The following is a 144,179-nucleotide window of genomic DNA, read 5'->3' as shown; positions in this document are numbered from 1 at the left end:
TGATTTCTTGTACAGGCCAGTGTATATAAGTATTTATATATATTCAGAGGCCACACACATATAAACAAATATATCTATATCTATGTATAGCTATATGGATAAGTGTGTGTGTGTGTGTGTGTGTGTACATACATACATAGATACATAGGCTACACACTGTATTTGGAATATGTTCTGAGTTATTGTGCAGGCCAGTGTATATAGGTATTTATATATGGGGAATTGTACTCATCCTGCATGTTTGTGATTACATGCAACATTATTTTTGTTTGTTTGTTTTTGTTTTTTACACCTGGTCGTGGTGTGCATCTGGGTATCAATATGCTGCCTACTGATTTCTTGTCCTTTATGTGATTCCTATTTGTCAATGCCAATAAGGCACTTTTGAATTTTAGAGAGAGGGGGAGGGAAAGAGAGACCCACTCACACCTCTTATGTAAGACCAATGTGAGCAAAGACTACAGTCGCTCCTGAGACACTGAACTACATTTCCCACACTGCCATGTGCTAGCTTCAATTTCCCATAACCCCCTTGCGTCGTTCCCCTTCTCACAGAAACAGGAAGGTCGCGCGTAGCGGTGCATTACTGAAGAAAGCGAAGAGACAACTTGACAACCATGCTGGGACAGGCCGTGAGACGATTCACAACGTCTGCTGTTCGTTCTTCACACTATGCTGAAGGACCAGGGAAGGTAATTTACCCAGCAAACACTAAGTGTTACCACGTTTCGTAAAGCCGCGGTGGTGCGATGCGGCCCTGTCTGTACGCACAGCCTGGCGCTACTTGGAGGTCACGTCCGCGACTGAGAAGACCGCCGTGTAAATATTAGAAAAAATACAAATGCTTGTTCAATTGCTTGCCACGTTAAAAGTGTATTGTTGGTAAAAATTTGGGTAAAGACTTAGTTGAGCGGGTAAATGTTATCTCGGGTTGTACACGGGCAACCGGAGAAGGTGGCCTGTTGGTTAGCATTGCCGCTAGCAGGCAACAGTATACACAAGCTAACTGACAGACCTCACGGCGGCTAGCACGTTAGCAAACTGTGGACAGTCTCATCTAAGATTGCTAACGACGGCGTCAGTTCGCCTGTTGACTCGTTGGTAATGCCATTTACTGGATGTCTTGGTTGAACTGGTGCACATCTCCAGCTTTTAAACACGGCAAATTAAGCCAGGACCGAGCTCCTTCCTCCTCATTGCTGTAAGGTCATAGCGCAAGGCTAACGCGGATTAGCGCAGTGGACAGCTAGCTGGTTAGCTAGGTGAGACACTGTTGACATTGTAAGTTTGGGACGACAGCAGGTGTCTAAGAGTGTTACGTTTCCCTGAAGTCAGTCAGGTTTTTCCTTTTCCTGCCTAGTGCCATATTTTTTTATTCTACTTCATTGTATTTTTTAAGATACAATAACTTTGCACACTTGCATAATGTATATGGCACGTTATCCAATTTATATAGATGAGTTTTTTTAATCCCATTTATTATGTTTAGGTTTTTGTTTTTCATTATTGTACTGAGCTGTTTATTTTGTTTTGTTTCTTGCATCTATTTCTGTCTCTCTTTCTCTCTCCCTCCCTCCCTCTCTCTATCTTGTGTGTCTGTGTCTATATGTGTGTGTGTCTATGTATAGATATATATGAGAGAGAGGTCTATATTATGAGGGACGAAAAATGACAAAACAATAAATAAATGAAAAAATAAATAAATACGCATATAAATATATAAATGCATAAATAATTAAGTTAATAAATATTTCTACATTTATTTATTTATTTATTTCTGTTTTTATTCATGCATTTATTTATTTATTTGTGTATTTATACATTTATGCATGTATTTATTTATTTAATTTTACATTTATTTATTTATTTATTTATTTATTTCTACATTTATTTATTCATTTATTTATTTATATATTTATTTTTACATTTATTTATTTATACTTTTATTTATTTCTACATTTATTCATTTATTTATTCCTTCTTTTATTTCTACATTTATTTATTTATTTCTACATTTATTTATTTATTTCTACATTTATTTATTTATTCCTACATTTATTTCTGTATTTCTACATTTCCACATTTATTTATTTCTGTATTTCTGTGTCGTATGATAATAAGGTGGGCGGTTCTTACATTAGTCTTAAGCACGATTGGTTTGTGGGTGTGATCCTATCCACTGCTACTGCCTGGACTGGCAGTAGCAGTGGATAGCAGTGGACTAGCTAGCTACCAGGGCATTAACAACGCCAGACTTTTCCCCGTCGTCGACGTTACGTCGACCCGTCAACACCGGGAGATTTTGGGGGGGCTAGCGGGGCTCCAACCGGAGGGAGGGAGGGGTTGTAGTGGAGCGCCGACTGGGCGACCGGGGGGGTGAGGAGGCTGTAGTGGAGCGCCGACCGTGTGTGTAGTCGGACTACTGGAAGTAGTCGGTGGGTGCATGATTTACCACATAATTCGCCAGTGACCTTAAATCACTGACGATGGCTCTCAAAACACCTTCCATTGCGTTTTACACAGTAGCTAGTAGGGCATTAATGTAAACATCGACCCGTCGAAAGTCGAAGAAACACACACACACCCTCACACACACAGTCGGCGCTCCACTACAGCTTCCTCACCCCCCCCCGGTCGGCGCTCCACTACAACCCCTCCCTCCCTCCGGTTGGAGCCCCGCTAGCCCCCCAAAAATCTCCCGGTGTTGACGGGTCGACGTAACGTCGAAGACGGGGAAAAGTCTGGCGTTGTTAATGCCCTAGTAGCTAGCTAGTCCACTGCTATCCACTGCTACTGCCAGTCCAGGCAGTAGCAGTGGATAGGATCACACCCACAAACCAATCGTGCTTAAGACTAATGTAAGAACCGCCCACCTTATTAACATACGACACAGAAATACAGAAATAAATAAATGTGGAAATGTAGAAATACAGAAATAAATGTAGGAATAAATAAATAAATGTAGAAATAAATAAATAAATGTAGAAATAAATAAATAAATAAATGTAGAAATAAAAGAAGGAATAAATAAATGAATACATGTAGAAATAAATAAAAGTATAAATAAATAAATGTAAAAATAAATATATAAATAAATAAATGAATAAATAAATGTAGAAATAAATAAATAAATAAATAAATAAATGTAAAAATAAATAAATAAATACATGCATAAATGTATAAATACGCAAATAAATAAATAAATGCATGAATAAAAACAGAAATAAATAAATGTAGAAATATTTATTAATTTAATTATTTATGCATTTATATATTTATATGCGTATTTATTTATTTATTAATTTATTTATTGTTTTGTCATTTTTCGTCCCTCATACTATATAGACACAAACACACATTTGTATTCTCCTCTGCCTAAACTGCTCTAACAAAGGAATTTCCCGGTTTGGGATCAATTAAGTATCTATTTATCTGTATCTATCTATATATTTATATAAAAATTACTGTAATGAAGTTTTAACATTATAGGGCAGCTATCATTATTTACCTTGGTAGGATTTAATTTTGTATTTAGTGTGAATCAAATCATCAAGCATGGCTTACATGGGTTAGATGTTAGGAATCAGAAGATTATTGTCCGCTTTCAACATGGACTAATGAGCAGTGTATTGGCATTTTTTTTTTAGCAGAATAATGGTTCATACTTTATAATATTTTTTTTAGTATTAAACGGTGTTCACTGTCAGTGGACCAAACTAGTAGTGTCACAGTCAACTTAATAGTTTAATCTTTTCACAGGCTTTCTGTCCATGTTTTTAATTATGAGTCATGGTTTTGTATTTGTTGCTAGAAATAAAATAACCTGCACAGCTGTTGGTTCACCACAAACAGTGTATGTTTCTTCTCTTTTTAGAATAGAATAGTGTGTGTTGGGAGTAAATACTCAGCAATGTGATTTAATCCTAACGCTGTGTTTCAAAGTGCTCCATTAATCATAATGCAGTGTATCAGTATGAGTTTTCCCCCAGTTCTCTGTGTGACACAAATAATTGATGAGATGGCATGTTTGTAGATTCAAAGTGAACATTACTGCAAGCCTGTAACAACACTTTCACTATTTGGACTCGTTAGGAAGCAGATGATTCTATTGCAGGGAATGTCAAGTGTGTTTTGACACTGCAGTCTTTTGAAGAAGAAGAAGACATTTGTTAATAATTAAAAGGATTTCATTGACATTGACAATAATTTAACCATGTAGGCCACACAGTCAGATTTTTTTTTTTTTTTTTGTCCCGTTTTCTCTGCCTCACATTGTGCTTCACTCGTGTGTTTTCACAGAACCTGCCATTTTCCGTGGACAATAAGTGGCGTCTGCTGGGCATGATGGTGGTTTTCTTTGGCAGTGGCTTTGCATTCCCCTTCATTGTTGTCAGACACCAGATCCTGAAGAAGTAATGCAGCTCTGCCTCATTCTGTCTTCAAGGTAATTATGATTGCCATGCTCATGAAGCCTGTCTACTTTCATTTAAATGTCAATATGATGTGGCATTTATTTGGGGCTTCATTTGAATAGTGACCTCACACAGTGACAGCACTTCTCCGTACTTCTTTAGCCTTTCTCTCAGCTGTGCGTCTTAAATAAATTAGCAATATGTCTGTGAGAGACAGTAACAAATGTCATGTGGGTTTATATTGTGGTTATGCTGTTCAGATAAGCTTTCACATTAGCAAGTTAATGTGACAGTTTATTGCAGACATTGATGTATATCAGGTGGGAGCAAGCCAGAGTTGCTGCTGTCACATTTATCTTGACTGGTGTTTACTCAGAAATTGCTTTTCTGTCATCAGATGTATGCAAGCCATCTTATCACTTTTTCATTTCCCTCTAGGTCTCCAGCTGGAAACGGACTTATCCATCAGACTTTGTCTTCGTTTAGAAGAATGGGAATCCCTTAATTGTCTTTGTAAATAAAGTTGTCTCAAATTAAATTGAAATGTTGTATTCTCGTGTTTCCTGTCGCATCAGAGCAGATTAGGCAGAAGTTGGTTTTACATGGGATGGGAATATCCAGCATCTGATTCAGTGTTGACATCTTTGTTTTTACTTTTGATTGTCTGTGTAGCCAAAAAAGTGGCTTGCATATTTGGCACAGGGGGGAAACTGTTGGAAAAACAAGCCACTGGTGGTAAACAAACTGCACTGAAATAAACTCTTGCTTTCAAAAGTAAAACTTCACACTGAAAACTAAATGAATGCAACAGTTTTTGAAAGTGTACCCCACATTTTTATTTATGTATTCCTCTCTGAATTTTTTTTCTTTGAATTTTTTAATGACATTTTTCTTTAGGTTAGCCAGCAATATTTTTCAAAATATGTATATTTCATGCAAATCTCACTTCTGTGCTGCTCCCCCCAAAACACCTCCTCTGCCAAAAGAGTGACACTAGAAAACTCATCTAAGGGGAAGCAAAATGATTATTTGGTCATTAACTGGGCAGCACTTTGGCTTAGTTTTCAGTGCCAGTTTTTAACACTAAATTAATTTGAAAACGGTTCTGCTATTCAACAGTTGTTTTTCCAGTGTCAATATTATATTTTACTGTGCCAATATATGATTGTGACAGTGACAATGCCAGTGTTTCATTTATAACTGCCAATGTTTTCTTCTCTCCAATCTTATTATTTTTTTTTCCTCACTGCAAAACGCTTAAGTTGTGGTCACATGCATATTGTGCGGTCGCTGTCACAAAAGAGGGCCGGGAGGGGGATTTGTTACCACCCGCTCTGCGCAGGCATACAAACGAATCATTTTGCTTATATCTAGTAAGTGTGAAACTGCAGTATTTTTTGCCTTTGGCATAGATTTGAACGGAAGTCAGATTTCACCATTTTAAATGGTAATGTGACTGACCGGGCCAGCCACTTTTGAGGCTCCGTAATTTCAAACACTGAACCTCACCGGTGGTGTTTACTTTTCAGTGCTTTTCTATAATCAGGACTGGCTCAAGTCTCATTTAAATGTCACTCAGGCTCACCTGGGTTATTCCAACATAGCAAAGCTGTGTATTTATATGCTAATATGTATAGACACTGGAATATAAACCGTGATACTATAATTACTACATTTGATTAGCTAAATAAGCTCCTGGCCAGCGAATAATGTAGGCAGGCAGCCAGTGAGGTGTATGTCCATAGGAGGGGGTATCAGCATTTAATATAGTCGCCTTCAAGATTTACGCATTTGTGTGCAGAGTCAACAATAGCTGGTAGTGTTCTGTGAATATGTATGATGGTCTTGAAGCATTTAAATGGATGTTTTATATGCTTAACAATAAGTAGCGATTATACCATCGTCTGCTACTCCTGGATGATGAAAAATCTGTTAACACTGCAGATATTAACTATCACCTTAACCTAATTCACACATTCGATCCAAATATTTTTTTCTAAATTCACACAGTCATGACCCTTTTTTTAACAACATATAAAAATTAGAGCAAGTATATGAACCTGCCACCCAAAACGGAAGAAATGCATGAAGTAGCTGAATGAAGTATGAGTGCAAGAGGGCTTGTGCTAAAGGATCCAGTCCTCCCTGCTCTGATGGGTATTGTTCCCCCACTCCATGGCTCAGCTCTTCAGCTGAACTCTTCTGAATAACCTGTTTCGGTTCAATTAACCCTCTGATTGTGGATATAATTATCCAAGGACAAAATATGAAAAGAGGGGTGCTGAGGCTCAGTTGGAGAGGAGTGGTAATATTAAAAAAAAAAAGTTAAGGGGTTTTCCATGTGCTTCTATTCAGGTCCACCTCTTGCCTGAAGTCATTTTTTGAAAATGGGAGGTTAGTTTTTTCATTTGCCATTTGCCTATACAGTATAGCGATGAGGCGCCTGGGCTGGTTTGAGGAAGAGAGGCACTGGGAGACAGGCTGTACAGCATGAGAAATGACTTGGCATATACCCTTTGTAAATCTCCCCCCTCCACCTATTGGGAACTTGTAAACCTGTCAGGTGGTTTTGTGTTCTCTTGCATTTGTAATGACTGTTTTAGTGTCTGTGCCGCTGGGCTTGCTGGATGGAAGAGCATTCAGGTCGGGCAGCACTTGCTGGCTGGTGATAAAGTTATCAGACATTTAATGGGGTCAACAAGCAGGGGCAGATATTTCATAGGTGAGTTGCATTGTCCCCACTTAGAATGGGGTGGCCTTTGTTCGTAGCTCAAGGGTACGGAGAGGAGTTTTCCTGGTACAATGCCTCTTTAAACCCTGACCCAGCACATATAGAAATACCATAACACACCGCTCAACACAACACACCAGTGTGTATTCCGCACCGTTCTTATTCTCGGCATGTTCCACAGTAAACAGTTAACAGCTGCACACACACCTATAATTGGCTGAGGTTGTCGTCTCATCACCATCCGTCAGGCTCTCTCTCCATATATGCACCTTGAGGTGATAATGCAGCTCGGTATGGGGGCGGGGGTGTCTCAGCTCCAGGTGGTGCCGTTCACAATGAAAGCCTGGGAACGAGGTATTATCAGCACTGCATAATGCGTACAATAATCTGAACTCACCCCCTCCATCAGAGATCCACCTAATTACGTTGTTTCCACACAACAAAGGGTGCTAATGTATTTATTGGTACACCGTGATGTAGTAACGTCAGTGTGTTGTCAGTTTTTTCCCCATCTATCAGGGATAAAGCCCTGCCTGTCACACCTCACAACAATAAGCCTTGCTCAGAATATCATTGTGTAATGAGCCATGATGATGAAGCATGTAAGAAACCCATTTAGATGAGGTCCTTTAGGTCTGCAGCATGCACCACACTTTCTGGTTGAGGCCTTTTTTTTTTTTCTTTTCGATGAATCTGAAATCCATTCTGCTGTGCTTAAATTGTAGGAGCTCTCAAGTACCATTAGAGACAAATTAAAACATTGAGGGATTTGATTTCCAAACAGGTTCAGACGACATAAAAGGGAAAATGAAAAATATGCTAAATTATTGTCAGTCACACAAATGAATCCTCTGGGTAGCATGCAAATTAAATGTCTGCAGCAAGTTGTGGGGTGAGTTTCTTTAATCCTCGAGAAGCAGCTGGCTTGGTTGCAAGCTAGTTAGTTGGTTTGATACCTGTTGCAAACATTTGAAAGCTCTCTGCTCTGAACTCAGAGAGGGGGTGATACTGAATGAACAAAAACGCCGGCAGCTCCTTTGAATTTTACAAATGGCTCTCTTTGGTGCTACTGTACCCTCTAGCACTATCAGGGTGCTAATTTAGGAAGCTCCCCAACATTTCGATCCTTTTTGCAAGAAAGAGTATAAAGAGAAACACATTTGCTCCCTCTGAGAGTACAAATTTAGACTACCATTGACACTTTAAGTTTAAGATCATAGAGATCCGACCCGGGAGGACTGTCACATCGCCTGGGCATCTGAGAGAGAGGGAATGGGGGGACACCAAGCGGAGGGTACATTTTTTCATAAATGTTTGATCTATTCTCTGCCATTATGCTTCTAACTGGGGCTTTTAAGAGTCCTAGTTGATGCCAGAATCCTGCAGTGAGCACCAATTAGACACAATGGTGTTATCTGGACAAGGACCAAGCTGCAGTGCAGCACTGGCGACTTATGAAAAGTACATAAGGGTGTGCTGGCACAGACCATTTCACAGGAGGGGCCCTATGGTGGGCCACAATAGCCTACATCATGCTCTTTAGATGGGCTTGACATATCTCTGCTGTGTGGCACTTTGAGAGGCTGCAGGAAGGAAGTAGGGGGGAGAGAGAGGAAGAATACATTACAGGAGGATTACGCACCCAGCATGCCAAGTCTCTTGCAGGAGTTTGTCATGCTGCATTTGGTATGTAAGTGTGGAGGAAATGAAAGAGTGAGGGAGAGAGAGAGAGCAAGAGAGAAAGAAAAGAGAGAGAGTTCTATTGTGTGTGTCTGTGGTGTTTGGGTGGTTTGCCAGGGTTTATGCCATCATTATAGTCAATATCTGGCAAATGTATTGTTGTAATTGGCTTCCCAAGTGCTTTACATTCTGTAGCAAACAGGCGCTAATTAAAACAAAGTGTAGTCATTAAAGATCAATTCCATACCAGCGTATCACCATTCAGCGATTGTGTACTATCATGCGTGGTAATGAAATTAATAGGTTATCTCTTTCCACAAAACAGCTACAAAGGTGAAAGCCATTATATATTGTAATCCCTCAGCTACAGTATTACAGCTATTTATTTTCCCCTTTATGCAACAAAAATATATTTTATATATATTTTTTCTTATGGAAATATGTAAATCATCTGCTTTGCAGTATTTGCAGCCATTCATTGCAGTCTCTATAGACTGCTCAATAATAGACTTTTCTGGATCTCACATGTGAAATCTAATTATAGACTCATTTGCACTTCAGAGGGGGAGATAGTGTGCTTAGCTTGGTGTCAGGCATGCACAACCATCTAATAAAACGACTCAACATCCAGTTAGAGGCATATTTCACATCCAGGTCTTATAGTCAAACATTTGTAACTGTATAAGTCGCCCTGAGTGGACTCGATAGTGATTGATGATTATATAAGCATTTACTTACTCCGAATGAGTGTGGGTGCATGACAAATACTCTACACATTTAATTACCCATCTGGGTGAGCTGGATGAACTTTAATCAGCGCTTTGATGTAAACATCTTGCACACAGCAGCATTTCATTGTACCAAGCAATCAATGTATCGTGTCCAGGACCAGAAAAGCTCTAGATGTGACACACCCATCATATCAGCATGATGACAATATGAGCTGATAGCAGCTGTCTCCAGTCCCTGAACAGCACCCTGACACTGCACTGTCAGTCTGTAAAGTTTCAAGGGCATCCTGCACTCCCAACTTTTCTGCTAAGCCCATCCCCTCCTTCTTCTCCTACCTTCTCTGTTTACCACACTCTACCTCAAAGATGCTGACTTGTGGAGAAGTGCGGAACTGTCAGTGCAGGAAGATGAAGTGTACATGCACCTCCCACTTCGTCAGAGTAGGGCTCTACTGCCTCAGCCAGGAACTCTACACAATTAGTCCACAACCTCCAGGGGATTGCTGTTCATAGGAGATGAATGCTTACTGGATACCGCGTTGACTTGTATGTGTATGTGTGTGTGTGTATGTGTGGTTTCCCTGTGTATGAAAGAGACAAAGATAGGCTTAAAGTTTTGATGGCTTTTGATGAACCATCTCCCTTAAACACAGCAAAGGAAAGAAAAAAATAACTTTGATTTTAACAACTAGTTTCCATCCCTTTGGCATGCACACAGATACAAATGCAAACACTGCATGCAGCATAAAGCAAGCAACCATCACATATGACATACATGACATCTATGATGATATATATATATATATATATATATATATATATATACCCTCTCTGCACAGCTCATATTGCACTCTGCAGCTCTCGGTCATCATAAATATTGCAGCATCATCCCTTAGAGAAAAATGCATGTACTCCACCTTGAGGTGCATGGAGACCCTCCCTTTGAACACTGAGAGATTGTAGAAATGTGTTAGGGAAAAGGAGAAAAAGACGTTATCTGCCACTTCAATTTCTTGCACATTCAGTTTGATATAAAAATAATGGGCGCAGAGACCTAAAAAGGGACTATGGTCGAGATTTGAGACTTGCATAATCTCTACATCCACTTCAGCCCAATTTAGCTCCCAGAACAGTCTCTAGTTCAATAATGTAATACTTTACACTGCCAGAGTTAATAGTAGCAAGTTTCAGGGTGAGGAAGTTCTCATTTTAAATAATCATGCCCACTTCAGTGTGTGCTCTCTCACATAAAGCCTTTTGCTAATACCTCTGAAGAGACGGCTGTGGATGGATGTGCATTTTTCTCTCTTGCTTCATACAATATACATTTTGGGTTTAAGTCAGAGGTTCTCTGTTCTTTCTCAATAAAAAGCAGAGATTTTTCCCTTCCATTTACCAAGCCACAGTATCTGTTATTAAATAGGTCTTGGCATATAAAAGCTAAGTGAAGACGTTTTGTGATCTTTTGTCTGGGACTGGGGTGGACTGCCTATTTTTTGGCCTCTGTGAAAGAACACCAAGTGACTGGAATTTCATTTTAATAAAACTCACACTCGATTTTCCATTATTATAAAAGTTACTGTAGCCAGACTAATTTAGAGTGAATAGAACTGGAATAAGTTCTAACTTACGGATTTCTGTTGATGAAGGACTATGTAAATAAATGAACTTGACTAATTTTACTTTCCCAAATAAAATGTTTAAAGATTTATTTATTTTTTTTTTTTTTCACAAGGCCTCCACATGAGCACAGTCTTTCTTAACCATTTGTTAATATTGCAATTTATGACTATAAACCTGGACAGTCATCAGTGTCTTTGAGTTTCCCAAGAAAAACATGACATCTATGCAGATCATGCTTATGTCAGTCTGGCTCCTCACTCTAACAAAAACCCCTATCAGTTGAACTGGGGCTGAGTTGGTTGGGTTCCATATAGTCTACATTTGAGGAAAAACTAACAGTGAAAGATGTGTTTTCTCTAATGAAGTGTCTCTAGAGAAGGAGGGGGAGCACCGAGAGGGATGGGAGAAAAAAAAGAAGAGGAGGTGCAGTTGATCATTTGTTGTTGTTTTCACTGCACAATGTCTCTTTCCTCCCACAGATATAGAGAATATATTTGAACCTTTCTACACCAGCAACTGTGTCTGTTGCTCTATGGTTGTCTCTCGCTCTCCCTCGTTATTCTCGCTAGAGAGATTCAACCCACGGCAGTTCACACAGTGAGAGACATTTACCACAAACTTGCATATACACATGTGCATTTCCACACACAGTGTGCCAGAAACAGACATGCAAACATGCACACCAGTCAAATACACACTACTGAGACACATACGCTATACATTTACACATAGGCATGCACACACATACAAACACATCAATCCAAATAAACTGCAAAACTCTAACACCCACAGTGCTTCTGGTCAAGCAGCAGCCAAACTGAACAGAAAGTTTTTAGGTTTTCAAGAATACAACTGTTTACGTGTATTTGTTGAAAATAAGGGAGCCAGCTATGTGGTCTAAACATTGCTGCTGTTGTAGAATCAGCACTTCTCCCTGAAATAGCACAAAAAACTGGCAAGCTGGAAATGTCTGCACAGACTTACATCTTCATTTTTAAAGAATACTTATCGAACCCTGAATTTATTTCACATCTTACTCACTGTACAGACAGCTGGATAGAAGAGAGAGATAACAGAGGAGTAGAGATGGATATGACTGACTGAGGGGCTGCACAGGTACTGAACCTTATTCCTACAATTGCTCCCTGTCGGGATCTCGCCCTGTCCCAGAGTCTGAGAGTCAGCATTCTTACAATTTTTGCAACTCTGTTTACCATATTTGCAAGATTTTTGTTTGTAGCGCTGCAGTTGTCTCCCAGGATGGAGATGCAGGGACACAGCAGCAGTAGAGAGGTTATACAGTGTTGCTGTAGCGCTGCTATGTAGCCTGTTAGCTCCCCCATCTGGACAAAGACAAACCATCAGGGTGGTGTGCGTAGTGAATGTCAGGAAATGACTTGAGATACTTGTAAAAGCCAAGGTTACAGCAGCCAGACAAAGAGAAGACTTCTTATGGGAGCCAACCGTCTTTATATTTTAAACAGCTGTAAGACAGTTAGTTTGTTATCATACTCATGCCCTTTGATGGATGCAAATTTATATTTAATGATGATTAACTCGGGTCAGGTCAAACTTTGCTCCAAGCGGCACAGTGAGAGTCAACACAAACACAATTTGATCGCACACGCTTTGTGTCAGAGTGTTGGTACAGAGGGCGGGATGCAGCAGTGATTGTTTCCTTTGAACAAGGGAACAGTGCACCAACAGAGATCCAATACAAGGCACAAAAACAGAGCTGACTGTGCGAGGGTGCTATGAATGAAAGGCTTGTGTCTACCAAAGATAGGGAGGGGGGATTCGGGGCAGGGAAGGGCAGGGGGGGATTCAGAATGGTTTGTTTCTCTGCAGACCGGTCTCTTCCAGGATGTTCTTTGGACACCACAGATGTTTGGATGAAATGAGCGGGCGGAATTTGGGTTGGCTTGAGTTCAGTTGGGTTTGTGAATGGTGCCTTTCAAAGCCCCACTGAACCACATGGCGCCCCGGACCTCAGCCACAATGTCTCACTAGACTAACTCAATATTGCCAACATAAAAAGATCAAATATCGACTTTTTTTATTTTATTATTTGATTGTGAAAGGATCATAGACATTTATTTTACAAATTAGATAATGTTTTAAATGTGCCACTGCATGACTTTTAAAGCCTAGGGTGCATTCAGGCTGAAGTAACCCTGCAGATACAAATTGTGCTGAACATCCTCAACAACTGTTCTCAACTGATGAGGCTTTTAAAGTGCTCAGTTTCATGGAGAGCAAAACTTTATTTTTACCATAATTACCCCAAATTATACAGATTTAATTAACTACCACTTCTCCACAGACGAGGGATCACTTCAGAGTTTCTGAAGTTCTGCTTCCTCTCATTTTTAGATGTTTCCAGTTTTCCCATGGAGGCTAATCAAGTGAGAACTACTCTGTTCTTCTCACTCTCTTTGAAATTACTAAGATATAAGATGGAAAAATGAAAAGGCCTTCCACTGATGTAATCACAAACTTTTCGTGCTCATCATAACCTGCTGTTTTTAGAATGTGGTGATCTATGCAAATAAAATAATCCCATTTCTCCTTACCTTTTTCACTCTGATAGGTAAGGCCAAAATATCCAATTAATGCGGGAGGTTAAAGTTTACTTTCCACTGGCTCATCCAATCACAGTAGGTGCCCTGGTTAATTTGGTGAACAAAGCTATGTCAGGGGTGGGTGGCCACCGAGGGAGAAGTGAAGCAGAGGAGAGGGAATGGATGAGAGGAAGCGTGATAAGGACTGAAGGAAAGACCCCAGCCCCCTGACAACTCGGCTTGCATGGCAAATGAGGACGCAGAGTGAACAAAAACTTTAGCTGAATCTGTAATGGGAGCGATCAGACCTCTTCGATGTCAGAAGAAAGTGGCATGCAACAACAAAGACCAAAACAAACTTTGGCAACAACAGGAGCAGGATAGATCCACTGCAGATTTCCCCGCCTCAATGGAATGAGTCTTTGTGCATAAAGTCTGCAAGTAAATGTCATTGTGCATCCCCAGCTTTGTCAAATATCATTTTGTGAAGGCATAATAACAAACTTCAGTGGTGTTACACAACAAAATGTCATCACAGCAGCGCTATCCATCTGCATCTCTGCCCAGACCAGAGCAGTAGCACATAAAGGGAATGGCTTTCTGATGTGACATGTGGCTCTCCCTGTTTCAGAGCACCCACATGGATACAGAATCAAAAGCATCACTCACTTGACTCTACCCAGGAAGCCACTGACTATCTATTCTGCAAAGGGAATTCTGTCGGCTTGCAAAAAAAGATTGATAGATGTTGCAGAAATATACTATATACACCTTGTTGGGACTGAAAATCAGCCTCGGCTCTGACAAGCAGCCATGGACGATGCTCAAGCACATCCAGTGTTCCTAAATTCACATACACACAGTGACGGCAGTTTTGCCTCAGCAAGTTGAGGAATATTCCCGTCTGGCATCTTTTTTTTGTGTGTGTGTGTGTGTGTGTGTGTGTGTGTGTGTGTGTGTGTGTGTGTGTGTCTCTGCATCTCTCTCTCTCTCTCTCTCTCTCTCTCTCTCTCTCCCTCTCTCTCTCTCTCTCTCTCTCTCTTTCACCCTGCATCCCGATATCTCCTTCACATCTTTCACACTTTGGTTTATGAATCCAAACTGACGGCAGCCAGAGTTCTTTTCAAACTTTCAGAAAAGTGACTCTGAATAGAACATGTAGCCCTTCGGCTCCTGGGGACTCCGAGACTCTGGAGCTTTCTTGAGTGGTACATTTTAAAAGTGGGGAGAAAAAAAAATAATAAATCAAAAGCCGTTGGAGAAGACGAATCTTTCCAAGAGTTCAAATAATAACCTTAGAAAGCACAGGTAATGATGTGATTTATGAAAACTGACGGAGAATTTATTTGTTTAATGAAATACATCCCGCACAAAACTTAGTAACACATTGCTGGAGTTTCACTGGAGTTTCATCATTTCTAGGGGAAATCTATCCTATCTTTATAAGTTATTAAAGGAAGCATTCTCATCAAGTATTATCTTGATGCAATGTCATCATATCATAGAGTGCCCTTATTCTGAACAAATGTTTTCATCCATCTATGAAAGACTTCCCCTATGGCTATATCATAATATTTTATTACTTTGGCATAATTTTCACAGGACTAAATTGAATAAAAGTATGGACTTAATTTGATGCAGCTATGGTCTTTTATACTTTGAAATTGAATTTCACCTACCTTCAAAGTCTAGTAATTTTCAGACACAATAAAGCTTAGTTCTTTTACTTTTAATGCGATTTTTTTTTTGAGTGCCTTTGTTCTCAGTGTCTATTCTTAGAGGTTAATTGCTTTTTCAGAGGGTGTCGTTTGGCAATATGAAATGGCCATTAATGACACCTACCTTATATCTCCTCACACAGGCCGCTCTGTTGTCACATACCATGCCAATGACAGCTCCACCGCGAGTAAAATAAAATACTTTTGTATTTTTAGCTAGATGAAAACTGTACTCTAGAGGCTAAAGCAGATGTCTATATTGTAGTGAGGGAAAGGCAGCAAATTTTGAGTTTTGATATTCTTTTTTGTCATTTAATTGGGTTTGTGTTCCCACCGAATTTCCCACACGAGCTCCTGTGGGAGCTCCTTTTATAGTGGTTGCACATGTCAATAGTTTATTAATTCAGTTTCCTTTACTAAGGCCCCCAAACGGTCCATTAAAGATGGGTGAATGGCTTGCCTTACAGAGCAAGAAAAGATGGCCTAATTAATGCAGCAGCTCACTATGCCTTCCACCACCGTATTTAACCTCTGACTGCTTTTAATGAGTTACTCACATGGAACAGGTTTGATTTATATTCCATTTATTCATGTACACGTACAAAGGTGAAAATATGTTTTCTTAGTCGGCCCTTCAGTCTTAACCTGAGGGTTATCGTATATCATGTGTGCACAAGTGGCACATGTGAGAGTAAAGATATTCACATTTCACACTGTATGCCATAGTTTCACAAGGACTATTACAGTCACCTTTTTCAGTCAGCTTCATTGCTGGTGATTCTGACCCTACTTTCAAATAGGCAGTGGGCTACAGCAAGTACTTTGTGAGTGAATGACTCGCATAGACCCAGCTGGAGCACAAGAGAGACAGGAGGGTTTGTAAATATATATTACAGCTGAGTATCCAGCCAATCAGCCCATGCAAGCCCAGCATCCCCAGAGCCTCCTCTGCAGCCATCTGTGGATGAAGCAGAGAGAATAAGCAACAGGGAGCTGAGGGCCTCTGGAAATGCTGAATCAAATCTGCCCTACCAGCTGCATGAACGGAAAAGCAAGATGGTGTGGCAAGCAAGAGAAAGAAAGAAAAATTAAAGAATTCATAGAAAAGAGGAAACTTGTTACTGGATGAGAGGAAAGCATGCACAGAAAAATGCTTTCAGCGTGCTACCAAGATGGCAAAAATTAGCATACAGCAACAACCCTGGCCTTTTACTAAATCAAATGACTCCAAGCAAACAGCATATTTGGTGTTATCTCAGATTTTATTATGATATCTCTGACACCGAGTGCCTTTGTAGAATCCATGGTGCATAGTGGCTCTCCCAGTCTACTGTGGGAGAGTTTTGAGCTCCAGCACCTTACAAACTCTTTGGACTTTGGACCTCCTCTGTCTAGGATAAACCACACAGGACAGAATGGAGGGCAAAATGTTAAGAAGCAAACAAAGAATGACTGAGGGAAATATTGATTGGTTGAGAGAGTGAATGAGTGAGTGAGTGAGGGACTTAGGGCGGGAGTGAAGGAGTGAGTGAGGGAGTTAGGGACAGAGGAAGGGAGGGAGGGAGGAAAGAGACCGCTCTATCATCTGCACTCAGACACCGCAGGGATTTGGAGTGGGAGACGGGAGAGAGGGGCAGACAGCGAGAGGCAAACAGCCTCTCTTGACCTTTGAGACAATAGCTACATAAAAATCCACTGAGGGGGAGTTGAGCTGGCCCTAATATTGGGGTTTTCACTTCCACTACAGAGAAGTGCTCTTCACCCCCACTGCAGAGGAAGATAAGACCAGAGGGATACCAGCCTGAGCGCCCCGGCAGAGTTCACTACTTGTGCTATACTGTTCTTTTTTTCAGCTGTTTTCAGGGAGAATTCACAATTCTCTTCACAATTAAAAACTAACCCAAATGCCACAGGGTACTGGGAATGCTAAAAACAGTATATGTGCTCCCGTTGTACTCCAGCTGCTGTGGAACATCTCCCTCCATCTCTCTCCCAGTGTTTTAAGCCACATTCTTCCTCTATCCAGTTGTTCACCAAGGCATCAGACACTGAGATTTCCATTTTATGTGCCTTTGTTCCACGCTAACTAGCACTGTAATGCTCCTCTCTTTCATTCAAAAAGCGGTTGTCTCTGCAGTTTCTGTCGTGTGTGGCAGATAGCCTGCAGTGATGTTTAAGCAGTAGCCTGCTGCAACAGTCTGTCCCCCCTCACTGCACTGTAAACTTTTTCATGTACTCCACTGAGGAGGTTAACATGATGGACTAGTTACTGGTGCTACCTGTCACTGTAGCGTGCAGTGCACTCTGATCTACATCATTCTAGGCTTGAAGTACTACCTCATGCCCTGAGCAATTATGGGCTGTTCCACTATAGCCTGCCAAAGAGGGAGCTGAAGATGTATTGGTGGGAACAGTACCATTTCTGCAAGTGAATTATTCATCTGTTACATTACTGTAGAAATGATTTAGATCTGTCTCTGGATTCCTTGACTCACGTTCACCTGTAGTTTATAACACAAAAATCTGCCAATTGTGTTTTTAATGGAACTTTCTGTTTTACTGTAGATTCCCCAATTCAGAGCACCATAATACTAAATCATTTAGTATTTCTTTAGTATTACTGTGCTCTAAATTGGTTATTGGTTGCAGTATTTCTCATGTAACCACTGGTGTGATCAGATGGCATTTTCCTATATCTTCCCTGATATTTCATTCAGCACAGAACCTCACACTGCAAAAAAAAAAAAAAAAAAAAAAAAAAAGATCCTTCTTAACAAGTTATTTAAAATCTTGTTTTTCACAGCGTACACGAAACGAGATAATCTCTCTTGTTTCCAAAGCTAATCAACTTGTTTCAAGAATTTTCTTGTCATTTTCTTGATAATATTGGGTTGATCTTTTTTTTATTCTGCCTTGTTTCCATATGTATTTTCTTCTTCTAAGAAAAATTGAAGCAAGTGACACTCCATTGGACAGACACTGGCAGATTTTTCACTTAATTTTAACACTATCTATGAGACTAAATGACTTGTTAAGATGGAGATTTTTTTTTGCAGTGCCCTTAATTACCCATTATGAAATTTTAACAGTGGCACCCCTTTTGAAATGTATTTTTCTTTTTTTTTTCACCCTCTTGCACAAGTGTTGGATGTTGATGAATGGATGCAGTCTGTTTAAATGAGTTCAACCACTTCTAGCAGACACAGCAGCACCTCACCTGTTTGCTACTAATGTATCATTCCTAATCATCACCCCTGGCATGTACACCAATTCAGTGTCGGGGAAATCCCTATCAGTTACAGACTGAATTTCGGTCTAATGGTCCACAGTTGACTGGGCAGAACACTGTGTGCATGTACACTGGGATTACTGCATGTTCCATTGAATCCGAGGGGAGTCGGCTCACTTGATTTGGTGGCGCATCATCACACACAGACACATTAATAACTGCCACCAAGACTCAGATATGACTTATGAGGTTGTAAAAAAGCATCATCCCCCCCACAAACGGTGTGCTGTACAACATAATCAATTTCAGGAGAGCACAAATACATGCCACTTTATTATACAAATAATAAATGAACATTAGGCGGCTGGTAATGCAACCAATTTGTCTTTCTGAGGGTCGCTAATGGCACAAAACACTCTGTGTGAACTCGACAGAGAGAACTTCGGATATTCCGGCACTTTCCATTAAAAATTGAAATGCAATCAGTGTTGTAATCTTCGGGTGCGACTCTTGCTGGAGTCAATGGTGCTGAAACAACAGCCAGTTCAATCTAATATCAATCAATCATAAGGGGTTGTGCTCACTGGATGAAACTGCTGAGACAGAGAGATGGAGGCAGTGGATATGTTTGCTAGTGGTGTGTAGAGGTGCCTGCTATTCTAAGTTGAGACAAATGTGAATTGATTTCTCAGTTCCTCCAGGCACTGAAGTGATGACAAAATGCCTGCCCCCTCACACACACACCCAACGTTTGCATTATTATTGACACAACAAAAAATATAAGTATACCGCTGTGAACTCTACTTGACCTCCTCTGAGCCCATACGTTTGTTAGCTCTTTGCATCAGAGACGTCCTTGTCAGTGTGCTCCATTTGCTGGCCGAGACTCGTTAAATGTCTCCCCATCAGGTTGCAGGGTCATGGACAGTGGGCTGAAGCAGAGGCGGGTCTGACTTGTCTGTGGTGCTGAATACCAGAGAGGCTTGGCCTGAGTGTCAGTCAGCCAGCCTCACTTCCTCCCTCCCAACACTCAGCTCTAATGAAATAGATGAATTATTGCTCTAAGTCCCCAGTGTTTCACAGGCACTGACCTTAGCTCTGCACCAGCCACAATAAAGCTATGCCTCATATCCGCACAGAGACAAGACTTTAACCCTTGTGTTGCGCAAGCACTGGCTTGAAAAAGCAAAAGTGAGTGGCAGTGTGTCCGTGTGTGTGTGTGTGTGTGTGTTTGTGCACTGCCACCGCCAAAACCCTTCCTCCCTCACAATTCAGTGGTTCAGTAAAGCCCAGACGTCGTAAACAGGATTTATGTCATTTAATTAAGCTTTTGTACAATTACCTTTATTTACAGCTGCATGAATCAGGCGATGGGGATCTCATGGCAGTATGAGCCAAACAGAGGGGCAATAATTTCTGTCCTTTACTTCTCTTTGTTCCCAAGATATGAGAATAAGATGCTTGAACATGCTGTGCTCGGTGGAGCAATATACATACAGTACATACATTTACATTCAAAGGAGTTTAATACCCCACCAAGATTGTCTTGTGTTGAATTAGAAACTTTAGTTGGCTGATAGGTCAGTGTCAGCTCACCATAGCTTTGTCTTTTAAAATCCCGCTTTGGTGGATATGTGTCATAAATGTAGAATTTGAAATGTGTCTACCTCTTAAAAGTGTCCTGAGAGTATGCCTTTTCCTTGTTTTGTTCTGTCCTTTATGCACAGCTTTCTTTCCCAGCAATCTGTTCACTAATTTGAAGGGAAACGTGACAGTGGCATGCTCCGTAATGGTGATGTATTTCCCTGTGTTTTCCATATGGCACTAAGAGGACAATGGCCTCAGCTTTGATGTTACAGTGCCCTCTACTGGTCAGTGATCTAGATTTGTGCAGGGAAGTGAAATGCTGCTGGAGTGCAGTTTTGCTGCGTCCGCCTGAACTGGCTGCTGGTACACCTAATAAAAGAAAAATGTCATTCTCTGTGCCTCATGCGTGTGCTTGCTTTGACAACAGTGGCTCTTTCTGACACCTATTCCCATCTCTGTGTCACACCATCATAACACATGACAGCGCCTGTGTGTGTGCTGGCTGGCTGCCATGTGGCACATTGTGACTGTTGCCATTGTTGGTACTCCAGGAGGACATGTTTCTCATCAACATGGCCATTGTGAAACACAGTCACGTAAAATCATCACTATAGACTGTCTCTTAGAAAAGCATCCCATTACATCAGTTATCATCAGCACTGACTACAACAAGGTCGGGGTAATCATCTATTCTAGCAACTTTACATTCTCTTGGTCATAGCTGAGATGTTTTGAGTATCTGCAGTCAGATTCTGCAAATGAATGTGACATTTTGTGATTTTTTTTTTCTTCGCTATGTTTCATGACAAAACACCTCCTGTTCTAGCTACTGTGGTGGAGCTACTAAATCTGTCCAGAAGAGGGGGCTTTACTCATACTTTTCCTCTGACTGGGGTTACACACAGCATTGAGACAGGCAAATTAGAGTGTCTTTGTGCCAGTTTACTTGAAATCAATGCCTCAGGTGAATTTAAAATGCAATGAAGTAAACCGTATAATTGAAAACAGAAAAGGGAGAGAAAAAAGAAAAGAACAGAAAATACTTAACTGCAGCCTTTGTTCTAAACAATACTACTTGTTTTTGGAAATCACTTTTGGAAAAGCATTTGTTCAGGCCCTCTAAAAGGTATAAATCTACTTAGACCTTAACTAACACCAACAGTGTCAGCGCAGCATACAATCTGCCTCTCTCCTCACAACAGGCCATGCCCGGGCCTCCTAAGAATAGCCTGCTGTTTGCTTTTTTTGTTTGTGCATCATGCCCTTTCGTCAACCCCTCTGAATGGGACGGGATGTGAAACTAAGCTCAGAAATGCAACAGGCCCCGAGGCACCATGACTGAATGCAGAACTTTACTTCTCATTATCATCCTCATAAAGAGACTCTTGGATGCCACTGGCCTGGGGAGGTCTGTGGAGAGAAGCTGAGGGGGGAAATAAATAAATAAATAAAACTAAAGGGGCAGATGGAAGGAAGAACAGAACAAGACTATATTTCAGAGCAGAGAGTCTGGATTAGCCAGTCACAAGACAGACACAGCAGAGTGGAAAAAAGAACTGAACTTCACACACCAAATTTGAAAACCACTAACAAAAGGAAAAGGAAATGGCACCTATCTATCTATCTATCTATCTATCTATCTATCTATCTATCTATCTATCATGCACAAAACCCACACACACAAGTACACACATACACATACAAATCTAACACAGGCTGCATGTGCAGAGCAGAAGGCCTGGGCAGCCATCTCCTCTCAGGGCTCCTCTATGTAGACTTTCATCACAGATGGGCATCTGTCACTTATATTCAGTCTCATCAACTGTATGCACAAGCGTACACACACACATACACACAAACACACACACCAACAAATGCACACACAACAAATGCCCAAACACAAGGGAGACCCTAAATCTATCTGTTTGTGATCCTCCATTTGCAGTGCGACACAGCCAGGTGCTGTTGCAATTTATACTCTATACAGTAAGTCATGGATGCATCGTATTGAAACATTTCTGGGTTATAAATTCAAGGGCTGCACGGCTTTGTGGTGAAAAGCGAGAATAAGATGGGCACAAGAACTGCTGTGCCCACTCTGCTGCAGAACAGGCTGTATCTTTTGGCATTTTACTGTGTTTTGGAAGACAGTGAAGGAAAGGATGGATAAAAATAGTTCCTGTCTACCCAGTAATGACAAAACCATACCTGCTGATCCGGAAGCTAACCTTTGTCTCCTTTGAATCCTTTGAAGACAAAAAGCCACGAGTAGCATCAAGGACTCCCAGCCTATTCAAACACACACAAAACACACCACTGAAACCTCCAGGAAGGGCTTCTCTTTTTTTAACCCTTGTTTTTCATTCTTAAATTCCAGGGAGAGCTAGGGCACATATTATATTTTCAAGACATTAAAACTGTAATATTACAAGACTTTAATCATGGGTGCAAGGAGCAATTCTAGATTCTGATTAAATTTGCTGAAGAGTCAGAGCTTGTGTGTGTATGTGTGTGTGTGTGTGTGTGTGTATGCATGTGTGTATGTGTGTGTGTGTGTGTGTGTGTGTGTGTGTGGAGAGAGTGAACGCTTGATAGTAAAAGCAAGAAATGCGCTCCCTAATTAATTGCAGAGTGAGTTTCACCCCGAGCAAAAACTACGCCCAACCCTGTTTTCAAAAGAGGCAGCAAAGACTGCCGCTGGTGAAGATACTATGCGCCGCAGTGTGGGTTCCTCCTCAGGCCAAACTGAGATCTGTCTAAACATCATCATGTCAGGTCGGGATCATTACAGTAAACACCAGAGAGGCCAAAAGTTCATCTGCCTTCCTCAGTCAGAGAAAAGTGTCAATCAACACCAACAGACTGAGTTATCAGACTCACATTTAACACTGAGTCTTTTTTGTTCAGGGAAATTATCAAGAGGTTATTAGGTGGGTGAATGCAAAGAATTAGGCAAAAAGTTTTGTCTTTTATTATTTGGGTCAGTCAGGAGGAAATTAGCAATTCATTGAAATGACTGAGATGGTGGTAGAAGCCACGGTGCTATTATTTCTAGTCTGTATCTTCTGGGTAAGAAAGACTTTGTTCTGGATGAATATCCTGCCTCATCTAATGGCTTGTCCTATATTTCCCCACCTGCAGTGCCCTTATTTTTCACCGTGGTGTCTAATCCGCAATCGTTCATCCACTTAACACAGAACAAAACCTCCTACGGTGTTACTTGAGGCAGCCCATGGGGAGCTATTCTGTTGAGACACAACTTCATCACATTGTAAGTAACACACATTTTATCACATCCACTCCAGAGAGAAGATTATCCCAAACAGATACCAGACACTCACCTCCAAGCACTCAGGGATGATTTATAATGCAATCTGTGCTGTAATCTAAATTTGTTTTGCATTATTCATGCTTGAATGTACTTTTTCAGAAGGATAAATTGCTTGTTATCAGGCTGCTGAATGGTGTGATCTCACAAAGAATACACAACACAGAGCTATTTTCTCTCATAGGCTACCGCAGCTGAACTGATCAAAAAAAAAAAAAAAAAAAAACTGTTGCTGCCACATTTGAGATTCAGTGTCAGAGTTTAGTAACAGCTACTGTCACTGTGTCACAGCTCGCTGTGTAAACTGCATCTCTTGGTGTGCCGATGTCCCTTGATCATTCAGTGCCCTCCAGAATTATTTGCTGCTGTTGCTGCTGTCTTGGTAAACATGAAGCAAAAATAATATGAGACAGTAACACAAGAAAAGGATGATATTTCAGAAAACAAGTTTGACTTCTCTTTCTCACCCAGGCACCAGTTTATTGGAAAATCTTGATGCTGGCATGTGATAATCTTCATGCTGTTTGTCTCTTAATCAAAATATCCTGTTGGAGAAATGCCTTTTTTGAGATAGTATAACTCATACTATTCATTTCACTCATTACTTGTGCTGTTTATTTCCTTTGCCTAACCCTCACCATGTTTGCCAATAATTATTTAGGAAATACTGTGTCATTATGAAGACCTCTGTTGCCCTCCAAAAAGCTGGGTGGAGTGCAGATATGAAATATTGCACATTACCAGCTGGAAAAAAACTGTTATGTATTGTCTGTCTTTTTTTTTTTTTTAATCAAACAATTATAATTCAATCAAACAATCATAAAGTCATATTAATTGATCATGAATATGTGGGAATCTCAGATAATTCCTCTATCAGTTAAAGGTGCACTAGGTAAAATTGCTGAAAAGAAAGGACCCTTTAGATTCAACTGACAAGAAAAAAAACAGCAACAACAACACAGTATAAGTTTATAATTTGATTGTTCAATCAACATGATTCTTATAACTGCATCAATGAAGAATGAAATGAAGAATGAAATGAAATTCAATGAATGAGTCCTCATTGTTCCTTATGGTCTGCAACATTTTATTTGAAAACGTACAAAATGGCACGTTAACCTCACTAAGGAACAATTAAAAATCCCAGTAAGCTTACTGGTGGATGTGTAAGAGGTCACATACACACATACACACACACAAACACACAGATTCATTTCACAATGTACATGCCCTGTGGACTGGATCAGTGCAGCCACAGGGAGCCAGATCAAGCAGAATTAAACAACATATTCTTCAGTGTTGAACAGCAGGGGGTTGAACAGGTGATTGTAAAACACAGTCAGTCTAAGTGGCAGATTTGCTAAACATAGCAGAGATCAATAGGCGCATGGTGTGTTGCCAGGTTGTTACCTCATAAGAGATTTCCCATGTCGATCTGATCTCTCCCTCTCTCTCTCTCTCTGCCCCCCCCCCCCCACCCCCACCCACCCACCCACACACACACACACACACACACACACACACATATACATACACAAACACATAAGGAATCATATACAAGGGCACACACACACACAGTACTGTGACACTGAATTTTGATGTGCGCTCATTTCAGCTCTATGGAGAGGCATTAAGCCAGCTGCCATTACATTCATTACCTCCGATAGTGTCATTACTCAGGTCTACAGAGAGTGTGAGGGAGAGCAGAGGTAAAAATAACAGCCTCGCAGGATGCATATGGTGTGACCAAACTCCACTCTCAGCCTGCACACACAGGCGGCTTCTCCCTCCCTGCAGAATATTAAGGCTTTATTTCCATTCCACGGCTGACTTATCTTCTATCTTCACAGCGCAGGATTGAGCCCACTTTACATTACTGGCTTGTTTGTCCAATTTATAGTGAATCGTAAACATGCCTGATGCCATGCAAATTGATAAGGGAGGCATCCTGCGCAGTGAGTGATGATGTTGCACGGAAAAGTAGGCAAATTACAAGGACGCTATCTTTGGCTCAAAGAGCTTTACCATCCACCTCACTCTGCCCTGATCCATTCTTTATTGTTTTGCATAGAACGAATATCCCCTGGGTATATTAGAGTAAGACAAAGGGATCTGCGCCGGCTGTGTTTGAGGAATTACTTAACAATGTTTTACATGCAGATCATCTTAAGGACTAGTGTCTAAAGACTGCCCTGTGAGGGTGGGGGGGTGGGGCGCCTTGCCTCCCTACCACTGGCCTGATTTCTCATTTTGTCTCACAACAATATTGATCTGTGCATCCTATTATGGGGTTTAAGGAAGACTCCCACATGAGATCATCAATGGGATCTTGCCTCAAACCACCTCTGCTGCTGATTATGCCAATAAAAGGCACAGAGGTGATCAATGGTAAAGATTCCAGTGATGGGAGGATGTCGCATTTATTTGATAAATGAACCTTGGCTTGTTTAGAGTGATATAGCCTCAGTGGTCATGTAATGAAATAACATAAGTACAGAGTGGATATACAGAAAGTAAAAGTGAGTATAACTAAAAGCTGCACAGTGCAAAATTGCAGAGGGTCGAGTTAAGTGAGGACATTTAGACTCAACTGGCAAAAAAAATGTGGAATAAGCTCAAATTTGATGGCTGAGTTTACAAGGTCCAAGGAGTCCAAAGGGTTGCATTTCAATCGACCCTTGGCAGTTTTGCATAGTGCACCTCTAAAATAACATGAAAAGTGTTATTACCCCCATTTTATCATGTGCACCACGCAGAAAATGACAATGGTTCGCTGTTCTTTTTTTTTATTAGTACCAAGGCAAAGTACAAAATGTAGCAAAATGTGGCACATGAACATGGTATGGCATCTTGTAGCTATGCTTTTTCTGCACCATATGCAATAGAATAGGGTTAAGAGCACGACATGTGTGTTGGAGAGGCAAAGAAACAGAGATTCTTGTCCTGTCTACTCCGCAGGAGCCCATGGTGTGCTGCTGTGGCAGTCAGCATTGAACACGTCTTTGGGGATGCTCCATTATTTACACTGTGCCTTCCTGTGGCCCTGATGAGACATGACAGGAGCCACAGGAAGCTCATGAATAAAACAGTGGGGACTAAAAGCACGAGGGGAGGGTACAGGGTGATGGGTAGGCCTGAGGACACAAGGGAGCACTGGGGGCTGGAGATTGCAATGCACATGCTGCCATGACCTGAGTAGCTTGACGGATGTGAGGCAGGGAGGAAGGGAGGTGTACAGGGACAGACACAGAGAGATGAGAGAGCAGTCAAAGAGAGAATCTGTAGGAGAAGAGGGAGACAGAGGAAGCAACAGAGTGACATGAGCAAAAAATGACAAGTGTTGGCAGGAATAGCAAAATGCTGGTGTAATGATGCAGAGACAAAAAGAGAGAAGAGAAATGGGGGGGGCAGCACGAGTGTGAAGTTATACGTGTTCAGAGAGACGTTAATCTCACGCTGATGCATGTAAACACAGGAGAGAGGATGACATCATGTTTTCAGTGGACTGTTGGGGGAGGTGTGATGTCTCAGCTGTTGCTCCAATTGGTCAGACAGTGATGTAGCTTAGATTCTGCTGTCAGCCCCTCCGGAAAGATGGGATAACCTCATTTAGGCTGTGGCCTCACTGACTCACCACCTGATGCAGCAGACTAATACACAGCAGCTATGCATGATAAAGGGCTCAGGCAATATCCTTCCTGTTTTAGCGGACGGATGAAAAGTGAATAACAACCACTGATGTCAGACAGGAAGGTTGATGCACTGCGAAAAACAAATGAAAAAATCTGCCAGTGGGATGAGATAACGCCACTTGTTTCCGATGCAGTTTCACTTGTTTCAGGAATTTTTCTGGCAGTATGAATATGTTGAAACATGGCAGAGGAAGGCAGATCAGCTGACTAGTATCAAGAAAATTACACTTTAATTCAAGAATATCCTGCAAACAAGTTGATTAGCGCTGGAAGCATGTGGAATTATCATCCTGCTGGTAGATTTTATTCACTTGTAACCTGCTCAACTCTACCAGCTGTGTGATTTGCCAGGTTTGTCATTAGAAACACATGCTGCTTTTTTCAAACCCATAGAACTTTAAATTTAAATTTTTGCACTGATCTCAAGGTTTCTGAAGATACCTAATATGTCCTGCTTAAACACATGGAAATATGTCTAAAATGTTGCACAAGACACTTTCTATATGATGTAATGTTGCATCCATAAAACAATAGCCACTTGTTTTCGAATATTTCACTCAATATAAGCACTGCAGCCAGCAGTTACAGAATATCTATATGCCATTGACATACAATATGGAAAAAAAAATCAACAACTTTTAAGGTATTTAAATCGAATTTGAAGGTAAAATCAGAGTTCCAGACTTTAAGAAAAACTAGATTTTAAACTGAATATGAGATTATAAGACTTGAATATGTATGTTTTTTTCTGTGTGGATGGTGAATACTCCACGTGTTTTTGCATTGTGCTGTTGCATGTTGTGTGTTCATATTTCAATTAAATGATATCAGTTCTCTCAGGATTGATGTGTGAGCCAAACAGAGTGACCTCGTGTGTGATATACCTAAAATGCAGAGTTTATTAAGATACCCTTCTCAAGCTGTAGTTTCGGGTTTGCACCATGCCCCTATCTCTCTCTCTCTCTCTCTCTCACACACACACACACACACACACACACACACACACACACACACACACTCCCTCACACACGCATACACTTAAATGTGTTTTATGAGGCTGATATTCGTAAGTAACTTTTTACAGGAAGTGCCTCTAATGACAGCCCCTCTCATTGGCCCCTGGAGAGCTGCTGTCCATCTCTCATGGCAAACCCAGACGGGAAAAGGAGCCGCTCAGACTGGTGGTGCCAGGGTGATATCATCTGATCATCAACATCAAACATGGGCGCTGAGCCACACAGTGCATTTTCATATAGTGGAAGGTCTTCATCCCTCACTTTCCCCTTTTATATTTAGGGGCCTTTTTGCTACTTATATCGATCCTGCAGAACAAGTGAAATTGGCTTGTCATATAAAATGGGAAGTTGTAAGCATTATATATCTCTGAATGGCTGCCAAGTAAATTAAGCTTATTAACTTGAATCAGTAAAATCAGTGTTTTTTCTGTATGTTTGTTTGTTTGTTTGTTTTTTTAACCTCAAGCCGAATGTACCTTCCTCTCTTATTGATGCAGTCCATTAGATGTAATAGTAGTCTGTCTGTGGAGTATCAGTTGTCATTCTATTTGTGCTTGAGTGCACTTAATTCCCTCCAGAGCCCATCTGGACAAGCATCTTTTTAAACAAGATGACAAAGCAATGCAAAATGTACATGCATACATCATGCCAGCTGTGCACATACATGACCATTTCAATCACCTTTTACAGGACATTTACACCTGTAATCATACTGAGAAACATTCACAGCACTGACATACCAGAGTGTGCATATAAACAACTCAAATGATGCATGGTATAACTGTTAGTTCTTTGAAAAAACATTAAATGAGTAATGCCTACTCATGACCTCCATATTCTGCCAAGATGGGTCTCGATATTTCCCAATAACATTTTTTCTTTCTCTTTCCAACTCTCATAAACATCATGAAAATAAATATATGCACGAGGCTGGCAGTGGCTACAAATTGGATTATATTGTTTTCCCTTCCAGCTCTCTAAAAAGGATTCACATGGCATATTGGAAGACAAATATAGGGGGAAAAATGGTTTCTCTGAATCTCTGTTAATGTCTCTGTGTGTGTGTGTGTGTGTGTGTGTGTGTGTGTGTGTGTGTGTGTGTGTGTGTGTGAAAAAAGAAAGAGACAGGGTGAAACAGGCAAAAGTTTTACTCAATGCACTGGTCTTGAGTAGAGGGTGTTACTACTACTACTACTACTACACACTACACACACAATATATTACTTATAGAACTCAGTATTATCTTCACAAGCAGATGTGGACACCGAATCATTAATTTCCAAATAACGCTGGTAAAAATCGGAGTCATGGCTCTGCTCTCTGATGGTGTTAAACAGCTATTTCTGTTGCTTCTGTACTGTCACCAGGAATGAGACAACTGATGTGAATACTGCAATAGTACCAAGGCTGTTTATGTTCACAAGTGCTGACCAAATAGCCCGGTCTTGTGTAATAAAGTCATAAATGTCAGCTAAGGATGGATTTACTTTTGAAAAGCTATTCAAAACACGCAAACTTGTTGCTGTCTCTTTTGTGGAAGTTGACCTCATGTAACACATCGAGTAGCCGTATGTGTGGAGAGCTGCCCATTTTCTTCCGTCATCTCTGTCTAAAGTGTGACTGAGGGGGCCATGTGCTCTTTCTCCACCACCCCCATCACACCACCACTCTGCCCATATGTGCCTTCGAGTGGCAGCTGCAAACTCCCCCGCTTGCCCTCTGAAAAAAAAAAAAAAAAAAAAAAAAGGAGAGTGAAAAGCAGCCTTCCACACCATGGTGAAAGTGGTCTTACTTCATTGGGAGAGCGTATCTGGTCAGAGCATGTCTGATTGTCATTGTCAGTGTCAGGAAGAAACCAAGTGGAAAGCTTTTGGTGCCCAGCATTGTTGTATGAAGCAGTCAATCATTTGCCAAGCCTCTATCCTCTGCAGGCTTCACCAGTAAAGAAGGAAGCACAATCACATCCGCATTTGCTTTAAATTCCTGTCTGTGTGGTAGTTATGAAGCGGAATTAATTGTATTCAAATGCACACAGACACACAAACACACACAACCTGCAGTGATCCACTAATAAAGCACCACAGTAGTGTCTCCATCTGCTTAGCACAACTCCCTCAGGGGCCTGAGGAAGGTGTAGAGCAGCAGTCTGTGCCGCACACTCCTCGACACATTAGTAACTTATTGATGCATGGAGAGAAGGCACATATTGAGTCAACGCCAGGAGAGGGCTCATCCACCCTAGTTACAATAGTACAAGACAAGTGGACATGCAGACAGGGAAGAAAATTCAAGTATATGTCAAACAGAAATTCACAAAATGCCTCATATTTCTCTCAGTTTCACGTTCTCTTCCTCCCACCCCCGCTGTTCTCTTCTCTTTCACACATAACCCCAAAACACTATGTACTGTCACCTCTCACACACACACACACACACATACACACACACATACACACCAGATCAGTTCAGTGGAGTATGAGTGACAGAAGGACCTGCTGCTTCTGCTCGAGCATGAAACAAATCATATGTGTGGGAGGACGTGTATCCGTGTGGGTTGGTAGTATACTGACTAGACTGAATGGGCTTTTTGAGCTCAATTGTTATCGGAAATCTTTATTTTGTCCTGTAAACAGCATAAAATACCATACCACCAAATAGCCAACAATACCATGATAAAGCTTGAATGCTATATGGATAAATAATAATGCACAAAATAGATTCACTAGTGGTCAAATGAGCTGGTATGAACAGCAGACACTCCTATTCCATCCTTGCATGATCACATACTATATTCCCAGAAACTTGCTCATTTGAGTTTGTTTTTTTTTTTTTTTTTTTTGGCGTCTTAAAATTTCATAGCCCCTCTTGAATTTCAAATTGAAAGTTCACATATAGCATTAATCTTTAAGCATATGGTTAACATTGGACATGGCATGGGAAGGCATTATAAATCCCATGAAAACCAAGCCTTCCATTACTCCCAGGGACCTTTACTCACGCTCTCCATCCATGTGTCACTCACCTCTGTTTTTAAACTTTTATGTTAATCCAGTGAATTATTCACTGCAAGGCCTGATGTGACTACAAGTATCCCCTGATTGATTTGAAGGAGGGAAGGCAACTGGGCATGTGCAGCGGTCCAGGGACTTGGTACATATGTGTAAATGTGTGTACTTCACCTCAGATGTTCACCACTTTAGCACTTAAATCAGACATCAGTCATCATGGGGTTAATGGGTTCAGACACATTACAGACTTTCTGGTTTGTATGTGTGTGTGTGTGTGTGCATGCGTGCGTGCGTGCGTGCGTGCGTGCGTGCGTGCGTGCGTGTGTTTGTATCCTCTATTTGCCTTCCTGCCTATGTGGAGAGGCTGACAAGGTGAGAGTTAGAGAAACAAAAAGTCTATGCACTGTTAAATCTGTCACCCACACTGTCATAGTAATTGACATGTTATGGTAACTGTGCCCAAGCCACACAGGATAAAAGGAGATTATCACACTTTTAAGCACTGTGTGTAGCAGAGACTGAATGTTTTTTTAAGCAAATCAGCTGACTTGGTTGTGTCACTGAATAAACACGAAATATTTGTCATGGCCCAAACTGACACAATCCACCGACCAATGACCACATTTGGTAGATAATTTATTAACATTTAACATAGAAGAATTGCTGTTTCCTCTCAAATATATTGTTAACAGGAGCTTATATTTCATAGCTTACAGTGAACAAGGTGGACCCAGTCCTTTCATATCACAAACAATTAAAACGTACATCACTGTGTGCAAAAAAAATGTCATTGTCTCCCAAGGCTCAGCAGGGTGAACATCTTCCCATGCGCTGTCTTTGAGAGCAGTGAGGGGTTAATGAATATGGATGAGAGCCCTTGTTCAACACCCAGTCAGGCTCCTGTGGTACTCAAATCAGTGCCCATCCTCGTCTGTGACAACCCAGTTATGGTGAAACAGAGCAGAACAGCAAGGCTGCCCTCCCGTTCTCCTTCACACACTCTTCCTCCCCTTGGCATGCTGTCAGAGCAAGCCCCCTCCCCCCGACTCACACGCACAGATACAGACACAGACAAGTGCATACACATACAGATGCACAAAATCACAGAAAAACACACAAAGGCAAATGCACAGACGATTTGAAAGCTTGATGTTTGGTTTCTGAAGTGGATTGCATTTCCTCTCAGCAGGTTGGAAATCTGTTGGTCCTCTTTCTTGTACGCCTTTTGCATTGACCTAAAATCCCTCTGCCATCCGGGAGTTGAATTCACTGCATCTGTCTTCAGACCCACACACACACACACACACACACACACACACACACACACACAGCAGGGTGGACGGTTGAGGTTTGACCTGGGAGTGGATGGTTACTCTACCTCCCAGCAGGTATGACTGCTGGTCCCTGTTCTCACTTTGTCTTCCAGGGAAAGGCGATTAGCAACATCCTGTCTGCAATCACATTACCCTCAGCCTGGGAGGATCCACACAACACAGCCACACAGTCACAGAGACAGGGGATGATCCCACTCCTCTAGATTACACCACAAAATAAGGCCAAGCGACATGAAAGTGGCGGGGGGCTATCAGGCCTTGCGGGGATGGAGTCTTAGGCCACATCTCAGCCACATAAATGCACAGAGAATGACAACTTAATGACAAAAAGGAGAAGAGTCCAGGCTGTGTCACGTTTTCAAGAATCCATTTACACTGGAGTGCTATGCGTGCTTAATGAGCATGCTGGAGTGTATTACTGTGGCGATCTGTGCATGTTTTTTATGTGTTTACAACCTGAGTGCATGTTTGCGTGGTTCGAATAGAGTGGCTCTTAAATGCATGTATGTCAAGTCAGTGTCATCCTTCAGATTTCACAGTTCACCGGCCTTCTGTGTCACAGGACTTCAGGGAAGCTAGTGCTCTGCCCGGGAACACAGGGATCAGTTCTTTGAGTGACCCACAGGACTGTGAGGGGCAGTGATGGTATAGTTTTTCACACCAAGGCCCATCCAGCTCTGTCATTGCCCATGTCAGGCGCCATTCACTGCGAAAGCAGTGCTCACAAGAGACAGAGGGAAAAGAAGAAAAAAGAGAAGTATGCAGACAGGTTAGGAGTCACATTAGACCTGAGAGAACAAGTGCCTCTGTATAGAGGTTTGGATACATAAATCAGAAATGACAGCAGATGTCAACCAGTTCAGGTTTAAAATTCTCTTATTGTTTCTCTTTATCTGTCTGTCTGTCTGTCTGTCTGTCTGTCTATCTATCTATCTATCTATCTATCTATCTATCTATCTATCTATCTATCTAATCCTGCACTGATATAAAGCCTTTTCCTGAGGATAAATCTAAATTGAAAGCTAAACATTGCCAGTATCCTTATATATATATAAACCAGATCTGACAATTAAATTAGAGTGAAAAAGGAGACTGAAAAGGTAAGGTGAGAGAAGACAGAGGGGCAAGGTTTTGTAAAATCCAAAAATAATTTGGATAAAGAAAACAAGTAAATTTCTAGCAAGAAGTGGGAGCTGGGAAATGACATCCAGACAACCTTTTTACAGCCTGAGTGCCAGTTGCTCAAAGACGGATCAGTGTGGTGGGGGAATGGTAATGGCAGCTGCCTAGAGGGCATGACAGGAGATGGTGGGTGGAGAACCATGGTGGCCCACTGCTGTAGTCATTCAATCCAGTATAAGCTCTTTACAAGGTCAAGGTTAGCCCTGACTTACTGTAGCTTACAAATCAACTTCCCAGCCTCTAGCCTACATCATCATGTTAAGTGGGGTAATTGTAAGACTGACCCAGATAAGAAATTAATTGAACAAGTTTACCATTCCGCATTTACAGAGCCATGTCATTAGCTTGATTGAGGCTAGTCCTCCTTTTACTGAAATATCAAAACATGCATGTATGTACAAATTAATATTTAGGTGGTCTTACTCAGTTGTGCAGTAGAGGAAATCTATTATTGTACATTGAGCTATGAACAAACACAGTACTCAAAATGAAAGCTGAAGATGTTGTGAAGTTTCAGTTCTCAGGTGCCATCTGATGTGGTAGTGTAGGCACAGGACATTAAATAAAAAAAAATATCTAACAGAACCAAGTGTGTATTTTCCAATCCTTTTTTTCAATCCTTTTTTTTTAACTTGCGTAAATGGTAAAGGAAATATACTTCAAGTTGCTCTGAGAGATTGTTTGTGCTGAAATGATAGGAAATAATATTGCAGAATGCACACTTAATGAATTCTAAATGCCGCTTCATGGTTTTTGTTTGTGATGTGGCTTACCATGAAAATAAGCACAGTTTATGGTTTCATAATACATGCTTGGCTGTCTTGGACCTACACCCAGTTAGTGTCTTTCTCCTATCCACACAGGCTTAAGTGACGTGCAAGACCTAAACCACATGGTCGTCAGACATATAGCTAACGTATATTGACATGGTCATTAGTGAAATGACCTGAGGGTGAATTTGCAGTGTTATCTGATCAAAAGCATGTATGGAGAGAAATGATGCACACAGGCAACATTGCTGTTCCCATAGTTACATTGAATTTATAGATATTAGTGCAGGGAAAACATCTACCACATGCTGCTCTTTTGCAGTTATAGGGAATTGAGAAATGATGGTTGCAAAAAAAAAAAAAAAAAAAAAAAAAGGGAAAAAAGAAAAACAAACAAAGAAAGAAACATTATGGAGGGACTTGTGAGTAGACATTTTTTTGGTAAACAGGGTGTGGTGGCCATGTGAATTACAGTTGATCATATACTTTTGTCCCCCAAAACTAAGGTGGAAAAATGCATAGCCCATAGTCATCATTCACAGAGTTCCTGACTTACTGCTGAAGGGACAGTTCCATATCCTTAACTTGCCTCTGCACTGTGTCGAAGTACTAATTAAAAACTCTCCGAGGACTATGCACATAAAACATGTCAAACCCTTCCCTTATGGAATGACATCATGCACTCATCAGACCCAGACGCAAATTATAAGTGACAAACTTTATCTACATTGTCCAGTGGGGAGAAAACTTGGAAAAAAAAGAAGACTAAGGGGAACAATCAATCAAATTAAATTATTCAAACAACTGATTTATGACACTTGTGGGGGGAGAAAAAAAATCAATTTCTCCTCAAATGTCTTCTTAAATGTCTTCACTTTCTTCTGCACTCATAATCCAGACACTATTTGTTTTTCTCATTAATAGACGATAAAAATTACTTTGAATTTGTTTAGTAATATGACTTATTGATTCCGAAGAACTGACTGGAGGTGCAACACATGAGTATATCAACATTTTAATGCAATACACAAGATATTTAAGTGCAATGCAGAGTGTTTAAAGTGCAATACCCAATCTTTTTTATTGTATTTATTTTAGTTTCATATTTATTAGACATGGACACGTTGTATGTCTTCAATTGTCTTATTAATTGCACTGATCAGGTCTTCATTTTTTTGCACTTAAATGATGACAATAAAGCCTTTCCACAATTTTGACAACCTGTTCATCAGTTTGAAAGGCAAAATGACCTAGTATCAGAGGACTGATTTTTAAGCCATATTTTGACAAGCATCTGCCAAAAGTGTATTTGTGCAAGCTACTGAATTCCTACCGGCACCAGGTGTGCTGTTGTGCAGCTGGCCCTGTGGTTTGACATTTTCAGCCAGCCAATAAAGCATTGAGCTCTTAACTAGTGTGCATGCTCAGTTAGGCACAGATTCGTGCTAAAATTTTAAGGGTGTTTTTTTTCCCCTTTTTGATCGCAGTGCACTTTTAATTCACCTAGGGATAATTAGGATTCCTACTGTCCCGAAAAGGGATTGCAGATGTCATGGATTGAAGCAGCGGCACTTGGTTTGCTCGGTGTTCACTTGGCTCGGTCTGCTTGGAGACTGGAGAGGAGTGGGAGAGGGAGGAGAGACCGAGCAGCACAGCAGCGGGCAAGCCACAAGCCCCGAAACCCAGAAATAAAGGCGAACTTAGCTTGTATACGCAAGAAAAAATTACTTTGGTTTTTCACATGGTGGTTCGTACACACCAGCGGACCGTTCCGGGGCTTAAGCGATAACGCTGGACCGTTTGCGAAGACCACCCGAGGCGGCTGGAAACTGAAAAGGAAACAAAACAACAACAGTGGAAAAAAGACGGGGATTACACCAACAGTGACAATAAAACAACACTCCCCGACAAGTGGACTGCCTGGTGCTGGGGGAAAGAGACCGAACTTGGAAAACGGAAAATTAACGGTGATTTATTTCTCCACTTGGGGTATTTTAAATATTAATTTCCAAATATCATTTCTAGGTGAACTTTAAACTCAGGAAGCAATGAAGACATAGCGAACAAGTACTCATCAAGTGTCTCGAAGCTGCTAGCCATCCCGCTAGCTTGACTACTCTGCAGCTAGCGAGTGTGAGGTAAAGCTAACGCCTATCAGTGCAGCCACATAAGCTAAGTTAGCTCGTCAGCTAACGTTAGCTGGTTAGCTCAACGCGTTTTTGAGAAACTTTTGGTGTTGTTTTTCCGTAAGCCAAACAGTGAAGGAATACTGCAAGAAAAGAGGGGAAGGGCAGGTTCCCTTCTGGGCTTTTTCCCCTCTACGTGTTTTCCTAATATGATGGCTGCGGAGGTCAGCGGTGAGGAGACAGGCTCGGTCACGACAGGGGTGGCAGGCGGAGGAGGCCCGGAGACGGCCCATTTCCCCTACTATCCCAAGCCGAGAGTGCGAGTGAGTGATTTGGGGCAAGGAACAGCACCAAACCTCCACCAACATTCAAACACCTCCCCGGACTCGCCCCCTGACATGAGCATGATCTATCCCATGTCTGGGGCAGAAATGACCGGATCAGTGTTGTCCGCAGCAGGGAGTGGCGGCGGCGGAGGAGGAGGTGGTGGACAGTCAGTTTTCCTAGGAGCAAGCTCAGGGACCGTGGGCGGCGTGTGCTGTTCTCCCACCTCGGAGGGCCCAGGTATTCGGATTTCACCCACTTCAACAGGCCAGGATGGACACCCCGTCTTCCCCCCACTGCCTCCTCCTCCTCCTCCCCCTCCAGGCTATGGTGTACTCGGCACCGTGGATGAAAGCGACATGCAAGATGGACCGGAATACGAGGAAGAGGAGGTGGTGTTCCCCCTGTCTGCACCGCCCACGAACCAGTAAGTATTACCACTGAAAATACCCCATTGTGGTTTGTTTACTCACATCTAGAAATCAACAAGAGTGTTTTAGAAGTGTGTCGTGGGCTCATTTCCTCCCAACTGTCATTCACATGTGCCTGAATTTGTGCTCAATTTGTTGTCTGCAGCGGGCAGAGGTCCTGCAGTAAGTATGCACCACACCAACCATCATTAGTTATGGCCTAAGTTTAACAGACAGACAGCTCACATGTGTTAACCCAAGTAATATGGATTATCATAACTGATAACCAGACAACTGAGGTCATTAGAGTGGAGCTTACTCAGTAAAAGAGTAAAACACCATGCGACCGATTTCTTTCCTCTGAACAGTTTTAAATGTCATTTTCCTAGCCTGTGAGTCAGTGCTGGTGTCAGGTTTATACAGCCAAAATCAGCATCATGAGTCTTATAATGAGGCATGATGCATCTAGAGAGAAAGTAAACACTGGTTATTTTGGCTGACTTCTTGTGGCAGGAACAGTGTCACAGTAAGGCCCTATTAAAACACCTGTCAGTAGGTCAGTGCAGTTAGCCATGTTTGCTGTTTATTTCCAGTGAGGCATTGTGCAACTTGATGTTGCACAATCAGAAAATGGAAATGGAATAAATGGAAAATCAAATGTTTCTTTTCTGCAATCCTGTTTGCCTTTAGTTAAACTACAGACTTATAACTTAGGTATATTATGTTTTTGCATTAAGATAGAACAAGTCTAAACAACAGGGTAGTTCTTGATCTTTTGTATACTGGGTATCCTATTCGTTGTATTTTAAATTTACTTGCATCTTTACTTCTCTGTTTGGGACACACACACATAGACACACACACACACACACACACACACACACACACACACACACACACACACACACTCTTTCTCTCTCTCTATATATAAGGTCCATACCTGTGTGTAGCTGTGAGTCTGTGTATTCCTGATACAAAAGGCTATATAAGGCCCTCCCATTTGTTACAGTCTCATTAGAGTAGTGCTGAGCTTTGTCATTTCTGGCCCTCATACTGTGAGATATGGAAGTGACTAGGCCTGGAGTGTGGATTCAGCTCTTATTTTAGGAGCCACCCTATATCTCCCTGTCAGATTATAGAGGAAGGGGAAGGCCGGCATTTTACCATACTTGCCTCCGCTGGTAATGAACAACCCTAATGGAATTAGCCACACTGGAGACCAAGAGCCTGAATAAACCACCTCTTTAGAAATAGTTGTTTTGCTAAAGGAGTTGTGACTTCTTCACGGGCTGCTGTTGCATTTCTGTTTTTCTACTTGCAGTGTTGCCAGTGAGGCAGTGGCACAGTTGTCACTTGTGCATGAATGGCATTGATTTTCTTTGGTCTTGCTTGTTTCACAATGAGAGACTTGTAGTCAGATGTTTATCTGCCACATGCACCATCGCACATAACTTTACACACTAGTGAGTCAAATGAATCTACTCACTTTTTGGCTTAGTGTTAGATAGTCAATGTCACTAAACTGAACAGGCTATTCCTCTGTATTGGGTTTGTCGTTTTGGCAAGTTGGTCCTGGTGGTGTTGCACTGAAAAGCTGGACCATATTATTCTGTTTATTATTAACCTACATTGTCTCGTTAGGTATTGTGGTGTGTATGAGAGTGACTGTCAAAATGGGACAATCCAGCAAGAGGATTTCTGATTTTGTGCCATTTTCTACATGTTTTAGAGTGTTTCTGGTAATGGAAGACTACCATGTTCTGTTAAATCAAATGAAAAAGGATTTCAAGTTACCTTTGTCAGAGATTTGTACCAAGCGAACTAGGGCTGGTTGATTGAATATCACAATATCTTTGATTAAATACCTCAAAATCAATATTGTGACAATTTTGTGGGGACGACTACTGATGCTTTCATAACGTATTTGCACACAAAAGATTTTTGATAAACAATTAGTAATGCGGACATGATGATCAAGCAGGTAGAGGTAAATAAATGAAGAGATGGAACAGTTTAATAAGTTCAGGCAGGCAAGAATGTCACTTATGTCATATCATGATATTACAATATCCAAAGTCCCAGTTGATGTAGTCTCATGTCATGAAATTTATATATTAATATTGGACTATCAGTCAGTCCTGCAACAAAGCTCAGGTTCTTAGTCTCAGTGAGCACGCACCAAATGCTCAGTATGTATTTGTATGTTTGTCTGCCATTAACAAAAGCAGCATGGCGAGGCATACACTCTCAGCTTGACACACTGCCTTCATTCGTACCCTTGTTTGGAAGTGTGGTGGATGCCTCTGGAGGACATGTGTTTCACAAAAATGCCACCCTGGCCTTTCTAATGGTGACCCAGTTAAATGAGGGTCTCCCTTTCCTTCAGGATGTCCCACTGACCGACTCTAACAGAAATGACTGTTTACTGGGCATTCAGCAAGGTAACTGTCTCAACCATTAGCGCTATGCCACAGATGATACATAATCTGATATACAGGCAGTGAGCTAAACACACCACAGTCAGTGCATCACTCAACACACTTGAGTTTTGCCAAGAGGCAGTGCAGCCAATCTCACACCCACATTTTTGTGACATTAAGTCAATTCTGTCATCCTTTGTAAACCTGTGTGTAATGCAAGCCGAGTATACACAACTGTTTTATGTGATGGGCTTGAACATATTTCTTCTCTGTTTCTGTAATGACATATTATTATAACTATGTGATATTATTCTTTTTAATTTATTTTTGTAAAGTGTGTTGGGACTTCTGATAAAGCACTTTACATAAAATAAACATGAACTTTTGATATCAACCACTGACAGCAGTGAAAAGATTGGCATAAAATTATTTATAGTTATTCATATTTATTTTGTACTTTGCAGTATGGTCAAGTCATCGAAAGACCAAAAGACCAGCTCTGGCATTTTGTTTTTACATTTATTTATCTTTGTATGTATTTATTCATACAAAATAATATGAATAAAATGGTATGTTTTACTTATCAGTATTCACCTGATATTGATTTATCAGTAATTATTGATTAGTGGTCCTAGCCCTAGACAGCAGTGAGTGTTACATTCACAGTTGACTACCCATAGTAATTCTGAATTTCCTCCTGTCCCTTCTGTGTTGCTAGCGGTGTTTGCCTTGTCTAATCTGGCTCCAAGACTGAGCCTGTATTCCTTTGTGTCATGTTAGCAGGGTGTTAGCAGCCTGCAAAGTGCAGTTTGGGAGAGTGATGGTGAAAAACTTCCACAGCTGTTGGAGGTGGTCCCACTCTCTGTTCCACCGTGTGACTGTCCAGGCTAAACTTGGCACTTTTGTAGAATGTGATACAGTGAATGTGTGAGTGAGAGTGACAAACAGCAGTCGCATTGATTCACACCTCTGTACAATGCTGGCTCATTCATAAACAATTGCTGCAGTGCTGAGATTGGTATTTCACACTAGCAGTAGCTTAACGAAGAGGGAGCGAAGACGTCAGGTGGCCCTAGCAGCGTTTGTCCCCAGCGCCCTTAGAAAACGCCAGCCCAGTGCCTGAGCTTAAACAAACAGCACGCTGGGAAACCAGTCGTCGATTTTGAGTTTCCACGAAGATTAAAGAGGATTTTGAGTTGTAAATGGTTTCCCCAAGGAGGTGGCAGCAGGGGGAGGGAGAGAAAAGGAAAAGAAAAGTTGGATTTGGAAGATCAGCGGCTGTGTGAATGAGTTTGCCAGATTTAGCGGAGGGTTGTGGAAACATCTCTGAAGTGTTAATTGAGCATCCCCACTACCCAAGTTTTTTTTGTGAGAGGTGGAAGAGACAGTCAGGTTCTGAAATAGCACAAGGATCATGTCACAAAGCCAAACCGAGTTATTCTGTGGTGGAGACTGCTCCGTCTACTCAAATGTTACAGTGCTTTTAACAATAATAGCCCATAACAATGCTGGGTTTTATTAATGGGATTGGCTCAGTCATTATACAGATTTGATGACTGGTGAGCCCAGCAATTAGAATTAGGCCTGTAATTTCCTGGCCTAAGCCTTTGAAATTGCTGCAATACTCTGCTGAAAAGCCATATAGACTACTGCTGCTATTATGAAACTCAGTTTGCAACTTGTTTACTCCTACCCATCACAACAAAGGATGGACACACTTTCTCATAAATTTGATTTTGTAGGCTCCATATACTATAGTATGTGATGTTGTGGTTACTTTATTACCCCCTTTAATTGAAATACCGGTCACACTTTTTATTAGTGTAAGCTCTGTGCTGTGCATTGATAAGGCATAGCCTACGGTTTCCATGCATTTTCAATGTGTTACGCAATGTCCTGTCATGCCCCTCCAATACCCACACTGCCCTGCCTTTCTCTCCTGCATCCTGTTTTCAAGACTTCTGAGCCACTCATTGTGGCCTTTACAGGATCCTCAGAAGCATTTTGCTTGAGTTTGACAATGCCCAAGGTTTGGGATTTGACCGATTTTTCACACTGCTTTGGTGTGCTGAATAATGAATTGGCTATTATGTATAGTCTGAAATGGTTAGACTTGACTACTATAGTACTACAAGCATAATTTCCTGGCCAGCTAGAGTCTATTTAGACTGCAGCGTTGAGGTGTACAGTGTTGTCTTTGCCTTGTTACCTTGCTAAAAGAGTAGCCTTATAAGCTGAGTTTGGCACATTCTCCTTTTATTGAGATACATTTGCTGTCTAGTACAAGTTTACAGAACAGGGCAGCCCTGAGGGCCTTTCACTCTCATTAGTCCACTTTCAGTTAGATCAGACAAGAAATGATTGCTTTAATTCTGCTGGAAGAGAATGTTCTTAACTGGACCTCTCTACTTGTCGAAATCAAAGGCTCTCGGGTAATATCGTATCATGATAGCGAAGTCTATTATCAGTGATGTAATGATGTTATTTCAGTGAGAATGATTCACAGCTGGGAAGTTGAGATGTCGGCTTCGGTCCCCGTGTGTCTGGCCGGGCAATAAAATGGTGATGGTAGGGTAGCGTTCAGGCTGAGCAAATCTGACGATGCATGGACGGCCTTTTCCCATCTCTCCATCTGTACGTGCCAATCTTGTCCCTGGGTGCTGTCACTCTCCTGGCCTGACTGAGGTAACAAGCTGTGGCAGTCCATCATGTGTAAAGCAAAACAGAACCGTTTCACAGCTGCTGCCAGCCCTCCACAGCTCTCCACCTTTTTTTCTCTTTCCACTGTGGAAACTTGAGCACACAAATATAGCTAAATGGTTAAGGGATCACAATTTGCATAATAGTTGGTTGGTGCATAAACCCAAACGGTGTTTACATTAGAAGCTCTGGCGTTTGTTCATTTACCAAAAGAATGCTGGGACAGGAGGGAGGGGGGCTGGAACCAGTATGGAATTTTCAGGGTGAGCAGGCTTCACAACAGAGTTAGTGTGTTTTGATCATGGCTGGAGCCAGGTGTGTGTAAACTACTCCATGAGGCCAACACAGGTCACAAGATTGTGTTTTTATTTCTGCCCATGATATGTGTTTGCATGTGTGTGCACAAATATATATGTACATGTACATGAATGTGTGCATGCAGAAATGCCACTCCCTACCCTTTTTGTCCCACTGCTTCAAAAACCAATAGGCAGCATGCTCATGATGCGTGGTTTTATGAGAGAGGGAGAGAAAGAGAAAGAGAGAGTCAGAGTAAGTCAGAGAGAGAGTGGGAGGAGAGGCTACAAGGCTATAGTCTGACTCAGCCTCCCCATCCCGAAAGACCAACCTGTCTCTTTCCCCAGAGCAGCAGCAAGAGGATAACACAGTCAGACAGCTGATCGTCCTATTTTCATCCTATAATCATTTAGCAAAACTAAGTCTATGTGAGGTTTCAACCTGCACCAACCTGTCCCTCCCGTCCAGTCTCTGTGTATGGATGTCGCTCACTGACCTTAGTGAAGGGAGATGAGTTTATTAGGGCAGCAGCCGGGTCACAGCATCATGCCTCGTAAGGATTTAGTCTTGTCTTCGCTCTGCTTTCCACATCGGAGCTGTCAGTGTTTGCCCGGCCAGCAGCCGTATCAGCGGAGTGGGCGCACCTTGTAGGACCACAGGACACACAGGCAGGAGATGCAGCACAGGGCGAACTCAGTGTAAGTGGAGCATCATCTCCCCTCCCTCAGCCCAAAACAACAGGCTGGCTGAAGATGCTGAGAGTTCCTACTTAGCTCTGTCTGTTATCAGTTTGTTTTTTTGTTTTTGTTTTTTTTTTGTTTTTGTTTTTGTTTTTTTTAATCTTAGCTTTACATTTTTAATGGAGATGTTAAAATCTTTAGGTGGTGGGGTCTTCTCTCGGAGCTAAATTATTTGACTTCTTTGGATATCGTGCTGGATACAGTTCTTTTTTTGAGATCAACATCCTCAGACTAACTCTCGTCTGATTTATTAATTTATGCACTTGATAAGTGTCATGTCTTACTTGTAACAACAGCACACTGGGTGATTTCCAGACTCTTCATTTTATAATTTGATAGTATACCATCGTAATTTTGTGCAGTTATCAGACAATTCACAGACATAACATGGCAAAGTTGCTGAAAGTCATATCATACAGGTCTAACTACACCCAGTGGTAAAATACAATGATACAATAACCCATAATAACTTGACATGGCCTTATATTTTACTTGGAAATGTCAGGCTTTGCTGGATGATAGGAATTTCCATTCATGTGGAGAAAGCATGTTTTTCTCAGTCCCCCCTGCTGACAGCCGGCAGCTTCACTGAGGCGTAGGGCTAATGTAAAGTAATGTACTTTTCATTACTTTTTGATACTGATATGGGCTGACAGTACATCTGTGGAGATTTTTTACTACAGCTGCATCCATCTAGACAGAAGAAAGTGAAGAAGGGAAACAAAAGCAGAGAGAGAGAGACCTTGAGAGACTCAGTCCTTCTCAGTCAAGTAACAGTATGCGTTGTCTGACCTCTCAAGCCATAGAGACTTAGCCCAGGCAAATCGAAACGTCCCTTTGTCCCTCTTTTCATCATCCCCCATTACTTCCCCTTCCTGCGCTTCCTTGTCGTCCCGTCTGTCCAAAGCTTGCCACAGAGTTTGTGCCCTGACACCTGAATACTTGAGCAATGCACATATTTCTGCGTGCTCAAGAGGAGATGGCAACATTGAAGTGGTACATAGTTGGCCTAGTAGGGATGGGCACAAGTAGCACAATAATTGCTTACCTGAAATAGGTGTATAAATGGGCTTTTGACATCTCGATATTATTTTTAAGAACGTTAATGCACAAAAGCTTCTTTGATTATTTGTTAATTTCAGCAAAAATTGAAATACTGTCTCAAACAGACAATCCCCTTTAAAAAAAGAAAGATAATTATGGCTAATGATTTTTATCAGTGGAATACGTGGGTACAAATTGATTTGTATGTCTGGGACATTGTACTGGAAAACCTGATGAGTACTCTGATAGCTGGCATGAACAATACCTACCTCAAAAGCCTCTCAATAATTAAGGTTAACAGTCTTTATTTTTTGGTTTGACTGCTGCACAATGATTGCAGAGTAAAACCAAAAATAGGCTCAGGTGAATGCAGACATCCGCTAAGAACGCAGATCCCTTTCACCTAATAGTTCAGTACATCTCTGTTCCATCAGCTAGTCGCAGCTGATGCGCACACATTAAAATCAGTTGAGCTGGTTACACTGAGTGTGTTATGTACGCAGCACCTAGACAGATCTGAGACGGATGCTGTGCTCAGTAGAGAAGCCATTTGCCTCCATTTTATTTTATATTGTAAAAAACACATTAGAAGTCTAATAAGATGAAGTGCGGCCTGCATATTTCATTTCAGTCAATACTACTGAAACAGTATTTTTATAGCCAGCTTTTAACATTGGAATCTATGGTACTCCTGCATCTATTCCCCACACATGACGTCAGTTAACCAAACATGGTGATGACGAGAATGAGGCAAATTGCAACACAGTCATCGTTGTGTTTCTGTTTATCTTTGTTGTATCTTTTGGCTGATTGGCTTGAAATTTGAACCAGTTTTTCCTTGGCTCAGGACCAGCCTTTCTTCAAAGTTTCATGTAAATCAGTTCCGAACTTTTTGAGATATTTTGCTCAGACAAACAGACATCGCAGTTACATAATCTCCGCTACCTCCTTGGTAGAGGTAACAAGGCAAAATTTAATGTAAACTCAATTTATCCTACCCAACTAAAATACACTTCTAAGGCGACAAAGGAAATGTTTTTCCAGAGACTTCATGTCCTGGCTGACACCTGCTACAAGTGCTACAAGTGGCAGGTACAGCAGTACCTGCCACTTGTAGCGACTACTTTTCCATTGCAGCGCAACATGGCTTGCCCTAGAACATGGAAATATAGGTTTATTTCCACAAATATAGAAAACAAAGGTTTAAATGTATTAGATTCTCTTTAGCTAATTAACCAACTATGCTTAATTCTGACAGGCCTGTTATGAGGACTGTACAGCATACTTAGGCTGATATTGACCCAACAAAGTGGGATGCACATGGTATCCAGTGTGAGTTTATTTATATATTTGTATATGAACACGTCTGTATGCAATATCTGTTGCCTAATTAATGAAAACAGTTACATGGCTGATATGTACTTAGTGATCTTCATTTTGCAGTTGCAAAACAAAGTATGCCTCTCCCACTTGATTTTTAAAATGAAATAACACCAAACAAGTCTCCTCTCATTACACAGTCAGGTTTGTTTTTTTTATTATTTCCAATCAAAAGCACTTACATGCACAACAATTCATTTTTGTCACTTCTGGTGTTGGAAGTAAGGGCTCATGAGGAACTGTCAAAAGTACCATCAGCTCAGAGAAATCAGTTTGACAAAGTAAAAAAAAATATATATTTCAACTATTTGATTCAGCTCTAAAATTTATTTCACAGTTTTGTAAGGGGAAATGAAAATGGCCATTCCTATAGTACTGTAGCATTCTGTTTGTCAACATTGCTCTTTTCATGTTGAATTTAATAATCTCTTTGACAAATATTGGTTCTCTGTGCACAGTTTCGTACAGGCAGATGTAGATATATTCTATAGCTTAGCTGTCTCCAGGGCCAGATGGAAAGGGATATGTCACAGGCTATTTTGTTTTTCCAGAGAAATGTATTTCTCAGTCTGTATGCCCCCTGTGGCATCACAGTACTACAGGCTGTCATTCCAGATGAAAAGCACTGAATTCTGAGAAAATTGCTGTTACGAGGGTCGACATCTTGGGAATAGCGTGCATATGTCTCTTCTGTCCTCTATGGCTGCTTGTGATGCAATATATTCTACGGAATTCACCCTTCAGATATTGCCACGAGGATTGTGTACAGAATAAATCAGACTGCAAGGCTAGGTGGAGCCTAAGCCCTGTATCTTGTCATCTTGCCCAAGCTTACAACTTGGGCCTGGGCTTGGGCTTGTTTGATTTCAGCAAGGTGCAGTGATATTGTACTTGACAGCAGTCCAATGCAGCACAATTGCCACAGCAAGGCCGCTCTGTGCATATAACCTAACCCACTGGGCTTCCTTCCCCTCTCCTTGTGTAGAACATGAGACGCACATTTGCCACTTTGATTAAAATCAGTCTGTGGCTGTGCAATCTTGACATATGTCAAAAGCAGCCCACTTGAAATAGATCACACTGCCGTTAATGTTAAGAAGAAAAGTTGAAAGAATCACCTCTGCCTTTTCCCACATGATGAGGTGACTACCTGGGTTTCCGGTGTGAAAGTGAGGTTCAGGCTGTGAGGTGGGGGTACATCACAGTGTGGGTGAAAGCGCTTTGCAGTACTCACCTCAGTACTTTTGAAACACACTTTTGACACTTTTGTGTGGTATCATTAACCTAGTTGTGAATTAAGTTAGGGTAGAAAGCACTAGTCATTTGCACTGCATGTGACAAGCCAAAATACCATACATTTGTGTGGTATCATTAACCTAGTTGTGAATTAAGTTAGGGTAGAAAGCACTAGTCATTTGCACTGCATGTGACAAGCCAAAATACCATACATTAAGACCAGCACACAGTTAATCTATTCAAATTCAATTTCTGTTAGTTAGCTCATGCCTTAACTTCGGTTGGAGTGCCAGTAGAGGGGCGAGGCATGACGTCACTGTGCAGCTCGCTGTTCATGTACGGACAGGACAGAGCATTCCTCATGCTGATAAAAGCAGCGTGTCCTATCACTGTCATGGCTTATGTTCATAGTTCATGTATCTCAACAGCCCGCCTTCCTGCTCTACCCACTCCCACCACATAGCTGTGAGATGGCATCGTACATGAATAGAATATTGTAGGTGACAGTTAGTATGAAGTCATTGGTATAATTATATAGCAGTAATCAAGTCTATTGAATGACTTTATGTCAGAGACCTTTGGTTAGTATTCAAGATGTAATTGGTGAGGATGTATGCGTATTTATTTTTACAGTTTATTTTCTAAACTGAGTCCTTAGGCTATGTGTCATTTTTGTTTATTTACCCACATTTGACCTTAGCTTGATGATTTCTTGTTTTAAAAATAACCATTTGATAAGTAACCCTGGGCTTCAGGCTTGCTAAGTAACCAAATAATGGTTACTGATGTTCTGCTGGGGCTTGTAGAATATTTATGAAAGTCTGCTGCAAGTGGTGGCAGTGGAAAAAGACTTCTGTATTTTTCTCTATAATTCATTAACATTTCTCATTTATTTCTATAGACATGTCGTCTTAGTTTGTGTGGTGAGGCTCATGACTTGTAGTAATGGCAATCAGAGGCCAAAAAAGAAAACACAAAACACTGTCAAAGTGACAGGATCAACACAAAAACAGCCCAAGAAATTTCACACCCATGACCTATACCTTGCCATCAGTTCACTTCCTCACAGTCTTGCACATTCAACCTTCATGAACCACTCTGACGAGAGTTGACACACAGATGCTAGACTTCCAGTCTGCTATTTAATAAGCAGCAACAGGGATAGCTCTCTGTTTGTTTTCTACCAAAAGAAGCATATTACTATTCTTGCACTTTCCCCTGCAACTCTAAACAGCCCAGAATAGGCCAGCTGGTGCAGTTCCTGGACATCTGTACCGTGTTCAGCCCAACCCGCAGCAGCAGCAGGCTGTCTCACAGCACAGCCCAGGAAGACACACTGCCTCAGGGAGTTTCTCTGCTCGAATCAGCCTTGTGCTGCATTAGCATTTCTTCCTCTGTAAACCCACACAACTTCAAGTTTGATCAGAGAAGTTTTCAGTTTATTACAGTAGACTCGGCTCATGTCTTCCTGGAATGAGGCCATGACTTTAAACCCTGTTTGTTTGATTTGGTTGCCTGGTGCCAATCAGAGTTGGAGAGTAGTAGTTTTACTTTTCAGATTTTGAAGTTATTTTATATCTCCCTAATGTATAGAGGTACCAAAAATCAGATTTATTATTAGATTTATTATTCTGCATTTGGTGGATAATTTTGTGCTGTATCACACGAAGGCATAATCACATCCCCTGCGTCATTATCCGTGTGATAGCATTTATAGTTTTTCTGACACAGCTGACACAGCCAGTGAAAAGCCAGTGAAAGCGCAAACTTTTGGTCGTTTGTGTATTTGGGTGACGGTACTTGCTGGATCTTGTAAAGCAGAGTGCCAAACTGATAAATTGATAACCGGTTTGACATATCAACACTGACATTCTCTCAGTAACAGAGCACATTTAAGCCAAATGAAATGCAGACAACTGAAATTTTCAAATGAATTGCTCTTCATGGTAGTGTAGTTCAAAGGCAGTTTTAGGGAAAGCTGATAGCTCTGTTGTTTTGCACGTTGCTCTCAGAAGTGTGACAGCAAGAAGTAACCGATATGTACACCACCCTACATATACAGATCTCTAATTTAGGCTTGACAGTTGTGAGGCATATATTGGCTCTAGGCGGCTTTATCAGCCTCACACAGTTTTAAGCCTGCATATTTTCCGATGCGTGTAAACTGTTGTTGAAAACAGCCTACCTGAAAGTTTGAATTGACAAATAAATGCTTATCAGAAACAACTGAAGACACAGTTGGTAGTGTTCAGAAACTGTTGCAAAGGCACTGAGTCAGCAGACATATATGGCAGGAGAATAAGTTGATTCCTCTTCAGGCTTTGAAGGGTCCTTTCTCTGCTAGGTTGTACGTATGCAATCAGAGTGAATCTGAGTTCTTGAAAGTCATGGGACATACTGCTGTTAATTTACTAGAGGTGGAGGGAATCACTCACTATGCCACTAGCATTAACAATAAGACTGGGTATACAGCCGTGAATGGATAGATACTGAGCTTAGTGGGCTAACAATTTTAATTAAGGAAACTGGGGATGCCCCAGTGGCTCACCAGATAAGAGCACATAACTCTTGTTAAGGCTAAGTCCTGATTGCAGCGTTTGAATCTGACCTCAGGCCATTTGCTGCACGTTATTCTCCTCTCTCTCCATTGCCTTTCCTGTCTCTCTCTCAACTATGACTGTCAAATAAAAGAGATGCCCAAAAAATAATCTTTAAATAAATAAAATTAACAAAACTGTCATGATGTGTGCATGAATTTATGCGTGAATATTAAATGGTGATCCCAGGAGTTATATGAGCTGGTCAAACATGGCTGACACCCCTGTTAAGGACCTGGAGTTGGTACATGAGGTTTTGGGTTGAGGAGCAGACTGTAAACAGAGCAGACAGAGATGAGCAGGAGGAGAGGTCCTTGTTACACCAAAGCAACTCCCTGTCAATCACAGTCCGTGCTGTTTTCACCTTACAATCTCTCCCAGGTGTTTGCCATAGGCCTGATAGAAGCTGCTCTCTTGTTTACCTGTTTATTGTAGCTTAAACAGAAACAGAAGCTTTAGTTCTGAACACTGGTTCACTCCTGTAGCCTAACCTAGTTAAATCATATGCATCTGTAATATTTAAAACCTAGCTAGTTTGGTTTTATGAGTGTGAGCTTTTTTAAGATTCTGTGGGCATTTCTGTTGTATTATACAGGCATAGTGGAGATAGACAGGGAAGACAGAGAGAGAGGGGATGATGTGCAGCAAAGGGCATGGGCTGGATTCGAACCCAAGCCGTGGCAGCTAAGTTAGGACTTACTCACACAGGATCAGGCACTGTGGCAAAAATTCAACAAGTTTCATTCATTTTAAATGGGGGTAGTGGGTTTTGACTGCGGCAGTGTTTGGTGCTAGTGGTTCAAAAAAAAAAAAAAAAAAAAAAAACAGCGGTGCCCGGCGAGAAAGTTTAACAAAGTCAACTTTTGCCACAGTGCAAATGGACATCAGGCTGCAGTGGCCAATTGTCTACCTATTCAGTCTGTTCGCCAGCTACACAGTTTTTATTTGTATAGACCAATATCACAAATTACAAAAAAGTGAGCACACAGTGAGTACCTGATACAAAAAAGTATTCCTCTGAGACAGTTCTGTCTGAAAAGCTGAGCCTCTTTTGGACGTGCATTGTTTTCTGAGTCTTACAAATGTTCTTATCAGTATCGGCTGTTGTGAATGGGAGGGTATCAGATATCAGTATTGGCCTAAAAAAACCCTGTATCATTCCATTCCCTGCTCTCTGTCACTCTACTTTTCCTCTCATCTGTCTTTCTGTCTTCCGTGTTATTCCCTCCAGCTTCCTTAGTCTTTAAAGCGCTCCTTGGCCCCGCTCTCCACCTCTTCTCAATCACACACTCACTTCTCTTGTCAGTCCTCCTCAATAGTCTCTCAACACACAAATCCTCCTGCCAGTTCCTAAGCCCCATCACAGACCCTTAACCCCCCCCCCCCCCCCCCCCCCCCTTCCCCCCTTCACTCAGCAAGCCTTCCTCCAGCTTACTCCATGATAGCAGACTTCATCACTTTTTTTCCCTCTTTTCTTTACAAGCAGAGATTTCTGCTCACCTAAACCAGATGGGAGCCCTTCAAGTCTCCTGTGAAAAGAGCTACTGCAGTACCTAATTCGTCTTCTCACCGCTGGATGTTTTTCCACTTACAGCCCCCCATTCTGAGAGGCACTGTTGGCCTAAATTTGGAAAAACATGTTAATTTTTTTCCCTGTCTGGCGCAACACTATCAAGTTCAGCTCCACCTGCTGAAAATTTAACCAGTGTTCTTACAGCTGCTGTTTAATTCAGAAAGTAGCAAGACTTTAATAGTGTGGTGAGCTCAAAAAGCCTTTGGCTTTTGCACTTTCACATGCCTTCCTCTTTCCTTTTGTTGTAGCACAAGTGACCTGCTCTTAGTCTGTTTTGTACTCTTTCCATGTAGGGAGTATTGTGGTTTTACTAAGCTTTGACTTATCAGCTTGTCAGTCTTTTTCTGCTTCAGGCATATATGTGGGTCTAACTGTGCTTGTTGCAGGCAGACAAGTGAGTCCAAGTGCAAGATTGTTTACTGTGCTGTATACAACGTTTGGCTGACAGTGCCAAGTCCAAATACAGAAGCTTCCTTTTAGTGTGTGGCTTGTGATTGTGTTCATCTTGAATCGCTCACCCAAAAGCCTGTATGTTATGAATGGAGATGACTGAATGAACCAAACAGAGCTTAATGTACATGAATGGTTGATTGAGAAAGCAAAAAGTCATCCGAGTACAAGAAGATATAATGTTTAATGTGACTTCGAGTTAAACAAGAAACTGATTGAATAATATACCAAGCCAACAAGAGAATTTGTGTGGCGTGAATGATGCAAAGCCAAGAATTTATGAATGACACCACAGTACATTGATTCATTAATTAATCAGGCAGTTGAATTATTCATGCTGTGCTTATTGCACGAGGCAAATGAGCACATCCCTCCCTATTAGGCTGATTGCCTCAGTAATACTGAGAGCAGTGCTCCTCCCAAGTACATCTCATGCCATGTTTTGAATTTATCTCAGTAGCATTTTGAAAAAAGCTGGTCCTTGTCATTTCATGGTCTACATTAAGAGGCATTTTTTGTGCCTAGAGGGTCAAAAGAAGAGACAAATCTCAAAGCAGTAGGCGTGTAACAACTAATTTATTGCATCCATGCTTTCAGTCTAAATTTTATTGACTGCAGTGATTTGATCTTCCAAAATTAATAAATAGCATGAATCGCTCTGACTTTTATCTGAATTGATATGAGATGCTTTGAATCACTTCATCCATGATTTTTAATAAATGACCAAAGATGGTGATCAAAAAAGAATATTATAGCCTAAATTGCAACTTTTGTTGTCAGTTATATTAGTCTTGGCAAAAAGTGTTGAGTCAAATAATTGACTCAAATCATCACAGCCTCACATTTTCTTTTGCGCTCCTCTTTCCTCCAATCTAACCATCCATCTCTCTTTCTCTCCCTCCCTCCTCGCCCATCCCAGGTGGTACCATGGCAAGTTGGACCGGACCATCGCTGAGGAGCGGCTGCGCCAGGCCCGGAACCCTGGCAGCTACCTCATCAGGGAGAGCGACCGCCGGCCCGGTTCCTTTGTCCTGTCCTTCCTCAGCATGACTAGTGTGGTCAACCACTTCAGGTCAGTCAGGGCACAAACCCACAACATACAGGCACATATATTTAAATGATTTATTTATGTTCACATAGAATAAAGAGCCACACTGGACATAAATACTGAAGGAGCAAAAGCAGCAGATGCACTGACTGAACATGGACCAGTGGCATCAGTGGCAATTTTCACAAAAAATAGAACATAACTACAGAAAAGCACCTCCACATCCTCCAAACGTTTCCACTGCATCTTCATCTTGTATGCACTACAGTAAACATGCAGTCTGTAAAACTGCATTGAATGGAGATTCAGCTGACAAAAAAATGTGGAATAAGCACAAAATTTGAGGGTTGAGTCTGCATGGTTTGTGTTGTCAGCCTGACCCACTGATAAAGTTTTTTGTATTCCACTGTTAAACTGCAAAAAAAAAAAAAAAAGTGTCTGTGTTCTTAGACCTTCATCAGGTCACCGTTTATAGACTCCACCTACTAATTGTAGGCCAGACAGAATACATGAAAACATAGACACCCAGTTGCAGCAGTAATTCTATTATCAGCACCTTAGTAACAATAATCACAAATGAAAAGGCTACAAAAGCAAAATCTGTTAATCACAATGCAAAATTTTCCGCTCAGTAAATTCTAATACAAGCAAGTGAATGTTACTACATTTTTAAGAGTTACAAAGTTACACTGAAAGTGAATGAGCCCTTAGTTTCGCATAGTGTAACTTTGACAATGGCATTTACAATGGATGTGGGTTGTTCAGAAATCAATAAGCTGCTGCACACCTACAACCTGCAACCAGCTGCCATAAAACTGTGACACAGACCTAGGTCAGATAGTAAGTAAATAAGCAAAATTTATTTATATAGCGCTTTTCACAGAGAAAGGCTCACAAAGTGCTTCACAAAATGACAGTAAAACAAAGGAAACCATTAAAAATGATAGAAGATAGAAGTTGACATGTAATCCCACAACCTGTATTGACCTCAGAGAAGAGTTGACATAGCACACAGATCACTATCCCATTCAGAAATATAGACACAAATACTTTCATAGTATAAAGATTGCAATCGGCATGGCTTTCATATTAACCATTGCAAACAACATGGTGTGCTCACCACAAGTGGAAATCATACCACCATGAAGTAGCAGATCAAGCTAGAAAAGTTGCCACCTGTTAACCAAACGCATGTGAAGCCATAGACGCTGCTATGAGCTGATAACATTTGGTGGACTCTAGAGTCAGAAAATTTCACAGAATACATTTTAAGTTTGACGAGTGGTTTCTGGGGGCTCGTCATGTCTGTTGCAGACTAAGTTAGGCAGTGTGTCTCACCAAGTCACACATAGACTAGCTCTGCAAATTTGAGCCAAATGTATTTAACATGTGCATCAACTCGCACACATAGCTGCCTGCCAGAAACCATGGCTGTGTGTGTCTGTGTGCAGGTTGTGAGAGGCAGAAGACCTTTGTTTGATGGGAGGTGTGTGGGTGGATCTCAAGTGAAAGAAAGGACAGCGCACTTGACAAGCAACAATACCTTAGAGTATCTCATAACCATACAGTCAGTCAGACAAGACTACAACCTGTCCACCCCCTCATTGAATGTATTATATTCAGTATCTGGATACATTAGCACCATGTAACAGTACTTACAACACAAGAGGGCTCAGACTTTTTCTCTAACTGTTTCTATTTCTATTTCTCTTTCTGTTTCAATTCGAAGGTGTTTTGTTAACATGACAAGTTAACCACTCAAAGTATATTGCCAAAGCAAGGCACGTGAATATACATTTGAAAAAAACAAATAGATGAATGAGTAACATAGGTATAAAACAATCAAAAGCAATATGCAGATATGTGGATATGCTCTCTCTCCATTTCTGTCTGTTTCTCTAAGGTCTAAATTGTTTCAGCTCACAGATTAGGTGCCTAGCGGTTTTGATTTAGTCAGTGAACATTGTGACTAATATTTGTCAAACACCCCAAATGACAAAGACAGATGATGGTAAATGATAAGATACCTTGAAAAATGATGACTTCAAGTAAATTCCAGGTAGTGACAGGTGACATGTTAACAAAACAAAAACATCAGTCACTGAATCAAGTTTCTTTCCTCTCTGTCTTGGTCCAGTCATATTCATGCACATCTGCACACATTTACATTTACCTCACACTGCGTCATATAGGCTAGACTAGCTGACCTAATTGTTGCCATTTGCTGCATCAAACTTTTAATATCAATATGACTGTTAAACAGTAAAGTATGGAGAATGTTGTGTATTACAAGCAAGCAACAAAGTGTTAGGCCTTTAAATAAAACGTCTGAATTATGACTAAATTAGCAGTAGACTTAATCAGAATGACATGACTAAAATGTGACTGCAACTGTTCATGACACAAAATTAAACCCCCCCAAAATGTGTGTCAGAAGTACCACCGCATGCCGGGTCTCAGCAAATGGCACATGTTTAACATCAGCGTATTAAGGCTATATCTCAGGTTACTGTATAGTTGTACCTTGCCAGTGTATCCTTCTCAGCTCACTGGGTTTGTGCACCGGACTGTTGCTAATTAAACAACAATGACATCATCATCTTGCTCACTGTCATGCAGAGGCATGATGTCACTGATGTTGGGAGGAAGTAGCCCTCCTATAAGGGAACTATGAACATCAGGTTAATAGCGTTGCCCCATACCTCGAGAGTTTGCTGTGCTTGGATTGTGGCTGCAACTAATGAGCAATAGTGCAAGTATGTGTGTGATTAACCCATGATCAGAGATGCAGTCAACAGATAAGCAGAGAATTAGGATTACTGACTTCCCACTGGGAGATGGCAGACAGGAGTACTTTTACCCACCGTTGTCAGAACTTATTGGAGCAATTTCTTGGTTCTTATTCAAGCTACAAAAAATGATCTGAGTCATGATAGTTAAATTCTGCTGGGCAGCGTTCCTGTCTCATTCTCTCTTTCTCTCTCTGTATGTTTCTATCTCTTATGTGTAAATATATGTATTTACTGTATGTACTCTGTATTTGATAATACCCATGCTTTGTCTGCAGGGGGGTAATGTTGAAAAACAGTAGAGGCAGTCAAGATAGAGTAGTTCGCTCTCATTGCCAGTCCTGCTTTCATTATGCAGCTATTTGCCTGTATTTAACAATAACCTTTCTGTCCTCTGTCACTACCGTACGTCCTCTCTACAGGATAATCGCCATGTGTGGAGACTATTACATCGGCGGGCGGAGGTTCTCATCTCTGTCTGACCTGATTGGTTACTACAGCTATGTGTCTTGCCTGCTGAAAGGAGAAAAGCTGCTATCGCCAGTGGCGCCCCCAGAGGTGACTGATTAGCCCGGACAGGTTTCAGACCGTCCATAGATGTTGTCTTCTTCTTTTGCCATCAAGCTTTCTGAGGGATAAGCTTTTGTCTTAATTTAATAAAATATTAAATGAAATGTATAACTTGCCCTAATGAAAAGTCTGAGGGTGAAAAGATTGAATGGGGAAATAACAGACGTCTTTTTGATTAGCTTGAAGGTAACCCTTATTCCTTTTTTCAACCACTTCCTCAGTGTACAAGAGATTATTTTTTCCATGTCTTGCTTTTCGCCTCGTCTTTTGCCTTCAGGCAATATTCAAAACTGTTTAAGGCAAGGCTCACACTAATGCTAATTACCTGCTTTAGAGGAGTGTGAAATCTCCCAGAGGGGGCTGTAGTAGAAAACTTGATTTTGTGGGATAATTGGGGGGGGGGTTAGCACGGATGTGTGTTTTGGAAGGTCGGCGATGCTAAGGATGAGATTGTTATTCTTTCTGTGTATATTTCCACAGCCTGTAGAGGACAGGAGGAGAGTCAGGGCCATACTTCCATACACCAAAGTGCCAGAAACTGATGAGATCAGGTGAGTCCATGTGTTCACGTCTGTTTTTCTGATGGAGCGATTGAAACATAACATTTGTTTATCCAGCCGCATGGTATTTCCATGTAGCTTTATCAGTATGGCCCAAAACATTTCAGCAGCAAACAAGCAGTGTTGTTCTCCAAAGTCCAGAAATATAAAATGAAATCATTTTGTTCCCCAAAAGCAACCTAGTTTTCCATTAATCTCTTGACATGAAACAGGCTTGTAAAGAATTCAACATTGCCTGCTATTCCCCTCACAGCAGACTGGAAAGCCCATCATCTGACTTGTTAATGAAAAAACAGTCTTGTTCCTGCCATTTATCAGCAGTAGGCACACTCACTGATGATCCCAGCTATCCCTGATTTCCCAAATCTGATAAACATCTGTCTGAAGCTGGCCTCACCCTGAAACATGACCCCGTGTCCGCCAACCAGCCACAGGCTCAACTGGATGGAGAGACATGCAGTCTCTATTTAAAATGTTGTGTGTCTCACAGGAGACACCTGGTGGCTTGGCTATGGTACCGCAGTCTAAACAAATTTAACATGTTTAACGGCATTTTAAAGATAGGCATGCTTTGCCCCCCAAAACAGGACAGCGACTGTAAGATTGTATAGTAATAAACTCTATGTAGTACTGTGTACTACTCCAACAGCAGATTTCACAAATTGCTATACAGGAAGGCATAAAAAAGAATAATAAAACATAATAAGGCAGAGATACAGCCAGTAGGAAATGTATTCAAAAGTAAATTGGTTAAAGTACCAATTAATACATACTTAGGGGAAAAAAGAGAACAACCAGCAATTATATGTAGCCTCTAGTGTGAAATGTTCACATGCTCAAATTTGTGCCTGTTTTCCCTAATCAGGCAGTCTGTGCAATTTTATGCAACAGATTATATCTCTTCTTTTTAATATCCCCTTTTACTCTGTGTGTGTCCAGCTTCCTGAAAGGGGACATGTTTATCGTTCACAATGAACTGGATGATGGCTGGATGTGGGTGACTAATGTTCGCACGGAGGAGCAGGGCCTCATCGTGGAGGATCTGGTAGAGGAGGTGGTGAGTACGGCTCAGCAAGGCGACAGTGTGTATCATTGCTTAGCTGTGATGTCTGCATAGGCCACTGGCCAAGATCAGTATTGTGGATCGATATTTAAAAACAAAATTATTGCAGGTCAGGAAACCTATCCTGAGCAGAGTCGGTCTCAGTGCCTCTTTATCGTTTATTCTGAGTGTATACAGGTCATGTCATTACTAAGTAGTGGTGACTTCTGTCCAGCACACCAAAGGCAGGATTCATTTCAGAACTATTGGCAGATCTGGGTCAGATCTCCCAGTAATGGATAGAGAGTCAGAGTGTGTCTCGGATGCATTTCAGCAGTAGTGGAATATAAATAAGTGCATTTACTCAAGTACAATTACAAGTACAAGTACTACTTTTACTTGACTTGAGTGTTTACTTCTATTTCATTACATTTCAAAGGGAAATATTGTACTTTTTACTCCATTACATGTATTTGGCAGCTTTAGTTGCAGGTTACTTTGCAGATTTAGATTGTTGATACAAATTATACCCAGCAAAATATAAAGTAATTAAATTAGTTCCACCTCAACATTAAAGTGATCAACGCATTAATGCATCAATATTTATAGTCCAGTAACATGATATATATGACTCTGAAATGGACCATTATGCATTATGAGCACCTTCACTTGCTACTTTAAATATATTTTGATGCTAATAGTTTTGTACCTTTACTAAAGGTACCAAAGTCCTAAAGGTACTTTAGTACTATCAGGACTTTTAGTTGTAGCAAAGTATTTTTACACTGTGGTATTGCTGCTCTTAGTTAAATAAAAGATCTGAATCTGTCTTCTGCGACTGCATTTCAGTAATGAAAAGTTAACTCTGTGCATCTCAGCAGTGACATCACTTCACTACACTCAGGGTAGTGTGAAGCCAAATAGCCATGTGTAGCACCCAGAGCTGTGATTAAAATGTAGTGATGATGAAGCTCCTTGCCAGTTTGCATCACATAGGCATTAGTCCGTTAGCTTGGCTGACAGATTTCTGTTTCTGATGTTTTTCAGGGGCGAGAGGAGGACCCACATGAGGGCAAAGTGTAAGTCAAACACACTGAACTTATTTTTCTAAGTGTTGTATAATTGATCAATGTGTAAAATCCATAGGAGGATGTAAGGCTTTGACATCTACACTCATTACTTCGTTTGGAGCAGTGACTTAATCCTTAGTTTTATTTTGTGAGAGTGGCTGCTTAGCTCCTATTTTTAGACAACCTATCATTAGAGGCTCATTACGCCCCTGTTAGTTCAGCCTCTATGGTTGCTTCCATGCACGCAACCAATGTTTGCCATGTCCTCTAGCTATAAATTATGTTTTCATGTTCTGCTTTAGCAAGCAGAGGAGCCTGGTCGTACAGCGTATACGGTATGAGTCATTACTGACTCCTGACCTATTCTGTCATTCAACTCAAAGAATCTTAAAGAATTATTTAGTGAAAGACTCAAAGTGAGACAACTCACTCATGCCAAATGCCTGCAGGCTTGAGTGGCAAGAGGGAATTCAGGAATTTAAATTGTGTTTACATTTGAGTTGCTTTTAGCACCTCTGAACGTAACAGGGATTACATCTACACACTGGATAACACTAGTGAATACTTACAATACAAGAATACAAGAAGCACTGAATAGTCATTTTGTTCTGATGAATGTCCCAAACTGAGAAGTCAGCAGTTAATTATATTTCTGTGTTGAGAGGCTGTAGTGTTGAAGTTGCCACCTGAACATCTGCATTTTGTTGATTGAGCTAATTCTGTTGTGTGTGTCTCTTTGTTGTAATGTTCTTGCATTTCCTGTACAGCTGGTATCATGGAAAGATCAGCAAGCAAGAGGCCTACAACCTGCTGATGACAGGTACCATTCCTCTCTTGCTTTTATCAGGCTTAAGCTATTAATCACTTGTGACATTATCTCACATTTCTTTCTGTGAATATTATGAATTATGTTTTGAACATCAAAATCCATTTATCATAATATACTGCTGAGCATGCACTAAAATCTCTCTCTTTCTCCTTATCTCCCCGTCTCTCGCTCACTCTCTCTCGTAGTCGGCCAGGTGGGCAGTTTCCTTGTCCGGCCGTCAGACAACACACCTGGGGACTACTCCCTCTTTTTTCGCACCAATGAAAATATCCAAAGGTTTAAGATCTGCCCTACCCCCAACAATCAGTACATGATGGGGGGGAGATACTACAACAGGTATGTGTGGCAGTATGCCAGTGGTTAGCACAACAGAATTAAAGTTAAATAATACTGTAGAAAAAGAAAACAAATACACGTTGACTCACATATTAGTGGTGTAACTGTTATTCTGCATCTTGTTCTTGTTCTCCCTCTGGCAGTGTTGATGGCATTATCGACCATTACAAGAAAGAGCAGATTGTTGAGGGCTACAACCTGAAAGAAGCTGTTTCCGTGCAGGTAAGTCCATAGCAGTGCTGTCAGTTTGAAACTAAAAGTTAACCTGAATAGGGATGACAGGCACTTTGAATCAGATTTAACCCCAAGTGGACCAGGTAGATTTGCTATTATTCCCATCATTTATACTCATACCCATCGCATTGTAGATCCAGTCATATTTATGCACTTGGTCCACTTGGCTGTTCCATTGGGAAGTGGAAATTGAAGGGAAAAAAACACCCCTTTGACAACCAAATTGATTTTGTCTTTGTGGTTGAATAATAGTTTGATTTGTTTCTGTTTCCAGCACCAGGAACAAGTCCTCACTGACATCGTGGATGGAAGAGAAATTTATAACACTATCAGACGGAAAACAAAAGATGCTTTCTACAAAAACATTGTCAAGAAAGGCTACCTCCTATTCAACAAAGGTATAGTTTTTCCACTTACTTACAAATGACTTAGGTTAAATATGTTAGAGGACTGTTGATAAAGGCTTTCAATAACCCCTTGTTAGCCACACAAGCCAAATAAGCCAGACGGATGTCATGAATTTGAGATGGCAGGAATACTACTTCACAGTAAATGCTGTTTTAGGGGTCTAGCCGATACCATGAGAATGAGCTCTTGTCTGGTTTATCTCACTTAAAGGCAAAGGAAAGAGATGGAAGAACCTTTACTTCATCCTGGAAGGCAATGACGCCCAGCTTATTTACTTTGAGAGCGAGAAGAGAGCCACCAAACCCAAAGGGCTGATTGACCTAAGTGTGTGCTCCGTGTACGGTGTGCACGACAGTCTGTTTGGCAGGTGAGGCACCAAAATACTCTTGATTAGTTTAATTTAAGGAGGTGCTCTCTGAGGCCTCATAGAAGAAGCTCTTAATGATGGTGTCATCTGGTTCAAAGTAATGTAGAGCTTTCTCAACTGTTTTCCAGGCCAAACTGTTTCCAGATTGTGGTCCAGCACTTTAGTGAGGAACAGTACATTTTCTACTTTGCGGGGGAGGTTCCCGAGCAGGCACAGGTAATGGGAGAGCCTCCGTATGTCTAAAAGCCAGTCTAAAAACAATTTAAAAACTTTATCTTACTCACTGTGCTCTGTTTTCTTATTTTCCAGGACTGGATGAAATGCCTTCAGACATTCTGCAGTAACTTGAGGAAACCCACCCAGCCAACCTCTAACAAAAGACTAAGACAGGTAGTCATCAGCCAGTGCTCGGTCATGTTGTAAGAGGCAAAATTATAGATAGCAAAGTGGATCCTGCCCACAGGAAAAAAGATTATCATCAGAGTTATTCAAGACCACTTGCGATGATTAATGGTAAACCTGCTTGATTGTTAGAGAGACTCTCGAGTAACCATGAGGTCTTAAGTTCAGTCCTCACAACAGCTGGAAGTCCTGTTTAAGTGCTCTTGAACATGATGCAGAGATTCTTATAGCATCATTAAGTGCCTCAAAGATTAAAAAATACCTGTGTATAAAATCTAGGGCCTCTACATAGCTAAATTAATTAATGATTATTCCAGCTTTTATTGGCTCAAGAAGGAATGTAAGCAGTGCCCCTGTGTCAGGCTTCATCATTCCAGGTGATTGAAAATGAAACTAATGTTATCTTTACTAATACTGCACTTAAGCCCACAATAAGCTTGAGGAAGCACTCAGCAAAAAGAGGAGTAAACTAGCAGATACACTTTTGCAGTGAAGACTTTCTGCTGTTGTCTGTATTGCAGTGTTTTCATTTCAAATGAAAATGCAGAATAATCAAGCAGGCAGAATTCGGATAGCACCAGAAATAAGGCTATTTTAGCTTCAAAATAAGTGTTAAGTTTGTCACATTTGGTACCAAAGATCCCAATTTATGACTCAGTATACATTGACCAAGCTTGTGCAGCTGTTGTAAGGCGATCATGTTCATATATTCCCATAATTCTGCACTTGGCTATACTTAAGTCTGTGCTTTCAAGGGTTGCTTGAGGACTCATTACAACCATTTTCAAAATAAAAACAACAAATGAGTAAGGAGGTAGTATCGCATGGTGACCTGACAATGGGAAACACTAATCAGTGATTTTTTTTCTTCTTTTTTTTGAAATGTTCACGATAATATAAAGTAACTGTTACAGCCCTGTGTCCCCCTATGTGCATTTCATGTCTTGAACTCCATGTACTGTTTGCTTTCTCCCAGGTGAGCAGCCTGGTGCTGTATGTGGAGGAGGCCCACAAGCTGCCAGTGAAGCACTTCACCAACCCCTACTGTAACATCTACCTGAACAGCGTCCAGGTGGCCAAGACGCACCCGAGGGAGGGCCAGAACCCTGTCTTCACTGAGGAGTTCATCTTTGAGTGAGTCTGTCTTCCTCTGCTGCAGTTTCTCTCCTTCATCTCCATTTCTCAGCTAATAAGCTGTGTTTTCCCCACTTGTTTACTGAATAATCCAAAATATTTATCGTTACCTTCAGCGACTTGTCAAGTGACATCAACAGATTTGAAATCAGCCTGAGCAACAAGACAAAGAAGAGCAAAGAAAGCGACATATGTAAATACATCTTTGAATTATACATATTTATGAAAACCCAGTTTGTCAGAAAAAAATGTACATCTCCACAAAATTTCCAATGCATGCACTCACCTTTCCTCTTCTCACCCTTCTCTTATCCTATCTTTCCCTCTCCTTCTGTCTGTGCCTCCCTCTACATCTCTCATCCCTCCATCCCTCTCAGTGTTCATGCGCTGCCAGCTGAACCGTCTGCAGAAGGGCCAGATGATTGACGAGTGGTTTCCTCTCAGCTCCCACGTGCCTCTGAAGGGCATCGAGCCGGGCTCCTTGCGTGTGCGCGCCCGCTACTCGATGGAGAAGATTATGCCTGAGGAGGAGTACAACGAGTTCAAAGAGGTCTGATTTGGCAAGAGCTTGGAAAAGAGGTTTTGATAGTAATGTCCGCTGACTGGTCCGCTCTGTTCACCCAAATTGACACTGATTTCATTTTCTGTCTTTCTCTCTCTCTCTCTCTCTCTCTCTCTCGCTCTCTCTCTCTCTCTCTCTGTGTGTGTGTGTGTGTGTGTGTGTGTGTGTGTGTGTGTATATCCTCCTCTGCAGATGATCCTGCAGAAGGAGTTCCATGTGATCTATGCCTTGGCCCATGTGTGTGGTCAGGACCGCACCCTGCTAGCCAGCCTCCTGCTGCGGATCTTCAGGCATGAAAGAGCTGAAACCCCGCTACTCAGGACACTCAATGACAGAGAGATTAACATGGAGGGTAAGAAATGCATGCCTAAAACAACGGCAGATACCAGGAAAAGGCATGCTTTAATGGAACAATCAGTCATATGGAATCTTTAATAACATCTAGTGGCAGCCAGTAGAACTACAACATCAGATAGCCATATCTCGCCCTCTATTAGTCTCAGCTCCTCTCCAAACTCTCACATCCCTCCCATTCCTGCCAGCCACAGTGGCCTGAAGGATATAAGAACTCACATTTCACAGCAATAATTGGATTAGCCATCTGGTTGAATGGAATTACAGTCAGCATCATTCTTACATGTCAACTGGTCAACCCAGACTAGCTGTCCAGGTTGTAGCTGTTGCAAATTTTACTTAAGTTAGCTTGAATTCTCTGCATCTATTGAGAGAACATTGAACTTTGACTCGTGAACCCCTGCTGACAGATTATGGTCATTTTGCAGTCTAGGCAATATCAATATTACTGATTGTATATTCTTGGCATGCAACTTGTGCAGTAGGTGAAGGGAGTGTTTGCAATTCACTTGTGCATGCCACCTCCATTTGGCTAACTAGGGCTATGTACTGCTGTAGTTACCTCGTTTAGTATGAACTAACAGTATATTTCCCTTTAAGATTAAACATTAACTACTGTATGGTTGTGACAATGAAAACTATATTACTTAGCTAGCCGACTTGCTCTCACAAAGTGAAGAAAGAGTTTCTGCAGTTAGACTCAACCCGGAGATGAATACTGAGCGCACAGTGAACCAGAACAATTGTGTTGTTAAAATTGCTCTCTCAGCCCCAAAAGACCTGCTATTATGATGGATTGGGACTTTGCAATGTATTTGAATGTCTTTATGTCTTTATGAGTAAATGTATACATGGACACTTGTATCCATACACTGGTATGAACTCCTCTGCTCCTACTCTCTTGCCAGACGAGGCGACAACATTGTTCAGGGCGACCACGCTGGCCAGCACGCTGATGGAGCAGTACATGAAGGCCACAGCCACACCATTTGTCCACCACGCTCTCAAAGACACCATTCTCAAGATCATGGAGAGCAAACAGTCCTGCGAGGTAGAAACTGGTGTGGGCTTCTCTCTGTCTCTCTCTTCCTCTCTCACAGCAGTACAAGAGAGGACAAGTCAGCAGGCTATTTTCCACTGCACTTATCTGTGGTACATGGCTGAGTACACGGCATTTGTAAGGCCATATCAGTGTTTTGGCTCCACAAGGCCGCCATCTAGACGTAATGGAAAAAAATGTCACAATGACACAGCATCAGTAAAGCTGTGGTCTCAAGGCTGCTGAAATGTGTGAGCCTCAGCTGGGATGAATGTCAAGAGGCTCTGCAGCCAGTAAATAGAGAGTAAATACACAGTGACACTAAATAGGCCATTGTTTTGTAGTTCCTTAATTCATAAAACTTTGCTGGTTCATATTTATAACAGCAAATACTATAAATACACTTTCCATTCTTGTTCTGTGCTTGACCCATATCTAACTGAGACTTAACGTGTCAATACTGTATGTAATTAGGGATGTGAATCACCGGGTAATTTGTGATACAGTACTATCACTATATTTCACCCACGATAATGATGGTATCACAATACAGGCAATTCTGTCATACGTTAATATATTGTAAGATAATCAGCCATGATACATCACAATAACTTTTGACTGAAGAAGCAAAAATACCGTGGTAAAGGCAAAATAATTTTCAGACTGTAACGTGACACAACAGTTCCAGTTAAAGCTGTAAAGGCAATCTGACATGCATTGTTTTCACTTTAAAATGATCCCTTGCAGCGTGAGAGTCATTACTCTGGGGTTTGAGCTCTCAGCACCCTCTAGTGGTCAGAAATTGCTTTGTGCAGCTTAAAAATACCCAAAAGCGGGGAGCAAATGCGCCTCATAATAACTAAAATGTGCTATCTGTGCAAATTAAGGTGAAAGCTCAAATGTCAATACTTGGCACAAGTGAATCGATAATGTCTCACAAGATTAAGTATTGCAATGTATTGCAGCATCGATTCATTGTTCATGTAATTGTAACTGTCTTTCCTTCTGTAGTCGTATCAAGAGAAATTTCTTTTTTCATCTGCTCTCATTATCATATATCAAGAATCCAGATGAACTCATTTGTCTGTTCTGTTGGTTTTCCTTCTCTCTCTCTCGCTCTCGCTCTCTCTTGCTCTCTCTTCTTCCCTCCCTCCGTCTGAAGCTGAACCCTTCCAAACTGGAGAAAAACGAGGATGTGAACCTGAACCTGACTCATCTCCTCACCATCCTGTCTGAACTGGTGGAGAAGATCTTCATGGCTGCTGAGATCCTGCCACCGTAAGAGCAAATATTAAATACACACAACATTTTTTTCCTTTTTTGTTATCATGCATTCCACATGAATACCACTGAGGTAAATTCACCCTCAAATATTCATTCAGTCATTCTCTCTGTGGTGACCCATTCAGGACACTGAGGTTCATCTATGGCTGTCTGCAGAAATCAGTGCAGCAGAAATGGCCCACCAACACCACCATGAGGACCAGAGTCGTCAGGTAAACACACACACACACACACACACACACACACACACACACACACACACACGCACACACACACACACACACACACACACACACACACACAAATACTAACAAATTCACTTGTGGCAGTGTCACCTTTTTCATAGCCTTTTGAGAGGGTGAAAATGAGTCATCATATCTGTATGATTTTAACCGTCTGAAACCTAAAGGAAATTTCCTGTTTTGTTTGCTTGTTTTCAAATTTTAAAAATGTTATATATTTTTGTTATATATTGTTGTTTATTTACTTTTACTCTTCCTTTTGCAGTTTTAGCTTTTTTTTTTATTTTATATTAGTTTTGGCTTTTGTTTTATATTTTATATTTCTGCTTTTTTTATTTCCTTAAAATCAAGTCTGTGGAATTTTGTGCACTAGCGATGTGTATAGGTTCCAGAGGGTTAACTTACACCAGTGACACACAATTTAATTCACATGTATGATTTTGCAAGTAATAAAGTAGGAGGTGACACTGTCTAACTGAACTTATTTTTGGCTCTTGCAGTGGCTTTGTCTTCCTAAGACTGATCTGTCCAGCTATCCTCAACCCCCGAATGTTCAACATCATCGCTGGTGAGCTTCTACACAAAAGGACACACATATTTTCCTACTGTTTACTGTTTGATAGCATGTTGCTGATGTGAGTCTTGTGTTAAAATCTCTCTCTTTGTACAGACCCTCCATCCTCAACAGCGGGCAGGACCCTCACTCTGGTGGCTAAGTCTGTGCAGAACCTGGCCAACTTGGTGGAGTTTGGAGCCAAGGTAAAGACTGTCCACCTGGAACTGTTTTCATCTCAGAAATGTGCTAAATTTTGTAAACTGCAGTTACAGAAGTAGTTTCTGTCCAGTTTCATATAATAATCATATGTTCAGGATGGGTTCACTTGATTGGAAAGGGAGTGTGTATATGTCTTTTCTCAGTTGTGATAGACTTGTCAAAATTTTTATCCTCACACAGGAGCCCTACATGGAGGGTGTGAACCCTTTCATCAAAAACAACAAACATAGGATGATCATGTTTCTGGATGAGTTGGGGGTGAGTCACTTTTCTTTGGCTATAGATCAGATGGTAGCCTATCTCTAAGTCCTGCCATGCAGACCTCAAGTGCTGCCTTGGTGCGTATGTTGAAAGGATCATCAACTCTGACTGCTCGAATGTTTCCAGAACGTCCCTGACCTCCCTGAAGCCACAGAGCACTTTAGGACGGACCTGTCCCGGGACCTGGCCGCGCTGCACGAGGTCTGTGCCACACACTCAGACGAGCTCCGCACCCTGAGCAACGAGAGGGGAGCCCAGCAGGTCAGACACTGATGATATCACGCCAGGCGTTTTCAGGAGAATTTTATGACGACATTTAGCTCACTTGTATTTCTCTCAGAACGTGTTTCACTGATTGCTGTTTGAGTTCCAGTTTACAGCTCCTCCTTTTCCTCAGTATTGCCATTGATGCAATTCTTGTTTCTCTGCCCCATCTCTCAGTATAACCCTCCACAAAAAAGTTTAGAGGAAAAAATGAACACTTAACATTTAACACTTGTAATAACATTTTTTTCTCTGGAAATGTGAAACAAAAAAAATGAGACAACAGAATTTCTTTATTTATGTTAAAAAATGTAACACATAGCATTCTGTTAGATCAATGTGAGTTCTTTTTAGGAGGTGAGAATGATCCAACTCAAAGCATTTGATATCAGTTCAGGCTGAAGTCAGAGCGATCCATTATATTTGTTCCCTCTAGCAGATCGATGTAGTTGTATGTTATTTATGGTCGATGTAATGAATGAAGCGTTACACCCCCATTTTGTACTTTCTACTGTTCATCTGTTCCTCAGTGGAATTTCTCGACTGTCCAGCTGCTATGTGTTTCACCTAATGTTATGTTTTCCCCCTCTCCCTCCCTCCTTCCCTCTCTCTATAGCATGTGTTGAAAAAGCTGCTGGCCATCACAGAGCTCCTCCAGCAGAGGCAGGTTCACTATGCCATGTCCAACAGCAACAGGTAGTACTGCACACCTCCTCTCCTTCCATCCCTCCGTCAAGTCTCCTCATCCGGAGTGCAGCACACAGAGGGGACCCTAGCATGCTCTATCCTCATCACCATGGCAACCCCTCCTCCACCACCCTCCATCATCTCCTCCTCCGATAGCCCCGCCCATCCCCATCCACTTGCCATCTTGTCCCGTTTGCCACAAGAGAGCTATGCAACAACAGCAGCCGAACACAACCGACGCAGTACTTAACAAAAACACAAAAACTTGCACCAGTGACTGACAGCTGTATGCACAGGAAAAAATGTTCTTTTCCCCTCATAAACTGTGTTCATGATTCCATGACTTGGGTACATTTCATTCCCCTCATCACGAGGGCCAAATATTATGATTTCAGAAAGAAGCTTGTGTGTACCCACATTGTGTTTTTGACAGCACAGGTTGCCAAAGTGTATCTCCACTTCCTGCTCAATACAAGGACAGTCAACTGACATGAAGAAGCTAGTTCTCCCTGTCCCCTTTTCTTATAACTGGATTATGAGCGATAATGCTTTTTATACTGTAATTAGTGACTGATTTATTTTATGGTCGTGACAATATCCGCAAAGTGCTGAAACTAGCATTTCTGTCTATTTGTTCTTTTTCCTCCTTTTGTTTTCTAGATTGGAAAAAAAAAATCTTTCAGAAAGTATGGTTATTTTATATCAAGAATAAATTCTCTTGCTGGAATCATGAGTATATAATTGAGATAAGCTGAATTTTTTTCTCCAATTGTATCAACTATTTTTTTTTTGTTTGTTTTTGTTTTGTTTTGTTTTTTTGATTGTTTGGTTCAGTCTTTCTTGAAACTTCTCAATGCCAGACAAGACACATAATCAGAGAAACCAAGTTAATGAAAGTGTTTACAGCAGTAAATTTTTTCGAATAGTACAGATTGTATCAGACATGCATGCACTTATTAAAACGTTTTTTTTGTAAAGTAGATAATGGAGTCGTTCATTGTCCCTAGACAAACGTGGAGAAATCTGTGCACACAATACCATAGTACCTTTGTTTCCTCTTCCCATACATCTACTTTACATAATGATAAAGTATTAATACCGAGGACTATTTTTAGCTGCAGAAACTTCACGGCACAATAAAATTATGTAGAAAAATATTTTTATTCTTTTTACAGAAAGAAGGGAAACCAAGGACATTTCACCTTAATGTTATCTGCAAAAGTAAATATCTGGCCTGCATTTTTCTGAAAGACACACTCCACATGTTTTCTATACAACTTGGTCCTTTGTGTTTCATTAACACAGACAGATGAATACTGCTATTGAAAGTTTGGATTCAAAACCATAAATACAAATAAATGTTCATAGCAAGTCTTCATCAGTCCACTCCTGGAAAGAAAAAAAGTCTGATTAATTGATTTGTATCAAAAATGGACACCACTGCCAGGAGAAACACATTCCTCCAAGACTGACGAGACAAAATCAATCTAATCTTACTCAGTCTGGCCAGATTATCAGCCTTTAACGCAGAATATCATCTCACCTCCTCTGTCATGCGAGGTTCCTTTGCCACATGACCGTCATCTTCATATCCTCTTTTTCTTTTGCTGTAATATAGAGATATACGTTGTTATGAGTAAATCATCAAATGTTACTTTTAGCTCAAGCATAGAGCAGCATGTTTAGGTTCAAATTGGTTTTGTAAAAGCTATGAAATTTGTGAATCACAAGTTGTCTTTGCAAGCTGTAATTGTTGGTGAACTCTGTTCCACATGTTGTCTCCCTGAATAACCATCCCTCCCTTCAAGTCCATTGTCAACAGCCATCTAGGTACAGTATGTGGCATTTAGTTTCCACTACACCTTCATGATCAGTGCCATTAGTAGTTGTAGTTTCATAAGCATCATGTTTTGTGTTTAGTTGCTCTGTCAGTTCAATGTGCAGTAGCTTCGTGTGGGCTGACAGCCTCTGAACAGCGAGTATTTTCATGCACACTCATGACTTTATCAGTGTATGCCTTTTACCAACATGTGCCCTTTATCTTACAGGACAGAGTGCACCATCATGTCACTGGCTGCTGCCATCCAGGTAATGTGAATTAAACTGAGCGGCACCTGAGAGTCAAAAAGCGGTTGACCACAGAGCCACCCAGCCAAAAGCCAGGCCTCTTCCTGGCGTGAAGCGCAGGACCGAAGACTTAAGTGAACTTGTATTTCCGAGCATGTAGCCTAGATATCTGGCAGTTCAAACGCAATATGGCTTGGGAGACTCGTTCTCTATGGGCATACTACTTGCTGCAGACCTGAAAACCGTCTTTCCAAAGCCCTTCCCAAAATGCTTCAGACTCTGACAATGTGTAAACTTGAACTATGATCAGACTTCGACAAGGGGCATGGTCACGTTACCTTGAAGAAATGGTTTCTGCAAAGATGGACCTGAGATACAGTCAACTGTTAGCTAGAGGGCAGCCACGCAGATCTTTGAACTTGACCTTGACTTCCTTTATTCTGGTACACCTGCCACTTGCTCTGATGTCCGTGATTGACATGGAGGCAGGCAAATGGGGCATCCTGATCTGGAGGATGTTTTTTTTTTTTTTTTTTTTTTTTTTTAAGCCCCTTCGCTCCCTTGTCAACAAAGGAACTCTTGACAAAACCTACTCGGACAGTAGAGGAAAGGCGATCCAAAGCATTGAAGTAGCGTTATTTGCCGTCATCAGGGAATTTTAACGTAGCACCTCTCTCCAAGACAACGCAAGCCTTAACTCCCTTTCTACACACCAACCTCTAGCCTACTCCACTTGACGTTACGACACAAGCTCTTCCTTGAAACCATTACCATTTACAACTTACACTGTCTTTGTGTATGAATTAACACAGCACCAGAACCACTTGTTAATATATGTTTTTATATGCTGCTTTGCTTGTTGATATTACCTACTTAGGCTTGTATGGAAGTAAAGGTGTTTCTGTATGATAGCTGAACAGAGTTGAATGGTAGCAAACTTTGTATGATAGTCTTAACAGAGTTTGTAGAGGATATCTGTAACCTGTCCTGTGCATGTGTTAACCCTAAACAGAAACTGCTATAGTGTGTGGGCCTACATATATGCTGCTCTAAGAAACGTCACAAAAGCTCCCTTTAAGCCTGGGGATGTGATCAAAAGCTTTCATGTATTTGCAGTCTCTCTCTCTCTCGCTCTTGCTATCCTACCGCCATTGGTGTTGTAGTACACCTCTGCACTGACCGTGTTCATATAGACTCATCCTGAGAAGTCATGCCATGCACAGATTTATCAAGCTCCAAGTCATATGGGCTGGCCTTGACATAATATCATATGACTGCTGCCTGATGATCCAAACGGCTGCAAAAATGTCTGAATCTGTGCCTGTCATAGCTCAAGAGTTTACCAAACTGTTTACTGTAGATGCACTTAAGATACCACAGACCTCACCAACCTCACCAAGTGTTAACAGACAACTGGCGTACGATGGAGAGAATCAAGAATGATGTTTAAGCCTAAGTCTCCTCATCAGCGATACCAATATCAGCTGTGCTACTTAGTACGGACGATGTGGGTAGGAATGTGGTGTGCTGTTGTACTTCCTTTCTGTATTTCATATAGCCGATGATGTGTTCCTTTTTTATTTTTCTACCTGATACTGAACCTTGAACCTTTTGCATCTTAGATACAACAACCTGGCAAAAAAATAAACCTGTTAGAAAACTGTTGTATGACAGTGTAAAGTCTGTTTCTTAATGTGGGTGTATGGGGGGGTGGGGGGCAAACTGCACTGTGACAAAGGCCTACACTAAGAGGTTGTGAAGATGCACTCACTGAGCAACATGAATTTAAATAATATACAATAAACACTGGCACGTTACCAAATATCACGTTGAATAAGAAATCGACTCAATATGAGTCTATGGCATTAAGTGGCCACATTAAAGGTGCACTATGCAAAACTGCTGAGGGTTGATGGAGGAGGTTTTTATCAGTTGAGACTAAACCGCATTCAATCAATCCTCAGCAATTTTGCATGGTGCACCTTTAATCCATCTCTGGTTATATATGATAACACCAATGTTTTTTTCCAGCTCCTCAATAAAGTCATGTGCTGTGACTTTAATACCACAGCATATTGTGTCACGATAGACTGCTACATGTTTTGATTTCTTTGTAATTTAGAACAAACAGGGCACACCAACATCAACATCATCATCATCATCATCTCCTCACTTGTTTGAGCTGGTGGTGAATTCAGCTTGGATCCTCTCCAACTTCTGCTTGTAGACATTCACCTCCTCAGGTTTGGGGAGTTCATACTTCTTTATGAGGCTTTTTATCCCTGGATGAGAACAGCATCCAGTGTGTTTAGGCATACATAACCAAATAATTCAATAATTTGTTAAAGCAGTGCTCCTCTACTAAAAACAAAGCTCAGTGTCACCATCTTGTGATAGCAACTTGTAGGTGCAGTTTACTCACGTCTCATTGAGTCGTACAACTGGGAGAGGGTCTCTTTGTCCTCTTTCAGTCCCATGCACTCTGTCAGGTAACTGGGCATAGAAAATAAACACAAGTGCTATTATTTTCATTGTAATGTTCAAGAAAAAATATCAAGTGAATTTTCACTTTGGTGGAACATGCTCCCTTTTAGTCTTCATAACTATAGGAATGCATGAATTGTCAACAGATTATTAGCATTTAATAAAAAATACAGAAAAAATACAAGAAAAAAGGAGTAATTCAAATGTTTTATAGTGTAGTGAGGGTCCTACTTCGCAGCAGTCTATGTGAATTATGCCTGTTTCCACCTAATCTTATTAAGAGACAAGAGCTGGTGATAGTTAATGTTGAATATTGACAATGTTTGAACTTTTGAAAATGGAAAATGTTCCACTGATGTGAAGTAAGCTTTACATTTTATGTAGATCATTTAAGGAAATGATATTTTTTTCTTAAATACTTTATAATTTATTTTTTATTCAAGCTGAGCTGACACCCTCACTGGTGCTTGTGGCCCCGTTACTCCTGCTTCTGCCCCACCTCTCCATGTTGAGGCCGGCCCGTGAGGCGCTGCCCAGAATGGCTGTCAGGGCAATCTGAGAGGGGGGGAACAGCAGCCCTGCATCTGTCATGGCCGCCCGTGTCAGGAAGTCGTCGGCACTCTTCCTCAGAGACTCTGGGTTCTCCAGTGGAGGGTATCTCGTCTGAGGGCAGAACAGATTAGAAGTCAGTTTCCTGAGTGAGGGAAAATGTCAGATGCAATGGTAGCACTCAGCTGACCTCCATTAGTCTGACGTTCAGTGTTCTCTGGGAGTCTACCCACCTTGAGGTCAATGAGCAGGCCCTCCATGGGTCTGTAGGGGTTGTGGACCACGAGGTGGAAGTTGAGCTGCTGGATAAGCAGGAGTTCATACTCCAGGATCTGCTCCACAACCTTCTCCTGACCCGCCGGCGTCTCCTGCAGAAGGTTGCCCACAAACTGCCCGCTGGACACATTGAACTCATCCACTTTACAGGACAAGTATGCACACGTCAGCCTGAAATGGAGGTGACACAAAGGGACAGACTGCCTGAGACGGAGATTCAATCACGCTAAATGATTCAATAACGTCATGTAACTGGTTTCACTTTCTCTTAATTATGTTGGCTCTAACATCAAGAAAAAAGCAGTTAATTCCAACATAGAAACTAGTAGCATGCTGGCCACAATCAGCATCAAGAACCAGTATTAAGCAGCCTCTCAAAGTGTGTGAAGTGTTTGCTTCTAATCCCCCCATCTACATGCCCTTGTTCCCTCAACCACATTTTAAACTCGTGTTCTTACAGGCATGACTACCATACACTGGGCACAACAGATTATACTTTCCCACCAAACCCCACTTTTTTCAAACTTGAGATTATCCTTATCCCAGCTGCCAAGGTCCAGCACTGTTCATTACTTACTGTGACCGTGGCTACTCACATTATAATCCTGGGGTGATACTCCATGAGTGAGTTGTTCAGGTAGAATCTCCTGAAGTACATGATGGCGGTGCCCTGTGGATGTAGATGGCTTACATGTGAGAAAACACTTTACGTTACTCATATCTCAGTAGGTGAGGAGAGAGCCCATAGCTTACCACAACAGACTTTGGCATCACAGGTTTGAAGGCGTTACAGAAGTCCAGCAGCCTCCTCTCATAGTGTCTGAACAACACGTCCTCCTCATGACGCTCCAGGAACAGGGACTCACTCACCCCAGGCTACACACACGCACGCACACACACACACACACACACAAACACACACACACACAAACAAACAGGATCACCAAGCGCCACCGTGTAATACTGAGGATGTAAGCGCTAATGACACAGTGAGCTGAGTCTCTCTCATCACAGCGGCCCGGCGTTGCTCACCTTCCCACTGGAGAGCACTTTATTGCGGAACTTCATGTTGGCCTTGCATCTCAGCTGCTCCACGGTGTCCTCACTGTCAAACAGCCAGTACTTTTTGTGCGAGCTGTTGTGAAACATGGCTGTTTCTGAGGAGAAGCAAAACAGCAACAAGGCAGCTAAAAAAAAACAACCTGCTGACAGGGTGAAGTTAGCTCTCACGATACATTACCGTGCATTTACTTACTTTAGTCACGCAAACATACACTCGAGCGGACCCGAAAGCAAAACACTGATGTTAATATTGTGCTATGACGGTGAAGTCTTTAAAGGCAGCTCGTTTGACGGTGTAAAATACGAGATAAACAGCATCAGCAAGATCAAGGGATGCGCGTCGCATGACTTGTACGTCGTCGGCGTCGTTCCCTGCTGATGACGAAGGAGCTGTACCGTAATGACGGACAGAGCGCGCAAAATAAATGTGATTGAATATCTCAATTCATTTCGAATGGGCTTGACTGTCATGAGTACACTACCAAAGGAATTGTAAAATAAAAAATAAAAAAGTGTATATTAAACAGTAGACTTGATGTGATGTAATGTCTCTCTCTCTCTCTCTCTCTCTCTGTGTGTGTGTGTGTGAGAGAGTGTGAGAGAGAGAGAGAGAGAGAGAGAGAGAGAGAGAGAGAGAGAGAGAGAGAGAGAGAGAGAGAGAGAGAGAGAGAGAGAGAGAGAGTAGGCCTACAGCTGATGGGCTGTTTTTGACAGTTCAAGCTGTGCTACACTGTCGCGTGGCCACCTTTGATCTGCATGCTTCACTACACACGAGAGAGAGAGAGAGAGAGAGAGAGAGAGAGAGAGAGAGAGAGAGAGAGAGAGAGAGAGAGAGAGAGAGAGAGAGAGAGCACTGATCTCTGTACATTTTTACTGTACAAACATACAGAACAATATCTCCACACACACTCATTTTAAAAACATAATGCATTGTTTGTATAGGAGCTTATTATTTGTATTTATATACTTTTAATTGCAAGTTTAATTTGCAAAAAAAAAAAAAAAAAAGTTATCTGTATTTGTATGTATACTTCTATATAATGCTAGTTTTAGATCACACTTGCTTTGGCAATTTAAACACCTGTTTCCAATTTGGATTTGGATTTGAGTCTTAATTTGAATTTGAGAGAGAGCCAGAGAGAATTGGATCGACTTGCTCTTAGTTTCTTGCACACACAGAAACACACCAGAGAAAGCCTGAGCTCTCAGTTCACACACGGTTTAGTCCCTTTTTGAAGCACAAACCCAGCTCCTGTGTGTCTTTGCGTCCATTACCAGGAAAAACAAGCTCTCAGAGAGGAAGGACAGGTAAGCTAATATGTTGCAGTTTGAAGCCCCTCGTTGACCTCCACTTCAAAACACAGCAAAAGGTTATCCCAGTTGGAAGTGTGCCCACGCTGGCCTTGGCTCGCCACTATACTGTAAGAAGAAAGGTTTTTGTTTTAAGGTTTAGCTTTCCATACTAATCAAGCTAGCGCCATGTTAGCATGTTGTCTGATTTCCTCCAATTTGTAGCCCACAGTTTGCTGGTCCCGCCCCTAGTTAATTGCCCCTGAAGGTTCATGGTTATACTGGTGCAGGATCACGTTGATCAAATGCTCATAGTGGGCAAAACACTGTCATTTTGCTGTTGAGATGGAAGAACACATAACAGCAATTGAACCACACTGTATGTTTAGACAGAGCCACCCAACCCCCACCAGCGTTTCCGTATACCCTAATTTGCATAAACATGAGTAATTTATGAATAATAAATGCCCTTGCATTCAGCGGGAGCCGTTAATTTGCATATCACCACAGCTACAGTTTTATTTCCTTAGTGCGGTGTTATCATGAAGCCCTTCAAGCCTGCATAAACCAGAATCAAAGAAGTAATGATATAACAGGTATGTGCCGGGGACTTTTTTTTTTTTTTTAATCTTGATCTCTTTCTCTACTGACGGAACATATTTTTTAACTTTTGCGTTTGAGCTGTTTCTGTGATGGGCTTGTAGCGCTATACGTTCAACGTGAAGGAGCTTTAGCCTGTATCTGCAGTATCCATCGCTCGGTCTTGCCCTGTAAATTGCATAAACATGAAGTGCCGATGCATTATTGATGAGAGCAATGCAACGTTTACTGTATGTGCGCCCGCGTGTGCGCGCACTCGAGTGTATTGATAGCGCGTGTAATGCTTGCGTGCGTGCGTGAGTGCATGTGTATGTGTACGTGTGCGTGTGTTTGTGCGTGTGCGCGCGCATGCGTGCGTGTCTGTAGCCTATGTGTTCGCCTGTAGCCTGTGTGTCATGTCAATCTATCCGAAAGCCTTTTCTTCTGCTGTTTGGCGTAACTCGCAGTAACGTGGAGGAAGGCTGATTTTACCTACACGTTTTTAAAGCGCGTTGCATTTGATAGGTCCATTGTTAAAAAAAAAAAAAAAAAAAAAATGCACAATTGACATGTGGTTGGCATGTTGAAGTTTCTCTATTTTTCTTTCCTTTTTTGGGGTTAGGCTACATAGCTCATACTCAGTGTTAGTCTGTGCAGCTTTGTTTTTTTTTTTTTTTTGTTTTGTTTTGTTTGTTTTTTTAATCTCGTTTTGAATGCTGAATTTTAACCGTGTCCACATTGGAGAAATAGTTGGATTTGATTCATACTGAGTGTCTTATTATGAAGACACCACCCTCTCTGGTGTGATTCACTTGGTGATACTGATACTGCTGCTGATGTGACAGCAAGGAAAATGTGTGTGTATGCATGTGTGTGTGAGAGAGAGAGAAGGGAGAGACAGAGAGAAAGAGAGAGAGAGACATCATTTTTACAGAGGAAATGTTAGTAATGCATATGTGTCTATGTGACTAAAGGTTGTGCCTATGTATTCTGACAGGTAGTGTTTTATGGGAAATCAAACTTGAGCAATTTTGCGGCATTACCAAATCAGCTGAATGATCTTTGTGCCTCCCTGATCAAGTTAGTCTCTTCCAGCCGAAATCAAGTCTGTGTTCTTGTCTGTTCTCCTCAGCATGATGAAGTCGGTATACTTCAGCCGCATATGAAAACCTTCACAGACACGGTCAAATAATTGCAATCCGTGGACACAAAGTCAAGAGGACTGAAATTTGCCTGTGTGCTGATGGATTGATGCTGTGTGAGGCAGCATCACCTCGGCTGTACACAGCTTAGTGAACTATTTGTGATATGAGGAGGAAGAGGAGGAGGAGGAGGATAATCTCCACCTCCCCACCATCTCATCTAAGACGTGGCTTTCTTGTACAAGGAAATAATTTGGAGACAACCTTGAAAACTATGCAAATTATTTTGCTGACCAATGAGCTCGCTTAATCTCCTTTCCATTTACGGATATTCCTCCTTTTTTCTTTTTCTTTTTTTTTGTATGCCGCGTTGCAGCAGTCAATCCATTTTGACTTCACACACCAACAAATGCAATTAAATCCTGATTCAAATTCCCTGTATATGAATATTAATTATTCTGCCCTCTATCCCGTAAAAAAAAAAAAAAAATGCCCCACCCCCTATTGCACTGTGGTTGCCATGGTGACCAGGGGTGGCAGTGCTGATGTCAGAGACTCTTCCAAGGACACTTCTGCAGGCGCTGGGTCAGGTGATATGTGCTGCTGCTGGGCATCAACCAACACCCGAGAACAAAATGGCCGCCATCCCCTGTAATATTTCTTTCTTTTTTTTTTCCTTGCATGTGGGATAGCTTCCCCTTCCAGATTAAACGGCAGAGGAGGGGCACCTGCGCCTCAGTGATTCCAAAACACCCTTTGTTTTGACGATACGACTGATGAGACGTTGGTTGTGTGATTGGTGTGACTGAAACCCTTCACAGAGCTGAGCCTGTCTGAGCCCTGCAGAGATCAGGCTGCCTGTCTGAAAAAATTGGCAATGTGTCCGGCTATTTAAGCGTATTCATGACTGTGTATGCCTTTGTGTTTGAATGTGTCCGTACATTGGTTTCCTCAGGTTGGCATTAAACAGCCAAGGCCCCCCGCCCCCAACACACACACACACACTCACACTCCCCTCCCCTCCAGACACTCAGCGCTCCCCCACCAGCTCTCGCTCTAATTGAGCTTTGTGTCTACCTTCATCTCCATTCAAATCCAGCCTCATTTGCATACTGCCGCCGTGCACCGGACAGCTCCCCAGCTGTACAGTATAGAACTAAATGAGGAACACAGACCCACTTTACGTGATGTGAATACTAAGCAGCAAGGAGAGTCCTTTTCTGCTTTCCGTGAGAATACAGCTACCTGAAAGATGAGGGCTAGACAGAAAGGAAAATGGCAATATCAAATCAGTGCATTCGCCTCCCAAAGACTCGAGACAGGCAGAACAGGCATTAGCAGTTTGATGATGCAGAGATTTTTTTGTTTCTATTGTGTTATAGGGCAAGATACAGAAAAAGGTTATCATTTTCTATAATTTGACACAATCTGATACAAATGAAGTTGGTGATGCAGGGTTTGATCTTGACCTCCTATTTTTTGAAGGTTTAATTCTGATCATCATCGTCTTCTTCAGTCTTTGAATTTCCATTTCCGATTATTAATGTCACAAGGTGATTGGAAAAACATCTGGAACTGCGTCATGTTCCCCCGGAAAATGATAGATGTCCCTATTTTTTTTTTTTTTTTTTTTCAAGTAACTCTCTCAAACGGTAATCACATGGCTCTGGTGTTTGCCTCGCCTTGCCTGGTGCAATTTGGACCCCGCTGCCCCTTGGCCTCACTGTTGCGTCAGACTCATCCAGGCTTGGATTTCGGGTCGTCTCCCGTCACACCAAGAGGGTCTTGGCAAGAGGGACGTGCCCAACATTAGCGAATGTTAGGGATGTTTTCTTGAGTGCACACAGAAGCAGAATTGCTATATTTTTGACACACTCCAACCACACTTCACAGAGCGTGTTAAGCACATCCTTAATGGGAACCTTAAAACCCCAAGGCCAATTTTCATTTCTAACATATTGGCAGGATTTGTGACATTTCAACTCAATTCAGGATTCAATCAAAGTCATAGCTCTAGGGTGAGCAAAAATGGCATGCTCTTTATGCCAAATCCAACTGTCCTTGGTTTGCTATATGCATACAACTTCTCCACAGTAGAACCAGTGCGAATTGGATGAAATTTGATGACCCATTTTAAGTTTTACCTTGATGCAATGCAAAATACAAACAGTGTAGAGATGTTGCTGTCTTTTTTTGCAGTGAGTTTAGATGGAAATGCTTCATTTGGAAAACAAAGTAACTCTCGTTCAATGGTAAATAGTTGTCAGAGTTGAAATCACTCTCGGCATGTAGTTAGACGGAGAAGTGAAAACACACGCTGTGCTCTGTCATTCATGGCACCTTTCTCCTCAGAATTGGAAAGAAGGATAGACAGAGATCTGAAAGTGCAGCCATTATAGTGAAAACCCAATCCTTCAGAGTACACGGCCCCAACAAAGTCCTCCAAATGACCCTTCATATCAGTGCGCAGTGCCCCCAGCTTCCTGAATAGCCTGGCCATTTTGGTGACATGGGTTCATGTCCGCCGCTCGATGAGTAATGCATGGCACATGCGCACAATGCTGATGTGTATGTGTGTGTATGTTTGTACTGAGCATCCCAATATTTATAAATATGTTTATTATAAACCATGCAAGATCAAGCAAGTGCTATTGTAGAATGCTTTTGTAAAAGTGTTTACTGAAAAATCATATTAAGTCAATTTTTCATTTTATAAAGGCTAAAAGTGGCATGTGCAATTGAACTGAAGATACCTATAAGAAGTATAAATATTTATTTTTATTGTACACAAAAAATCTGATCTCATTAATATTATACTTCACTAAATATCAATGTTTGAGTTTTACCTGACGATGCTTAAAATAAACTGTGAGGGCTGCATGTTTACTGAGTAATAATCTTAGAACTTGAACAGTGATAGGAAAAAAAAAAGTGTTTTAGCCCTTTGAGCTGTGTGTATAGCTCAGTGAGGCCAAGGAACTATTTATATTGTGTGTGTGTGTGTGTGAGTGTGTGTGTGTGTGTGTGTGTGTGTCAAAGTGAGTATTTTCAGGGCGGGGTTTATGCATCTTAATCTAATTACAAAATAGATGTTTGGATACAGATTAAGCACTGTGAGCTTCCAGATGGGGGAGGGACGGCCTGTTTGATCAAGGCATGTTGCCCAGCAGCCAGAAGCTTTTTTTTTTTCTTTTCTTTTTCTTTTTTCTTTTTTTTTTTTCAAACAAAAAACCCTCTGAGATTTAATAATCAGCTTTCTGCATAAAATTCAAAGGAGGCTGCCAGGCTGTACCTGAAGAAGAGCAGAAATTAGGTAATTTCTAGATTTAGGCTACTGTGTGAGGTGAATTGCTGGCCTTCTCAAAGTGTTACATGTTTGCAAAGTAAGAAAGTATACATCATATATATATATATATATATATATATATATATATATATATATATATATATATATATATGTGTGTGTATGTGTGTATCTGTGTGTGTGTGTGTGTGTGTGTGTGTGTGTGTGTACACACATATACACACGTATATATATATATATATATATATATATATATATATATATACACATACATATATATAGGCTATATATATAACATCCTTAAATTAGAGTAATTACAAATTGATCATTGTTCAATTTTATCCTCATATATTTTCATTCTGTCATTTATTCCAGCAAATAAAGCTGTATGACAGGCGAAGGGAAAATGCCAAAATATTTTCCACTCTCACATTTCTTGTGTGGAAAACAACATCAGTTGCAATACGATAATCATGTACAAATAGATTTTGAAATGAATGTATGTTTTTCTGCATATTCTCTTGAAGTATAATCACAAACCCTTTATTGTAAGATACTCCTCAAATATTAACCACTAACAGCTGTAATATTCTGACATTCGTCTCGGCTCCCCTGATTGACAATGTGAAAGCTGGGTGTTGGTTGTTGAAGTGCTCCCGCTATAATCACTGGCACCCTCCCTTTTTTGTTTTCCTAATTGCTGCCATCCCCTTTTGTTAGAGAGCATTCTTATAAGTGCATCAATCCCTGCTGGAGAGCACTGAAGGCTTCCTGTGGACTTCCTGTGGACTTCAACAAAAAGCCCTGTCATGTGGATTAGCCATTAGTCACCAGTCTACATTCCCTCTGACAAATCTGACGTTTAAAGTACACGCATAATTTCAAAGCACTCTTTGTGCCTCACAAATTGCATGCATTTTATCTTGGAAATGTCATACAATGTAAGCTTGAACTTTTTCCAGGAAAAAAAAAATGTTGATATAAAATGTTGATTTGAACCTTTGCTAAGTTAAACATGCAGGAACAAATAACCCATTGCATCAAATAAATGGAAGGAGCTAAAATGATTTCACTATTAATGGTGATAACTGTAATTATTGTATGATGTGCTACTATTTTTTACACAACACAAAGTATTTGTGAATATAAATAATTTTAGTGTGAAATGCATCCAGTTAATGCATTTGAGTAGTTCTGAAATGCACTGAATTTTTAAATAAAGGGTTAAAGGTAATACATGATAATTATAATATTAATACTATAACTCCATTTCTGTGAAAAAAAAAATCCTACTGATAATTAAAGAACAAATTAGTTTTCAGTCTTTATTTTGCGGCAATTCTAGTTCTTGTCTAGTTTAGTCAATGCACAACCTGCTTTATAAAGAACATAAAGCTGCATTTTTGCAATAAGTTTGCAAATTATATTCTCTATGCTCTGATAGATTCACCTATAACGCCCTGATTAAATGTTGCCCTCTTGTGGTCTTTGCATAGGAACCGTTAAAGAGAAACACAACAGTTAATTGATATTTTAAAATCTGTTTGTACTCTTCAGTATTTTTTTTTTCTTTTAACTTAATTTCCAAATGTGCTGCTCATGCCAACGTATCAACATTTTGTCAATTTTCTTTCTATATTCTGTTTCAAGAAAAGACTTTAGATAAAACCTTATTTTTAGGGTAGCTTAAGAATTCACACACGCACACACACACACACACACACACACACACAGAGAGAGAGAGAGAGACAGAGAGAGAGAGAGAGAGCATTTTTTTCCCTCTGGTGTGTATTACCGTTTCTTTTCACTAGATGGGGCAAGAACATCATTTAATAGGCTTTGAAGTTGTTGAGTGAATTTGTTCTCACGACTCATTTGAAAATTACAATTTCATGATAAAGTTGTTCTCAAAAATCTGTGAGAAATACTTTGGGTTTCATCGTGAGGGGTAGTTTGGGCTCTTAGCCGAGTCGGATCAAAGTGGTCCATTCTGGCTCTGACTTGACCTGTGCAAGTCAGGTGTCCATTCATTGTTTTAAGAAGTGTTTTGAACATGCAGGTTTTTCTCTGCTGTGGTAGCCATTTGCATTTATTTATTTCAATCTTATTAAAACATATGCATATGAAAGTTGTAATGAAGTAATATTCACAAAGAGGCTAAATGCAAAGAAATTTCAAAACCAACAATAAACAAACACCCCTGATAATCTGGATGTCCAGTGTGTGTGTGTGTGTGTGTGTGTGTGTGTGTGTGTGTGTGTGTGGGGGGGGGGGGGGGGGGGGGGGGGGGGTCCTGCACTGTCTTCATGACTTGCTCTCATAGAGCCTCTATAACTGCAGTTTTAGAAGGCCTAGACTTTCACTTCATGTTTGCATGTAACTAATAATTGTATTGTAAAAAAAAAAAAAAAAAAAAACTCTTAGCAATTAATACATTCCCTTAGTAACAATTTGAAATTTTTGCTTAAGTTTTGGGATTGATTTTGGCTTTGCTTTGGTCTTTTTGGTTATATTCTTGTTCTCAAAATGCTCTTTTTTTCTCGTTCTTTTACTCCAAGTCTCCTCTCTCTGTCTCCCTGCTCCTTTCTTTCGCAACTTCACCCCCTGCTTCATACGTCCAATTTAGAGCAGCATATCATTAGCTCATGGTTGTGTTATGGCCTGCTGTTGTTCGTCCTGTCCCAGGCCCTCAGTAGGTCTGAATTGCCATGGGAAAGAGAAGGGGAAGCTTTAATAGTCGTACAAACAGCCAGAACTGTGAGGCTCTGTGGAGATGACAAGTAGCCCCTTGATTAACCCATAGGCTGGTTGAGCGGACCCACACTTTGCCTGTGTTCTTTATTCATTTTCCTTGTCCTTTTCTTTCTGAAAGAGACCCAATAGGGCCCAGCAGGTGAATGTAAAGAAACGCGAGAGGACTCCCCTCCGATCGGCCTTTCAGAGCCGCACAATGGGCCGGCCCACCTCTTGTACAGCCACATTAAGACCCTGATTAAAGCTCTTCCTGTTAGCGATTGATTGAGGGTGCAAAACTAAAACCAACAAAAACCTCCACTGCTGAGGCCTGATAATAACCGGGCCCCTCCTACAAAGCATGGGCTTCAAATGATTAGTGGGGTTTTGTTTTCTTAGTGTGAGCGTAGGTGTGTGTGTATGTGTGTGAGAGAGAGAGAGAAAAAGAGAGAGAGAGTAGAAAGAGAGAGAGGTGAGGGAGGGGGTTGTCTACCCATGCCAGGAGGTCTTCAGACGGATAGCTCTAATTAATCAAGGGGGTCCTTGAAAAAAAAATACCTTCTTTCTTTCTTTCTTTCTTTCTCTCTCTCTTTCTTTCTTTCTTTCTTTCCGTCTATTTTTTGATTCTTTCAAATGAGTGAAATAAATGCATTTCTATGAGCTTTGTTCATGAAAGCGCCGTGTGTATGCATGCATGTGTGTTTGCTATGTGTTTATGCTGTAATGTATTTTCCAAAGAACTGAATCAGCAGGAATCACGCTGCTGAGCTGTTGATGACCACTGCCTAAATTAATGAGCTTTTTAATAGAACCATATTATGTTGCATTATTAATTATACATTAAATATATTACATGCACTTGTGTGTCAACATACAGCCAGCCAGTGATTTTTATTTTCCTCCCTTTTTTTTTCCCTAGACATATCCGTTTTTTTATACACTTTGACATTTACTGACAACAAAGAGAAAAAAATGGAGGAGCTGCAAATGAGTCACTGAGAATTAACAAATGTTCTGAAATACAAGACTGAAGTGGAGCGAACTAGGAAGCCTGTGTGTAAAATTCCTTTGACTCTGAGTCTTATTTCATAGCTCTGATTCAGATGGCCACTGAATTGTACTATACTCTCTTTTCAGTCTTTTTATCTGCAGTGCCATTAGTGTGAGAATTTTTTTTTTTTTTTTTTTTTTTTTTTGGGGGATGGGGGGTGTTGCGATTAGTAACAGAATAAGGATCTTCTTCCACATATGCTTGAGATCTGTGGAAACTTTCCCATGGTTATCATAATCATGTTTTGAAGTGGGGATTTTTAAACACTCTTGTCATTGTTATGTAAACAGCCTTTTTTGCATGTTAATCCTTTTATGAGAGAACATTAGCGAGATGCATGACGACATGGGAAATGATTTGTGGGTAGAGAAGACAGTGGGAAGACTTTCACAATATGAGTGTGTGTGTGTGTGTGTGTGTGTGTGTATGTGCACGCACGCGTTTGTGTGTGTCTAGAGAGAAAGATTCTTCAAGAATCCATAAATATTGCATTTCTTTGTTTGACGGATGTTTGACACATTTTCATGTTTCCTCAACAAATTCCACTGTCGGATTTTTTCTTTTGTCAGTCATCTTCCAAACAGCAGATCCTGACAATTATCCCAGAGAAACTCCTGATCAAAACCACCTTATTCTGTCTGCTGCTCAGCTCCATCACACCCTCAATCTGCATCCCTACCTTCCTTTTCGCACTATCTTTATTTGATTCAAGCTCTGTATATTGCACCACTCATCAGTTCAAATGCAAAAATTACATTTACAAAGCGTTTGTGTCATCTATATTTGATGCATTTTTTTTTTTTTTTTGTAATGCCTGTTTGTGTTGATGCATGAGAGAGTTATTACAGTGTTGCTGCAGTGTGATTGTTTCTCATGTGGCCTCTTTCTGTACTGTAACGAAGCAGCTAATTCACAGTGTCAACAGAGGAGGGCATCGTGCATTTGGCTTAATGTGTCCCACCTATAGCGACAGGCTTGTCAGAAAAATAATGGAAATAATGCATATGAAAGGTCTTCTCAAAATGGTTTTGGAATACTTACATGATTGTTGTGGTGTGTTTTCATAGTTGCGTAGCAAGTATTATTGTTTAAGTGTGGTATTTTATTTTAAGAATTACATTTTGCCTGTGATTAAACAAGACAAATTATAGGGGCCACATAAATGTTAAGTGGCATTGAAAAAAATGGATTTGTTTCCTAATTTATTTATTTATTAATATTTTAAATGATTCTCATTTCCAAAACAATTTGGTGAAACTATATTATGTTCTGAGCAGTGGAAATAAGGGGAAAAATCATTTGCATTCTTGGAAACAAAAAGAGAGAGAGAGAAAGAGAGAGAGAGAGAGAGAGAGAGAGAGAGAGAGAGAGAGAGAGAAGTCTTTTTATTCAGACAATATTGAAATGTTTGAATAGCAGAGAAGTGAAAGAGAGACACAGACAGGTAGAGCCTCAGTAGGCCCTCAGGCTACAGTGAGGTCCTTGGCAGAATGGCTCTGGGGCTCAAGAATGATTCTTACATCCCACACATTTATCAGAACAGGGTTAGCACACGGCGCTACACCTACACTTACTCTGCGCCCTCACACACAACACACACACACACACGTACGTTTAGGCCCAGACATCCGCCTACACCCACAGTAAGCCTTATAGCCTCTTTGACTCTGTAACTTCTCCTCTGTGCTCCTTTTCCTCCCACTCTGCTGTTATTAGCCTCAGACAATCAGACCACCTGACTCCACCTCCCTGCATGTGTATGAGTCAGACCTGCGGGCTCAGTTACTTTCAAGAGCATAATTGTTCCATGTGTGTAACGTGCCTCAAACTGTCACTTTAAAATCAGGGAAATGGTGCAGGGAGGAAAACATTAGTAAAATATGATTTAAATGTGAGTAAAATCTGCAAGGCAGTGGAATCATTCAAGGTTTTGTAGAGATCACATAATAACATGGCTACCTCACATCTTCAGCAGTGGCATAGAGCACACACACACAGTACAGTATGCCTGTGAGTGTAGTTATAGTTTTTATTTATTTATCTATTTGAGGTCTTGCAGGTTAAAGTCTTTGTGGTCCCTGTGAATAGTCTAAACCCCACAATTTTTCTCTTTTTTTATTTTTTTTTTCCAAATTGGTCTCAGACTCTTTCTTAAGTCCTTACTTGAGGCGATGGTGGCCTCGGGCAACTGAAAAGAGAAAAAAAAACAACTTCTGACAGGAGGCCTATCTCTCTTTCATTTGCTCATTGTACATTTCTTGCTCCGTAGCACCTTTTCGCCTATAGAAATGGACATTACCAGGCAGGCGGCAAGTGGGATAAGAGCAGAGGTCTGTGGATAAATCCTGCCTGGTTTGTAGTCAGACTCTAACAATGTCTGCCATACAGCTGTCAAAGTGGAAAGCCATGAAATTCTGTCTCTGTATACTACTTGTGTTCTGCGTTCAACCCACTGATGCCAGAGTGTTTGTCTGTCTGTCTACATGTCTTACTATCGGGTGGATTTACAGGAGGTCAGAAATGAATGACCACAGGAATTATAAAGTACACCTGACTAGTAACTTATGGATAATAATTTTGGGCCAGGCTCCTCTTGATTGTCCAAAGAAATATGATTAGAAATATTTGATTTAGTTTATATTTCATACAATAAAAAAAAAATTGGCTTAGGCTACAGTTTTTTTTTTTTGTTTTGTTTTGTTTTGGTTTTTTGTTTTCAGAAAAAAATCGGTTGCTTGACCTGTTTCTCTGATGACATGATACAAAACATGGGTTTATCTGATAACATAAATTAGTAGATTTTACTTCACTGATATACTTGTAGTTATATTGCAACAGCAATGGAATGTGTTTTTTGGGTACCCATGCAGAAACAGAAAATTAGAGACTTATTTAGAGACAGGCAGCTTTGACAAAACCCCTGTCCTCCACCCAGTCCTTGTTCCAAAACCCATCCCAGTCCTCACCCCCACCAACCCACCCTTAACAAAACGTGGTCTTCAGCAGCACAAACAGCAGCACGTTGTCACACACTCGACCCTTGGTGACAGCAATGGGTCACAGAGGCAGACAACGGGCTGTATGGACCATCAAACACACATGTCATTGTGAAGGACTGCCAGATTGTCAGTAACTCCTCTCGTCCAGTCCTAAAATATCCACGACTTATAGCCCAACCCCACCCCACGTGCCTACACACACACACACACACACACACACACACACACACTGGCTCAATATCCTGATCTGTTTGACCCCGGCGGATGTGGATCAGTGCAGAGGCACTGACAACTCAAGCGCTGGCATGCCAACACGTCTGGTGTCGATGAAGTGATGCTCTGAATTAAAAGTGCAGTTGACGCTAAAGAGTTGCTAACCTGATTTGACTGGCTAACATGATTTGAGTGGGCTCAGACAGAGATAGAGGCATCAGAGTGTAGAGAGAAATGGATCTCTGCCAGCTAGATCTGCTTATTCAGTTGATAATGGACACAATTGCAGCCAAACGAACCTAAAGGTTCAGCATGGGGATTATCTGAAATGTTTAACAGTTGCCCTTGTATTCATGCCATTCCAGAGTCTATCGCTCCGATTATCAAATGCTATTATAATGCTACTATTTTTACTGGTATACAATGAAAGCAAGAGCGTGAACATTTAGGTAAAGTTGAGTTAAAAGGTTTGTTTTAAAAGCAATTATGTTTAAATGTCCTTTGTTGGGTGGTTTGTTTTCTTGGTTCCATTCAATATCTATATTCATTTCCACTTGCATGTTTGTTTAGCTCTAGCTGTATTTGCTCTTGAAATAGTACCCCCAGCTGATACTGTAGCTAATTGTGTTGAGAGAAAATCTTTTGATGAGGAATCAGGGTGTTTTCAGAGGTGAAAGAGTGTCAGGAATGCTGAGATGCAAAGTGCAGAAGCATTGATTGGGCCTGGGTGGGTGGATCTGGAGATCTGGGGAGAAAAAAATACTCGACTATTAGGATGGCCATTTATATCTATGAATATGAAGTGCCAGTTTTGTATTTCTCCTCTCAACATTTTCTCTGCAGCATCACTGTTTGTTTAGGAAAAAAACAGGGTCTTTTGCTTTGTATGTAAAGAAGGAGAGGTGCTGTTGCTCCCCCCAATCCTCAAAGAGCATTAATCAGTGGCTCCCAAAGACACTGTCTCTCTGAGGAGCAGTCACTCACCTCAGAGTGACGAGACGTACATGAAAGCTAGCAAGGGGGGAGTGTTTCAAGAAAACGTATAGAAAGCCGTCCTGCCGTGTGAAGGGGGAGGGGGGAGGAATTCCCCTCTCATTAAAGATCAACTGCTCAGCTCTCGTCTAACGAGCCCTCCGTCTTGAAAGCAAACAAACAAATAAGCACTCACTTGGAGGGAACCATAAAAAACAGGAAAGGTATCCGACAAAAGACAATAGCGGTACGGAGCTCTTCAATAAACTCATAACTGTCGTTCTTGCGAAGGTTGTTGATGAGCGCTGTATCCGCGGGGTCATAGGTCATCGATGGTCTCAAGAGGGACGGCAAAGCTGCGCTCATGCCAGCCTGCTGCTCTTCTCAGAAATGCCTCTGTAGTGTCTTTGTGGCCTCCAAGCGTGAGGCCTCGCTCCTGAAGACCCACCCCTGCTGCGTCTCTAATCCTGTCTAAAAGAACCAGGAAGATGGCCTTCTCAGCTCCTTCTCTGACCTCTGGGTCCTCCAACACCTTCCAGATGTGAGGGGATTAGCAAAGTAGGCCTTGAGCATCCCCAGTGTCGCAGTGCGGAGCTGACCTACAGACCCCGCTCCCTGTGAGGCCAGGTGGAGCTCCGCTGATGGGTGGATACTCAGGACTGAATTAGCTTCTCTTTCCCGTCTAAATGAGGTGTCCTGACGGGCACCAGGTAAGACAGGTCACGTGGGGTCGACGAACCCCTGCAGTCTGACACAAAAAGAACCAGAGGATCACCTGCCACTTTCCAGATCAAATGAGGGCTTAAATAGGGGGCTCCTCTCTTGTCAAATCTCTCTCCATGAATACTCAGGAAGGCCAAAGACTACAGTATGACTCCCCTCTCGGCCTCCCATAGACCCAAGACCCTGTTGAGTGCTAACACCCCCGTACTTCAACCCAGGTCCCCTCGCAGTAGCCATCAAGCTCTTAATTCCTACTCTCAGCCCGTCACTAAGTACTGTGATGCATAATGGACCTATAATCAACCCCTGGCCAATGGGGCCTTTTCTCTCAGTGTGTCTGCACTCATGTTGAGCTCACATGTCGAGTTGCAATGAGATGCTAATTAGACTTCATAACTACAGGGCTAATCTGTGTGTTCACATTCAGGTGCTTTTAATCCACTCCATTGCAGACCACCAGGCTAATTCTCAGGTAGTATTACCATAGTGGTCAAGGGAAAAGGGTAAAATTATTTTACGAAATATTATGATTTAGAAATTTTTGAAGTGAGGTGTTGAGATATAACCCAAGGCTGTAATTCCTGAGAGTCCAGTATGTTCCATGACTTCAAGGTTAATGGTCAGAGGCTGCTCTCTCTACCAAATAACCTCATCAAACTGCACCGCGTGACAGGGTAAGTGAGGGGTGTGGCAATCTAGGTGCCCAACACAATGCCCCTTGTCAGTCAACCCCGTTCCTAGGGGTGAGGAGGGGTGAGGGAGGGTGAGATGGAGGCAGCCACTGGCCCTTGGGTCTCTGCGATTGGCCTTAATCCGCCAGCTAATAAGTTCAGAGAGGGGCCATATGCTCCGGTGCAATGTGTGGGGAGGGGAGTGTTGCCCCATGCTACTTACACCAGGCCGGCGCTTTCTCAGGTACCGCCCTCCCACGGTCTGGGCCTTTGTACTTGGGGATCAGCCCTCTCCACGCTGTGAATGGTCCGAATTGATTAAACCCCACCGTATAATTGTCAGCAAATCCCAGCGAATCATTTCCCATCCATTTGAAAAGTACAATGTGCGTTTCTCTTTTTCTCCTTGCCTCCTTTCTTCCTCACCATCCCCAACCTTCAATGTCCTTCCCCTGTTTTTTTTCCTTTTTTTTTTTTTTTTTTTTTTTTTTTTTTTATTCCAAGGTCTCAGGTTTGTCCCTGCATGCCACTCTTGGTCCCCTCCATGAGAGAGAAAGCAGAGGCAGGAGAAAGAGGATAAGGAGGCTGGGGTGAGAAGGAATAGGGCATGCTTGGCTGGAGAGTTGGCCATAGATAAAAGTGGGCAACAGGAAGATGTGTTTTAATCTCTGGCCCAGGCCAGAGAGTGGGCAGCTGATCTGAGCTGGTACCTGCCTGGGCACAGCCAGGGCCAAGTCTGGCCACAGCAGCAGGCCAACACCAGTCAGCCCAGGTTTGCAGGAGGCAGAAGAAGTAGGAAAACAGGAATTCATGTATTAAACTGTATTTATAATTTATTTAATTAATTTATACAGCATTTTGCTGTAACATACTTTGTCTCCTTGGTGATAAATTATTGTATATGTAAACTGGTGAATCTGTGCGCATTTATTAAAATTTTGATAAGAAACAGCAGGTCAATATAATTTTAAATATTGCATCTTTGTTAACACGTCTTGTTTCTATATCTTATAAAACATGTATAACTGTCCTCATGAACACAGACCAGAGGCCAATCACTCCATCTGACACTTGTCCCTCCACTAATCAATCCCCTATTATGACTACACATGTTTGACACCCTTTCATTGATCTGAGAGGTCCCTAGACAGAGGTTCAAGACTCCCTGACCCCAGTCATTTAACCTTTGACCTCAGCTACTGGCTGAAAGCATGTCCCAAGCTGGGGAATCGGTTTATTTCAATTGGCCTGTGCCGTCAAAGAGATTTATCAATTTTAGGCTGCGGATCCACATCTCTGCTCGAGATCTGTAGATTCTGTAGTTTGTTTTGAAAAATGGAAGTAGGCTACATGATAAATGTAAATTATAAAAAAAACAAACAACTTTATTATCATTTCAGTTATTTCTAGTAGTAGTAGACGTGAATGATCATTTGCAATAACGGTATTTCTTGATTTATTCCTCTCTCTCTCTCTCTCTCTCTCTCTCTCTCTTTCTCTTTCTCTTTATGTGTATATATACTATGTGTGTGTGTGTGTGTGTGTGTGTGTGTGTGTGTTTGTGTGTGTGTTGTGTATGTTTTAAGCCAAGTTCTTGTGAGCTCATAGCTAAAGGTATATTCCATGAAGTTGTAGCTTTTTGAGTACTACTGACTGGGAAAAAAAAAAAAAAAAAAAAGGTCTGTGTCTGATTTGGACAGTGGACATCCTTTGGCATGAAATGCCTCAAACCTTTTATCTTGATTGATGGACATATGAGTTTACATGTTTCAAGTTCAGTTAAACATGGTGTTCATGCAGTCTTGCTCACCGATGGCGCAAAATGTCACGATCATAATGGATTTCACCATATTTTGTATTGTTCTCTAGCTAGATCACTAGGAGATCTTTTTCGTGTCCAGGGTCATATACGTACAAGCGAGCCCTGTCACGAATCTCATAACCTGACATTGATCTTCAACTTTGATGCTTGGCTTTCATTACCGGCTGAAGGGCGTTGTTTGTGAGAGTGATCTTCATGTAAAGTGCTTATAAACGATCACAGGCCATGGAGGCAGATTTATGATCGTGGGGGTTACAAGGAGACATGGGACAAACGCAGCATCTCATCTACACTGTCATATAAATGGGGCAGGGCATGTAGATTTCAGTTTTGTATGTGGTCATGGTGATGGTGATGATGACGATGATGAGGAGGATGAGTAGGGAAAGGAAGATGAAGAGGTGTGAGAATGGGTGAGGGTGCAGGAGGACAGTAAGTAAGCCATTATGCAAAAGGGTGTAGTGATGTTTTTGCCTGCATGGATGGATAACAGAACTTGAATCATGGACTCAACCAAGTGCTTGTTAATTCATACAAAAACCACCATACAAATGCTCATATCGGCACAAAACACATATTAACATGCTAATCCTGGATGTAGCTTGTGGTCAGGCAATACTGTACCTCTGGCCCCCTATTTCCATGCAGAATAGTTAACCTTGAGATCAACGCTGGAAAATGCAGTCCTCAAAGACCATCCCTCTAAAGACCCCATCTAGAGAGTTAATTATCATTTCCAACTTGCAGTTCTGCATTGTTAATGACTCTCTATGCATATTTTTCCCTCCTCTTTCCGCTACAATCCTTTCTATCATGATAATGTTTTACGCAAGTAGCTGTTGGACTGGCGATTGCGACGAATAGTCATTATGAGGTCTTATTCATCATCTGCATTAAGACTCAAGGTGTTTGCCCACAGCACTGCGGTACATCAAGGTCTGTCTTTTGAAAACTGTGTATTTATTACTAACACACTGACAGTGGACATAGTCAACTGGTGTTATTGCACAGGCGTCAGAAATGTATGGAAGAGCCACGTATTCAAGATCCTATAACCTCTTAAGCATTTTCTGTTGGAATTGCTAATGATTGTCAGTATGTAAATTTGCATTATTCTCACTCAAGTCTGCCTAAAGTTATATATGACCAAGGTAAATTTAGCAGCTCATCAGTGATGTCTAAGGTCACAGCTCTTTCACTTGTCCAGGCTTAAGTCCTTAATGATGTCCACTAACTAGCACTGCAGTCCATCAGAGTGAGTCTCCTGGGAACGAGGTCTTGCTGGATGGTTCACGACCTTTGACCTGCAGCAGCCACAGTGACCTGCACATGTGCTCTTGTACAGATGAGGTCACCAGTGGGACCTTGTCAAGGGCCGTGAGCAAACAGATTAAGCCCATTGTTTGTCAATAGGATGGCCAGCTGCCACTCTGCCCATCACTATAATTATCTCTCCCATGCACCTCGAAAACTAACTGAAGGCCTATAGTTCATTGAGAATTAAAGTACTGGTTCTAGTGGTAATGATGCTCACTTAAAGGTAATTACTGGACTAGTTGCATGGCTAATGGAAATTCTAATGAATAAACATTTTTTATGCCATTACAATGACATTTTTAATACATATTTAATATAATATACTGATCTTATCAAGGAGAGCACAGACACAATCAGACACGTTTGCCCATTTTTAAGGGCAAATCTGAATATTAGTGTCCTACAAATGTCCAATATTTTACGTTATCATATGATTCAATATAGACCATGAAAAAAGTCTGAGATAACCTGGCTACTGTAAGAAATTAACCAAAGCATGACTTTGACCAATCACATATTTTATCTCAGTAAGAACAGTCAAGGTCAAGGAGTTTAAGGGGTTAAGTGTTGCTTCGTGTCCATCAGTTTCTTCATGCGCTGGTTAAACACCCTATAAGTTTTGGGTGTTGCCCCCACCACACTTCAGTTCCCCCTCATTTACCCAGCCCACACCCTCCAACAAATTGCCCCCCTGCCACCCAGACTAAGTCCTCAATAAACAGCCTGCCTCACTTGTGTCCACCCACTGAGCCTGGCGTGGCTGACCATATCCTCATTTGACCTGCATCTCCCATATGCACAGGGCAATGGACTGATTCAGAGGGGCCACGGCCAGGTCAGAGGTTAAATGACCTGGGCTGTTTACAAGGAGATGGGGATTTCAAACAGCAGACGCTTGTCCAGCCTTTGTCCTCGGCCTTTGTTAACAACTCCATTAAAGACTATTGAGTCTTGCCACAGTTATCTGTAAAACCACTGAATTAATTGGCTCAAATGATATAAACTCTATCAAGCTACAGTTTTAGTTAGAGGAAAAAATGCCATTAATGTCAAATATAAGAGATTCAGTATCCGATATATCTTGTATATATGTTTTCTTAAATTTAGTGTTTTGTGGGGACCGGTAATACAATTCTCTGTCACAGTATATTGGATAAATGATCACCAGTCCATACCTATAGCTTGCACACCTCAGCTTCTATACATCTCCTCACATGGGTTATGAATCTGATTAACACAGGGTTTGCTTTTGTTTGGACAACCTGTGTTTACATAAAGAGGCCCAGTGGGACCAGCCCTGGGGGTCAAGGGGTCGAACCTTTGGGTGTCAGAGAGCCTTGTGACATTTCTTTCCCACGTTTCCCGGACTCCATTGTCCATGGTGAGGAGCCTCCTTTAACGTTTGGCCCTGGGAGGTAGTGTGGCGTGAGAGGGAGGCCTAGGGGCATTGGCCCCTCAGCGGGTCCCTGGGAAACGGGCGTAACCAGGCGGGGCCGAGCCGAGCGGGGACAGCATGGGGTCATTTTCCGGCTTGCTGCCCCTCTAAAGGGCTCTGGAGCACAGTATTGGCCCCCGGAGAAGTGCTGGTGTGGAAAACAGCACAAAAGGCTTTGTCTGCGTGTCTTTATGTGTGTGTGTATGTGTGCGCGCGAGAGCATGTGTGTGCGAATGAGTGCACATACAGGCTTCATCAGGTTGTGAGTTTGTGTGGATGAGTATCAAGATGATTATTATACATAGAGGCTATGGATTTCTGTCTCTGTGAATTTAATAATAACTAATGTGAGGATGTGTTAGGCAGTTACATGATGATGTATGATGTATCTGAGCAGGCCAGGTGTAGAAACCAGTGCAGGATTGTGGAAAAACTGCCAAGGTCTTGAAGATATGCGATGATAAATCTACAATAATGGCGACTCTGAGAAGCAAGGATAAGGATTAGACTTTACTGAACCAATTGATAATGTTACATTTATGCTGTTATCAGATTAAGCTTCATATATTTTAAATTAATATCAACATTTTGTAAACTAAATGAAATAAATAAAAAAAAAAAACAGCATGTGTGGAATTGAATTTTAATGATTACTATCTCTCCATGTCCACTGAGTTGAGAGTTCATAGGATACAATATTTGCATTGCAAGTCAGAATATTAACAATACAGAAGGTAAACACTTGAAGGAAACATGAGCTGAACTGAGAACTTAATCAAAATAGTTAATGAGAGTCCCAGATCGCTACTGTTTGCATCACTCAGATAAGAAAACTAGAACATGATACTGTAAATTGCACAGATGGTAATTTGTTTTCCTTGTTTGCATTCCATCAAATCATCAAGCATTAAACCAGAGACAAAGCATTTTACAAAGCTCTGCTCTACAAACATTCTGACTGTAATTCATTTATGGCTCTACAATATTTATTTACATTATGTAAATATACTATATGTTTATTTATACCAGAGCATGATCTTGCAATATTATTAACACAGATTCCTTCTTCCTTACTCCTTGCCACACTAAGTAGCTGTGCATTTACATTTTGCCTCTTGTAGTCCTAGGACGTTATTTGAAGCCAACACAGTGAGCTATTGAATAATAAATAGACATCAGCAAAATGAATAAATAAAACATATCATCCTGCCATTATCACCTTTTTCTCTGTCTACATGCCAGAAAAAAAAAATATAACCCGCTTTTCCTACTTCTAATAAGGTCATCCTTTTTTAATGGTAGCCTGCTCATATCTTTGGGTCTCTGACAGGTTTTCAGGAGTCTGAGGTTTCCAGTGGAATCGACGTGTACAGTAATGTGTGACTGGAGCTTTGTTGATCTGAGAGGAGAGCACACTCGCTAGCTTTGAGAGATAGTGGTGGAGAATACCCCCCACCACCACCACCACCACCAGCAACAGCAGCCCCAGCTCCTGTGGCGAGCACAGCATAGAATCAGCAGAGATCTTGGGGGAGAAACGGTCTCCTGTGTGTGCAAAGAAAGGATCTGTGCCATTTCTCTCTCCTTGGTGCAGCATGCATCTGTTTTGACGATTGGCAGCCATTTTGTTTTTATGCATTAAAGATTCACTGTATTCCCTCACATCTGTAAATTCTTTGAGGTTATCCCAAAGGAATATTATCAATGTAAATAAATAAGCCACACATTTTACTTTGTTCTCTTTCTTCTAAAATGTTATTCAATACAGCTATTTTTTTTTTCTATCATCATTTTTACTCATTAAGTACATCTAATTGTAGTTGAACTAACTTTGGCTGTAAAGGAAAGTGATCTTTAAGTTGTTACTATCAGCACAAGGGTGAGAAAAAAAAATATATATATACATATATATATATAACAACAGCAGGATGAGAGATGGGGGATTCTCACATATGGGGAAGAAATGGAGAAGCATGGTTTGTTTGTCTCCAATAGAGCATGCTAGCTCCTGAGTGCTATATATAAAAGTTTCAATAAAATGTCTATTCACTCCATAGTAAGTTTACCTGGGCTGAACGTATTACCAGTAGCATATCAGCCACAAAAACTGGCCTGATAGAATCTTTCCACTCTTCCAAATCGCAGACAAAACATTGCAATCTAGTGGTTGATTGCAGCTATTTTCTTGGTTCTCTCTTCAGCAGAATTGTGTCCTGGCCCTTACGAATTGAGTTTATCAGGTGTTGAACAATGGAATAGAAATGGTTTATCAGGTGTTAAACAACAGAATAAAATATTGTGAAAAGGTCACAACTTTTCACGAAACTCGAAACCAAACTTTGTTTCAATTTCACTGCGGGAGGAGGGCGCGGAACCTTTATATCGAGGGGGGGAAAAAAAGAGGAAGCTATGGGTGCTTTGGATGCACTATAACATTTCCACACATATCTTCCTTTCCGCGAATAGCCCTCACGCGTAGGAGGGTGCCATTTTATTTTCAAATGTATTTATTCATGGATCTGACATTTTGAACAACCTCTGCTATGCAGCGGAGTTACAAAGCAAGCTAATTTTCTATCACGTTCCATAGGTCCCAGGCTCTATCACATTCCATAGGTTGTTAGCCTTGAGAGCTATTCACGTATCTGTAATTAGCTGTTAGCAGAAATTTAGTGCCAACCCCTGATTTCAATAACTTGTGCATCAGCCACCCGGTGCTCACAACAGTATTCATTCTGTGCCGTTGCCCTCGCAGCCTCTATCTTGCTGCCTTTTTCTCCTTGTCTCTTCCACTCCTAAAGCCTGAACCTGAACTTGTGAGCCCACGCATAGATTTATATGCATGCCCCTCCTTTGATGACAGGGTAAATATTCACACAGACAGCCAAGGTGCCCCCACCATCACCCATGTGCTCTGTGTTTGCCCACCAGTTAAATTCTTAGGGGGATTGTTTGGTGAGATGAATGGGGCCAAAGTGCTGAAGGACGTATCAGAGTTCAGCAAACAAAACCTCCCCTGATTGGCTCAGCAACAGCTCAGTCCAGTGGGCAAAGTTAGAAGAGAGGAGGTGAGAGGGGGGAAAAAAGAGCCGTTCTTGAGTTTTGCCTGTCAATTAAAGCTGCTGTGAATGGCTGGGAGGCGGAAGGCGTCAGGCTGTGCTTGCCATCTCTCTGGCCCCGTTGGATCTGTGGAGATAGCTGAGCTGCCGTTCACCTCAAATAGGAAAAACCCTGTCAATATTCATCTATTTAATAACCCTGAATGTACTGCTCACGGTGCCTTTTGAAGACTGTGGGGTCTGCATTTCCCTTTGATGTACTTTCATTGTCAGAGTCTCTATCTGAAATCTTCGAAGATGGAATTGGTGACATTTTCTCTTTTTTCATTCATTCAATCCAACCTCAAAGGTTTCCAGCAGTATTTCTCTAGTCCAAGATGCTTTGTTGTATGCTGGAAGGGGGCATTCAAGTTGGCGGTAGTTCCCCACTAGGATTTCTATCACTGGGTAATGGAACACCAGGAGATTTAGGCAGGGATGTTACCATCAAAATATTTTTTATGTTCCTTGCCTACTACAGCATAGACCTCAATAACCAGATCACTCCAATTTAGTTCCTTTTCCAAAGCAAGAAACACAAAGAAGAATTGAAGCACATTTGCGCATGCACACACACTCAAACACACACACACGTATCAGTAGCACTGGTTAACTGTAGTCAACTCCATTACAGCAGTGCACTGTCCACTACTATTAGATTGTTTACCTTCAAAATTGCCTACTCCCAAGATCTCCACAACCCTTACACTGTAATTGGTAAAGGCCGAGGGTCATACTATCCCACTTTGTGCGATTGTACTGTTATACAATGCTATGTTTGATAGCGTCATAGTTTATGGCAAAGAGTTTGAAAGTTCATATTTCTATGCACTTATGGCCTGCTTGTTGTTTGTGGTAAAGCGTTCAGAAAAGAATTGCAGTTAATGGCTGGGAGAGCACCCCCGTCCATCTGGGTGGTGTACACTTTGTCAACACCGTACACTCGGCTGACATATGAAGAAGGCACACTAAGACCAGTGGATAGTTCAAACAATGCAGTTTGGCGATGTGACAAATGGATGCATCTAGGAGATAAGCAGTAGACCAGAATATCCTTGCAGGGGCCAGTGAGAGCTTTACGAATTAAGTACACACTGTCGGTCACCAGAAGATGGAACCTTTTTGCATATTGCAACTCACTGCCGATGTCAGTGTTGAGGTTTGGGGTATATTGTCAGGAAATGTTCTTCCAACACACAGAAGCTTTCTTCAAAAACCTTGAAATCAGACACAAAGTTAGAGACTCGCAGACCATTTTGAGCAACTTTGGAGTGGGACTGATTTACGGTGGCATATTAGGGCCATTGTATGTGGGGAAAAAATGGAGCCATAGGAGGGTGGAGCAGACACTTTTTGAGATTAAAGTCATAATTTTATGAGAAAAAAACTCACAAATTTATGTGAAAAAACTTGAAAGTTCTGAGATTGAGATTGTCACAAATTTACAAGAAAAAAAAATCTGAGAAATAGTTTTTCTCATATTTTTTTTTTGGCCAAGGAACCACATTGCCTTACTTTGCAAACAATCGACCACACACTGCAGTCGCCGTTGCTCGCTGTGTATCAGGCCTGCCGTTGATGACCTCATCAAATTCTGCTTTGCATCCATTTACATTCTACATTGTACCCAATGTGAAATAACATAAATAAATCTTCAAACAGTTGCAACATTAACTCATTACTTCCATACATACATTACTTATTTCATGAAAAATGTCATGCCATTGGTGTCTGCAGGCAAATGCTGTCTTGCTATTGAAAACTTGTGACTGCCCTATGTTTTTGATGTTATCGTGTTGGGTCTTCAGATCCAGATTCAGATCCTTTTTTTCCTCCTGTGGCAAAAATGGATCCAAGGTTTGAATCCTGTTTGCAGATGACAAAGTTCTTACATATTTCATGGCTACAGAATGTGTGCCACCTTATCCATACACCACAAATTCAAGAAGTGCTAGAAACTACGCCAATGTGGCTAAGAATGATTTAGAATCTACCTCAGAAATGCAAACTCAAATAGTCAGTATCAGGATTGTAAAAAAATGCTTAGGGTGACCAGACATCCCAAAAAAAATTGTGACAGTCCTGATTTGCAAACAGCTGTCAAATCTTGCCGTGTTTGTCCCGAAAACTAGTCTAAACCCAAGTTTGTATTAGTTATAGTCTATAAAACATTGTTATTGGTGGTGCCCACAGACGGGCACTGTTATTTCTATAGCCAACATGGTTATGGCTGTTGTAGTTCTTTTCAGTCGTGCAAAGTAGTGCTATGAATTGATAAACAACTCTACATAGCACTAACAGTGGACGAGAGACATGACATGTGCATGGCTTCACACAGACAGATGTGGCAGGCACTGCACTAATAAAATGGATAAAATAATAGGAATTTTATGTAATGCATAATGATTTACACACTATTACATACAACACAGTCATTGTGTTTCTTTTTCCTAATGACAGACAATTGGCTTCATGTTCATAAACAAAAATAATACATTTTAGTGTTAGGTTTTGACTGTCATGTGTTTTACTGTCACTGTTTGTTGACACTGAATGTAATGTAGTGCAGGCTACGCCCACCGTGGCCCTGTCTTGAATTTCACCCATTCTCATCTGGTCACCCAAGTTGTGCGTAAGGGAATGTAATATTCTGCATGTGCCAGCATTAACTAATCAGAAAACGAAATACCTGCAACACTATTAACAGGAGCATATTTTTACAGATGAACTGTATTTTCAAAGACTGTGTTACTAGTTAAAAAGCTAGCTTTTGCTCTTCTGAAGTCTTGCAGTGTGACATCAAATGCGAAGCAATCAAACAAATCAGACATTATGAGGCTGTTATTTAACTAAATTGTACTTTGCACAGTTTATTTGAACCAGACAGTCATTACTAATGGATTCTTTATGCAGGCTTACAGGATGTGGTAAAGCTTTATTTTATAGGTATGGAATGTGTAAGTGACATTCACCTCCACTGAGTCCATAAATTTCCTATTTTAAGACACCACAGAGTGTCTTATCCTACTTACATCATGGCCACTTGCCATCAGTTAAAAAGTAGGGAGAGATAATTGATTTAGGGAACAATATGCTCTCACAAAAAAATAAATAAATAAAAAATAAATGAATAAATAAATTTAAAAAAATCAATATAATCCTGAGTCTGACCAATATGTTGATCACCCTAGCGACTGAGATGTCACCAACAGATTGAGCTATTCAGATATCATTGATTTTCCATAATGAATTTACAGTCTACAGAAAAATGGCCAGTACTGGTGTTAATGGTGGTTAACGTAGGCTAATGTACTTAGCTCTGTAATGCAGTAAGAGTATTTTTTTTTTTTGTTTGCTTGTTTGTTTTTTAATGTTATGCTTATGAACAATAATGAGTTCATACGTGAGGACTGACACAGAAGATGTATTGAACTGCTGACAGGAACTATGACTGGGGTGTACTGACATATTTTTATGGATACCCACTGCCAATCAGATTCAAGCATTCACGGAGGCCGTGGAATAAAATATGCCATGAATGAAAAGTAGCCAGTGAACTGTGCAAGAGGGCGACCCTAAATGTAAGAGATTCTCCCTCAAACACCAGTGCCACCAGATAGTGCATATTTTTGTTAACATTACAAGCCGATCAAAGAATAAGGTAGTGAGTGTAATGGAGTTTAGTTAAACTCCATTACACTGGATCACATTGCTCTGCTGTGGTGTCCTCGATTCAGTATATCAAAGCATGAGCAACCTTAACGTGAATGCAAGTAGAAACATTCATTAAAATGAACAATGTAATGACTTTAGGTTACAATACACTGGCAGTGGGGTCATGGTGACTTGAATCAACGACAGTGTAAATCAACCACAATGTAATGTTCACAGCTTGTATGAATGTGCTGTCTTTCTGTTATTTCACAAGGATGGTGAACTTGTGTATAATGTGGAGTTTGTAATGAATGAGCTATGAATGTCCGGTTCATGTAAACTGTCATTCATCTGTATCTATTAATATGTCATGAAAACCCACCGTAATGTGATTTAACTTAAATTCTAATAATAAGCATGTCATTTAGACCCTTTACTCTACAACAGGGGCAGTTACCTTACTTTCAAGGACGGCTCACTGCAAGGTTGTTCAGATTGATGAAGGGAGGAATGCATCCATCTTCAGTTTTTCAATTGAATGTGCCTGACTTCTCTGAAAGGATGCTAAGAAAACTGAAAAACCCAAAGTTGAGCCCTAAGCCAAGGCAACCGAGTATAATGATATGGAGGCTACGTCGTAGCAGTGTAAGCACAGCCCCTTCGAAATGAATAGCATGGACTTCTCCTCCACTATAAAGCATCTTTCAAGGTCTGTCTGGAGGAGGACATAACTATAGAGCCAACACTCCAGAGCACATAGCTGTAATGTCTAACAACTTCCTCCATTTCTCCTTCTCATATTCAGCTAATTTGAGTCTTCCCGTCTCTCTGTGGTGCTGTGTGCTCTATACATCCTCCCCCACCATTCCCTCACATTTTCACTCTGTGCACTCTCGCTCTGGAGGACCTATACACCGGCAGATAAGAGGAAATGAAGTCTCGTCGGCACAATTTGAAGCGCTGCTTTGAAGCTGAATGTGAAATAGCAGCTCCGCTCCTCTCTGCTCCTCTCTGGCTGGTAAAATAAGGGCCCTCTCGTAAAAAGCACTTTACCTGTGCTCTCTCTATGGATCATTGCTCTCATTAAACAGATTTGGGGTTACGTTCAAATCACAATTACTCCAAGCACTAACTGTTAATGGGCACAAGGGTTGAAAGAGTAAGAGAAATGTTTCTGACATTTCTTTTTATATCTCTCTTTGAGCTGGAATGAGAACACATCGAAAGGTGTAAGGTGAGCCATAAACTAACCTAAACCTGAATAGGGATTGATTTCAGTGACTTATAATATTGAACCATACCTGAAATCATAGCTAAAAATTTGAAACTTTAAGGTAGATTTTAATCTTTTGGTCTGTTGGGAACAGTTACTTTTATATGGTTATATGCTGAAATCCTTTATATCTCCAGACTAAACTAGTAACTGGAGCAGAGACTTGCCCTTACCTGACCTTTCAGTTCTTACTGAGTAAGTCTTTCTGTACTTTAATATGCAACACACATTAGTATGTGGGGGTGTTTGTGTGTGTGCCTGTGCCTGTGTGCTTGTGTGTGTATGTGTGTGTTTGTCTGGGGGGTTGTATATGTACGAGGCAGTCGAGAATACCCCCTGGGTCCTACTGCACAATGCCAAGAAGAGTTCAGGCAGGATGCTTTCATCTCCTCACCATAGAGATCCTGCTGTGTATGTCTGTGTGTGTGTGTGTGTGTGTGTGTGTGTGTGTGTGTGTGTGTGTGTGTGTGTGTGTGTGTGTGTTTGTGTGTTTGTGTGTGTGTGTGTGTGTGCGGATGGCATACATGTATGGCTGTGTATGTGCTATGTTTGTGTGAGTGAAAGGATGGAGTGATGTCACCTTGAGCACCTCAACACAGAGACGGTTTGGTTTTGTGATTATAGTTAATATGTTAAATTTGACACTCGGCAATTCAGAGCACTGTGCAAAATTGCTGAGGTTCAATTGAAGTGAGGGCCGTTTGGACTAAACTAAAAAAAAAAAAAAAAACAGAATAAGCATGTAATCTATAACCATGTAGACACAACCATCAAATTACATGCTTAATCCACAGTTTTTTGTCTAAATATTTCACTTTGATTAGCCCTTGGAAATGACTATTACCTGGCGTAAGCTGTTTCCTTTAATGAACAAATATTTAATACATTGACCCCTTGCCCTCTCATAGTGTTTCTTTTAGTGAATATCCTGCTGTTTACCTCAGGGAAAGAGTAAATCGTGAGTAAACTGTTTATCAGTGACCATGAGAAAATACAATGTGCTTTTAATCTGTATTTCCCATGAATGCATCTTTGTTTTTAGGTTCTCTCGTTTTGCAATGCACTCATGTTTGTGTGTGTACGAGTGTGTGAGTGAGTGACAGAGAAAAAAGAGCGTATACATACTTTTGTGTGTGCATTACTGAGCATACATGTGGTTGTATTTCAGTGATAGCTTGTTGCAGTGTTTGTGTGCACACCTTCTGTGTGAGGGCCTCTCCTAGTGACTGCCTAGGGCGATAGCACAGGATGCTAATCCCATGTATGCCTCCAGTCTCTCAGCTGCCTGCACAGATGTGGAGGAACGTTTTAGCCCCTGCAGTGTGCCGTAGGGCACAATGGCTCACCCTCCCGTACTGCTAACAGACAGCAGCTGCCTGGTGCAGTTCTTACACACTATTACCTTCTAGCTTTCACCATTTGTGTGTGTCTGTGTCTGCACTCTGTTTCCGCGTAGCACTGTTCAATTTGCAGCAATGAGAGGTGGCTTAAGCAGGGGGAAATCGACTTTTGACTTCCATTGCATTAAAGTATGCACACTTACACAAATTTATATCAGTGTCTGGGGGTGAAGAGCACTCTCTTGCCTTAGAATCAAATCATCTACTTAATGTATAGCCTCATCTTGATTGGCACTTGGTTGTGCAAAGGCTAAGGAATATAGTGAGTTGAACATTCATATAGTGCAGGCAGATGTCGTCCATTGATTGAAAAGGGAGTGCAGACATCCTTAGTGCTGGATTCTGGCTCCATGACAGGCAATCAAATTTCATTTGACAAATGAATTCGGGGAAACAGCTCGACATGCATTGCTCCATTCAGTGGGTGGATAGAAATCATATCTTATAAAATACACATCAGGGAAAATTTTTCCAGGCTGTTGCTCTATTCTTAAAATAGTTTGAGCCTTCACAATTGCAGTCTGCATCCCATGCAGATTTCTGTACACTAAAACTACACTTGACATTATTTGTTTGTGAAAATACACCTGTCTTATCAGTCTAAATCACAAATTGGGGCTGCAATGGAGAGTAGTATCCCATCACTCATAATTGAGACCCTGTGGGTTTGCCCTGTTTGCCCACATTAAATTCTGGTGCTGCATGTGACAATTCTCCACCTTCAGGAAGTGACAAATAGAAACTTAAGATTAAAAAACAAACTGGACTAAATGAGCACTCCGTCCAAGGGAAGTGGACTCACCAACATATATCTTTTTCCTCCCCCATCCCCTGCGTATCCTGTAGTATTAAATTAATCACGCACTTGCTGGGTGTGTAAACATAAGCAATCAGTGTGTACTTTTCTGTCATACACTGAGTGGACCTACCCAGAAGTCATGCAGCATTGCATGATTTCTGAGTATTGAAGGTTACATTTTTTTTTTTTTTTTTGGAACAGTTACCTCATGCTGCCAATTTGGAGGTGCCAGTGTGTGAAGCTGCTGAGTGCAACTTTAAGGAAAAATATTTAAACAGGTTGTAAGGGATGTGATAACTCAAAGTAGCTGGGCAAATCTTCACTACTCATCATTTCTTCACCTGGTTTGATTGTCTGGCACAAATGTCTTGATCCAGTGCACGATCCATATTTTTTAATTTCCTGAAACTGTCAGGGGTGTCACTAATCCCCCCCAATTAACAAGAATGAAAACGTCTATTTACTCCTGATTGATAAGTGCATTTTTCATTGGCTGTGAAACCTATTATAACCGATTTCTTCTCTGCCTGGCAAAGACCATGTCCTTATCCTTTCAGCTGGTTTATTATTACCATGGCTTGAACCCCCTGCGGTGTTTGTCTAGAGTTCTGATGAGGTTGTCAAGGATGGCTGGAGGAGTGACAAGTGGTCATGACGATAACTATCTATTCACCCCCTTCTATCTCACCATGGAGCCCGCTTCAACCACTGATCTCATCTCTGATGTCCATAGTTTCAAGAAAGGACTGCAAAAAGATAGATCAATAGGTGTCATAATCAATAGGTTAGAGTGAGGGATCAGCAAAAAGTCAGAACAAATCGATTCCCACATCATTGGACTGTAACCTCCTGGCTGTTACATGTTTTTCATTAACAATGAAACCCTACTGGATATCAACACCCCCACCTGCTTTCAGTTGCATCACCTAATCCTAGTTATTAGCTCCGTTCTGGCTGAAGGGCAAGATAACTACATTTCTTCATCTATGTGTGTGATGTGTTATGCTACAATATCTGCTTGGCCCTAACACCTCTGACCTGTCTCTCTGTGAGACAGTTCCTCGTTAGGAGGAAGCCAGCTTCCCCCCTGCTGCATGTAGCCTTTGCCATGCAGTCATCATTAGTGAGCGACAGTACTGTATACATGGCTGCCATGCCATAAGGTTCTCAGACCGGCATTCTTGAACTCCAGGAGACTCTCCTGGAGCTGTATGGTATCCAGATCATGAATCTTACACCACTCAACTCAGAGCAATCCAGTTCTGCTATGGCGCTTGGCGAGATATCTACCTGGCCTGTTAGCTCTGTAGGGGAAGAGGACAGGGTCATTGTGTTGAGTCAAATCCGATTTTCACCTTTGTCTGGATTAGTGTGAAGCAAAGACGGAGTTTTGAGAAGCTTGAGAACTGCATTGTGGAGGGCTGCCATTGTATGTCACAAGTCCAGCTACAGGGACGAAATGCAGCCACACTCTATGTTAAAGACGAGTAATTGGCAGAGGTGGAGACGCCACCTGCTCAGCACTATATGCTAGAATATCAAATAAAGAGTGGATGCCCCACCAATTTGCCTTCACACTTCTGCACAATAACCATAAAAACTGGTGATCATACAGCTTATAGAGGAAGACCAAAATACAAATAACCTTAATCAACTGTGAGTTAGCGTGGAAATGAAAATTAAGTAAATCTATAAATATATGAATTGAGCAAATCTAAAACCAGGCACTTACATGTTACACTTATAAGTTCAGTAATGAAAAAAAATATATACAGGCCTGTGCCATGGACAAGCAGCTACACACTTCTTCTCTGACCCTCTAAACCTGTTTTGTCCAGCAGTTCTTCACTGAAATGGCATTAGCATAAATCTCCAACCCATAGAGGTAATGATGGCGTGAAATTATGGCTGCCTCAGCAGACCTTATTCCCCTCTCTGCTCTCCCACCCTCTGGGTCCAAGGCCGCCGCCTGCGACTGAGACCATCTCCCAGGCTTTCTTTCTCTGCTTCCTCTCTCTCTCCTCTCCTTTGCCTCCTAGTTCTATTCAAAGGGAATGTGTAACTGAATTTGAAATTGAGTGCCCTTCTTTCAAGGACCACAGCTAATGAGACGTTTTGCCTTGAAATACAGGCAGGACGGGGGGGAGACCCTGATGGGCAAGGCCTAGAGATGATAGCCACCCTGTAAGTCAGGTGTAGGGCTGTCCGGATCACTTACCACTGAGAAGAGGAAAGGTGGTTTCTATAGGAGTGAGAAATAAGGATAAGCCTTTATAGAGTGAGCACCCTTTGCCGGTCACCTGGGGCTGCCATTGTGAATCCAAGAGCTGACCTGAAACAGTAAGCCAGTGTGATCTGCATCTATGTGCAAAGAGAAGACAGCCTGAACCAGCCAGGCCTCCCCCTGTTGCATACATGTATTAGGACCTATAATGAAAAAGAAGCCCATAAGGGTCTAGAGGGGGATAGGAGGTGACAATTAGATTGAGATGGAGGAAAAGTGCACTGGAGTGGGATGGAGTTGAGGAAGGATGGAGTGTGGAGAGATGGGGAGAGGAGAGCCAAAGAGATGGAAAGGGGGTCAGGCCCATAGAAACAGGTATACTTGACAGTTTGCAGTCCGGGGATCATCCAAGAGACGCCGCGTGGGTGCAATGATGAAAGGAATCGAGAGCTTTGCGTCCTAGGGGTTCTCCCTTTAATCAGGGGCCCTGAGGAGAGAACCTTGCAGCCTATGGGCCCGTGGCCGCTGCTAGCCACTGTCATGCTAATGAAAGAGGCTCAGGGTGTGAATGGAAAAGCTAGCTTGTTACCAGTGTGCTAATTAATGCATGCGGCGGGGGTGTGTGTCTGTGTGTGAGGGTTTTATGCATTTTAATAAGATGTATGCGTACGTGTGTGTGTGTGTGTGTGTGTGTGTGAGTGAGGATGACAGGGATTTTAGGCAGTGAGATGGATGTGCGACCAGGTTTGAAAATAGCGGTTCAAACGTACAAAATAGAGCAAATGCTATATCCATAATTTGTTGGAAATTACCTCAAGTTGAGACACTGCCTGGCTACAACAACATCTTATTGCTCTATAATAAGACTTTTTTTTGGCTTCATGGTGCAGCTAGACACAGTATTCCTTCACAGGCTGTAAACAAGCATACCGATTCCGTACTGGTGAACAGACATACCCTGAGAGCTTGATAACAATGCTGTTTTTTTTTTTTTTTAATTAATTAATTTAATTCAAATTGCGCTCCAAGAATTGCAGTTAATCCTTAGTAGTGCAAGTGTTGTTCATCAGTGCAAATGATTTAAATCTGTCTCCCCCTTGCAAATCTCAGATACGTTGTCTCGGACATTGTCGCAAACTGTTCTGTCTGCGAGACTTTCTCATGCCCATGTTGACTGTCTGCCATTCCTACGTCTGTCATGTCTGAGACTATGACAAAAAAAATACCCTTGGAGGGTCCCAAACCCAGACAGGCCTCCTTGTCTACCCCGTCTTCCCACGGACAAATGAGTGGGGGACTGGTGGAAGGCCACAGGAACAGCATATGGCTCCAGGCCGCAGCTTTGTCTGGGCTGTTTGCGTTCCTCGGAAGAACGGCATTGTTGCACGTGTCAAGCAGACAAGACACAGGGGCGTGTGTCAGGGTAAAAGCGAGAGCCATCGTGGGCCGTGACCCCGTGAACTGCTGGTGGCCTCTCCCACAGACCTCTGTGTCATCCGTACACGCCCCATTCTATGATTTTGGGATCTGTGTCAGTCTCAGCGATAGCGGCAAGGAGCCTGATTTTTAGGTTCAGTTTGACTCAGGTCAGAATGCACAAGTAGAGATTTGTTAAAAACTGTTTTACCAGCACATTTAAAAAAAATGTTATTTCCACAATGGTGATTGAGTAAAAATAGGTTAAATGCTCTGAGGTTATGGCCTGTGACAGATATACCGCTATGCCTGCAATATGAAATTGCCATCTTTGAAAAGTTAAAATAATTTTCCAAATCCTACCGCATCAGGAGGAATATCTCAGAGGATGTGACCCAGTGCAGATGTGATACACTAATGAAATATGCTCTACTTTTTCCATCAGTCAGCTTATATACAATTTTGCGGAGGCACTTAGTGAGGAATATGATATGCTGCTTTATCTGACTCGATCACATATTTGCACAAAAAAAAAAAAAAATCCAAATGCGATTCAGATTTAATAATGAGTCGATATTTACATTTGAGACACACAGATTCTTTATTATTATTGTCGGTGCTAGTTGGCTGGTTGCAAGGTCCTTTACTATTCATTCAGTCCATTTTAAAGACAGCAAATGTGTGGCCTCCCAATGCAGAGAACACAGGTTACTGTCTCTCTTCATGGGTGCTACAGACACACTGGAGGCTCTTATATTTTGTTCCACCACTAGCACCTCTTATATCCCACCCTACCCCCAACCTTGTCCACCCTGTAAAGTGCCATTATAAAAATGTCAAGGGGTCCCTTTCTCTCATCCTGCCTGTCAAAATCATGTGCCATTATGCAAATCGCTTTGTGAACATACACTCTCGAAGATTTACATAGGCTACAGGCGATGGTGAATTCAGACGATTTCAGAATTAATCAGAGAGATGCAAATTGTGTGTGTACATTTATAAAAATTTCATAGGAAAAATTTTACATAGGAAGATTAAATCAGTAAATATGCTTGTATTATGGTGTTTCTGATTATATTGAAAGTATCTTTTATTTTCAGCAACTTAGACGATTTTATAACCTTCTACAGAGGCTAATTAGTTCAATATTAGTGTATATTTTTGCACACAAATTCAGATAACTACATGCTATGAATTCTTCAATACCCTTCATTATATTTTTCAACCTACAGTTTAACATAAGCTAAGGAAATTAAATTACTTTGTTCCATGAAAAAAACAGACAGTATATCACCATATTACTCACTTTTTCAATCAGAATTTGAAACATATAACTTCTGTATATTGCGTAGGATCAGTGTGGTTGACCTAAAGTCCTATTCCAGTCTGACTCAGACACATGCTAAAATCTGAATACATTCCTCAAGTTAAGAGGATTTCTGTCCATTGAGACTTTCTCTTGCAAAGATCATACTAAATGGTTCTATGCCAGCATAATCTTAACCTCCATAAATTGGGTTTAAAATGATTTTCTCAGGGACTATTAGATAGAAGCGCATATGTGATTTTATCCTTTTACATTTCTTAACTCTTCCCCTTTTCACTGGTCTTAAATGTCTGTGTTTGAATTGCAGTGTCTGAAGTGGTTTTGAGCTACTGGAGAAATGGAAATATTGTGTGTGAGAAAATGTAAGAGGGACATAAGAGGTAGAAATAAGTCTTTCTTGGTGGAAGGCATGAGTATACCTGAAGTGGAGGTCAACCCTATAATGTGTCCATTTGGGAGAAGGATCATTAAAGCCATTTACCACGACTTTCACCACATTGCTTCCTAAGTAATGACACAGCGGTCCACCTCTTAAGAGCTAGAAAAAAAAGAGGTGTGTGTATCCTTGTGCAGCACCTGTACAATACAGTACGGTACATGAAAAGTGAGAAAGGATAGGTAACTTCACCGCTCTATGATACATTGGGGGATCCATTAACCACAGAAAGAGAAAAACAGACTGAGAGAGAGAGAGAGAGAGAGAGAGAGAGAGAGAGAGAGAAATAAAGATTGGGCCTTCTATTTTGACAGCCCTGAACTAGAATATTGCTCCATTGTTTGTTTCTCAGAGCAGAGGAGTCATGGATGTGGTTTGAGTGACAGTGCATCCGATGTACGCTGACATGTGGAGCTGCTTTACATTTCCTCTAATTGCTCGGCATTGCCCGAGCTTGGCACACATGTAGAGCATGGTAAAAGGCGCCTCTTTTTAGGTCGAAACAGAGGGTGCTGTGATTTGGCATACAAAGAGAAAAGAGGCAGTGGGGGAAGAGGAGGAGGAGGAGCAGGAGGAGAAGGGCTTGAAGAGAAGGCGCTCTATTATTCCTGATAGACTACTCTGAAGGACAGAAAGGTGACGGCCTTGTTTGTACAACTCTGTGGCATAATAATGTCCCGCATTAAATCTCCGGCCAGTTAAAGCTTAGCTACAGCGCCCATGCACCAGGTGTGTATCTGACATCATCTGTATTCGACCAACCAGAGTTGTCAGTGATGCAAGCTGGAGAGGATTTTGTTGAAATACCAAATGTAGAAACAAAGGAATAAAAAGAAAGGAATGTGAGGGGTACAATACAGTGGCAGACGTGGCGTCAGTTTTGATTCATGGTGTTCTGAAAAGCCCTGAGATTGGAGGAAATCCTTGCAAGGGAGGAAAAAAAGCCTCTATCCTTGCTGATGCTATTTTAATTAAATAGTTGCTAGGTTACACAGTGCAAAACGACAGGGGTGGGTGGTGTGGCACAGGCGAAGGGAATGGTGTATGTGTGTGCGCTTGTGTGTGTGAATATACATGTGTGTCTTTGGGGTCATGTCTCTGAACAATGAAAGCACATCCTCTTTTTTTTCCCCCCACACCCAATCTATAATAAGGATTTCAAATGTGGGACGTATTGACATGAAATACAGTGAGAGTGATTTTACACTCTGTCAAACTCTCTCTCTCTCTCTATCTCTCTCTCTTTATTTCTCTCTCTCTCACTCTATCTCTCTCCCTATATTCCTCCCTGCTTTTTTTTTTTTTTTTTTCATTTTTCTCTCACAGATCAGAGCAAGGGGGGAAGTCCCCTTTCATCTCTGTGACAATGCTTTTCACCTCCACCGGTGACTTACTGAGGACTAGTGCTCCCGTTGCACCCTGGGATGCCAGAAGGTGGAGAATGCCAATGGCCGGTGTACCCTGGCAACCACTCCTGCTCCAGATGACAACCCCCCCCCCCATACACACCCACATACACCTCCATAACCTCCTCCAGCCTTCCATCCTGCTTCCCCAGCCTCTGTCCAGGGCTCTGACCACACAGAAAACCAGACAAGGCACTGATGGATGGGGCTAGACAGCAGAGAGTCCCTTGATGTTGGAAATAAATCTGACAGGCCCTACTGGATAAGGCCAAACATAATCTTTCTTACTGACTCCGGGCTGAAAGGGGGTTTTTGTCCTTTTTCTACACCCTTTTCTTTATTTTCAGCACCCTCCCTCCTTTCCACCTCAGCCCTTCTTTCCTCTGTCCCTCCTTTCCTCTATGCCAGCAGAGATAATGCCATAATTTACAGCAATGCATTGTAGAAGATGAATGATAGTTGCTTTTCTTACTTAATATGCATTCACCGCCACCAGATAATAGTCTTTTTGTAGCAGGAATAAAAGAAATACCTTCAAAAGGAATTGAGCATTTTTATGTTATATTCTCTCCCTAATGTGCTAAAAGTGATATATAATTCTCAGTCTTTCATAAGAAACAAAATTGATAGTGATGAAAGTGTGGTACTTTCTATAGCTGTTCCTTTTTCATATTCTTGAGTAAAATATTGCAAGGCGAAAAAAAAAAAAAAAAAAGCTTTGCTTTTCAGTTTCCTTCCCCATAGGTGTGGAGCAGGCTCTCTTTTGTTTGTTGGTCTCCTGAGTGTATATGGAACTGGCTTAAAAAATGAAAAAAAAAAAAAAAAAAAAAAAAAAAAAAACACTGAAAAAGGTTCAGAGACATAAGCAGATACACACACACACACACACGCATGCGCACACACATACACATACACATAAGCACGGCACATGCACAAATAATTTTGCAAATGCTTTTGCAAAAACATCCACACTTGATGCATATACAGTATAAATATGTATTCCATCTTCCAGTCACAAACAGCTATTTCTCTTTTACATTCAAGCCTCCGTGTCTCCCCAGCAGACTCTGTGGTAGAAGGGACTGGAGCTATGCGTCTTCCTGCACGCAGGGAAGTAGGAAGCCTCGTGTTCGTGGGCCACCTTCCCCTGGGATCGCTCTGAATGGCTCTAATGACCCGCTGCCCTCCCCAGTGGCCGTCCTGCACTCTAGCAGGTCACACCGAGAGGTCAGGGGTCGTTCAAAGCAACAGGGTGTCAATATGTGACCCTCACAGACAAGCAGGATCAAACAGCAAATTAACTCTCTGGACAAGGTCATGTTTGGAATTTTCTATTGACTCGGAGACTGACTGGACTGCCAATTTGACATAAGCTGCTACCAAAGTATTCATCCTCATTTAGTTTCCTATTTTGCCTGTATAAAATATAAAGTGGTTAAATGACTTGAAATCCTTACCACTAAATAGGCACTTCATATCCCAATTTGTAAATTTGTGGTTCAGTGTCATTTCAGCAAAAACATAGTTTCAAAGTAAATACACATTTTATATACACAGTACAGTGTATTTTGTATTTTGTATTTTTATTTTATGTTATTTACAAATGTGTATCCTGTGAACTGGCAACTACTGAGAAAATCAGCAATTAAAGTGCACAAGTAAACACAAGGAAGGGCTAAAAATGACTTTTTTGTTGAAATGTGCTTTTAATGTCACACATTGTGACCTCAAAAGTCAGTGAAATGCGAGTATTAAGCTATGTGATGGCGCACTGCTCTAAAATATTTGCCAACTTTTTTTTCTCTTTTCACCATTTGCAGTAAATGTCACCACACCACATGAGGTAACACTTTATTCAGATGGCCCAGTGTTCAGTTAACTGCCAGGTGGCAAAAAGTAAAGGACAGAGTGATGCCAACTGTGACCTCAGCTAAACCCTAACCCAACCTAAACCCTGCTTCCATTGTTAAACCTAAACCCAGCCTCATGCTTAATCTTTGCCTGGACGCTGAATATCTATAGCCAATTTTCACTGAAATTATGAATCACACTAGAAACCCTGTAGACCTTTTAGTGACATATTATTGTTGCCTGATGGAAATTTGAGTATCAACACTGGACCATCCAAATAAAGCGTGACCCTGCATGTGTATGTATATCTTTGGAAGTGATGATTTGGAAAGGAATGTATTAATAATCGTACAGAAATCAATCATTCTATTTAAGGCACACACTAATTGAAGGGCACAAAAGACATTTCCCGCCCATATCCAATGCAATGCTTAGAATTTATTGCATTCATTCCAATTGCTTTTATATTTCCTGGAAACAGTGCAGAGTTACATTGTCTTAATTAAGAACATAGGCTGGCTTTAAAGCAATGTGTGAGAGGACCTGTGGGTTGAAGTGCTCCGTGAATGCAATATGCATCATCAGCCTAATGAAATCTAATGCTGAAAATGAAGTCTGCCAGACCTGAGGCACGCAGAACAACAGGGCCCCTGCAGCAAAACCATGCAAGTTTCAGCAGTGTGTCCGTGTGTGTGTGTGTGTGTGTGGATGTGTGCATTTGAGTGATCGCACCTAAAAGGAAGCAGTTATAGAAATTATACAAATATCAGTGTAGCTGTATTAATTCTACCTTTCAGTGAAATATGAAAAACGAAGGAGAAAATGTCAGGTAGGCTACAGCTCCTTTGTCCTAATTTGAGCACCACACTCGCCAAAGTGCATCAAAGTGTCAGCAATTCAAAGATGAAAAATGGATGAAGACAATGGCGCATTGCTCACAATTTTTCTAATAAACTGTCAATCAGTCTGCCCAGTGAATGACACTAATTTCACATGATGCAGCATTCCATCTCAAAGATCTCGTCGATGCTCGTCCCCCGGCTCAATCTGAGGCATGTCCTCCCCCTCTTATTATCACCATCACCGTTGGGACATGAAAGGAGAAAGAAGTGCTGCACCATTGCCAAGGAGAAACCTTGATCTTGGAATGAATATAGATTTGCATTCGCCACCTAGTTCCACTGGATGTACGAGCACGTTACTAAGCTGCTTCCTGATTGGATGGCACTGAAACCCTGGCATTCTACTGATGCTGAGCGCGAGCAGGCTCACCCCCTCCCCCTCCGCACACGGACACACTCTCAGTTTATGGCACTAGAGGGCAGTCAACTCTGTTGGTTTGTATTACTGAAGAGGCATCTGAGATATCACATTTTGATCAATAAAAATGGGCCAGAACAGCATTAAAAAAAAAAATCTAATTCACTCATTCATGTCGAGTTTCCAAAAATACAATTACTTGTGCCTGATTTTGATGTTTTCCTTTTTCATCATCAAAGTTATTACAAAGCCATTAGGCGATGCAGTGCTGCTTTTACTAATTCATTTGGAGCCTACCTGCCATTAATCAGTTAAATGGATTTGTATGAGTACAACTTCTATTACAGGTGATAAGTCACAGGTGGTAAGTCATGGATTAGATTTACAAGACACAGAATAATGGAGAACACTACCTTGGTGCTTGTACCTTCTAGAGGAGCTCATATGAATAAAGCTTTAGTAATTTGCATCTAAGTCATACACGATGAGATAATTCACTGACACTAACAAATCTGATTGTTAGTGTCAGTTGATAAAAAGGCTGACACTGAAACTGTTAATGGATGGGCCGGTGTTTCTCTCAGACCTTTAAACACTGTGTGGGGTTTGGAAAGGAGGCTAAGTCGCCGGATTCTCACCGCAACACATTTGAGTTTAATTCTCAATGTTATTGAAAAAGGCCAGGCTAGATTAGGAATAATAAAATAAAAAAGGAAAACATCACACTTTTGATAAACAATACGATTCAACAAGCATAGGCACAGGCAATTCATTTGCAGGCTCTAAATACACGAACGCATGCACACGCACACACATAAAGGCACACATGCATGCACATGTGCACACGCAAGGAACACACACACACACACACACTCTTTCAGGGAGCTATTCTGTAGAGCTGTGGTTGTATGAGGAGGTAGTGTCTATCAGGAGGCTGCTAATTAAAGGCCTGCAAGAATGAAGCGTGGAAACCCCAAAGGAACAATGTTCATCTCAATATGAATTAATGTAAGAGCACTGGTGATTACCACAAGGGCAGTGAGCCATTTCATATTTCTACCACGAGTCAGTGGACCTCAAATTTTAGCCATGACTAGATTTAAATTTACTTGGCTTGGCTAGAGGCTTATCTCTGTTTTTTTTTTTTTTTCCTCGCCTTCTTTTCCCTGTTTTGCACTGGTAACTGGTGCAAGGTTTAGCTGAATTAGGCCATAATACACACACAGCATTTTGAGGCAATATAGATGAGCAGTATTGCCTCTTGCAAGGATGGGGAGTGATAAATGGGGCAGAATCACTGGGTATGACATTGTGATAAAATGGACAAAAGTAAAATTTAAAATATATATACATATATATGCTTTTGGTCCTTACTAATGGCAAAACTGCCAAGGTGCCTCATTGCCTCAGATGTTGCCTGTATCATGGCTTTTATGCTCAGTGGCTCCATAGTTATATACACATACACAAAAGAATGATACATTTGACTTTTTTTTTTTTTTTGGTCCAAAATGAATCAAGCTGATGCTCATATAATTTCTAATGTCTTGACTCCATGTTTCCATCATGGTCAGTATCAGTTTCTTCCCTGTCCTAACTACTGTTCTGTCGTACATTATTAAACATGGAACACTGTGTCCCGTCTGGACTGTCCTGACTCAGGATGTTTCACTGTTTTGTATCTTGCCGGCTAGTTTCAATGATGGTACAATACATCTGGGAGCATGAATTCAACATTTTGAATCGTGCACTACATCTGGTGCATGCTTCCCAGTTGCTGTCAAAATCAAAGCTTTGTTTCCATTTCAGAGTATATGATTATCACTGAACAGTATCAGTGCAATTTTAGAATTAGTCTTGTTTGTTAAGCGCAAATCTGTTCATCTCCCCTTTGTAATACTTTAATGTTTGTCTCCCTGTTTTAAAGCACATTGTTAACTTGTGTTTCTAGATTCGTGCAATAAAGTTTATTACTACTGCGATTATGTTTCTTTTTTTTTTTCCGAAATATAAACCTTTAAACACCAAAATGTGCATAAATGACTTGTTCCTCTTACTTTTTTTCCCCCTTTTTTATCAGTTGTTATGTTAATAAAAAGATGATCAGAGCTGAAAACATGACTAATGTCCATAGCTGTAGTATTGCCATGCTAGAATACATATTGATAGGACCTCCTGCGATCTGTCTGGATTCCTGATGCGGATTAGTTTTCCAGTTTACTGTTTCCATAATGAATGTTTACTGTGTTTTTTAATGTAGTGCATTCAGGGTGATTGGAACTTGCTAATCGCAGTCTACCAAACTCTAATTGCCATCCAATTCAGCGGGGAAAGTTTTCTCTTTTTCTCATCTTTGTCCTAATTTTGAAGTAGCATTGTTAAGAAAGAGAGAAGGGGAAAAAAGGTGGATAAAAACAGGTCAGGGGAGTTCAAGCAAAATAAAGTGTTCCCTTTTGGGCCATTCAATGCACAAGGTCAGGTCGATCATGGAGTAGATCCCTTTATTTCTGCTGCCTCTCACAATCAGCACAAGGGTGGAATTTCCATTCTCTGTCAGACAGAAAGCCCACTATTATAGGGCCACCTCTCCAGAAGATTCTCAGTTTTTCTTGCTGTGTGTGGGGTGGAAGGGCGGGGGTGTCTGGACCCCTTCCTAAAGGGTTGCTCCATGTCCCTCTATGGAGAACAGACCACAGTGAATAGGCCCCACTCAGAAGGAATAAAAGAACCTCTCCACTGGTTTGTTTTAGGAGCTGTCTTATTGATCTGTCTACCTATGAATGAATGCATTGGCCTAGTTTTCCTGCTCATGCAGACAATGGCACTCAAGGCCTGTATTATTGGTCTGATGGTATATCCATGGAATAGCTTACATTATGGGGAGTTTGGATGCGTTCTTCATTTCATCCGTTAACCTACTCCAATAACCATTGCTTTAAGAATAGTGATGCCACACTCAGAATAGCAAATCGATTGCCACTTACTACTGGAATCAATGCCAGTTTGCACGGGGAGGACATATTAAAGGACCGCAATAATGCACCAGCTGCAGGACAAAGCAGTTATTGAGCACAGTTTATAAAAAAAAGACAATTGTTAAGTCTACAAAAGAACATTCATTTCTAATTTCATTTCTAATGTTGATGGAGACCTTGAAGACCCTTAAGAGAACTACAGCAACTGTTTACATGGAGAGCCTGTTTTTCTAGCTGAAGGTAGCTTTGCGCAGTGGGCTGAATCAGGTGTGGCTTTTCATGCTATAGAGTGATATATCCATGATAATATTCTGTAAAGTCCATATATTGGGTCTAACATGTATGACTTTTGGCAAGGCAGGTCATCGTTGCCACTGTAATGTTATAATATCCACTTTTTTTTTTAGCTTAAAAGCCAAACCATCAGGTCAATTCTGCACACAAAAAAGGCAGCTCTGTAGTAAAAGTCAAAAGGAAATATAAAACAATGCCACTTTATTCAAGTCATTTGACAGTTTTCCAGACTCAGACAGGGTATAAAATCAGTCAGTTTCTTAATCTCCGTAAAAATAAGTCATTATTTGCCTGTTATAGAGTTTAAATAGAGCTAGTTAAAACGGGAACCATTTCACAACACACAACATGCCAAAAATTAGCTTATTGTTCTCAAGCATATTTAAATAAAGACCGGTGCTCCTGTTAGCATGGAGGGAAGGACAGAGGAGGACACAGAGTTGGACAAGGAGAGACAGATGAAGTCAGTGAACTGACAATTTTACAAATGGGTCTTTGGTAAGGCATCATTTCTGAAGTTGTCAATCGTTCTGACCAGAGCGTCATCAAAGTACAATAATAATTCTGACTTGTGCCATCCTTTCATAATTCACTGACTTAACAAAATCCATCAAAGTGAAAATGGCTGTTTCAATAATTAAACTCCCAGTTTCTCTCTCTTTGGTCATCCAGGAACAACCATAATCAACTTGACCTGTAATATGATTGTGATCGGTGTATCTGACTGTAAGGAATCTGACATATAGATTAATAAACTGTTCTGTCAGCACTGAGCAAACAGCTCCCAGCGCCTTGCATTGTCTCCCAGCAGTTGACGACAAATCCACAGCTAAAGTGCCTAACTGTTCATGTTTTAATATTTCAGAACCGAATAGTCTGAAATGTGCCGTTCTAGGTTCAATTCCATTAATCAGCATCTAAAGCTTAGTAATTTAACCTGTCTCCCTGTCATGCTACTGCTAAGGCCTTACGTGAAGCCAGTGAGCCAGTGGAATAGACTTGCATAATGCTGCAATTTGAAAATGAAAACCTTGAAGATCCTTTTGTAAAACCAAGTTTTAAAAAAGGCATGGTAAAGAACATAATTTATTAAAGACAATCTAAACCAGAAATAAATACATGAAAGAACAAATGTACGTGTAATTTACTGTGAACCCAACAATGAAAAATAAACACTACAGTGGTAACAAACAGAACAGACAATGCCTTTATCAGGCCAATAAACTCTTAAAGTATCCCAGATACTTCCCAACTGACAGACCATACCAAAAAAAGAAAATTTAATTTGTAATTGATTTGTCTGGAACACATAAAAAAAATGATTTAAGCGATCATGCACTCCGATAACAAAAAAAAGTGTTTTCTGTTAATATCAGAAATGTTTACAGGCCTCGACATGAACAATAAATATAACAATGACAGGTCAACTCAAAATGGTCATTAGAAGAAATTAGATTTTTTTTTTAAGCTAACCACACAAGGTTGAGTGGCTCTTTCAGGGATGGTAGTAGACAAGGTTAAGTGTTTAGGATGTGCAGCTTTTACAAATGGAGGGGGCTAAAATCAACTCACCATACCAATCATTTTCATCAAAACAATCTAGAAATCAGGCAGGATTGATACATTCATTATGTGCACACTCCCCATATTTTAAAAGAGACAAACAGTGAATATAAGACTTTTAGACATCAAGAACATTAAAAAAAGAGAGAGAGAAAGAGATATGGTGCTGCTTGACTTTTTAAAATGTATTCTGTACAAAATTTATAGAACTGGAATTCATGAATTGCAGTTCTATAATGTCATCAATATAATGATAACATATTGTGAGATAAAATACCAAAGAATCACAAGTTTTAGTGATCTGTGATCAATCTGGCGCCATGTGCCCTACATTCCTGAATAGGCTGAACAATCAGTGGCCCCGTGTTTCGTCAGCACAATGAATGTGCATGTGTGCGCATAAGCCTGTGAGTTACAGTATGCAAAGGGGATCGTAAATATAATTATGTATGTCTTGATGCACACAAGAGCTATTGATTCCCTCATCATGAATACTGTTCCCAAGAAAACAGAAGGCCGCAGGGTTGTAGTCCAGTTGAGTTTCAAATATTAGCAGACACCAAATTGACAGCCACTGGGACAAGGGGACAGGCTCACTTGGCACCATTGTGAAACCAAAAACGTTTTATAAATCCACAATTTGATCTATTAGAAAAAACAAAAATAAAAATAGGACATAAAGTTAGTTCTCAATTGGCTCTAAAAGTGGATGGGGAAAAAGGGAAAAAATGGAGGAAAGCAGAAAATAAAGGCTTCATCTCTTCAGCAGTAGTTGACGTCCTCTTCTCTTGATCACAATGCCCTTTCAGATTACAGCTGACCTAGAGCCCAGATCTCACTCATGTAGACAGACACACAGCCACAAACACAAGCCCTGTGAGCTGTCCTCCCTTTACATAAACGCCGCTGCTCAGAAGGAACTCAAAATTCTCTCATCATCCAATATGGCTCAGTTTAAACCAAGGAGATTGAAACGGAAATAAAACTTCACAAATGAATCGGAACGCATTTCTTTCAAAAAACCTAGGCTTGTCCTTGGTGGCAAGTTCACGCAGACATGTTTAAATACATCAGTTTCAAGTTAATGGGACAGCGCCCAGTGAGTTTATTATGTCCTCTTGCTTCTCCGCAGGTAGGACTCTCCTTGGACTGTCCATTCTCAAACCACGGTTGGAGAAGAGCTGTGACCGTCTGCTGGCAGCTTTTCCTCACCAGTCCTTTTGGGAACATCCACAGGCTGCCCCTCTCTCTTCCACCTCCTCCTACTCCTCCTCGTCCCCCTCCTCCTCCATACAGAGACACAGCGGTCCCTGCCGTACCACTTTAAGACTTTGACATACATACTTTTTCTGGTCAGTGGCAACAGTATTAGGACATTCAAGAAAAAGAGGCTATTTTGTCTGGACGCTCAGAAAAATGATCTTTCTCATAAGAAAATAAACACAGGACCAAACTATGGCAATTATCAGTCCCATCAAAAATCAGGTAAACATGAGGGTAATTTTAGGGTAATATTAAACCGCATGACAATTACACATGACTACATGAACCCTATGACCATAACCAGATTCTGTGAAATCCTGTGACATATTCAAGCTCAAAATATAGCCTCTTTTATGACCATGTACGTCAGCAGTTCAACAGTAGCATATACTCTGGCCTACTGCCATGATACAGGCTGCTATATGGATGGCTTCATGACTTCTTATGTCCAGGCCCTGTGCATGGACATAAGAATCATGCCGAGCGTACCAACCAGAAAACATTACTGTCTTAGCACTATGCCTGCAGTCATGCAGGGTAACATCATTGGCACAGTTCTTCCTGGATAATTTTCTGATGTAACTCAATGGCAATACTGGTTTCAATGAGCCATACCACTGCAGTTATCCTGTATAACTCAAGGAGAGAGGGTGGGATGGTAATAGTCGGAAATTTGAATTCTACTGACATGCATCAATTTCAGAAGCTGCATTCAGGGCTTGCTGAAGTATCTCAAATCAAGATAATAAAATTCTGGTGATGTCAATGGATGAAAAAGTTCACATAGTTGTTGCATGTGCACAGTTGTGAGTAAGTACAGAACAGGAGACTAATTTACATTAATTTGTCCCAATATGCTCTACTGAAACTGGTGAAACTGACCACAAAAACCATTGCCATATAACATTTTAACATCTCTGTAAATCTGAGAGAGAACAAATGTACGTCCTGTCATTCGAAGTTCATTAGTACATTTCAAACTGGACCAATTTCACATTACCATCTCAATACACCACTGATTGTTTATTAATATCATTATTCTAACTCATAATTTAGTGTCTTTGTTTAAGTTTGTGAATCCTGTTCTCCAAATAAAAAAAGGTAGTGGTTGTAATAGTAAAAACAATGAAAAGAGCTCACAGAGTCATCTGTGGAGGAAGCACTGGAAATAGAACCAGGAGCTCTGATGATATGGTCAGGTATTACGAGATCAAAGGGAGGAGGGAAGGAGGAGTTGTGGAGTGGAGTCATTAACAGGCCTCTGCAGCCCCACACAGTCCTTTCTGATCGGGCCTAGAACGTAGCCCTGTGGAACTCCACCTGCCACCACTGGGCTGGTGATGCTATGCTGCCATGAGATACTGATGGTAGAAGAGGCCGAATAGGGAGGTGGAGAAGAGGCAGGCAGCAATCCACCAAGTAAGGAAGGAGAGGAGGCCCCGGAAAAGCAAGGGGCTAAACACAGTCCGCAGGCCTCCGAGGGCCACTGACAGCTGGGCTACTGATGCCCGGGCTCCTGCTTCCACCACTGGAGCTGGTGTTGGGGCCGCTATTGGTGATGCCCCCACTGCAGGGTTAGAGTTCATTTCATGGGTGCAAGGCAGGTCATCTTCAGGATAGACCCCCCAGGAGTGCCCACCTTTAACAAACAGAACAATTCGAGGAAAAGAGTAAGAATTATGGAGGGCAATGAGATATTCTGTATACATAAATCAGTGGACCATGCATGACTCACCTAAGGTTTTTAGCAGCAAAGTTGTATGTAGCAACATCACCAGAGGTGCCACATACTGTAGTGCGATTACACACAAGTAGTAAAAAACACGTGCAACCTGGGTACAATAAGAGAAGACATATGCCATTGTGATCTGCTGTTATAATCCCATTGATTCTTAAACAGAGGAGCTCACAAGAGCTCAAGCTAACTCATAAAGGCCGGATTATGCTTCCGCGTACGGGGGTTGTGCGAAGCACGCATTTCCTACGCAGCGCGTGTGTCCAACATACCTCTGCGAAACACACTGAGCAATTCTCCGCCCACCAACGTAGACCCTGTGACGTATGGTCGCTGCTCTTCTGTAATGGCGAGAGGACGAGTCGTATAGGTGCGGGTACTTGCGCACCTCCTTGGCCAGGCGTTCCGCGAGATCCAGCATTCTCCAAAGTTTTCAAACACAACCGACTAGTCGAGACACAACAGTTGTTTTAAAAATGGTGCTGCCGGCCAGCACAACAACAGGATGTGATGCCGGTTGCAACGAAATGCTAGAAATGATGTACTTCAGCGGACCAATCACAGCTCTTGTGGGGCTGCGTAGGGTCCGCGCAGTTACAATTTTTGGGAGGCACGCGGCAAGGCTCTGCGGCGGTCGCACAACCCCCGTAAGCTTCGCACAACCCCCGTACGCTCTTCTTACGCAGAAGCATAATTCAGCCTTAACTTTTACAACCTTGCTGTTTCTTTGAAACAATCACCACTTTGTGCGATATGACAGCAAGAACAACAAAATATGAATTAATTTAAAAAGCTGGAAAATATTTTCCATTAATGAATGGGAATGACCAAAAAAGCCTGAATAACTGAGGAATTGATTCTTGTGAATGGCCACCTGACTGGCCACCATTCACCATTAGAGGAAGGATTCATTCAGAAATCTTACAATACAATTCAATTCACAAGGCTGTAATGTGACTACAAAAAGATCCTTGATGCCTCACAATTTTCAGTTCAATATATTATTTTACCACCTTGAGCACATAATAAACTTCCACCTAATGATTAAGACATAATCATTAGGTGGCTCAGTCTGTTGCAGACTGCTGTGTAACTTGAAATTTTGAAAAAAATGCATTCCATTCAATAATATGTAACAAAAGTTTTCTTCATCAAAGGTTTGCTATTCCAAAATTTTGAATATACAGCACAATCTCTTACAGAAAATCAAACAGTTTCAATTATGAGAACATTACATAAATCATGACATAAAACTTTAAATGAAATACTATTTTCTTTGGCAGTTCTCATGAAAAGCATCCAAGTTTAAGTTGTATAAAATCGGCACATTTTCAACACATAAACCGACTTACAAGATTTGAAGGTGTGGGTTGCTGTGGTGAAAGGAAGCAGCAATGTGCCTCAATTTTCCCTGCAGTTGTAATCGAGTGGGAAGCAGCATGCTAAAAGGTGACGTTTTTACTGAAATAAGTGCTGCTTGTTGAATCACTTCCACGGCAGATTTACCAGTAGCTAAGAGTTAATGGTTTAGAGAAGGTCTTGATCTCATGAGTTTTCCATGGAGTTTGACATCGGGTTTTCTTCCATGCAAGACATACCTGACCTTTGTGTGGACGAGCTGGAAAACTGACTCTTCCTAACTTCCTTCGTTTCATTAAATGTCATAAAAACTGATATGTGCTCATGTTTGCCTTTAATGAAGAAAAAACTGTCTTACTACCAGATTGTTAACAACACAGCTCCAATATTCAGACTTACTGTAGGTCACCACTCCTCTTTTCTCAACACTGTCATATGATGTGAAATGGTGTGGGTTTATACATTTTAAACTTAGAAACAGTGAAAACTGATTTCTTTTCTGAGTTCCAAAAGGCTGCTTTTTGCACAAATACCCCCCTACCACCACCCCTGCTCACCATCTTCTGCAGGTCAACAGTGCTGATACGCCCTGCCTCCTTCTTCATCTGTTCCACACCCTTCTGGGCCAGGTTGAGGTAGGCCTGCAGGTGGTGTCTCATCATAGCCAGCCGGAGCACACACAGCAGCAGGATTGCCCATAACCGCAATGTATCATATGTCTGCTCAGTCATTCTGATAAAAAACAAAAACAAAACAGAGTAGTATGAGCAAGAGGGAGGAAGGATGAGGAAGAGATGAGAGCTGCACTGGCCCAGGAACTCAACACATCTTGTGCAGCTTGGATGGAAGAGGGAGACGAGGCACATACAAAGTGCAGTAAAAAGGAGCAAAAAACAACTCAACAGGAGAAATCGCACAGAAAAGGAAATAAAATGAGGGTGAGAGTGGGAGATTAGAAGGTGGAAGGGAGGTTATGTGACATGATGCAACTGATTCCCAAAACAGCAAACACTTGGAGGGGCTTAATCAGGTTTGACCTTGATGGTATCACAGTCACTGTCAGCAGCAGAGGGAAGTTAGACACATGACAGAATTCAAATGTTGGCAACAAATGGAAGATGCTATCTTGGAACGAACCAAGCCAAAAAAAAAAAAAAAAAAAAAAAAATGGTAGAGATATAATAAAGAGCTTTTCCTGATGTATGGCTAAATTTGTTTACATTCTAATTTTAACTCAACCAGACAGCATGTGAACGGCTGTCGCTTCATCTACGAGCTGAATATATTTCTTATCTCACACAACCTTTGCAAATTCCATTTTCACGATTGCTGTTGTATTGTTTACATCCATTTTCAAACACAAAAGCTATAATTACTTTTATTTTCACAGTGTGGAAAAGTTGTCATGTCCCTCTTGTTTGAATGGCATGTAATTAGCTTGTTAGATTGTGAGGGAGTGACCAGTTCACATTCATCAACAAAAAAAAAATGTTAGGGCATGTTGGTTCTAGACCCTTAACACACATTTATGCTAAAGGAATGTGTATGTACCCGCATGCATATTCTGGAAAACATACTCGATTTTCTTAATTAGTCAAAAATCTTCCTGTATAATTTTCAAATACATGAATTTACATCATTAAGTCTTGGTATTCATAAGAGGTCTGAGCAAAGAATACACTTTCAGGTCATTCAGTTAGAACAGAATTTCACCTTCCAACATTTCACCTCTGTGTCTAAGCGTAAATACATAGAAGGATATATTTCAGTTGGATTCACCAAAACATTACAAAATGGCGAGGAATGTCCAGAATGCATTTTGTGTGGAGAGGTGCTGAGTAACTTGAGTTTTACAATGCACAAATTAAACCAACACTTTCAAACAAAGCAGCCTCAACATCAGGGCAAGGCAAAAGAGCTTCTCTAATCCAGAGAAGAAAACTTCAGACTGTTTTGACAGTGGGGGAGTAAGTTAAGGGTACAGTTGGTGTTACAGTAAGAGTGTGGAGCGTCTTTAATTTAGTTCTTTGAAACTGTTTGTCTGGCTAGGGTGCAAACGGTAAAAATAATAATTAAAGCACATTTTATGAAAGAATAAATGTCGCTATGGATGTGAACTGAATGATTGATTTATGGATTGGAAATATATTTCCATATATTTCAGTTTCTGGTCACTTTCATGGCAACTCCTTATGTATTTTTGTGAGTTGTTGAGGAATCCAGGGAGATAACAAATCACATACTTCAAGGATAGGACTTGGTAGGAGATTTTTTTTTTCATGTTTTCCATGTTTCCATGTTCAACCAACACAACTATAAAGCTATTGATGGTGTCAAAGTGTTTAGGTGTCATACTTTCAGCCACTGCATACATAACATTTTACCTGTGAGTAGGCAAAATGCCTGTATCATCACTTAAGTGAAATATACAGTAATTTTTTTTTTTTTTTTTTTTTTTTTTGGAGATGAAAAAAAGTAGTGAGCCACAAGTTCTGGCCCCAGAAGTTGTGATACAATGTACTGCAATGCTGGATCGGGGATTTACAAAAACTGCTGAAACATGAAAATAATTTAGTTTTACTTACAAAGGCACACTTTCCTTCCCCAGAGTGGGGTTCATTATGTAGTCCTTGGTAATGGGCTTCACCCACAGGAGGACCATGATAAGAGGGGACAGGAAGTTGATATGGAGCAGAGTTCTAAAGAAGGGAAGTGAAACAGAGATGGCCAATTCAGTAAACAGATACTGAGACTCAAAAGCATCAAACAACCCCTACCTTTATGTATCAAGTGTCTCAGAATAGCTTGATTACATACAGCCTGACCAGTGAAAGAAACCTGACCGTTGATCGTTTCAGATTGAGTTATTGATAAATACAGGCCTTCAGCTACTTTGAGATTTTTTTTTCACCATCTACTTGCGAGCACTTCAGAACAACTATCTGTACACTGCCCACTGAAATCTGTGGCCATTTAATCTCAATGTTAAGTTTGCATGCAGAGAGAAAAAATCCCACATTATCAATACAATTTTCCCAGAGAGGGGTGAGAAGATAGCCTCAGCATAGTTTTTGAAGGGCTTGGAGATAATCCCTGCCAGCGACAGGGTATGAGGATGTAAGCTCATGACAGTTCAGAGGGGGATGGAAGAGGAGGCCATTTTGGAGAGTCTGCTATGCCAAAGTGGATTATCTGGGTGCGTCGTGCTCTCTGCTCGGCACCCCCAATCATGGTCGTAGACATGCCACCCAGTGAGTACTGAAATAGAAATCTGCCCCAACTGAGGAAGTCTTCATCTGACTCACAGAGTGCTCTTACCCTGTCTGACGCACTCTGGGTAGTAGGGGACAAGTGCAACTGCACTATACTTGTCATTATGGTACTCAACGATAGGAGAGTTTGATATCTGAGCACTATGTTTTTGGTGAATTTGAGGACATCATCTATTAACAAAAGCCTAAGCTTGGCGACAGATACTATACAGAGTTTTCTAATACTGATATAACCATGCACATTTTCATGAACAATTTCAAATAATACAAGGCAATTTTGCATACTTTTAACATATTTCTGATTGACTTATATGGTAGGCTTGATTTGTACACAATAAAAAAGACCCCTAAAAACAAAAAGCAAAACAAAACAAAACAAAACAAAACAGTAAGCATCTTACAGTCAATTTGTTAGTTTGGCGGCAGGAGAGGGTGAGCTATAAGTGAGCATGTCAGCAAATCTAGAAGCATTTAATTCCATTTACTACTGTTACTGTAATTGAGTAGCTTTATTGTGTACTTGTACTTTATTAAAACAAATTTGTACTTTCTGAAGCAAATCTATTTTTACTTGTGTATGTTATTGGATTGTATTTAGCTACATTTTAAAATCACATCCATTACAGTGTTTACATTTTTTGGACTTTCCATAAGCATAAGAAACTTGGTAAACTGGTCAATTGTAAAGCCATTCACAGGGAACAGTCAGTCAGCCAAGAGGGAAAGATTTATCGGACTTGACTTTGTAATTTCTTTTTTCCCCCCAAATAAAAGAATATAGTTTGAAATCTGTCCTCTCATCCTATTAGAACTGCAGGGAAAGCGTCACACATAGGACAGTTTTAAATTTCTTTACAAGAATTAACTTGCCATCTTTTACTCTAAGTACTCTATAAACAAGCAGATATAGAATTTTACTTAATTAGATTTTTACACTAGTAACTCTACTTCAACACAATTTCAGCAAGATAACAGCACTTGAGGAGACATTTTTGTCTACCACATATCACTGGCATTTCTCAACACAACTCTTAACATTAGCCTCACCAAACTCAATGCGATGAAGGCTTATTAAAAAAAAAAAAAAAAAAAAAAGTCTGAACAAATAAAAGAACAGAAGAGAATGACAGAGGGACATGGTGGACTCACTGTGTAACTTTGGCTGTGGTCAGATTCAGAGCATCAAGATGCATCTGGGCCAATCGTAGACCAGGGAAAGTTAGAAACGCTCCAATCAAGGAGCAGAGCAGGGCAAGGATCAGCTTGAAAGTGAGTTTAGATATGGGACCCCTGTGGAGGAAAAATGTATATTTAGAGTTACTACTGCAGTTTTCCAAGTCATATACCATTTACAAAAAACACTGACTTACTATGATATGACAATAATATTTTACTTACTGGGACTCCAGGCCCTGGTGTTCCAGAAACTGAAGAGCACTGTCAGAGAAATTTGCAAAACCTAGATGGAATGATTCAACAGTGACTTATTCAAAGGCCACAAGTAAGAACATGAGACAGTCATGTTAACAGAGTCAGACTATGGATCAAGACAGGAAAAAAGAAACAGACACAGGAAAACTCACCGGTTTCCAGGCCAAACTCCAGGTAATTTTCAGTGACAATGAGAATGGCCATGGCTTTGACGAAAAAGAAGAAAGCAAAAGTGATGCAAAGTGATCGCTCGCCTCCTTCCTCCAGCTTAAAGTAGTGGGCCGTTAGAGAGAAAAGGGTCTTACTGTGAGGATAGAGTTAAGGGAAAAAAATCTGCAGAAACACTCTGTCAAATAAAATGGATATGTGCACTGTAAACCATAATGCAGCCATGTTTTCAATGCCATGGCCAGGCTCAAGGCCAATAGAATTAAGCCTCAGCAATCAACCCGGCAGAAAAAAAAAAAAAGTTTGTACACACCAACACCCAGACACACACCACTCAGTTTTTCATTTCAACACAAACACATTCAGGGTTTGTGCATACAGAGGCCCTTTGTAAACCCTCCATCTCAGTCAATGCCACAGAAACCCCGCTACAACTCTTAGACAGAATGTGTGGGTACGTTAACTTGGTCTTTGGCAGGCATGCTTGCCACCCTGGTCATAATGGTCTTTTATGCTGCTCCTGTCAACACTGATCCAGAGGACTCAGGACACAGCATGCTTCTAAAGCTGACTCCAGTCTCCACGGAGATGCAACCCTGCTTTTCTTCAACATTCCAGGTGACAGCATGTCATTTCCCCCCCACTCTGTTTCAATCTATTTCATGAATGGTAATCAATCCAATGGAGTCTCCTTTTCTTCCTGTAGCCCTTATTCAGTACAGTGAAGACAGTTTCATGAAAAGGTAACACAAGTTAGAACAAACATGAATCTGGAAAAAGAGAAATACAGCTTTGTTTGAGCTGTCACATTGTGTACTACAATTAATGCACCCCTGAGACGGACGGACCATCAATAAGGGCCAAAGTTTCAGCAATTTGTAGAATAAGGGCTTTCAACACTCATTGACATTTGGAAAGTTTAGTGAAGAAAAAAAAAACCTCAGAAAAAGGTTTAGGCAGTGCAGTCAGATGCAGCTGCTTGAATATTACACCGCTGTAGTGACATCAATTAAGGTTAACACAGCAGCTAGTCTTCAGCCCCTTCAGACTCTTTAACATGCCATCAGAGTTGAAATAGGAAACCTGAAACCAAGCGTGCCATTAACACACACACTGAGCCAAAGTATTCCCCCAGCATCATCTTCATCATCATTATCACTCATCCAGGTAAAGCACCTCCCCTTTAGTCCAATTTTATTCCTTCCCCGGCTCTCCTTTTCCCCAGGTAAATCAGTCTGTTGGGCTGTGAAAATTGGACTCCCAATCTCCGACGTGGGCAGGAAATGACATACCATCTGACCGTACTGAACAGGGCCAGACCAGGAGCGTGGGAAAGATTGATCCCCGTGGCCGGTGGCAAGGATAATGCATATTATTTAACTGTCATTCAGTGAAGCAAAGTAGCAGGTAGCTGTGGAGCATAAAGGTGCTGGCAGTCAAGCCAGTAGGAGCTCTCTGTGTTCAGTTTATAGCCACTCACTGCCCTCTGCCACATCCACACAATCAAGCTGGACTGATTTGGTCTCTTTTATAAACAAAGAGATGTTAACCTCCAACAGATAAGGAACAGGTGAAGAATATTAAGTGAAAACAACCTGAATGAGAGAGTGCACAAGAAACTTGAAATAAAATCCAGTCTATTGCAGTAACTGTAACACCATAAGGTTGTTCTAAAACGGGTTTGTTCAGCTTGAAGCTTCAAGATCCGTCCCTATAGCTGTTACGTATGGCATAGTTTTTTGACAGTTTGAAAAACAGCTTAGACTACAGCACTTTTCTGGGATTTATTGACAGAATGATCAAAGCACAGGCCCACTGAGATGTAAAAAGGCACTGATGTAAGGATACATGACAAAAGCGAGTACTAGCAGGCACCAGACCACACTGATGTTCATCTCTCCTGAGGGCTGAGCCACACTGTAGTATAGCTCTGTTATCAGATACACCACGGTTGCTGCTACTGTGAAATCCACCAGCCACTGGAACTCTGGAAAGTAGTGCAATGCTGGGGAGGAAGGGAATGAGAGAATTACTGAACAGAATTACTCAGTAATACACACATTAATACATAAACATCTCTGACTGAGTGAACAGTCAGAACTGAACATCTGTGTTGCTGTTTTAGCAAACATGGTTTTGTAGATTTATACCTAATGTGTCCACTTCTGTGATGCACTTTGTCTCCAGCTGTAGGTCTATGTCCTTGGGAATTGTGAGTGGCTTGTTGTCTATGTGACCATTGTACTTCCTGGGATAAAGAGGACAGGTCACCAAAAAAAAAACAAGGTTGACGAGAACACACCAAAACAACTTCCATTTAGCAACGGATTACCATTTTTATCCAGAAACAATTTCTCAGGGGATCAGTGTTCAAAATGTTTAACCTGTTTAGAAATGTAAACTAGGAGCATACTGACCAGTAAACACACTGACAAGCACTCAGACAGATGATTCAATACCTTGGTGTGAATTTTGGAGGACATTTTATTTTAGGTTTGGTCACATCAATTTCCATTACATCCTACCTCTTTTTGTTGGCAGTAGCATAACAGTTTCACATGCTTGCACACTGTTTTCAGTAACTTACTGTGTGGTAAACAAATACTGAGCTGAGGCTGGGTTTACAAGGCAAGTAAGGTCAGTATGTTAAGATCTTTGGTGTTTCGCAGTTCTCAGCGATCACCTGGCAGCAGTGTTGCTAGTACATCATGGGAGTGACAGCATCTGCCACTCACTCAAACAAAAAAGTATGGACTTTTCTGCTGAGAGTAGCGAAGCAGCTACAAATAATGGAGCACAAGAATCGAAGCCAGGGCCTAAGAGTGATTTCCATTTCTATTTTTCCTCTGTTTCGCTTAGGCTATACAGCCAATCAGAAAGCTTTCTCTCACTGACGGCCTCTTCCACTAATTCAACATGCTAAATTGGTCAGCTGACTAATGAAGAATGTCAATAGCAACGAGCACCAAGCTAGTTCTCACCTCTTCTTTTTATAATATTAATACCATACCCCTCCAGGCCTAAAGGGGGCGACACACAGGTGGCATTGAGGCATTGATAGGAGCTTGGCCAGCTGTTCTTAAGCTTGAAGAATTGTCTGGTGGGCCTCCACCTTGTTGGGCTTTGTTTGATCAGCCCTGTGTGCGCTGGACTCACAGGACAATACCACTGTAAGACGCTCGGTCCAAACATGCCCTGGACAGATTTCATCTCTGAGGCACCTGACTGGAAAAAAAGGGCTCAGCTTCGCCCCTCGCCGAGGGAGTCAGACCACTAACAAAAGGAGCGGAGCTGCATGGCACGAGCTGGCAAAAGGACAGTGGTCTGTCTTTTACTTCAAGGATTAGCGAACATGTGGTGTTACTGAGCTCCAGCCTGCCTCACGCAAGCTCAGAGAAAAGACTGTGAGCTACAAAACCACCTCGAGCTCGAACCCAGAGACCATGTGGAACAGTAAGGATTAACTTTCACTTGTGACTTCATTTCAAATTCACAGTTAAAGGACAGTACAAAAGAAATGACACTAAATTCATGCATGCAACATATGGGTCAAGCTTCCACCTGCAGTCCTGAAATATTGAACAGTATTTTTTTTTCCAAATTGCAGAGTAGTCTGGAGGATAATCATATTTCAGAATCAAAGTTTGACATTTGACCACTCCGAAGATACAATGCAGTTTGGGAAACTTTGATTTTGGGAGGGATGCAATCCATTTAAATTGCTATACCCTAAAATACCCTAAACAGTAATGGCTCCAAAACACAAGACCAACTTTCTTCACATCTGCCAGACAAGGCCAGTCTAAGCTGAGTTGCTCTGAGCCCCAATGAAAAGCCATACAGAAACAAAACAACAAAAACAGACTTCTGTCTTCTCACTTCAAACAGACCTTAAACGAGCCACATAAACACATCAGCTTCATCTCTTCGCAGACATGCCTGTGTTCACCATCCATCTCAAATGTCTGCCTTTCCTCTTTTCATTCCTGTCTGATGAAAGAGGTGCCATTCGTACCTCCCCTGTGCCACTGCATTTCCCCCTCCCCCACCAATAACCCCTCTCCACCCTCCCCCCTTCCTACCTGTCTTTCTTCTTCTGTCCTTTTTGTTGTTTCCCAGCTAAGCTCCTCAACTCATCTTCCGTAGGGTGCTGATACCAACGCAGACTGTGAGCAGAGAGGAGAAAGAGATGGCAGAGAAGGTGAGAAGGATAGAGGAGGGGAAAATGATAACGGGAAAATATTAATAAACCAGACAATCCCAAACTGAACACTAGAATGCTAACTAAAAAAAAGAGAAAACAAAAATCTACAAGACAGACTTTACGGTGCCCCATCAGTATGAGGCACTTTACATAATTCATTAGCTGCTGACTCTCAAGTACAGAAAAAGGAAGTGATTTTAGCTTACTTAAACAAGAGACACATTGCATAATTCCTCAGCTGTTTACTTCCAAATTTTGTCAGAAAAAGCTGAATTAATTTATTGTAAACAACAACTGTCATATAGGTCTTTAAGGCATTTTTATCAAAATAACATTAAAAATGCTCTGGGCATTAGTGAATTTGTGTATTGGTTCTAAGAGCATGGCTCACAGCATCAATTTTCAGTAGACCTAAGCTTTGTGATCAACTGCCTAACAAAAAATGCACAAAAGAGGCATTTCTCAAAGCCTTGGCTTACAGTACATCAAATACTCTAATACGCTTCTAGAGAGCACTTTTGAGAGGCTTTACAAAGCGAGGTTATCAGTCTCCTTAAGGACTGAGCTCGAAACAAGAGCTAATTAAAGAGCATCCTTTTGAAGACTAACATTTCAGGCACCGTCTTTAACTTTGTTTGGAAACCCTCTTGTCATAGTTCCCTGAGAGGCACCGCGTGTGGTAGAGAAGGATAGAAAGAGTACAGCTTGTGTTTCTTTCTTTTTTCCCCTGTATATTTATTTATTATGGAAAAATTAATTGCAAAATCCTCCAGAGGGACACTCTAGGCCTCCTGCTTTAGCCAAAAGTTTTCAGAAAATATTTCAACGGTGCCCTAAAAAGAAGAAGAATGAATTATTAAATGTGTTCCAAGAAGCTGTTTACTGAAAAAAACATATATGGCACTAATTAGAGGAAATGAGGCGGGCACTTTATTTTTAAGCACCATTCTCTCGGGTCATCCCAATATTTTGATGCCCTTTGGTCCTTGCAGGATGATTTAATGATTCTTTTTTTTCTTTGAGCCAAATCCTTTTCAGCAGACGGCAAAAATGAGACTGTTTACAAGCTGAGTAAACGTTCTGATCCCACTGTTTTGGACTCTCTTTGAAATACACTGCTCAGAAGGCAAGTAAATGAGAAAAAAAAAAAAAAAAAAACATTCAACCATGGCACTTAGAGAAGCTCTCAGAAACAGCACGTACAGGATTCCACATTACCTGCCACTGCAGAGTAGCCATCTTGCAAAGGAATAATGAGGTATGATTTTCTGAATTACGCTGGCCATTACCATGGTAACTACCAGCTGCACACCGATCACACCCTGTGGAAGTGGGGAAGCAGAGGTGGGGGTTCAGATCATATTTAAATAATAATTAGAAATGACATGCAGCAGCAGTTATACATCCTACAGGTTTATATAGACAATGGTTAGCTCTGAGGCATGTCTTCCTACCTGACCTGCATTTAAAATACAACTAAGAAGTCCATCAAACTTTTGTGTTTAATACTTAATCTGTTCCAGTGACAACAACTGAAGTGACAACACTCACAAAAATTACTTGTTCCACATACAGAACAGCACACTTAACCTAGATGCACACACCACACGATGTTTTGAAGTGATTAAGCACCACAGGTGCTGCCACATTAAAACTTTAAGATCATTGCAAACTCAAAAAGCTTATGAGAGCAACTAGGCTCAGGACTTAAAAATATTGTTCGCTCAAAAATGAATAATTTGTCATTATCTACTCATGCTCAGGTATGCCAAAACACCAGTGACATATGTCAGTAGCCTACAATATAAAATATGCAAGACTGGTTCTTCAGAGTTCCAGGAAGCCAAAAAAAAAAAAAAAAAAAAAAACTACCTACCTACCATATAGTACATACATACAATTTGTATTACTGTGGACCCCAAAGTCCACTAGTTTACTCATTATCTCCAAGACCGTGTCCATTCATCAAGTTTGGGTTGTCCTGCAGCGGTCTGGTGGAAAAATCTGGCTGCCTTTGTGACCATTCTAACTTAAATTATGTCACTTCAACAGTTTAAACACCCCATAAACAAAGAAATACCTTAAGCTGTTTGGGGTAATTTTCTAACAATTTTTAAGCCTTTTTGAAACTCTCAATAATAAAGCCCCAGTCCCTTGTGTTGTTGTGGAAAAGGCTGACAAAACACTGTCCAAGCTAATTTGTTGTGTATGATGTTGACATGCAAAACATCACCAGTGTTTCAAGATACATGAGCGTGAATGGATGATAAAATTTATTTTTTTGGGTTAACTGTTCCTTCAGTCCTTGTCCATGTTAACACAGGCTGGTATCCGGTGGTTAATTTGAAAATTATATATGTGATTAATATGAATTAAGGCTGTTAAGGGCAACCTCCTTTGGTTAGCTTTTAAAGACAAGAGAAGGATCAAAAATGTTACTGTGTACAAACCTACAGAGCATTGCCTAATACAAACAAGCATTGTGTCTAATGTTTCTAAAATCTTTATTATAGTATGAGTAGTATAGTTCTGGCTTGACAGGAGTTAAGTAATAGACTTGGGTTTAGATAATGATTGTTTCATCAGGGTCAAAGGTAGCTGCATTCCGTAAGAAAACAAAACTATGATGTTTTCAGTCATAACAGCCAAAACAGCAGAGGAAAACATGCTTTCTTTGGGAAGAGAAGAGAGGCCCATTGAAGGAATAGGCTCCTCAGCCTTGGATGAGTAGGTCAAGAGCTCAAACACAGAATGACCTTCATCTGACTTTGTACCCAGACATGGACAAGACTGTGTAGAGCCCTGGGGTTCATCAAAACAGCCTGATTCATTCAAACCAGAGAATTCAAATTAGGTTATGTCAGATTCCTCAATGTCAATCTTGCGCTCCCTTCCTACTTGACGTAAATGGAGGAATTCACTTTTGTGAACTTGGTCTTCAGGAGTGCACTCCATCCACTTCCCTCATTCTTCCATCTTCCCTCTGTGTCTTTCTCTCAGTGATAACATTATGGATTTTCAGAGAGCTGAATAAACTGCATAACAACCAATTTCCACAGCCACAAGTCGCACAGCATGTTTACAGACAAGAACCAATTTTGTTCTGGAGAACATGGGCCTAAACCCAATTCCCAGTGGAATTATTGGTAAATTATTAGAAAACAACTGTATCTGAAGCTGTAAACCACAAACAATGGTGTACTTCCAAACCAGTAGCAAGTCGATTCCAATAAAAGACGCTATCTCTTGGATTCCTCTTTAAGACTCTTAAGCTTATTGTTACAGTGGGCCTATGATATTGCTATGTTATTGCGTCAGGAAAAGATAAGGGTCCATTATTCACGTGTCATTGCTATGCACATGATCAAACAATATGTAGAATAAGCACTGGGGTCCAACCGATGCAGGATTTTGGGGTCTGATAAAAATACAAATAGATGGGAGCAAAACAATTTGATCTGTGATACTGGTCAGTAAAAATTTTTGTTCATGTGTTACTTTCAGCAGCTTAAGCATTCATTCTCTGCATGTTATATGCATGATACACTACTCTTACATTAAAATTGGGCTACACTGCACTGACTATTGTGTGATACTCTTTACAGCTGCACTCGTGTCAATTCATCAAAGATAATTTTGATATTTGGGCCCCTTATTTTCTGCTGTGCAGTGACCATGTGGAAGAGAAATGACCATTTTGGCATCTAGTGAATTCTTCCCCCCTGCACTTTCGGGTGGTGTTGTCTTTTGCCTTCAGATATCTTGTGCTGAAATGGTTAGGGATGCGCACTAGAGAGGAGGGTCAACACAAATCAGTTGGCACAGTGTACCTTAGGCATCAAAAATTTTACTTGCACCTCTGCGGACCAAATCCTTGCACAAGCCCTAGCATTCTGCAGTATCTTTGTAATAATTTGCACCTCGACCTCTACATAACCATATAAACCCCTTTCATCTGTTATGTGTGTCAGCCTCACTTTAACATCAATTCCTTAACTGATACACATTTTATTGAATATCATGGATAGCTGTAAATGCATGTATGATTATGTAAATAATTGTCTTCCAACATAAAATTGTCAATGTGTATCATAGCACACAGAAAAAAAAGGGCTCCATCAGTTATTGCCAGATTATCTGTGGTGCCATATATTCTTACCAAGCAACTGTGCACCTCTCAGACAAGGGCATCAGTTCCTGCTTGGAACTGGGAGCAGCCAATCTGGGCTCATCCATTGCAAAACATCTGGATATTATTAACAGTGTATTACAATTTTATATTGCCACAATGAATAATCATCTAATTCAGCAATGGAAAAAAGTGTTGGCTATATTTTTAATTCCCTTGACAGTTCTGGAATGGTATATTTTTTCTATTATGCATGTCCAATCACAACCTGTGAATGCAAAACATGAACTTGTGATATAACTAAATTTTAAACAGATAAGCAAGAAGTTCTGGTGTGAAACAAAAATAAACCTTACAGCGACCAACTTTGGAAAATTGTAGCAAAGAGTAAAGTGGAAAAGAATGGATCAGACATACTATACTTTTGTTTGATATTGCTTATCTAGGCCTATATATGGTATTTTTACTGTCTCACATTCATTAGTCAATAATCTAAATATTTCAGTTTGAAATAGTTTGAAAAGTGTTATTAGTTATAATTGTGAGCACTAATAATTGGAAAGTCCATAGGAAAGGAAACAGCAACATCTGTCACAATGTCAGCCTCCAAGTGCCCAGGAGGATGAACAGCCAGCACTCCTGTGGTAGGTAGCTTAGGCTTTAGCAACACAGGGAGCTCAATATCGGCCCAGCACATTTAGATCAATATTCACTTAGGCTTAAGAGGCCAGAATCATTCCTGTCATGCTGCTCCTTTATCCACTCACTGTAGGGTAAGGTCTATGGTTTGGCCTATCTCTTACTCGATCAGTAGGAATCATTGGTATCAGCCCCTGCACACACTTGAGCAAGGAGAACCAATTAGCCAACTAATCCACACTAAAATATTTTTTCTTTCTAGGAGCAGATATCTTGGCTGGCATGTGGGATATTACAAGTGAGCCTAGACTGTGATCGTCAACTCACGGTACAAATATAAGTCCTTACACTCATTTTTGTTAACATGGAACAGAAAACAGTCTTATTCCGATAAAATTACATTACAAGACAATTTAGAGAAAAACACCACTCTCCATCAGTGGACACTAGAGGATGAGGGGTGAAGAAATACTAATGCTTCTCTCTCTCATTCTGTTCTATTGTAGTTCCACAGGACTGGTAGTAGGTTTTCCCCTTGTTAAATCTTCGTTTAAAACTTGCTCACTCATGTATGCAATGGCTGTTTTTACTGTCTTAGTTTTGATTTGGTCTCTTAGGTAGTTTCACGCCTGGTATGTGCTACCACATTAGAATAAAGTTATTCTATGGTTTATTAGCTATGCCAACAATGTTAGAATGGTTAAGCAAAAAGTAACTAAGGCTTTAAAATGCTATTGTCTCAAAAAGTTACCAGCTAGTGTGGCTGGTGACCTTGCCTAATTATCTGCCAAAGAATGTATAGCCTATCATTATTTGGTTCTTGGTGGGTGTTCAGATGACAACATGCTTCTCAATATTTTTTCACTTTGCTTTTCTAATGCTGGTTACCTTGACTTTCATGTTTTGGCTATGTAAACTGTTGCAGCATCCATCTCTTACTCTTTGAAGGTAACTCACTTTGGCAGATCTCCTGATGATACTTCCAACGGCATATGGAGGCAGAATAAGTTGGTCACTTTAGCTGTTGTCAATGATGCAGTTGAGCAAATTATTGAACTTACACAACAGCTTTGATCATGTTCCTTTTGAAAATCAATCAACATTTAGGTTGTGTTGCACTCAGTCAAACCAATCCAATCTGCAAATATACAACAAATAATTATGGTTTCAGCAGCATCTGTTTGCAGTTGGTGGAATATGCTAAAACAGGGAAACATTACAGTGCATGACACCACTGCATGTATTTGAAGGATGAGCTAAGCCTAGGTCACACTAGATTGGGTTTGGAAGGGAAAGTGTATGATCTCTAGACCAGAGAAGTGAGGAGGCTAGACCTAGATTTTGCCTTGGTTGTGGGGATCCCCAGTGTCACGCAGCATGAGGTACACTCCAAAAGCCAAAGTCAATACCTCTTCTGGAGTCATAGAGGGGAGAGTGGCTCCCATTAATGTGGCAAATTACACTCCATCAGACTTGTCAGTGGCCAGACATGACCTCTCCAACTCAAGACAAAATTGCTCCAGTACTGAGTAACGCTCATGCTATATAGGTCAAGAGCGCACATGCTCAGTTTGGAGCATGCTGACCAGTCTCTGTGGGACACCTGCAAGGAATTCAGGCTTGGGGGAAATTGAGCCAGCATGGACTCTCTTATCTTGCCCAGTCCGCTTGACCCCCTCCACACAAAGACCAAATGAAAGCTGTGGGGGGTTGTGGGGGTGGGGCAGCAGTGATAAACACCATCCCAAAGAGCTCAATCACCTAACTGCCACCTTGCGAATGAAACCAATATTGGAGCAGCCAAACGTCTCACCAACCCACACTTCCTAAGTTAAGGTTAGCCTCACTATCGGATGAATGTGCCAAATTCTCCCCGTGACATTAAACTGTTGAACTGCAAAGTACATAAAGTATGAACAAACAATATTCTTAATATACCTATCAAGATACATACCAAGACGGTTTAAGGTCCCTTGTGAACTTTCAATTATTACAACCAAACTGTATTAGAAGGCTATTATTGAACACAACTTCATCAATTACTTAAAACCACCTTCAACCAAAACAATCAGACCTATTTAAATCTGACAAGCACAAACATGAGTGTGTACTGACAAGCATGCAAGCAGCTTACTATTGTAATTCTTCATCCATTTCCCCTAGTAAGTTCAAGAACATCCACTCTTTTTGGATATAGCCTACGAAAAACATCAGATGAGGCCTAACTGATTGCCTGTGGTAAATAGATGTTTGTTTATTAGAGAAAACTGAGCTTAATGAGCTTTAAGGGCATTGAGAGGTCAAACTGAGCAGACCAGGTAAGGGTCACAGCACAGGACACACACACCTGTGGTGTTGCCACTGATAAGGTTACTCCACCTTCCTGTCTACAGAATGGCTTGCTACATGCTTACGTGGTGCTAACTCAGGGAATCACTCATGCTCGAGCTTCCTGCTTAATTTCAGAATTCAAACACTATTTTAAAGTCAAATACTGTGACGTTACACCGTTTACACAGCCGCATAAGACTCCTGTCAAAAAGAAAGCTAACTAACGTTAGCTACATACTGCTAGCAGGTTGCTACTACCTATGTGGGTAGCATGCTAAGCTAATGTTACACTGCACACACAATGATAAAGCAGCTGAAACACATGACTGGACAAACAGCCGTGCAGTAGATATCCACTGGGGTAATTCCCCGGTGTTAACTTGTCAAAGAGTGGTGTCAAAGCGGAGAAACGCAGCGCTGAGGCAGGCTGCTCAGTCTCACTCACCATGTTGATGCAGTGGAGCTGAAACGGACTGAACCCCGGCAACCGTCACTCTGAGCACCCCGAGTCGGAAATCGAGCGGCACGGAGCACATAAGCCCTTCTGACGATGGTTATGCTCAGAGTTAATGGATTTCTCATTCAAACAGGCACGGTATCCTCCCAAAGATGGTTTACATCGTCAAAAAAATCAATGAACTCAACCTCGGCTCCCGTGTATTTTCAACTGCAGTAGAGGTCACGCTAAGACTCTGGGTAGGCGGATATCCTGTAGATATGCCTGTACAAGGACGGTGATGTATGCGTTTCTTAATTGTTCTCAATTGGAAATATTTAACTTTTACTAATTTAAAAGTATAAATAATATGAGTTTATAATTTTTATATGAAATTTGGTGCAACTTGATAGAGATATTTGGTGATTTTATACAGGCATAGAAAAGGGCACATTAAGGCAACACTAGGACCGCCAGAACCGGAAGACAGCACGGAGTCACCAGTCACACATGACAGATCGGCAGTTGCATCTGTGAGGCTGGAGGTGTATCTCAATAATTACAGAAGAATAACACCTTTTTTCTCAGCTCGCATCTTTAAAAAGCCCGTTTCTGCTTGTTTTGTTTGTTTATGTCGGAACTGTGTTTTGAACAACACTTGTGGCGCTTGGTTGAATGAATCATGTCCATGTTTATGTATGATCCAGACACACTGCACTGTGGGACTGGACAGGGCAGTGAATGCGTCATGAATCTGAGCCGTGCGTGCCCAACATGAAAGTGATCGTTTGGTGGATGAACACCTAACACCTGCTTAGTCGTTGCTACTGTCATGAGACCATACAGCAGTACTGCGTGCACACATGTCGCATATTTTCACAGATATGACAAAAAGGGACTGACACTGTCGACTATATTCGACTATGTTCACTGCTTCTGTGAATAGCAGTTAGTGTTAGTTATTGGCTTTTGCAGGCTGTTGATGTCCAAAACTCAAGTCACAACCTGTTGAGACTGTCACTGCCTTTGCACATGAGAACTACAATATAACACATCTGAACACTTTTATTCATTCATTCATTTATTTATTTATTTTTAAATTTGTCTAATCACTTGGAATATTTGATTGCAGCTGGACTTATCGGTCATTATTATTGTTGTTATTGTTTATTTATTTGCTGAATTATTTATAAAATACATTCAGCACTTAATGTCTTCATCTCCTACCTTATTCATAACTGGACTATCGGGCAGTATCGCCGTTTGTCCATTCTTTAGTCTTTCTGCTTATTCATCACAGCTCAGCTGCCATGTTGATGCGTCTGTTGGCATTTGTAATTTAATGTATTTGGCTGCTGTGACCTCTAGAGAATAGTAAATAAATAAAGTCATCTGTCTATCTATATCTATCTATCATTAAGAGTTACCCAAGAGAGAAAAAATAACTATAAGTATTTAAGAAATATGAGTGCAACAACACAGCATAGCCTCATTTCAGTCATTTAGGAGCAGTAGGACTAGAGTGCATCTTCAATCAAAATCTGACTACAGATAAAAAAAAAAAAGGAAAAATTAGTTTTCCACTCTCTCTCTCTGTATGTTATGGAATGTAAATATTCTCTCATAAATGTAGAGAAAGGTTTAGGATGGCTGTAGTCAATCATAAGCAGACACTGACTGGCTTTCAGTGAATTCAAGGTATTTTTAATGGTATTAAAACTAAACCTAATGCACTTTTTTGTGCTTGGTAACCTTAATAAGTAATTATACAGGCCAACATATAGCCTTGAGCCCTCCTGTCCAGCTAAAACTGTAAGTATGAGAACCGAGACTCAAACTTAAGTATGATTTGTCTTTCCTTTTATACTTGAATATGCAAATGAGATTTGTTATACAGTGCTCCAAAGTGGCAGTTGTGCTGAACATCCCAATAAAATCAGCCAGCATGAGCAATTACACACAACAAGTCAGTGTCAGTGGCGTTACTCCACAAACTATTTCCTAATGAAATGACTACCGGGGGGGATTTTCTGTCTCGTTTCCAGCTTTGGAGGGGACTTCCTCTCATTCACAAATTAGACCTGAACTGGGGACGAGAGCAGACTGGAGATTAAATGCTTAAAGCTTAAACACACAGTGCATGATCGTGCATGAGCTTGTTGGTTTGAGTGTGTACATTTGTATGTCTGTGCTTGTATGTGTACACTTGGACATGTGTATTGCCAAGCACATCAACATGTGGCTGAGGCCTATATAAGGGCTAGGATGTATTTGCACATGCGCATACGTTGGCAGAGCCCTCCTCTCTCATTGCAGGCATAACTACCCCACCCCCTTGATGCATCATACTGGCCCCTTGTGGCACGTAGACATGCACACACTGCAGGAGTGTGCTCCCACCCGTCTCAATCTACTGTGCTGCACATTTTCCCTGGTAGGAAAATACATATATTCTGCCCTCAGGCCAACGAGGCATCCCTGAAAACACTGTTGTGAACTAATGATGTCAGCAACGAAAGCAATTACCTTAAATTTTAAAAATGATGCAATATATCACATGACAAAACACCGTCAGGGCAATTAAAATGCTCAGAATCATATCATGAAAGTGACTCTGCGGAGACATACAGTTAAACGTGCCCCTCATCAGTATCTGGGTTAATCCATACATTTCAAACATATTTTTGTCTCATTTATAATTGAAGGGAATCTTATACTGTACATTCTCCATGTTGTATTCCATATCACACTCAGCATTATCACTGCTGCTGCTTGAACTGTATTCTCTCTGGAGCTCGTTTTTTTTTTTTTTTTTTTTTTTTTTTATTCAGTGTTGTCTGTTCTTTTTTATTCAGGCTTGTCTGAGGCTTGTTTTATTTTTAGATGAAACATAATAGTCAGGATCTTCAGTGTACTGTGAGAGTTTCACACCCGTTCCTGGTGTTTAATCCATATGACATCTCCTCAGTGCCTGCAAGTTCTTTTGAGTTCCAACTCACAAGCCTTACAATATAAATAAAGATGATGAGAATATTACAGTAAAAATCTCAGCCTAGTCAATCAAATAGACTCATTGTTGAATGTCACAATTCATTTTTAATGGCAGGGCTTTTTGGTGTGTGAGTGCTGGTGAGCATTATACATCATTTCCTTCTTTTATTAATCAAACAACAGTTTGAAATGTGTGTCACTGATCTCAGCAGTATACCTCGAAGCAGAGGAAAATAGAACAAAAATCCACATCAACTCCTCACCAGTAGGACTGAAAATGGTTCAGAATATAATTCTCTTTGGTGCAGCGCCTCCTTCTCCATTCTCTGTAATCTACAAGAATGCAAATTACAATGCAAATGCAAATACTATTGAATAATTTATGTGTAGTGTAGAGCTC

General features: G+C 41.1%; 4 protein-coding genes and 1 long non-coding RNA gene across 6 annotated transcripts; 3 read left to right on the top strand and 2 right to left on the bottom strand.

The window, feature by feature from the left end:
• Positions 1 to 527: 527 nt before the first annotated feature.
• On the top strand, positions 528 to 4,952 carry cox7c (cytochrome c oxidase subunit 7C). The gene is made up of 3 exons (XM_030061171.1): positions 528 to 692; positions 4,300 to 4,444; positions 4,851 to 4,952. Exons 1-2 carry the CDS (start codon positions 618 to 620, stop codon positions 4,414 to 4,416), a joined length of 192 nt encoding a protein of 63 aa, XP_029917031.1. The 5' UTR covers positions 528 to 617; the 3' UTR covers positions 4,417 to 4,444; positions 4,851 to 4,952.
• Positions 4,953 to 36,197: 31,245 nt separating this feature from the next.
• On the top strand, positions 36,198 to 71,891 carry rasa1a (RAS p21 protein activator (GTPase activating protein) 1a). Its single transcript, XM_030059625.1, has 25 exons — positions 36,198 to 37,479; positions 52,819 to 52,971; positions 56,159 to 56,294; positions 56,787 to 56,857; positions 57,806 to 57,923; positions 58,956 to 58,987; positions 59,746 to 59,798; positions 59,993 to 60,143; positions 60,287 to 60,365; positions 60,652 to 60,775; positions 60,996 to 61,152; positions 61,281 to 61,368; positions 61,462 to 61,542; positions 62,531 to 62,688; positions 62,805 to 62,881; positions 63,066 to 63,238; positions 63,443 to 63,602; positions 64,513 to 64,655; positions 65,806 to 65,921; positions 66,053 to 66,139; positions 66,670 to 66,737; positions 66,840 to 66,928; positions 67,125 to 67,202; positions 67,332 to 67,466; positions 68,086 to 71,891. Exons 1-25 carry the CDS (start codon positions 36,938 to 36,940, stop codon positions 68,167 to 68,169), a joined length of 3,153 nt encoding a protein of 1,050 aa, XP_029915485.1. The 5' UTR covers positions 36,198 to 36,937; the 3' UTR covers positions 68,170 to 71,891.
• ccnh (cyclin H) lies at positions 69,299 to 74,977 on the bottom strand. Of its 2 annotated transcripts, none has more exons than XM_030059627.1 (10): positions 74,788 to 74,977; positions 74,565 to 74,719; positions 74,286 to 74,408; positions 74,129 to 74,202; positions 73,490 to 73,703; positions 73,207 to 73,370; positions 72,646 to 72,716; positions 72,397 to 72,505; positions 69,700 to 69,763; positions 69,299 to 69,545 (listed from the first exon to the last, which is right to left on the bottom strand). In XM_030059627.1, the coding sequence occupies exons 2-10, from the start codon at positions 74,679 to 74,681 to the stop codon at positions 69,519 to 69,521; spliced, it is 963 nt and encodes a 320-aa protein (XP_029915487.1). In that variant the 5' UTR covers positions 74,682 to 74,719; positions 74,788 to 74,977; the 3' UTR covers positions 69,299 to 69,518. The 2 variants fall into 2 exon arrangements, with proteins under 2 accessions (XP_029915487.1, XP_029915486.1); XM_030059626.1 differs by having other exon boundaries at positions 74,565 to 74,689; positions 74,788 to 74,976.
• Positions 74,978 to 75,717: 740 nt separating this feature from the next.
• On the top strand, positions 75,718 to 96,562 carry LOC115365657 (uncharacterized). The gene is made up of 3 exons (XR_003928777.1): positions 75,718 to 75,902; positions 76,415 to 76,480; positions 96,176 to 96,562. It is a non-coding gene; the product is annotated as an uncharacterized LOC115365657 (long non-coding RNA).
• Positions 96,563 to 118,439: 21,877 nt separating this feature from the next.
• tmem161b (transmembrane protein 161B) lies at positions 118,440 to 141,029 on the bottom strand. The gene is made up of 12 exons (XM_030059882.1): positions 140,798 to 141,029; positions 134,472 to 134,575; positions 133,132 to 133,215; positions 131,200 to 131,297; positions 130,898 to 131,054; positions 129,034 to 129,185; positions 128,849 to 128,909; positions 128,600 to 128,740; positions 126,764 to 126,877; positions 124,736 to 124,910; positions 122,820 to 122,916; positions 118,440 to 122,723 (listed from the first exon to the last, which is right to left on the bottom strand). Exons 1-12 carry the CDS (start codon positions 140,798 to 140,800, stop codon positions 122,428 to 122,430), a joined length of 1,482 nt encoding a protein of 493 aa, XP_029915742.1. The 5' UTR covers positions 140,801 to 141,029; the 3' UTR covers positions 118,440 to 122,427.
• Positions 141,030 to 144,179: the final 3,150 nt, after the last annotated feature.

Source organism: Myripristis murdjan, chromosome 9 (assembly GCF_902150065.1).
Source record: "Myripristis murdjan chromosome 9, fMyrMur1.1, whole genome shotgun sequence".
In the NCBI taxonomy this organism is placed as follows: Eukaryota; Metazoa; Chordata; class Actinopteri; order Holocentriformes; family Holocentridae; genus Myripristis; species Myripristis murdjan.
The sequence above is the reverse complement of the archived record's forward strand: the minus strand, read 5'-3'. Positions and strand labels throughout refer to the sequence as shown.

Bases quoted from the DNA above. Each gene is read 5' to 3' on its own strand.
- cox7c (XM_030061171.1), top strand. From the start codon at position 618: ATGCTGGGACAGGCCGTGAGACGATTCACAACGTCTGCTGTTCGTTCT. The intron at 693-4,299 runs GTAATTTACCCA...GTGTTTTCACAG, and splicing joins ATGCTGAAGGACCAGGGAAG to AACCTGCCATTTTCCGTGGA.
- rasa1a (XM_030059625.1), top strand. From the start codon at position 36,938: ATGATGGCTGCGGAGGTCAGCGGTGAGGAGACAGGCTCGGTCACGACA. The intron at 61,153-61,280 runs GTGAGGCACCAA...ACTGTTTTCCAG, and splicing joins CACGACAGTCTGTTTGGCAG to GCCAAACTGTTTCCAGATTG. The intron at 67,203-67,331 runs GTGAGTCACTTT...GAATGTTTCCAG, and splicing joins TGTTTCTGGATGAGTTGGGG to AACGTCCCTGACCTCCCTGA.
- ccnh (XM_030059627.1), bottom strand. From the start codon at position 74,681: ATGTTTCACAACAGCTCGCACAAAAAGTACTGGCTGTTTGACAGTGAG. The intron at 73,371-73,489 runs GTGGGTAGACTC...TTCTGCCCTCAG, and splicing joins GCCTGCTCATTGACCTCAAG to ACGAGATACCCTCCACTGGA. The intron at 72,717-73,206 runs GTGGGGCAGAAG...TTCTATGCCCAG, and splicing joins GCCGGCCTCAACATGGAGAG to TTACCTGACAGAGTGCATGG.
- tmem161b (XM_030059882.1), bottom strand. The intron at 129,186-130,897 runs GTATCCTTACAT...CTATCCTCACAG, and splicing joins CTAGTACTCGCTTTTGTCAT to TAAGACCCTTTTCTCTCTAA. The intron at 122,724-122,819 runs GTGAGTCATGCA...TGTTTGTTAAAG, and splicing joins TTTGCTGCTAAAAACCTTAG to GTGGGCACTCCTGGGGGGTC.